Here is a 144,179-nt window from a genome sequence, read left to right as displayed (position 1 = left end):
CAGAGAAAAATTATTTGATAAATTAGATTTCCTCTTCATCTTCACCATAAGACCAACATTTCTGACTTGTTCCTCGTTGTATTTCTAGCATTTAGCAGAGGATATGAAATGCAATAGTAGACTCAACAGATAAGAAATGGATGAATGAATGTATGCATAAATGAATATGTGATTAGAGTTATCTATCATTGTACCAATATGCAGTATCATGGGAATCACTATCATCTTGTTAAATCACATTTTCTCACACATATTTTGGTTGTAAACACTTATTTTTAAATTTTCAGTTTTGAGATTGGCTTGTTCCCAAGTTCCATAATAAAATTGATACTAAATTTGTTTGACCTGTGGATGCTTTCCAAATCATTTCCATTGTCCAATTGAAGCAAACAGAAATTTTTTTTCTGATTAATACTAGAAATGTCATTGTTGAGATTTTTAAAATATTTATTCCATGTGTTTAAAAGACTATGGAGAGTTTTGAAAAAGATAATGGGGTCATGACCACTTTTATATCCAACCTCTTTTTTTCAAAACTGCATAACCTAATCCATATGAAGTAGACTCCATGTACCAGGTTTGGACCTCTGAATTTAGAACGAATTAGGATTCGTAAAATTTACTGAGAGATTCCTAAGCCCTGAGGGCAATTTGATGTCCAATAAATTGGAAAGAAGAGAAAGTTAGTTTTTGTACTGATAATAAAGAATGAGAAAGATTGAGAGAATGCCACAGTGAGAAGAGATGATGATGGGATCCTCTTCTGGTGGTTCCAGTCTTTTCATGACTCTGAGCAAGATTTTTGCTCTTGCATTCTATTAGATTACTTTGTACTTCTATAATATGCACACCTTTCCCCAACTTTTTACTTTAGTTAACTCTAAAGTGTTTCTTTTGCTAGCTCTTCCCTTGACTCCTGAAAACACACACACACATACACACACACACACACACAAACACACACACACACACATACACACACACACACACTCCTCGTAATGCACTGCAGATTAATCCCCAAGAATGTCTAAGTATTTCTTAGCATGATCCTCTCAGAAACATGTAGAATTGATCTTATTTTAGTTTCATAGTAATAAATTTATAAATGCACTTCTCTGAAGCTGTTATTGCATGATGGAATTGAGAGTGATGAATGAGAAGCTTGTTCCAGCCTCAGTAGTCTGTATGAGACATTGGTGTTTAGTCTACACGGTATTACCTTAAGCTTGACTAGTTGCATAAGGCCCTGAAATGGTGGTCTCTGGTGTGTTTCCAGATCAGGCTGCCTCTTGGGCCACTCCAATTATACATGTAAGGATGGGCTTGCTGAAAATTAGTTCAGAGACTGGTTGGTCCTCACCCATGTATTATCATCCATAAACTACTCTAGACATGGATCTACAAGCATATTCCTTCACTATTTCCCACTTTTTTTGGATCGTCATTGCAAATTGTTTCTGTATTGTTGAGATGAAAAAATCTTGCTTAACTCTTTCATCTCCGAGGTTTTTCCTGGCAACCTGGGCCCAATTTTCACATTTGTCACTACACTAAACGCACTTACACATAAAAAGAACTTTGCTCTTCCCAACTCTCAAGGTAGGCAATTCATGAGGCACCTGCTGAACTTCACCGTGAATTCATTATATGTTTGGTATCTGGATTTAACAAGTTAAGTTTCACCAATGACTTCTCTGATTCCCAAGGGCAGAATTAAACACTTAATTCTTCCCTTTTCTATACCATCCTATATGTGCTTCTCTTTTGTAATTATGTGTTGATTTACCTGTTTTTTCCTCTCATATGTGAGATCCTCAGGAGTAAGTGATCTGATCGCATTAATATTTTTATCTCTGTGCCCTATCCTAGTCCCAGGGATGTACATTGTATTCAACAAATGTTTGTTTTGTGAATAATTAAATGAATAGATGGATGGATGAATGAATGCTTGACTCTCCATACAAGTTCAAAGGCTAAAATCATGACACATCTAATTTCTGTAGGAAGAGTCTCTAAATACTGTTTTATTACTAACATCAAATCATTTACAGGTCTAATTTCTGTAACAAGAGCCTCTAAATACTGTTTTATTACTAACATCAAATCATTGTCATAGGCAAGGACCAAACAATACTGCTTTTAACAAAGAGATAAACAATGTAAACCTTCCTCTAGTGTGAGGTTGTGAGAAACCATTTAGTGAATTATGAATATATAAATATATATGTGCATATTTGCTGTGGAAGGGATACTGAAATTCTCATTGTGGAATTACTGACAAAGACAGGAATTTTTCCTCTGACACTGAGGTAAGCTGTGTATGTTAGAGAGGAATGAGTGAAAGAGGATAGAAAGGGAGGGAAGGAAAGAGCGAGATGGAGAGAAAGAGACAGTATGCATATGTATATTTTCCCTGTGCATGCAATCCTGATAAATCAATAGTTACTAAAATCAGAGTTTGTGGTTAAAACCTAAGCAAAAAGCCACCATTTTGTCCATCTGCTGAAAACCAATAGCAAAAAACAATCTGCAATTTATTATTCTAAGAGGCAAAAGTTGTCTTCAAAACATCTCTCTTATTAAACATTACAGGTAATAAATTTTCATAATGATACTTCATTATTTGTATTGTTCTGGCTAAAGATGAATCATAAAATAAATACAATTGACAATGTAGGACAATAGGGTTGGCTGTTCAGTTTAAAAAGCTCGAAGTTAATGAAACCAAGGGCATGGATGTCGCCACCCTGCAAGCCTAGTAGCATTGTTTTTTTCTATGACTGAAACTGCTCTTCCCTGTGCTGTAGTCAGACCGTAACTGCGTATTCTGAAGTCATTTATTTCCTTTTAGCACCAATCTCTTATGCCCCTCTTGTCTCCTTTCTTCCCTTGTTTTTTCTGTCTCTCCATTTTCTCTCACCTATATCTATCATAAACTAGGTACATTTTTAGGCTCAAGGCCTATAACAAGAAATAAGACAGTGGTGTTTCTTTTTCAGTATCCTGAGTCTAGCTAAAGGAGAAATGCAATAAACACTTGTTAACAATGTAATTTGATAAATGCTTTTATAGTAGTAGGTACAAAGGAGGAAATGCCAAATTGAATACTAAGACAGACCAAGAAGGCATCACAAAGAGAATTCCCCTTGAAATTTGCCTTAATAAGAGGAACTTGAAGGAGTAAACACTCCTCTAAATATTTTATAACTATATTCTTAATATATGTTATAGGAACTCTAATATATATATATATGAAATGATTAAATGAATTTTCTGCTTAGATAATATAATAAAATGTATTCCAAGGGGATGGAACAACATATCCAAAGGCAAAGTAGCAAAAGAGAATTTGGCAAGTGCATAATGGGCCAAAATGACAAGGAAAAAAATGAAAATATTTGATGCTTCATTGTAGGATTATAAAAGGAATTTAGAAAAGGATTATAAATAATTTTCGATGGTATTTTTAAAAAGTGAAAGCTATGATTTATACTATTTGTATGATCAAAATACTTCACTCTATGTTTTATCTTAGCTGTATGTCAATATTGTATTCTACTTTCTTACTTTAGTTTTATAGCAAAAATATTTTCTAGAATGCTGTTAGGTCTGCATATGATTACTTTTCATATGGATGCCTAATATTACTTTGAGTTTACTAATCACTTAACCATTGTTTTGTTTTTTTCGATATTATAATTTAATCCCTTAACAAAGTCTAAATCAGTATATTTCAATTTCTGGGTCAGGCAAGAAGCAGCAGCATGATATATATAATTCACTGTGGGCTGCGTTTATACAGAGCCAAGGAAACCAGGTCTGGTTTGCACTTTCCCATTTCCCTGAGGGCCACTTCATGCTATGAGAAGTTCTACAAAAGATTTAAGCACCTTCAATCATCTCCCCAACCCAAATCACATTTGGGTCAAGATTTCTCCAACTGGGGGCAATACTGTCTACCATAGTAAGCATTAAAGTTAGTGACCTAAATAATTGAGTGGCCCACTCCAAGGGAGAGCTAGTGGACATGTTCCCTCCCTCAGTGCTTAAGAAAGATGCTGAAGAGAAGGGCTCTGAGAGATGCACTGAAGAGCCCTGCCCAGGGCAGCCCTACACTGTGTACTTTCCTCAGCTTGGCCTTCTGAAGAGTTTCATAAGAACAGCTGGGTGGTCAGCAATCCCATTACTGGATATATACCCAAAGGATTATAAATAATTCCACTATAAGGACACATGCACACGAATGTTCATTGCAGCACTGTTTACAATAGCAAAGACCTGGAACCAACCCAAATGCCCATCGATGATAGACTGGACAGGGAAAATGTGGTACATATACACCATGGAATATTATGCAGCCATCAAAAATGATGAGTTCGTGTCCTTTGTAGGGACATGGATGAACCTGGAAACCATAATTTTCAGCAAACTGACACAAGAGCAGAAAATCAAACACCACATGTTCTCACTCATAGGTGGGTGTTGAACAATGAGAACACATGGACACAGGGAGGGGAGCACTACACACTGGGGTCTGTTGGGGGAAAATGGGGGAGGGACGGGGGTGGGGAAGTGGGGAGAGATAGCATGGAGAGAAATGCCAGATATAGGTGAAGGGGAGGAAGGCAGCAAATCACACTGCGATGTGTGTACCTATGCAACAATCTTGCATGTTCTTCACATGTACCCCAAAACCTAAAATGCAAAAAAAAAAAAAAAAAGAACAGCTGGGGTGGCAAGTGCGATGGGAAGTCCCAGAGAGACTTAGAGTTGTAGAGAGAATATGGCAGTCTTGCAGCAAGAACAGGGCAATGGTGAACAAAACTCTGGTGAGCACATGAGAGGTTCTAGAAAATTCCTGTTCAATTAAGAAGTTGTGGAAGCCAATCAGCAGAGATTCAGCCAAATCAAATGCAGAGCAAAAGCCAAGAGAACAGAGGAAACCCAGAGCACTGACAGGATAGGAGCACAGGGCAGTGTTTGGCAGGAAGAAGGGAGAGGGTTAACACGAAGGCTTAGTGGAATTATAAGGGTTCTAGCACAGATTGGTTTCTCCAGTCACTAAAGGTTTCAAAAAAGGTTTATTTTTTTCTTTTAGTGATGTAAAGTAAAAAGAATAAAAAATTGATTACAAATAAAGTCTGATACAATCAGAGTCTCAGAACATCTGTGTTGGGATTCACCTCTAATAACGTTTTGATCGTTGACCAAAGTTTGAGTTCAGCAAAGAAGGCTGTAGGTAGGTGAGAGAATTAGATGCCATTCTCCATTTGGAAAATGACCCTAGTGCTTCCCTATAATTTACCTGGGCATTTCTTTGCCATCCCTTTTTGTTTGTTTTGGAGATGGAGTTTGCTTCCTCCAGAAATCTTTCCTCTGATATACACCCACAGGCATTTCTATCTTACTTTCCCATCATACCCTATATGTATGATAGCACTTATCATACTGTATGAGATTTACCTGTTTGTCTTGTACAATCCTTTTGGGGTTATATTAATTTCCTAGAGCTGTCATAACAAAGTATCACTAACTGGCTGGCTTAAAACAATAGAAATGTATTCCTTCAATGCTGAGGACTAGAAGTCTGAAATGATGTCAGGAAGGCTACACCCCACTCTACAAACTACAGGGAGAAGCTTTCCTTCCCTCTCCAATTATCGCTCCTAATGTTAGTTTCCAGATGCATCACCTCAGTCTCAGCCTCTGTCATCATCTGACTATCTTCTGCCTGTGTATCTTTCTCTTATGAAGACGCCAATCATACTGCATTAAGGGCCCACCCTACTCCAGTATAAGCTTATCTTAAATAACTTCATATTTACAATGATTGTATTTCTAAATAAGTTCACGTTCTAAGATACCACGGGTTAGGACTTTAATAACTTTGCAGAGGAGAGGTCCACAATTTAATCCATAATAACCAGCAAGGATTGTGTCTATTCCAAAACTGTTACTTTTTGTATCTTTAGCAATTACCTCATTGCTGAGCACATAAAACATGTTCAATAAAAATTTGAGAAATAAGTGAATGTCTGAATACAGAAATGAGGTTGTACTAAGAAATCCCTACTCTATTCTAGTATAAAAGAAATTTCCATAGGAAGGTATGGGGTTAAGCTGCAGGAACTTCAAGGCCCTTCCAACTTCACAGTTCTACCATTCCTTTGTCTCAACACTGATTTGATTCCAACTATTTAGAAAATACCTGTGAATAGCAACTGATTACTGATCACATCTCTTTAAACCCCAAATAGACAAGACGAAGTGTCACAAAGAATACTTAAGTGCATAGAATTGTATGCTTATTGTTTGGAATTTTGGAAGGTTTCAAAAGGTCTTCACCCTTATATCTTAATTTTAGGTTGTTTTTGGGTTACTTGGGAGAGAAGCAAAGATTCGGTTTGAGTTATATGACTGACATCTTCTGGCTACTTTGGATATTTACAGAAAGACTGAAACTCCAGAAAGGGTAATAAATGGAATCACTCTGCTTTTAACATTGAAAAGGAAAAGAAAGATAACCTTATATGTGGAACTAACAGAAAGCTATTCACAGACAGACCAATTCATTTTTTTTTAGAGAGAATGAGTATATAGCCTAAGAAATATTTGGAGTTCACCAGAATTGATTTTTGCCTTGAATAAGAAAGTGAAGGAGATGAAAACATAGATGCAGAGAGCATTCAGGAACAGAGCATGAAGAAACAGATTAATCGTAAATGTTGTTGATGAGAGGCTAGTGCTTTGGCTTTCTTATAAAGAATGTAGGTATGTGGGGAAACTATGAAAGACATTCTTGAATACCTTGGCAACTTGACTGTTGTTTTGCTGTGACCCAGACAGAGGTCTTGGTAGGAGTTTCCATCTGTACTTGTGCCATTTATGATTGGCTCTCCTTGCTCAGTTATAGGGACACTGTGGGCGTAATTATTCATTCCTTCATGAAAAACGTGCTGTGCATGTTTTTTTCTAAAGTCCAAACATGTTCCCTAGTGTATTGTTCTCCATCTCTCCAACCTGTTTCATTTTTCTTTTCTTGATGATGTAGCGCCCCTGCTACTTCCCTGCTGACTTTGTCGTTCCTGGCTACTCTCAGTCCTGAAAAAAGGGCATGTGACCATGTTAAAGAATTTGGTTATTATCCTAACAGTAATTGGGTACTATTGAAAGATATCAAACAGTGACGTAACAAGATCAACTTTTGCTTTTTACAAAGCTCAATCTGGCTGCGGTGTGGACAGAGACCGGGATTGCTCCCCTATGCAATTGACAGGAGGGAGCTACCTTCACTAAATTACCTCCATGTTTGCTGTGCTTGGTAGAAACAGAATTGCTATTTAACAGTTAACACTATACTATACCCTAGAAGAATGAAGCAATCTGTTTTCACATATTCCTGACAGGTGAGCCTCACCTTTAGGTTTTCACTAACAGGCTGAGTGAGGTTTCTCAGAGGTCCTATGCCTGGGAGGACACCCGATAGAACCTTGCATTAGCTCTTAATTGTTGGCTTTCATTGTTATTGTGATAAGCCCTGCTGAAGAGGGATGTTCAGTGCCGAAGGGAAGCTTACCTGCAATCACTCATTGCCTGCCTGCACACCTACATGCAACCTCAGAAACCCAGGGGGACTTATGCATTCGAGGATTAAAGGCAGGACCCAGGAGGCGGAGTGACCAGGAGTACAGGGAGTTCCAGCCCACCTACAAGAGAGGCAGCATCTCTGTGCAAGCTTCCCTTTAGAAGCCTAAGTCATAATAGGCAGTAGCTGCTCCTTACCCAGTCCTCTATATTAGAGTCTTTTTATGTCAAAATTTCTGGTTTGCATGTCTTAAAGCTTCAGGTTTCCGTGTTCTATTTTCTACTGCAAGTTGTGTAAGAATGTTGTCTTCTTTAATACAACCCTTCTTGTATTCATATTTTACATTTCTTGAGGACATTGCTATATAATTTTTCTAAAGTATGGTCTGATCTTGTTATGCAGTCCTCAGAAATATTTGAATATTTTATAACAAATGAAACTAGGGACCTTTTAATTTGGGATTCAAGGTGCTGTATAATATTATTCCTTTATCTATGTTTTTAGTAGTTTCTTCTCTGTAACCTGTGTTTCAGGAAAAGTGAAAAAATCCTGAACATTTCTTGTAATTTTTCCTTCTTTATTATTTCTCCTGTTCAATTCTCCACCTCAGCAGCAAAGGTACTTTTGCATTAACCACCCCTACACTCTTTCTCTATTCCCCAAGAAAAAAACTGAATGTGCTTTCTTCCTCCTTTGAATATATGATTAACTTTATTTTAACTCTCTTATAGTACTGGCTGACTTTTGCCTTGTAGTATTATGTTTATTGTAAATTTTTAAATTCCCATCCCTAGTTTGTAAGTTTCCTTGAGAGTTATTTTATACATGAGAAGCCATGGAGATAAAGTCACTATTTTGTGGATTTGGGAGGGCAAAATGATCCAAGTTAGCACCTTGAGTTACAATATTTGATAATTTTGTGAGGAGTAGGAGTCCAGGATTATTAGGCATCAAATAAATGTCTTCTTCCTGCTGCTTCTCCAGCTCTAAGGAAACTTGGAATTCTCTTAGCATACCCATTAGTTTTCTTAAATCAATCTTTCAGTTTTTGTCTAACTATTTCTTGCTAGGAAGAGAATTTCTAATGTAGCCTTAACTTGCCGAGGCAGATACAAACCACTAGCCAAAATATTTTATTACTTTTATCATTTCTGTTCATTTTTTCCCGTTTTTCAATGAAATATGTTGCAGGATGAAAGGACATTAGTTACATTTTTAAGTGGCTTGTCTCAATAACATGACATAGAGGCATTTTTTCTCTACATGCTTATGTATTTTCAGCTTTTTTATTTACCTTTACCATAAGCCTTTATATATGTCAAACCCATAAATATGAAGTTAAAAATAAATATCCTGAGACATTTTTGCTGAGCTGCCTTTTATTTTTCTTTCTACAGCTTTGCTTGCATGCCAAGTGCATACCTCTTAAGATCAAAGTAACAAATAAAAAGTAAAAGTGGACTTCAGCCAAAGCACTTAGCAGGCTGTCAGAAAGCACTATAGGTAGTTGCTTCTGATTAAAATCAAACCAAACTTCCTTGAAAACTGAGGTTTCCAAAGTCACTCAAAAGTTATAGCAGAACAATTCATATTAACAGCAGTTGCTAGGGACTTGGAGAAATCTACTCATACAGTAAAGATAACTGGAAGTTTTGGGAGTGAGTTTGAAAATTCTGGGTTTCTGTTGGGATGTCAGATGGGTAGGGAGGTTCATAAAGAAGCTCTAGATTTCTACTCACAACTCCTAGTAGGAACAAGAAAAAACTAGGTTTAATAACAACAAAGGATGCCACTTCCCTAATAAGCCACTGGAGACCAAACTTGTGTAGTAATATTTTTGTCCTAGTTATACAACAAAATTTTCAGACTCCAAAATCAATAGTTGAGATTGTGTCACATGTATAATGAATTACTGTTGAACTTTCCTCACCTTATGCAAAGTGCATGAAGAACACTTTGAAAGTAAAATGTGTAAAACTCATTCTGGAGGAAGGAGCATAAAGTACGGGGAGAAGATATGTACCTAAGATTTGGTCATGGAAGAAGTTATTGCTCCATTCTACGTCTGGTGGAAGCAAGACTTTCAATAACCCCCACGGCCTGTGGATAAAGTGGGGGTGTGTTAGGGCACAGATCCAGTGACATGTCATACAAGCAGATATAACGGTGCTGTCAGGGCTCACTGGGACAGGTCAGATGGTCAGGACAATCAGCAGTCAGAAGAAAGACTGTAGGCTTGGGGCAGAAACTTGAGTTAGGAATGCAGCTCTTCTGCTTACTAGCTGTGTGCCCTTGGGGGAATTGTTGAACTTCCATGAAATAGTTTTCTTATCTCTGAAATGGAGAAAATAGTATCTTTGTTTTTGTGAGAAGTAAATGGGACAGGGCATATATATAACAGGACAGATGAAGACACATAATTAATTTGAGTGGAGCCAGATGAAGCTCATCTAAGTTTGTTCATCTTTGCTTTCCAGTACCTGGCAGGGGGAATCCCTGAGTCTTCATGGAGTAAGAGCAACGCTTTCTTAAGGGGAACAGAGGTGATGTGACTTGAAGACAGTATTATCAGAATAAATAAGGAAATAACAATATTATTAATGTTATCAAGGAATATTATTAAGGGAGTAACAATATTATTATGATAAATAAGGAAATGAGGGAACAAGGGAAATGTGGAAGATCAATGGAGATGAAAAAGGTCAGAAAGGGGAAGAACGGCACACTCAATTTTTCTAAGTTTGGAAAGGAAATGGTTGAAGTGCTGAATGTATGTGTGTGCGCACAATGCATCTTGACTAACAAAATGTACACAAGAGAAATGTCAGCATATCATTACCTATTGAAATGTACTCTTCCTTCCATTTTACATCTATTCCCAAAGTTTGCATTATTAGAGGAGAGTGCATTTAATAAGTTGGGATTATCTCCTAGAGTTGCGAGCAAGACGAACCAAGTAGAGTGGATTTCTGGAATCCTCTTTGCAAAGAAGATAGATGTTTGTGTGATTTTTAAACTCTTTGTATTAACTATTCTTTTGTATTATGATGTTTTAAAATCAATTTTTGGAAGGTTTTTTTCTTGCTGTATGAAGTATGTTATTAAACTGATATAAAGAGTTGTCCTATACGCTTAGAAAGATTTCTGGTTGTAAAAGGGTGGTATTTTAGTAGGAGCAGACATTGAAACTGCTAATCAATTACAATCGAATAATAAATGAAGAATTCAGTTCATTTTGGAAACAAAAAGCAGATGAAACACTTTTGGAAATTGATTTGTGTTGACTAAATGCTCCCCTTAACAAATAAAATTCTGGAATGATGATATTTGCTCTGTGCACAACGTGTGTGATCTTTTTAACATAAGAGATTATCTTTGTGAAATTTAGTTTGTAAGGCTTCTTAGAAGGAAAAATATTTTAAGTAAAAAAGAAGTATTTTTAAACTACTATGCTTAGTGTATAATTTAACTTAAATGGAAAATGCATAAATGCATTTAATGATATCTTTTAACAATTGTGCAATTGCAATAGAATTATCCTTCCTATTTGCAAAGATTACATAAATGCATTTCAACATTAAATAACTCAAGAAATATGATTATAGTGATAGGTCATTATGTTAAATTTAAGCAAACCATGAAATTCTGTACATCAACCAAGTACAGAATTCAATTACATATATATCTCTATGTATAGTTAATGGAAATTTATTTTTAGCTTGAGAAATGAAATAGGCATAGTACAGTCCTTGAATTCCTATTTTGCTTGAATAAATCCTCAGCTGAAAAATATTATCCAAGTTGAAGAGAAATGTCAAAAACAAAAAGAAACCAAAAAATAGGCAAATCCTAAGAACTTCAATCAATAGGAATGAGTTCTTAGGAAAAAAAAAAAATTACCTGACATTCATTGAATACCAGACCTGCGCTAACACTGTGCTGAGTGTTTTGTATATGTTGTGACATTTAATTATCACAATACACTGATGTAAGTATTGTCATATTCATGCACAGACCAGGTCACACAGCTGGCATACAATGCTGCTGGGATTCAAACTTGGAAATGTCCTACTCTGAAGCTCATACTAGACCTAACAGATGAAGGAATGCATGAGGTGACTAAAATTATGTAATGGATATTTTTAGGAGGTCAAAATTTTTTCAAGTCACTAGAGTAAAACATGTTTTTAAAATAGCACAAGATGTAATAGGTACTGGGTGGTTTAATTAGATGTTACAGAAGGACTTTTTTCTAAAATATTACCTTACCTTAACTTTTAATAAAAAGAGCTAGCCAGGCTAAAAGTATCCTATGAGAGAGAACAGGTAGTATAAAGAATATAAATTAATAACAACAGCAGCAGCAGTAACAACAAATACATCAGTATTTCTAGAAAATAGAGGTAAAGGCAATGATGATATTAGGTAGGAACGGAAGTGTAGCTAGTGACTACAAATAATTCAATACTTTTGCTATAAAAGGAGTAGAGAAAAAAGTTGATTGTTGGAGGAGCATTGGGGTGGGGTAGGTAAGAGGTGATGGTGTCTTGGGAGCAATGAGGGTGGTAAGAATGGTTGGTTTCTGGAGATATTTTGAAGTACTATCATACAGAATGTCCTAACAGTTTATATGAAATATTGGCATTAACTATAAAGCATAAAAGTACAGTCTTTACGTTTCATTCTCCATAGAAATAGTACTTAATTGGCCATCTCTTTGATTGTGATCATTGTTTCTGTCATATAAAGCTATAGGCAGAATAGCTTTATATTCATTTAAGCTATAAAGCTTAAATTTAATTTTAAAGAGTTCTACTGAAATCAGTGTCCTTATTTTGAAATTGGCTATAAAATATTTGCTCATTTTAAAAACCTATGCTAAAGAATCTAAATGTTCTTAGCTCACAGCGAGGAAATATCAGGCAGCCCTTTGCCAAGGAATCTGTCTAAACCACTGGTGTTTTCTACACGTCTTGGATATGAATCTGCACAATAATGAGTATTTTACCTTTTATGTGCTTTATCCTCCAAATATATCTCCAGAGACATTTTCTACTGTTATCCCCATAGATTCTACTGTAGATCTAATTTGGCATAAAAAGTTTGAGTCTGATAACCTCCAGGTTATAAATTATTAGGAGAGCTGTGTAGTTTTGACTGTATTTTAGAGAAAAATAGTAACCTTAGTGTTTATTTTCCTGAATTGTACAGAGCATAAAATCATACACAGATCCTACCTGTATCTACAGACAGACAGATTCTATTATTCTATCAAGGCCCAAAGTAGACAACAGATCACTTACTAAATAGTAAGACATCCTTTCTTATCCCAGTTTGACTCACCTATTCCTTATTAAATTCTTCACTACCCCACTGAATGTGAGAAATCAAGAGGTAGGATAAATTTTTATTCTTCTAAATGTGCAACTTAATATCAGATCCTCATCTGTACTTTCAAGCAAGCAACATATGGGGAGTTAACTAACTAAAAAAATATAACAGAAGGAAAGGAATATGTGGTTTTCTTGCTCACATATTTCCAGGTAATTTAAGAGGATGAAACAATTGTAATTGTATCTTCAACAGCTTTCATTTCCTTTTATGCAATATCCTTCACCAAAACAATCAAACTAAGTTCTAAGAAATAATTTTATGTCATTACATTTAAATTTTGCTATTTTCACAGGTTTAATACAGTTTAATTTCAGGGACTGAATTGCCATAGCTAAATTAACAAAATATTTTCTCAAATAATACATTTTATTATATAACTTTGGAATTCTACTGAGATCTATGAAATAATTTGTTAATTATATTCAATGAATGCTGTGATTCCAAATTAAATGCACATGTTCTTTATCAAATGTCTGTATGAGAGCCATCAGTTCATAGCTCACGAGTAGGCATTTAATAAATATTTTTTTTTTTTTTGAGACGGAGTTTCGCTCTTGTTACCCAGGCTGGAGTGCAATGGCATGATCTCGGCTCATCGCAACCTCCGCCTCCTGGGTTCAGGCAATTCTCCTGCCTCAGCCTCCTGAGTAGCTGGGATTACAGACACGTGCCACCATGCCCAGCTAATTTTTTGTATTTTTTTTTAGTAGAGACGGGGTTTCACCATGTTGACCAGGATGGTCTCGATCTCTTGACCTCGTGATCCACCCGCCTCGGCCTCCCAAAGTGCTGGGATTACAGGCTTGAGCCACCGCGCCCGGCCTATAAATATTTTTAATGGTGATACATGTCTTGAGGAAACTTTAGATTACCTCAGTAACACTTATTCTCTTTTGTCTTCTAGAATTACCATGACTTGAGAAAAGTTTTACAAGCGTATCTCATTTCAAAGCCTAGTTTCTTTTCTTATTAATGACATACCAGTCAGTATGTGATGTGGTTTCTATTTTGGGGCCTGATATAATAATAGAATCTATGTGTCTGTGAATGTAAGGAGAATTTACGTATACTGTTCCCTATGCAATGCAGGAAGTCAGTCACATTACCAATAAATAATGTCTTAGATAGAATCTAGATCTACACCGTTCCCCCAATAGTTTATAAATTTGGTATTATCAGGCTCCTTTCACCCTAACTATACTTCCTTATTTATCTAGCTTATGCCTCCAAGAGTACTAGAGTTTGTTTGTTTTTTTAATGAGTCCTTAAATAAAATTTTTTTATTGCATTTAGGTTTGGGAGTACATGTGAAGAACATGTAAGGTTGTTGCATAGGTACACACATGGCAGTGTGGTTTGCTGCCTTCCTCCACATCACCTATATCTGGCATTTCTCCCAATGTTACCCTCCCCCAACTCCCCACTCCCCACTGTCCCTCCCCTGTTTCCCCCCCACAGACCCCAGTGTGTGATGCTCCCCTCCCTGTGTCCATGTGTTCTCATTGTTCAACACCTGCCTATGAGTGAGAACATGCAGTGTTTGATTTTCTGTTCTTGTGTCAGTTTGCTGATAATGATGGTTTCCAGGTTCATCCATGTCCCCACAAAGGACACGAACTCATCACTTTTTATGGCTGCATAGTATTCCATGGTGTATATGTGCCACATTTTCCCTGTCCAGTTGATCATCAATGGGCATTTGGGTTGGTTCCAAGGCTTTGCTATTGTAAACAGTGCTGCAGTGAACAGTTGTGTGCATGTGTACTTATAACAGAACAATTTATAATCCTTTGGATATATACCCAGCAATGGGATTGCTGGGTCAAATGCAATTTCTATTTCTAGGTCCTTGAGGGATCGCCACACTGTCTTCCACAATGGTTGCACTAATTTACACTCCCACCAACAGTGTAAAAGTGTTCCTATTTTTCCACATCCTCTCCAGCATCTGTTGTCTCTGTTTCTCTCCCTTACTTCTGTGATTCTTGGCTTAATAAGTTGTCTTGAGCAATAAATTCATCTTAGCTGATGTTTTACCAATGAAAGGTAGAAATATGTCACAAAATTTTATCTTTGAACAGTGTAGCATAGTGAAGAGGTGGCTGAGATTATTATATAAGTCAGACTAGAATAAATGCTACATTTGAAATACAAAGTGCTTGTGAGCTTCCCAAGATGAGAACAACTAATTTTGATAAAGGGGATTAGAAAGATTGTGGAGAAAACATTTCAGTTTCACAAAGAAATACAAGATTTCAACATGTAGAAAGGCAAAGGAGGACATTGTAGGAAAAAAACAAACATGAGGAACAAGAAAATCTGAACAAGTCATTTTCTAGGTGACCAGGGAAAAAAGCAGTAGTTGAAACTAAAAGGGGGTTGGGTCCAGGATGTAAAAGGCCTTGAATGACAGACTAAGGAATCTGGATTGTATTCCATTGGGGGAAACCAGATAATTTTTTATTTTTACTTTTTTTAATTGCATTTTAGGTTTTGGGGTACATGTGAAGAACATGATTTTTAGAGTAACAAAATGATATTTACATTTCAATTACTCTGGAAATGTGAAAGATGAATTGCAGCAAGATTCAGAAAACAGGCATGAAAGAGAAACTATTGCTTGCCAAATATCCAGACAATTCTCCACATTTTCCTTTGGAGTATGTGACTAAATTCTTACCAACAGGATTTGCATAATGATGTACACCTGTCCTGTCAGATTTTGCATTATATATCTTAAAGTTATATTATTGGCTCAGTGACATTTTCTGTATGAAGCTGATACCTTTCTCTTTATGAAAGTTTCATCTTTAACTGTAACATGCTTTTTTTCTTAAAGCCCATTAGTGTGCTGTTTTTATGCTATTGGTATGCTTTAGAAGAGCTATCTGCCTTTCTTACTTTCTTTTTTTGAGACAGAGTCTCGCTCTGTTGCCCAGGTTGGCATGCAGCATTGTGATCTTGGCTCACTACAACCTTGGCCTCTTGGGTTCAAGTGATTCTCCTGTCTCAGCCTCCAGAGTAGCTGAGATTACTGGTGTGTGCCACCACACCTGGCTAATTTTTGTATTTTTAGTACAGACAGGATTTCACTATGTTGGCCAGGCTGATCTCAAACTCCTGACCTCAGGTGATGTGTGTGCCTTGGACTCCCAAAGTGCTGGGATTACAGGCATGAGCCACTGCGCCCGGCCTCCACCCTTCTTTTGGTTAATGTTGCAGAGAAACTTTTTTAAAAAATGATTCTGGATAGTTAAGATTTTCCAAGCAAATCTTACTCAAACTTGGGACCTGAGGTGGAAGCAAGTTTGGAAGGTTATATGATTGGCTAGATAGTAAAAGAACTCTAGAGATCTCTGTTTTAGAAACTTTGTATGTGCATGCAGGACAATATTAATAAATACAAATTAAAAATTTTAAACGTGGTATATAAATTTTCTTCTTTTCTAATTCTGGCATATCTATTTTTAAGATTTTTAACCCAATCAACTAATCTTTGTCTTTTAATTGAAAAATTCAGCCTGTTTAAACTAAGATATACTTGCTTTTAAATCTTAGTTATCTATATTAGTTATCTAGCTCATCTATTTTACCATGCCTTTGCTCTTCCTGCCATTTTATGATTAAATATTTATATTATTATATTTCCTATTTATTTGCTTGTTAGTTATGATTTTCTGATTAGTATTCTTATTAAGTTTTTCTTATCTATTAGTTTGTTAGGCCATGTAATATTTTACTATACTTTTGATGGCTACCATGGAGACTGCAATATGCATCCTTGAATTTTTCAACCCCTATATATATGAGTAGTTTTAACACTTCACTTACCATCTTCACATCATTTTAGAATTGTTTTCATATATTTAAAAAACACGTATTTTTCAAATGCATAAGATATTATTACAATTGTTTCTGTAGTCAATATTCATTTAAATTCACTCCCGTACTCATTCTTTCCATTATTTTTCATTTCCTCCTACATGTCTGTGCTTCCATGTGGAATTATATTCCTCTCATGTGAATAATTCATTTTAATAATTCTTTTAGTGTGGTCTTCTGGGGTAAATGCTGTTATTTTTTGTTTCTTTCAAAAGGTTTGTATTTTGCCTTTATTCGTGAAGGGTATTCTACTTGGTATAGAATTTCTGAGTTGGTAGTAATTTTGTTTCAAGACTTTAAAGATCTTCAACGTCTTCTGGATTTCATTCTTATAAAATGTCAATATTAGTATTACTCCTTTTAAGTTTATATGCTTTTTCCCTGTAGATGCTTTCAACTTTTTTCGTGTGGGTTGAGTTTCCTGAGTAACATGAAGTGTGCTTTCTTTTGTATTTTTCCTTATTGGAGTTTTTTTGCTTCCTGAATCTATGAGTTTTCAAAAATTCTTGTAATTATTTCTAAATACTGTTTTTTTTTTCCTCCATTCTCTTTCTCCTCTCTTTCTGGGATTTAAATTACACGTGTGATACTTTTCACCTAATCTCAAATCTCTAATGCTCTTTGGTTTTAATTTTTTTTAAATCTCCACTCTAGTCATAATTACTTCCTTCCCCTACTAGATTTAAACTTAGTTTGCCTTTTATTTTCTAGCTCTCTAAAGTGGAAAATTAGGTTTTGATTTGAGATCTTTATTTTTTTATTATTATTTTTTTATTTTTTGAGACAGCTTGGCTCTTGTTGCCCAGGCTGGAGTGCAATAGCACGATCTCGGCTCACCGCAATCTCTGCCTCCTGGGTTCAGGCAATTCTGCTTCAGCCTCCCGAGTAGCTGGGACTACAGGCATGTGCCACCATGCCCAGCTAATCTTTTTTGTATTTTTAGTAGAGACAGGGTTTCACCATGTCGACCAGGATGGTCTCGATCTCTTGACCGCATGCTCCACCTGCCTCGGCCTCCCAAAGTGCTGGGATTATAAGCGTGAGCCACCGTGCCCAGCCGATATCTTTATTTTTTAATGCATATGTTTATAAATTTTCTCCTGAGCATGACTTTTGCTGCATCCCATAAATTTTGGATTGTTTTGTTTTAGTTTTCATTAATCTCTAAATGTCTTCTAATTTCGCTCGTTATTTCTTCTTTTACTCATTGGTTGCCAAAAGTGTTATTTCCACATATTTGTGAATTTTCTAGTATTCCTTCTGTTACTGATTTCTCATTTCATTCTGTCTTATTCTGAGAAGATACTCTGAATAATTTCAATATTTTAAAATTTGTTGAGACTTGTTTTGTGGGCTAACATATGGTATGTCCTGGAGAATCTTCCCTGTATACTTGATGAGAATGATTATTCTGCTGTTACTGAGTGAATTATTCTATATATGTCTCTTTGATCTGCTTGGTTTATTATGTTGCTCAAGTCCTCTCTTTTATTATTTATCTTCTATCTAGTTGTTTTCTCCATTATTGAAAGTGTAGTGTTGGAGTATCAACTCTTATTGTTGAATTGTTGATTTTTTCCTTCATTCTGTCAAATTTTTCTTTATATATTTTGAGGCTTCAAAGGACAGGCTCATTTTCTTCCTGGGAGCTAGCACAGCTGGTGACTTTAAATGGAAGCCAATGCTCATCTGCCATTCCAAAAATCCCAGGGTCCTGCCTATGCTCTATACATAGAACAACAAAGCCTAGATGTCCTTCAAAGATCTGAAGCTAGGTGTTGACTTCTTCTATCTAGCTATGAAAGTCCTAGATGATATCTTCTTTCAACAGAAGGCTACTTTGTCCACATTCAAAAATCTACTGTTTAGTTTAGCCACCACCATTACTTATGTTTGCTAGATTTTCTGAATAACTTGATGCAGCTTCTACATCAGCACTTGCTGCTTCCCTTTGCATTTTTAAGAGGAATGGCATTTTTAAGAGGGATTTTTATGGGGATGGCTTCTTTCCTTAAACCTTATAAACCAATCTCTTCTGGTTTCAAACTATGCTTCTGCACCTTTCTTATCTCTCTCAGGCTTCATAGAACTGAAGAGAGGTAAGGTCTTCTGAATTAGCCTTTGGCTTAAGGTAATGTTATGGTTGGTTTTATTTTCTGTTGAGAACACCAAAACTTTCTCCATATCAACAACAAGGTTGTTTTGCTTTCTTATCATCCATGTGTTCACTGGAATAACACTTTTAATTTCCTTCAAGAATTTTTCTTTTGTATTTATAACCTGGCTGTTTGGTGCAATAGAACAGGTCTAGCTTTCAACCTGTCTCAGCTTGTGACATTACTCATTGCTTGCTTTTGACTTAAAGTGAAAGACATGCAATTCTCCCTTTCATTTCAACACTTAGAGGCCATTTTGGGGTTATTAATTGGCCTAAATTTCAATATCGTTTTATCTCAGGGAATAGTGATGCCTCAGGAGAGAAAAAGAAATGGAAGAATGGCCAGTAAAGCAATTAGAATGTACACAATGTTTATCAATTAAGTTTGCCATCTTATATGCACATGGTTCTTGTCACTGCAAAACAATTGCAATAATAACATCAAAGATACATATTATGGATCACAATAACAAATATCATAATAATGAAAAAGTTTGAATTATTGTGAGACAGAGACACAAAGTGAGCACATGCTGTTGGAAAAATGGCGTCACTAAGACTTAACTTGGGAAAAGGTTGCCACAAACTTTCAAATTGTAAGAAATGCAGTATCTCAAAGTGCAATAAAGCAAAGCACAATAAAACAAGGTATACTTGTTTTGTTTTTTTTTTTTGTCATTAAGTTATAGGCGTTTCTGATATATTTTGGGATATTAACTCCTTATCAGATATATGGTTTGCAAATATTTTCTCCCATTCCATAGGTTGCCTTCTCACTCTTCACTGTTTCCATTGCTGTGTAGAACCTAGTCTCACTTTTTAGTCTGATGCTACCCACTTGCCTATTTTTGCTTTCCTTGTCTGTGCTTTTGGTGTTCATATCCATTAAATCATTGCCTAGACCAATGTCATAGAGTTTTTTCCCTGTGTTTCCCCTAGTAATTTTACAGTTTCTGGTCTTATATTTAAGTCTTACAGTTTCTGGTCTTATATTTAAGTCTGTATTTTGAGCTGATTTTGTATATGGCATAAGACAGTGGTCCAGTTTTATTCTTCTGCATATACATATTCATTTTCCCAAAACCGTTTGTTGAAGACACTATCTTTTCTCCATTGTATTCTTGATGGCTATGTCAGATCAGTTGACTATATAGACATGGGTTTTATTTCTAGGCTCTCTATTTTGTTCCATTGGTCTTTATGCCAGCACCATACTGTTTTAGTTGCTATAACTTTGTTTGTTATACATAATTTATATATAATATATAAATATAATATAACTATATATTACATAATTTAGATTATATACATTACATATAACAAAGCTATAGTAACTGAAACATTATAGTATATGTAATAGCTTTGTTATATATAATTCATATATCTGTATATATATATATATATATAAATTTGTTATATATATAAATTGAGACAGGTTCTTACTCTGTTACCTAGGCTGAAGTGCAGTGGTGCAATCATATCTCTCAAACTCCTGGGCTCAAGCAATCCTCCCACCTAAGCCTCCTAAGTAGCTAGAACTACAAGCACATGCCACCATGTGAGGTTAATGCTTTGTAATATATTTTGACTCTAGGAAGTGTGATGCCTCCAACTTCATTTTATTTTATCAAAATTGCTTTGGCTATTGTGAGTCTTTTGTTTTTCCGTGCGAATTTTAGAATTTTTTTTGATGGCTGTAAAAAAAAAGCCATTGGGATATTTATGAAAATTGCATTGAATATATAGATCACTTTAGGTAGTACCAACATTCGAACAATATTAGTCTTTTAATCTATGAGCACAGGATATCTTTGCATTTGCATTTATATGTGTCTTTTAAAAAATTTTTATCAACATATAGTAGTTTTCAGTATACGAGTGTTTCACCTCCTTGGCTAAGTTTATTCCTAAGTACTTTATTCTTTTTGGTGCTTTCATAAATAGAATTGTTTTATTAATTTTTTTTTCAGATAGTTTGTTGTTAGTATATAGAAGTAAAAGCCTTTACAATTTGTTGTAGGGCAGTTCTACTAGGAATGAAATCTCTCAGCTTTTCTTCACCTGGAAATGTCTTTATTTCTCCTTCAATTTTGAAGGATGGTTTTTCTGGATATAAATTTCTTCATTGGCAGTTCTATTTTTCTTTTGACACTTTAAATATGTCCTCTTATCATCTTTTGATCTCTATGGTTTCTGAAGAGAAATTAGCTATTTATCTTATTGAGGATGCCTTGTTCATGAAAAGTCATTCTTCCCTGCTGCTTTCAAGATTTTATCTGCTTTTGGCTTTGGACAGTTTAATCACAATGTATCTTGGTGTGTACTATGGTCTAGTTGTGTGCTCCCAAATTCATGTGTTAAAACCTTATCCCCAGGATGATGGTATTAAATGATGGGACTTTGGGAAGCTGACTAGAACATGAAAGTGGAGCCCTCATGAATGGGGTTAGTGCACTTATAAAATAGAACCAAGGGACTTCATTTGTCCTTTTTTACCTTGTGAGGATGCAACAAGAAGGTGCCATCTATGAACCAGAGAGCAAGCCCTCATCAGACACCAAATCTGATGGCATCTTGATTGAACTCCCCCATCTCTAGAACTGTAAATAAGTTTCTGTTATGTATAAGTCATCCAGTTTGTGGTAATTTGTGTTAGCAGCCTAAATGGACTAAATTTGGTTATTTCTGAGTCTATCCTATGTGGAATTTGTTGAGCTTCTTGAACATGTAGATTTATGTCTTTCACTGAATGTTGGTATTTTTAGCCATTGTTTCTTGAAATATATTTTTTGTCCCATCTTAGTCCATTTGCTATAAAAGAATAGCCAAGGTAGGGTAATATATAAAGAAAAGATGTTTATTTGGCTCACAATTCTGCAGACTGTGCAAGAAGCATGTTACCAGCATGTGCTTCTGGTGAAGGCCTCAGACTGCTTCCACTCACAGTGGAAGGTGGAGAGGAGATGGTGTGTGCAGAGACAACATGGTGAGAAAGTGTATTAGATCATTCCTACATCACTATAAAGAAATGCCTGAGACTGGATCATCTACAAAAGAAAGAGATTTAATTGGCTCACAGTTCTGCAGGCTTTAAAGGAAGCATAATATTGGCATCTGCTCAGCTTCTCGGGAGGCCCCAGGAAGCTTACAATCATGGTAGAATGTGAGGGGGAGCAGGTATTGTACATGTTGAGAATGGGAGCAAGAGAGAGAGTGAGAGAGAGTGCTATACACTTTTAAACAACCATTTCTTGCAATAATTCACTCACTATCATAAGGATAGCACCAAGGGAATGGTGATAAACCATTTGAATTAGTCTGTTCTCACACTGCTATGAAGAACTACCCAAGACTGTGTAATTTATGAATAAAAGAGGTTTAATTGACTCACAGCCACACAGGCTATACAGGAGGCATACTGGAGAGGACTCAGAAAACAGAATAATGGCAGAAAGTGAAGGGGAAGCAAGCACCATCCTTACTTGGCAGAGCAGGAGAGAGACGGAGTGAAGGAGGAGGTGCTACACATCTTCAAACAATCAGATCTCATGATAACTCTATCATGAGACAGTACTCAGGGATGATGCTAAACCATTAGAATCCACTCTCATGACTAATCACCTCCCACAAGGGCCCACATCCAATATTGTGGATTACATTTCAGTATGCGAATTGGGTGGGGACAAGTACCCAAACTATATCAGAAAAGAAGCAAGAGAGAGATGGAGGAGGCACCAGCCTCTTTTAAACAATCAGCTGTCACAAGAACTGATAGAATAAAAACTTACTAATTACCATGAAGACTGTACTAAGTCATTAATGAAGAAACTGCCCCCATCACCCAAATACCTCCAATTTAGCCTCACCTTCAAAATTGGGTACCAAATTTTAACTTCGGACTTGGGAGGACAAATATCCAAATTATAACATGCCTCTTTCTCCCTCTTTGCCTCTGTGATGTTCACTATGTATGTGTTGACTTTCACTATGCATATGTTGTTATGTTTAATGTTGTTCACCTATCTCTTAGGCTCTGTTCATTTTTCTTCATTCCTTTTTTATGTTCCTCAAACTGCATAATTTCAACTGGCCTATATTTATGTTTTTTTATTCTTTCTTCTGCCTGCTGAAATTTGCTATAGAACCCCTCCAGTGACTTTTTGATTTTCAGTTATTGTATGTTAGCTCATGCATCATTCTTTTGATGTGTCTTCTTTGTTCATCATATCCTTTAGCTCTTTGCGCACAGTTAAGACATTTGATGTAACTATTTGTCTAGTAATTCCAATGTCTGGGATTCCCGTCAATTAATTTCTTTCCCTTTGAGTTTGCCATGCTACCATTTCTTCTTGCATGCCTTATAATTCTTTGTTAAAAACTGGCATTCTGATTATTATATGTAGCATTTCTGAAATATTATTTCCCTTCCCCAGAGCTTGCTGTTGGTTCTTGCTGTGGGTTGTAGTTATCTTTTTAGTGGCTTTAAAAACTAATTTTATAATCTGTAGTCACTCAAGTCTGTCCCATTAGTTTGGTGGTCAGAATATTTATAAAGACCAATTTGTTAAAGTACTGGTATTAGATTTATGTGGTTTCCAATAGAAACTCAAACAAATAAAACTGTAAAACTTTATATAAAAAAATAAGAATTCAGGAAATTACAACAATTTAAGGTTTTCTCTAATTTAGTTACAATGTAAATTTTTTGAGTTAAAATTTTCCATTTTCCTAATTTTGGTTTTTGTGGAAATTTCAGTTTTAACATGAAGATGTTAATTACTTTGAAAGATTCAGTGTTTACCAAAAAATTATATAAAAGGCAATTTTAATTTTTCTAATTAACTGCTAGTCACCTCATGACATTTTTCCAAACTTCTGTCTTCCTAATAGAATCCCTTTTTATTTAAGACTGCAACATGAGTGTTAGTTACACTGTTAATATTTCAGCTTCCTTCTAACTGCAGGCAACTATGTGATAGTATACCGACCAAAGAGATATAGGTAGAGTTGCTGTGGAAGACTCTCATTTCTTGTTCACAAGAACAAAGCCCACTTAGACTTTCATCCCTTTGTCTTTCTTTCTTCTTTTTTCCTGGATTATGCACATGTGACCTGGAGGTGCAGCCTCCATCTTGTCTACATATTGCAGATTGCAGATCAAAAATGTGAAAATATCCTGGCTGCCTGATGTCACTACAGGTTAATAAAGAATACCTCAGAGATTCAAATCTAAACAAAATGCTAAGTCACATTCCTACACATTCACAATTAAAGCAATCGAGTAATTTGGGTACAGATGATGAGGGAGAGGACAGAACTCACAAAATATGGTTTTCGTGTTTGGGTGGGCTGCTTGTTATGGCGTTAAGGCACAGGAACCAGATTTTATTGTGTTTGATTATTTACTTATAACCTTCTATCCCATCAGATAGTAAGGGTTTGGGGGCAAGGGCCTTTTTCTGTGTTATTCACCATTGTTTCCCTTATATCTATAGTACTATGAGGTTTAGCACAAAAAAAGGTACTCAATAAATATTTGTTAAATGTAAAAAATTAAAAAAAAATAAGTATACAGTAGTTTAGGACACAGTTTATCATGTCTGTGACAATGGGAAGTGTAAAGCTAACACTAATGTAATCACCCATCAGGTTCTTCCTACCGGCCCCACAGACAAAATCATTTTACTCAGACTACAGCTTTGCAGTAAAGAAAGAGTTTAACTGATGCAAGACTGGCCATGCCATACAGAAGATGGAGTTATTAAAATCAGTTGTCCTGAAGGCTTGGAGGTTAGCGGTTTTCAAGGACGGTTTGGTGGGCAGGGGACTAGGAAATGGGTGCTGCTGATTGGTTGGGGAAGCCATCACAGGGGAGTGGAAGATGGTCCTTGTGTGCTGAGTGCACCTTTGGGTCGGGGGGGGGGGGCGCGGTAGGGATCACAGGACTGGTTGATTCATGAGTCAGGATTCCAGCTAGAATCAGCTGTGGTCAGAAATGCAAAAGTTTGAAAAGAAATCTCAAAGGGCTAATCTTAGGTTCTACAATAGTGATGTTATCTACAGGAGTAATTGAGGAAGTTCCAAATCTTGTGACCTCCAGAACAAGGGCTAGAAATTGTTTAACTATACTTACATCTTAGCAGAAACCAGGCCCCTCTCATAATTCTAGCCTTATGGACTTTCATAAATTTTATAAACGTTGTTTAATTTTGGGAAGGGCTATTATCATTCTTGCTTTCAGGCTAGACTACAAACTATATTTCTCCCAAAGTTAGTCTGGCTTATAGTGGAAATGACCAAGGAAAACTTGGAGGTTAAAAGCAAGGATGGAGCCAACTTTGTCTAATTTCTATTATTATCATAATTTTACAAAGGTTGTTTCACTAGTAGTTAACACTATCTAAGTATTTGCTGTGTGCCAAAAATTGTACTAAGAGCTTTACACACATTAATTCATTTAACTTCAAAAACAAAAGATTAATAGGTAGACATCAGCATTACATTCATTAAAATAAGGAGATTGAGGTGAGAAGTGCATTAATTTGTCTGAGATTACACAGCTTACGTAGAAGAGCTTGGATTCTAATTCGGTTGGTCTGGATTCAAAGCTTATGCACTTAACAATTACCCTCTACTACCTGTACTTCCTCCCCCAGCTAAGGCAGGACACAGGCTATATATGTATAACTCCTGTGTCCAGCCTTAGTTGGGGGAGGAAATAGATAGATAGATAGATAGTTAGATAGATAGATAGATAGATAGATAGATAGATAGATAACTGTGTTAATGGGAAGTATGGAGCTAACACTGACATCATCACTCGTCAGATTCTTCCTACCTGCTGCACAGACCAAATCATTTTACTGAGACCACCGCACTGCAGTAAAGAAAGAGTTTAATTGAAGCAAGACTGGCCATGCCACACAGAAGAAGCGTTATATATAACACATATCTACATATGAGTTAAAAGTCATTTTCCAAACAGAATTGGAAGAAGGAAAGTTATGCACTTGAATTTCAATGTCTCTGGCAGAGCTGTACCAGTTGTTAGGAAGCCTCACAAGATGGCTCTGTTTACCACAATCAAGCATCTAGCTGTCAGATATGCCTGTCAAAAATTCAGATCTGCTCACGCTGCTTTTGTTAATTTAGTATAAGAAACTTGACTCACACTAATTTATAAATGACTAAACTACTAAAATCAGAATGCTTACTGACTCATTCAAAAAGAGAAAGTTAATTGATGGAGCAAACATCTGTGCAAGGAAAGTAGGGTTCAAAAGAGGTTCTTAGAATAAAATAAGAACTGGGAAAATTTGTAAAAATATTGTAATGCTTAAAGACTCTAGTATTTCATACATTGTACTTCACCAGTGATATTTCTGCCAGGTAGACATGACCGAGCACCCTCTCCCTTGGCCTATGAATGTGCATGGTCTGTTTTTGTATCTCTCACCCTCTCGAGTCCTTCTGGTTGACCTACCCTGTCTTTAGATTTCAGTCAAGATTTCCTAACATGACTACCTCTTCCTGAGAAGATGTCTTCATTTACAGTTAAGTCTGAAAAGGGCAACCTGATTTGTTTCTCCAAGTTACTTGTCTCTTCCTACCTCCCTTTCACCTGTATTATTTGCTGACTTTCATCTGCTTCTTTTTAGTCATAATACAAGAAACGTGGAACCTCTATCTTGAGACTAAAACCTCCCCACGCTGTGCTTTTGTCTCCCACTCCTTTTACTTTTAATACTGTGACCGCTATTGGTGGACTGTCCTTTCTTCTGCACTTTCAACTTCAACTTAACCAACTCATAAGATTGATCAAATGTCTACCATTAAAGAAAAAACTGCCATAATTCCATGTTCCCTTTAAAAAAGAACAGGAAGCTCTCTTTCATTCCTATGCCTCTTTTAAGTATTGCCATGCCTCCTCCAACCCACAGCCAACCTCCTTGACAGATTGACTTCCATTCACTATTCCACTTCTTTACTTTTGTGACGTGCCAATTCACCACAATCTGGCCCTGGCTCACACTGCTTCAATAAATATACTTTGGCACACATCCTCAATGGCATCCCATTTGTCAGATTCAGTGACCTTTTTTATGTTACATCTTTTAACCTCATCAGCATTTGGCACTATTGAGCACCTGGGTAAAGCTCTCATCTCTTTCCCTTATGACACTATGTCTCTTAGTTTTCTGTCTATGCTTTCTTCCTCATCTACTTTGTATGCTCTTTTTCCTTTATCTCCCTCTTAAATGTATGTGTTCTCTAGGGCTTTGTCGTTGGCCCTTTGCTATTTATTGTGTATACATTCTACCTCCGTGATTATTCCCATTTCTACAGCTTCTACTGCGAATCATATCACCAATGCAGATTCTGACTGGGGCTCCAGATGCACATATTCATCAAAGGACATCTCAACATTGACATTTTAAAACTGGAATTCAATATTTTCTTCAAAAGCAGCTCCTTTCTCTTCTCGTTCTTGGCATTATTTGTCCAGCCAAATAAGAAACGTGAGAATCATTCCAAGCTTTTCTTCTATCTCCCGACACCTCACTAAATTAGTGGCAACAGCCAATCCTATTAATTCTATTGCTATACTTCTTTGGTAGTTTTAACATTCTCATTGTTGATCATATGCCAAGAGAGAAGTTCTCTAGATTTTTCATTTCTGTCTTATGACATTTTCCCTCAAAATTGTGAAACCTCATAAAAGAAGCTTTTAATATTTCATATTTGATGCCCAAATACTTTATCTATTGGCAGAAAAATCTCCTGTAACTTCTTTTGATGTGCATGAATATACCCCTTCCTAGGCGCTAGAGGAGCTTTGAGGAAGAGCCAGCTATACACCACTATAGTTATTTCTTACTAACAAGCAAACACAGTTAATGTAATGTTTAAGTATGGTTGCCAGGTGCAATACATCTCATTAAATTTGAATTTCAGATAAAGAGCAAATAAATTTTTTAGTATAAGTATGTCCCATTCAATAATTGTGGCATACTTATGTTAACAAAAACTCATAATTTATCCAAAATTTAAATTGAACTGGGCAAATTCTCCTAGTCATAAATCAAAGGGCAAGCTTGGTTCAACCCATCACTAAGGAGCTGTTACATGAATCACTAAATAAATTATAATCACTTCAAATCCCCCTATACCCATATTCTAGGACAATAGAAATTTTTGAAAATGAGAAGACAGAAACTCGAGTTACATTATCTAAGATCACAGATGTAGAAAATAGCTGGTCTATTATGGCGGGGTGCTTAACTCCAAACTAGTTCTCTCTCTACTATACCCTGCTCCTTATAGGTTAGCCTTGTAATAGTGGAGAGGAGAAAACACACTTAGGTATCTCTAGAGTAGTTACTTAGTATACCTAGACTCCAAGAAAACATCAATACAACTTTTAAACAGAAATGTATTGTAATCTTAAAGTTAATAAAATCAGAAAAGCTTTAATTACAAAAATCTTGAGCCAAGTTGTTGGAAATTGTATTAAAATGTTGATTAATTGAAGCATTAAAATTGGAGAAAATAGTAAGGCAAATCATTTTCAAAATATTCTTTGTGTTTCTTACCCAGATTGAGAAGCTGATTCCTTAGTAGGAACAGTGTGTTGCTCCTGACACCATGTGGCCACTTTATGTACTGCCTTTAACATTTTTGAAGACTAATGGTCTAGCCACGGGGAAAAAGCATACTGTGAGATGCAAGAAGATATCATTTATTACCATTTGTCTATTTAAAAGTTGAAGATTATTATAAAAGTTACCATTAGGTGATTATCAAGTTTTTCATGTCTATACTTTAAGCCTTTATTCCCAATTTTGTTACTGATGTCAGCCAGTATTTTTAGAAAGATGTAATCAATTTTAAATTTCTTGACAGTAAGCCAAGTGTTTTGTAGTGTCCCTTTTGAGCAAACTAACAATTGTTATAGTACGGCAATTAAGAAAAAGTAGTTTTTAGCATCAGATGAACTTGGTTCCCTCCACCTCCTTCAACTCTTATGTACTGCTGAGGCCTCTTCTAGCCACAGACTGTCCTGCACTTATCCCAAAGCAGCATATATAGGACATCACTGCTAAAATCTTGGCCACTAGCTGATTTTCCCAAAGCTGGGCATTATCAATGTTTCCGCAACCACAGCTAATGCCTTAAAACCTTCTTTGTGCCAGTGGACACACTGTTCTTGGACTACGTATCTGATGAAAGCTGTGCTTTGTTACTCACAAAATCTGGAACGATGTGCTTGTTCTTTTTTTATGCAACACTGTCTCATGTACATTAAAGTACTGTCATACTCCCCAGTGTCTAACAGAACTTTAAATGAAATTGATTCCTGGAAGTCCATCATCAGACATGTTTAAAGTACAGTAGTAAATACAACTTAGTCTTAAGCTGGCATATCTTCCTCACTTTTCACATGTACTCTTAGTTTCAAAATTTAATCTGTTGTTGCAACAATTATACAAATATTCTACAGATACAAGAAGACATGGCTGTATATTTCCTGAGGACTTTATCAAAATGTTAAGTCAGTGACAAGTCTAATATTATGAGGATAAATTTAATGTTCCAGTTATTTGACCTTGTTTCTATCAGGTGTGAGCCATGTCTGCAAATATTTTATTCAGCTTTACAGGCTCAGAAAGTGCAAAATATGGCTCTCAGCTGAACATGGTTGACAAACCTTGAGCTAGACAACCATTAGGGAGAGGGGGTGGATATAAATTTAGTTTTAAACAATATGTCGCAGATAATGTTTTATCGTATATGCATGTGTTCACTGACAAGAGGAACTTTTTGGGATTATAAATAATTTTAAGTGAAATTATGCTTTTACATTAATATTTCCCTCTGAATTAAATCAGAATTTATCATCTATACCTCTATCTAGCAAAAAGATATATATCTTTTTGTTAGATCTTTAAAAAAACTTTACGCAAACATATTACATATGCTTTTCCGTATATAAAGTAGGCTATTCTGAATGCCTTCTGGATTGATTAATGTCAAAAAGACTATTCATATAAGGAGCTTTTGTAAGTTCTGGGAAGTCTAGTCCATCAATGACAAGAGTAGCTCAAATACATTATAACCTTGAGTGGGGATATTGATGTAAATGCTGTACATGAAACAGTCAGCACCAGGTCGAGTTATATTTTTATATTTGAAAAATGCTAGCTACAAAAATTACTTTGAATTATGTTAGAGTCCAGAAAGAAATTCAAATAAGTTTGTTTTTCCTTTTTTTTTTTTTTTTCTGGAAGACGGTGCTGTGTGTTAGAGAATTACGAAAGAGAAAAACAAGTAAATAAAAGCTTGTAAGAAAACTTGAATCTTTTAAGCATGAAACTACATTCCTAATAAAGTAAGGGAAGCGAAAACTATTAATAATAAATTTCCAGTGGAGAAAGCTGGCAAATATCACCTTCACCAGGTGATATTACATAAGTGAGATCATATGATATCATGTATCTCCTGTTAGTATGTCATGAGAAAAGAACTTCACTTCTGTGACATTCTTTGCAAAAATCAAAAGCCCCAGTATAATCATGAGAAAAAACCAGATACAGTATACAAGTGCCTGACTAGTATTTTTCAAGCTACCAAGGTCATTAAGGGTAAGAAAAGGCTGAGAAACTGTCACAGAACAGAAGACATGACATGACATGACAAGTAAATGCCATGTGGTACCTGGATTGGCTCCTGGAACAGAAAAAGGTCATTAAGGGGAAAGCTGGTGAAATTCATATACATCTGGATTTAATTGTTAAAATTGTTAATTGTTAAAAAAATGCATTTCTGAGCTCATAAAAGTGGACAACATGCTTGAGATTGATTTTCCAAGTGGTGATAATTGTACTTAATTATTTACTCTCTTTAGCAACCTATCAAAACCCTGCAGAGAACTGTGAGAATGCTACCCCAATCGAAAGACTTTTTCTAAAGTTAGATATTTAGGTCTTCTCTACTGTATGCACTTTCACTCTTCCACAATTGTCTATTTACATGAGTGCTAGAATACAGACATTGTTACATATTCAAGAATTTCTGGAAATCAATAAGAGATTTCAGATTAGTATAACTGTCTGAATAGTATAACACTAATCTAAGACATGAAGAGGGGTGCGCAGGGTTTGGTAAGAAAAATAATGGATTTGTCCTTATAGTAGAACGATTTATAATCCTTTGGATATATACCCAGTAATGGGATTGCTGGGTCAAATGGAATTTCTATTTCTAGGTCCTTAAGGAGTAGCCACACTGTCTTCCACAATGGTTGCACTAATTTACACTCCCACCAACAGTGTAAAAGTGTTCCTATTTCTCCACATCCTCTCCAGCATCTGTTGTCTTCAGATTTTTTAATGATCGCCATTCTAAGTGGCATGAGATGGTATCTCAATGTGGTTTTGATTTGCATTTCTCTAATGACAAGTGATGATGAGCATTTTGTCATATGTTTGTTGGCCTCATGAATGTAGACTGGACAGGGAAAATGTGGTACATATACACCATGGAATATTATGCAGCCATAAAAAATGATGAGATCGTATCCTTTGTAGGGACATGGATGAACCTGGAAACCATCATTCTCAGCAAACTGACACAAGACAGAAAATCAAACACTGCATGTTCTCACTCATAGGTGGGTGTTGAACAATGAGAACACATGGACACAGGGAGGGGAGCACTACACACTGGGGTCTGTTGGGGGGAAATGGGGGAGGGACAGGCGGTGGGGAGGTGGGGAGAGATAGCATGGGGAGAAATGCCAGATATAGGTGAAGGGGAGGAAGGCAGCAAATCACACTGCCATGTGTGTACCTATGCAACAATCTTGCATGTTCTTTACATGTACCCCAAAACCTAAAATGCAATAAAAAAAAAAGAAAAATAATGGCTTTAAGCTCTGAATGTGTTAAGTTTAAGGGACCTCTGGTGGCAGCTACAGGTGTGGCCTGGAGCTCAAGAGAGAGAGCTGTCAGTGACGCAGATGACATAGATTTGAGAATCATTAGCCAATAGTAAGGCTCCCTCGGGGTAGGGAAGGCAGAGAGAAGACAAACCTATTCTTTTCAGTCTACCTGTTTTTTCTCACCAGTGTCATGAGCACACAATCAAGAAACTCAGCTAAATGGAAGTTGGTTTACATCACTTTTCCAGCCCATGTGTCTAAAAAATTTCAACTTTAAAGCAGCTCTCTGCATAATGATATGAAATGTTGACGGAAAATGCAAGCAATCATACAGACTATCAATATTTTCAGCAAGCTGAAGATTCTAATCTAAATTTTATCTCACTCTTTGACTGCAGTGTTTCATTTGACATCTGATGTTGTGGGAGGAGTTAAAAGGTGAAAAACCAACCACAGATTCATGCAGGCATTGAAATCAACATGAGACGGTCAAAATGAGAGAATGTTCCTGGCATCTATATCTGGAAGAAATCCTGCTTGTTTTACCATTTATTAATTACCAAATAATGAATTGTTACAATTCTACATGAAATAGACTCTTATGCTTGCATCTATCCTAAAGAAGAAAGAAGAGCCTTACAGGTTTTTGTCCACTAAATCACTTCAGATTCAGATTTTTATGTGGATCTGGAGGCTTTGCACAATTGATAGTACATGTTTTTAAAGTGCAGATATGGGTTTTGGTGTTTGTATTCCACTCATTTCAATGGTCTCATTTTGTTTATATCCACCAGGGGTTCCTATAAGAACTCTTTGAGGTGGCTCTGCACTGTCCAGCTTAGAGGTCAGAGCGATCAATCAATTGCTAGAATATTGGACTCTTGCCATAAGTGTTAGGTCGGGAACTGCTGTAATTTCTCACCAGGTGGAATTTCCCGAAGGTGAACTTGATAACAGAAAATGCAAGAAATACTGAAATGTGAAGAAAAGGCAGCATCCCTCAGAAAGATTTATCCTGGTGACAGGACAGAACTAAAAGGAAATTTTGTTGCAGATTAGCACTTCTTAACTCCTTTGGCTTGTGCTCTCAAATTCAGGCATTTCTGAAATATTGAAAAGAGCATCTAGCCTGTAATCTCAGAACTTTGGGGGGCCAAGGCAAGAGGGTCACTTGAACCCAGAAGTTCAAGACCAGCCTGGGCAACATAGTGAGATCCTGTCTCTATGAAAGATTCTTTTAAAATAGACTGGCATGGTGGTAGGCACTTGTAGTTCCAGCTTCTCAGGATGCTAAGTGGGAAAATTGCTTGAGCCTAGGAGTTTGAGGCTGCAGTGAGCTATGACTGTGTCATTGCTTTCCAGCCTGGGTGATTAAGACCCTGTCTCTAAAAGCTAGAAAAAAAAAAGGAAAAGGAAACACAGAAAAAGAAAAGAGCATGCATCTACAAAAATTGTTGCCTTGGACATTTGAGAAAGAGCGGGCTAGGAAAAGGTAAATGAAATATTTTAGGAGAGGTTTAGTATGGAGAAACAAACTCACATGGAAAACTATTCAGGCAGCAATGTTAAACCAAGAGGAAAGAAAGAATGGCCTTAGACAGCAAAACTGGTCTCAAGAAGCTTACTGCTATTCCTCCCTGAAGTCAATCGCCATTCTGCAACTCCTGCCTGTGGCCCCAGAGTCCACCACTCTCTAGATCGCACTTTCTCTCAGTCCCCATAGTCATGCTTCTATTATTATTCTTTTTGCATATAAAATGACAAATATCTATTTGTATGATTGGTTCTTACATTAAACTATGAATTCCTTTTATCCTGGCAACAACATTCCTGGTGATTTGCAACTCCTCACTGTTACCATAGGAGGTGACTAGAACTATTTTTTTCATGTATTTGTTTACATATTTTCTCCCCCTTACCTCACTAAACTGTAGGCAACACAGTCCCAGGATCACATCTATTTGGTTCGCTGCTGTATCCCCAGGGACTAAAATAGTGTCTGGCAGGGAGTAAGTAAACATCACTTAAATGGTCAGGAGAATCAACACAATTTCTTGCAAGATCATATGGCACATATGCGGCAAAGAAAAATTTGAACCCAGTTTTGTCTGACGCCAAAGATCAGCTGTGCTCAACCTCTGTATCAATTAATGACTAAAACCATCTCAAAATCCCCAAGCCATTAACTGATCAATCCAACAATCCATATTCATCAAGCTTACTTGATACACAGAGAGAGAAAAGGCTGTAACTGTCACAGCACACATTGCTGTGATTACCATATCTTCACATGGTATTCAGATCTCAAAACCTGAAATGCCCAGAATAGTTACGTACTTTGAATAGTCAATATTTATTGAATGCTTAATAAACCAGAATTATTTAAGGAGTTTGAGATATTTTCTGATGCAATGCTTACACTATACTTTTTGAGTGCAATAAATACTATTATTAATTATTATACATGATGTAACTAAACACAGAGAGTTTGAGTAATTGCGCTACTTCCAATGCTGAGAGGGGTACAGCTAAGATCTAAACCCAGACAATCTGTCTTCCAATTATGCTCTTAACTATGATATACTGCCTTTCTAAGAATTTGAAGTATTGAGGGGGTGTGGGAGAGTAGTTAGCTTCATCTTTGCAAAGGCTACTTTCTATTTTCAGTGCCTAAAATTAATCCTGATAATAGTAGGTGCTCGTTAAATATTTATAGAATGAATCTGACTATTGTCTCATATGAAGATTGTAGACTAAAGAAGATGGAACTCAGTGGAAAAGTGGGAAGTCCTATGCTTTAAACCATACCCCAGGATAGTGAGAACTTAAGGAGAGCACGTAAAAAGAAGGAAGACTCTGCAGACGTGGAAAGGGTGAGGGAAGCTCCTAAAAAGGCAAAACAAATAAATGAGGTCAAAAGGACTACCACAATATCCAGATTTGCTAATAATGGCCCTTTCAATGAACTTATATGATTTCCTCTAAGACCAACTTGGTGGCAAAAACATTGCCAGGGAATCTACCTTGCTCTGATTCTTCAGCTCTGGACACATGCCACAGCTGACACATGAGGACTATGGATCTCTTCATGTACACCTTTGTGGCAACTTCCCATTCTTTCCAAAGGTATGGGGGCCACACAATTTATTGTGGACATCTAGTCACCCCACTAATAATCATCTTTTGAGTGTCTCTAAGTCACCATGTTAGGCAACTATAGCAATAGGCCAGGCTGGAGAGCATGCATGACTACAATTTGGCTGTTCATTTCAGAGAAAAAAGAAAGGGATGGTTGTAGAAAATATGAGGATAAAAAATTATCAACAGATCTTGATAACTGACAGGATATAAAATAAGAGAAAACAGAGTCAATGAGTTGGTCTAACTCAAAACAATGATGGTTAAATATTATAAGAATTCAATAAAGGGATTTGTCAGGGGAGAAGAATAATGGTGAGGAAAGATGATGCATTCAGTTTTCAAGATATTGGATTTTTGGAGGTAAAAATGATATTTAGATAGAAATACCTAAATATGACTTTTATATTGTAGATATGGTTTTTAAGTCCTCTTGTTGGAGGTGATTTGTGAAAACTTGAGAGAATATATATAACCTTTATTTGTGGATTCTGATGTTCTTTGCACTAGATGAGAAATTGAGAGTAGAAAGAATAATGACAAGGTTTACACTCTCCTGAGGAAGGACCCTCAAGAGAGAACCCTTTAAACACAATTAGCTATAGAAAGAGACTTGGAAAAAAATTATGGTACAATGAAGAAATTAATGTTCAAGGCTCAGTGGAAGAAAAAGAAAAGAGGAGGTCTCAGAGAGTTAATTCATGAAGTAAGCATCAAAGTATGGCAATAACTAATTATGTTAAGACAAATGTACCCAAATGAAGCTAAATTTGGAGAAAAAAAGTGACGTCAAAAAGAATATGGCAGCCAGGCATGGTGGCTCACACCTGTAATCCCAGCACTTTGGGAGGCTGAGGCGGGCAGATTGCCTGATGTCAGGAGTTTGAGACCAACCTGTTAACATAGTGAAACCCTGTCTCTACTAAAAATACAACAATTAGCTGGGCATGGTGCCTGTAGTCCCAGCTACTCGGGAGGCTGAGGCAGGAGAATCGCTTCAACCTGGCAGGTGGAGGTTGCAGTGAGCCAAGATCAGGTAACTGCATTCCAGCCGCGCACAGGCAAGACTCTGTCTCAATAAAAAAAAAAAAAAAAGCCGGTTCCTCCCTCCTTTGGAGCCTCTCCCCTGGCCACCGCGCAGGAGAGAGGCCAAGATGGCAGACAAGATCGCCAAGGCCTAGGTCGTTGGGCCTGGTGGTGACATTATCTTCAGGGAGATCATCCGCAAGGAAATCCCAGCCAAAATCATTTTTGAGGATGACCGGTGCCTTGCGTTCCACGACATTTCCCCTCAAGTGCCAACACGTTTTCTGGTGATACAAAAGAAACATATATTCCAGATTTCTGTGGCAGAAGACGATGATGAAGTCTTCTTGGACACTTAATAATTGTTAACAAGAAATTATTTGGGCTGATCTGAGCCTGAATAACGGTTATCGAACGGTGATGAATAAAGGTTCAGATGGTGGACAATCTGTCTTTCACGTTCATCTCCATATTCTTGGTGGTCAGCAGATGCATTGGCTTCCTGGTTAAGCACGTTTGGGGGATTATTTTCCCTTCTCTAGGCAATAATTAAGTTAGTCAAGTTCCAGTATGTTAAGTAGCACACTTATTTTTGCCTGTGTATGCAGAGATTCAAAAAATAATTTTAAAACTGGGTACATAATAAAAAACATTGTTGCATGGAAAAAAAAAAAAGAATATAGCAATCAATTTTACCTGGGAGGAGTAGGGGAGACTCTGGTAATGCATCTCACAGAAGAGGGTAATTAAAATTGTCTTCAGAGGACTCTTCTATTTTGTTCATTGCTATATCCCTAGTCGTGAATGTCACATAATTATATTAACTGAATCTTTTTTTATGTGTTGACCTGAAAATATGACCATGATTTTAAATGAATAAGCAACAGAGTACACCAGGAGCTATTGGCAGATCTTTTAAAAATAAATTAGGGGCTTTGGTGGCCATTTGCTATGTTACAATTTTTTTGTTCATTTGTGAAGATATGAGCTTGCTAGACTGTCATTGAAAATATATGATATAGCAAGACATGGGACAGTCTATTTCCACATGGTAATTCATATGTAATGTAACAAGGGTAATAAAACCAAACGTGGGACCATCTCTGGCCTTTACTTCTATTGTGAATGAAGTCATGAGTCATTCTTATATGCAATGCTGCTCTGTACTAATCTCTACCAGAGACTGGAGGGAAATCGCCCATGAGAAAGTTTGTGATTGGCTAACATCACCATCAATTATCTGGGGGAAAAGGGGGATATAGCCATATAAAGAGAGAGAAACAAGTTAGACCCTATGTTTTATTACCAAAAACCTTTTTCTTCTTTATCTCCTGGAGTTGAGGGCTGAGGACAAGGGATGGTCTTCAAATCACTGATTGTTATTATGTGGTGTTGATGTAAAAACATTTAGGAAGGACAAAAGTCCAAGAAAAGTCAAAGACTTCTTGCAGAAAAGGGCTATAGTGGAGGGATTTTCTCTATTAGACATCACGTTTATGTAAAGCAATAACAACTGGGAGAGTGCAACATTGGCACAGAAACAAGAAAATTGACAAAAAATAGAATAGAGTTTAGAAACGGACCAACATCTATGGAATTTTGATGTATGCAGAAGTACATTGCAAACTCTGAGAAAATGAAGCCCTACTTAATAAATAAGACTGGAAAAACTTATCCATGTAGAAAAAGATTACTTTTAAGAAACATTTTCTCATTTTAAACATAATATATGAATTAATTTTTCTATAAAAAAGATGTGACATATAAAACTAAAATTTTATTTGGCTACTACCCTCAGTGCTAACACTGATGCCCTTTTTACCTGAACAATATAACAACTAATACTTATTTAGTTTGAAATAATAATGTTGCTGAGATACCATGAGACTAAAGGTATGACATTTCAGAGGAGGTGCTGGACCCTATGCAAAGTGTATAAATAAGACATTGAAAAACCTAATGCCAAGTTAAGTGATTCTTATCCCTTCACTCACATCAATGGTATAAAAATATTAAGAGTTAGAAATTAGAATGAGAAGGCTTCTTTAGAGAAATCTACATATTGAGTCTGAAGAAAGAGTGCTGAAGGATCTTGTTCTCAGAAATGGAAAAAAGGGGGTTTTGTGAAGCTCAGCATGTGTTTCATGTAATGCAGAGATCACAGTGGACAGGTTCTGAGTCACACTAGGAAAATCTAATGGACAGGGCTGCCTGGCTGCTTTGTCAATGTGTAAGAGAGGTGATGGCTTCCAGATACATCCATGTCCCTGCAAAGGACATGAACTCATGCTTTTTATGGCTGCATAGTATTCCATGGTGTATATGGGCCACATTTTCTTCATCCAGTCTATCTTTGATGGGCATTTGGGTTGGTTCCAAGTCTTTGCTATTGTAAACAGTGCCGCAATGAACATACGTGTGCATGTGTCTTTATAATAGATCAATTTATGATCCTGTGGGTATATATCCAGTAATGGGATTGCTGGGTCAAATGATATTTCTATTTCTAGATTCTTAAGGAATTGCCATGCTGTCTTCCACAATGGTTGAACTAATTTGCACTCCCACCAACAATGTAAGTGTTCCTACTTCGCCACATCCTCTCCAGCATCTGTTGCCTCCAGATATTTTAATGATCACAATTATAACTGGTGTGAGATGGTATCTCAATGTGGTTTTGATTTGCATTTCTCTAATGACTAGTGATGATGAGCATTTTTTCATATGTTTGTTGGCCTCAGAAATGTCTTCTTTTGAAAGTGTCTGTTGATATCTTTTGCCCACTTTTTGATGGGGTTGTTTTTTTCTTCTATATTTGTTTAAGTTTTTCATTCTCAGCAAACTGACACAAGAACAGTAAGCCAAACACGGAATATTCTCACTCATAAGTGGGTGTTGAACAATGAGAACACATGGACACAGGGAAGGGGCCATTACACACTGGGGTCTGTTGGATAATGGGGGGCTAGGGGAGGGATAGCAGGGGGTGGGGAGATTGAGAAGGGATAACATTAGGAGAAATAATGTAGGTGATGAGGGGATGGAGGCAGTAAACCACCATGGCATATGTATACCTATGTAACAATCCTGCAAGATCTGCACATGTGCCCCAGAAGTTAAAGTAAAATAAAAATAAAAAAGAGAGGTGATGGCTTTGAGGCCACACAGTACTTACAGACTTTTCTGGGACAAGAAATGGGCATTTCTCAAAGAACAAATATGGCACACATGTAAGACAGAGCTGACCAGAACAATTATCTTACTTTCTATCAGGAGAAACAGACTTCAACATTTTATTTTTATCTCAAATTCTATATTTTATGTAGTATTTTATATCTCATTGAGTTATCTAAATGAATTATTAGTGCTAATAGTCTGTTATCTATAGATATAGTTATCTACAGATATAGTCTATCTACAGATGTAGATATCTCCAGATACAGTCATCTATCAATATAGTCATTGGTTATCCACAGATACAGTCATTGGTGAAAAGAAAGAGAGAAATGTGAACATGTTTTTATTACGACAAAAATGTAGAAAGTTCCCTTTTTTCAGATTGGCAAATTCTAAATATCAAATCTGTATTTTAATATTACATTAATATTTTCCTATTTTACTTTGTATTATTTGTATTATTTACTGGGCTATGGGGAGATAGGAAATAAATATTTATGAAGTTTCTGGCATTAGCCACTTACTGGGCTGAACATGTATACATGTGTTCAAAATCCTGATTTTTACTCCATAGATTATCATTAACAATTTAGTTGAACCTCTTGATTTGTTGTATCTGAACTGATATTTTTACTTTTACTAAAATGAAGAAAACTGTGAAAATATATGAAAAAAAATTAGTATATAAATTGTATTTTTCATAAGATTCTCTCATGAGATTTATCTAATTTTTGAGTTTTCCTAGTACATTTTAAATATTATTTAATTAACCAAAAAGAATGTATTTAGACACAGAAACCACATTTAATGAGTAAAATAGATGTTACTATAGTTCAGAAAAACAAATTAATTGTCCTGGACCAAAATATCCTAGAAATTTGTCTTCTAGAGTTCAAGATTAGAATCAAATTTGTTCGAAGGACTAATTCAGCTGGCATGTAAACACATGCCCTCACTGATTCTAGAGAAGAGACAGATCCACATTGTTACAGATACTTCCAGGTGCCTGCCTATTGGCAATTATTTCTTCCTTATATAATCCTAGGGAGAATGCCCTGCTGATAAACTAAATTTCCCATCCTTCTTGCATGTCTGAAATTTAAATAAATTCAAACCTCAGTGAGTGGGGCTTCCAGGAAGGTCTTATTTTCTTCTTTCATCACTCTGCTTCTAATCTGGAGCTCAAACAGAAATCTAGGTCAATGAGGGAAGTTGACAGTGGAAACACATACCACATGGATTAGTCAGCTCGGGCTGCTATAACAAAACACTAAAGACTGAGTGGCATAAACAACAGGAATTTATTTCTCACAGTTCTGGAGACCAGGAAGTTCAAGATCAAGGTATCAGCCAATTCGGTTTCCTGGGCTTCCTAGCTTGTGGATGATTGCCCTCTCTTTATGTCCTCCCTACAGCCTTTGCTGGGTTCCTGCATGTGGAGAAAGAATACAAGCTCTCTATTGCCTTTTCTTCTGGGGCACTAAGCCCATCATGAGGGCCTTACCTCTAACCTCATCTAACCCTAATTATCTCCCAAAGGTGCCACCTCCAAACACTGTCACATTGGGGGTTAGGGGTTCAACCTACAAGTTTGTGAACACAAACTTGTATGTGTTCACAACACAAACATTTAGTCCATAACACTAAGACTGCCAGAACAGAAAGACAGAAGAAATATGTGGTCCTGGTGAGTTTGGAGCTGCCATGTCAGCCTCAGACCACCTGCTTCTTGATTTCTACCACTAGAGAGAAAAATAAATTTTTGTCGTGTATATGCCACTGTTATTTCCAGTCACTGACACAGCAGCTGAATGCAAATCCTAACTGACATAGACAAACATGCTATGTAATAAAGCAAAAGATACTTTGAGACAAATGTCACAAATTATATATAAACATACACATTACATTATATATATATATATATATATATACGCATACACACACATATAGATAGATAGATAGATAGAGCTAGATAGATACATACATACATACACATGCCATAGAATATATATGGTATATCTCACATATATAGACACATATATATTTACATATATATATGCAAATTACTGCATAAGTCCCCTGAGATTATTAGGATGGACAAATTTGACCTAATTACCCAATTTTAATTGCTGTGGAATATTTGCTATGCTGAAGTCACAAGTCCTATTCCAATTTGTTGGACATGCCACTAATAATGCTCATTTTAAAAATGTGTAAATAAAATCATTTTATTTTTCATGTGTTCAGTCTTAGTAAGGAAATCATTTAAATGTGTTCAGTGAAAAACTGCAGATTGCCACTTATTATTTATTTTTTAAATAAGTGAATTAGGAATTTCAAATTATAATTTCGATAGGAGTAGAAACCAAGGGAAAAATCAGCATTTACAACAAGGGCTAATAATTAGCCACATCTTTGGATGGTCACAATTTATTTTGAAAGGGTCATATTAGAATTACTTTCCATTCTTTCTCCATCTGTCAGGCTATATTTTACTTGGATTATATTAGTAGAATTATATTTTTAGTTAAAAACTCTTTCAAAGCAAATTGCATTTAATTAGAAAAGAAATGAAGGAGGTATGTCACACTTAGTGATTTGAGGCCACTTCAGTTATCAGAGTGTGAAAATCCTTTCTCCAGATGGCAGCTTCCTGCTTAGCTGAGACCATGATAACCACAGTAGATTTTTGAAAAACCATATTTACTTATATGTGTGTGTAATTAATTTTTAATTGCACGAATTCTTGACAAAAATAAAATCAAACACCAAGGAATCATATTTATAAAGAAAAAGGCATCAGTGATCTCCTTTGGGAAGCATTTTTCAAGGCAAAATATCATGGTGTTGACCTTCACCATGTTTAGGTTGACAAGTGATGATTAACTACATAAAAGCATAGTTCCATGTAATGCAATTTGAAAATGTAGCTGGGCTTAAAGGCCAGTGGATATAATATATCAAGACTTCTAAGTTTTAGCAAACAATATTCTTATGTTAATAAGCAACATTTTCCATGCATGTAAGGAAATAAAGGAGAAAGAACTGACAGTTTTTAAAAGTATTGCTTTATATTTAACCTTATAAAATAACTGCTAACTGCCAAGAATTATGCTGGGTGCTCAGGTTACAAGGTTGGATGAGATAGGAAGTAGTTTCTGCCCTCAAAGAAACAAGACAGACAATCACATAGTCATATATTTATCTAGTTCTATCACTTTTTGAAATAAAATGCAGGCAGTTGTGAGAACATAGAGAGATCCAATGTATTCTAAGGGATCAGAGAAGACTTCATTTTAGGTGTAACATTGAAATAAAATCTCAAGTGTGACTAGGGATTAACTGGGCAAAAGTGGGAAAGAACTAAGAGGAGGTCTATGTGGCTGTATGTCAAAAAGCAAAGGGGTAAAAAGGCCCAAGATGATTTCTGAGAGATCATATAGGACATTTAGCTCATGTTTGTGGTTTTTATTTTTATTGTAGGAATACAAGAAAATCTCTGGCATTTTAAGCAGAAATGTGAAATAATCAGATTTACATTTTAAATGATTACCCTAGCTGTGGTATAGACCCTACCCACTACAAAGCATTGAATGGAAGAGGCCAAATGCAGGCCTAGTGAAATTATTGAAATAAAAAGGATGAATTTCTTTGTGCATAAAATAAAATTAATCCCAAACATTATATTTTATTCAGACACTCCTCCTATCTCCCTAGGTATAAAAACAAAGCTGCATATAGTGTACACAAAAACAATATAATCTAAGGAACTAGAGGAAAATAATATTTAAAGAATGATAATAAGACCTCACAACAGACTTCTTGTCAGCAATGTAGATGCGTGAAGAAAATAGAACCTTCTTAAACCACTGAATCAAAATACTGATCAATGTTGAATTCTATGGCAAGTATGATTCAAAAGTAAATGTAAACTAAAGACGGTTTCTAACATACTGTGAGAGCTTTACTACTTGCATACACTTACTGAAAGAACTAAAGAATATGTATTTCGGCAAGAATGAATTAAGCTAGAAGTAAGGGGCTGACTGTAAGAAGCAATGATAAGTAAAGAAACTGAGAAAGGTATTAACAGATCTGAAAATCATAAAAATAGTATTATAGATGATAAAAACTTCAGCCTAATTAAATTGTAAGAAGTTTACTTGAGCAATGAACAGACAGCTCCCAGAATCACAGCAGATTCACAGAGACCCCAGGTGTGCCTCGTGGTCAGAACAAATTTATAGACAAAAAAGGTAAAGTGATGTAGAGGAATCAGAAATGAGGTAGGGAAATAGTGAGATTGGTTACTGCTCAGTGTTTGCCTTATTTCAACACAGTTTGAACACTCAGCAGTCTATAGTGGTTGAAATATAGCTGCTAAGATTGACCAACACTCAGCTATTGTTACAGGTGCATACTACTAAGTTAGGTTTTCAATTTTGCTTGACTATTAAGCTAGGTTACAGTTCATCCACAAGGACTCAAATATAGAAGTACAGAACCCAAACTAAAGTACAACTAAAGAAAATAGTAATATTTTTAAGACAGAGAGGGATGGTCATATTTGTAGAATTTAAGATCCTTTTTATAAAGGAGGAAAGCAGAACTATAGACAAAACTAAGATATGTTAATAATTGTCATGATTTGAATCACTCCCCTCCAAAATTCAGGTGTTGTCAATGTGACAGTATTAAGAGGTGAGGCCTTCAAGAGATGATTAGGCCAGGATAATTCCTCCTCCATTAATGGGTTAAGGCCCTTTTAAAAGAGGCTTCAGGCAGCAGCCTTTGGCTTGCTTGCCCTTCTTTCTTCTGCCATCTGAGAAAACTGCAGCAAAAGACCTTCACCAGACAGAACCTGCTGGCACCTTAATCTTGGACTTCCCAGCCTCCAGAACTGTAAGAAATAAATTTCTGTTCTTTATAAATTACACATTTTCAGAAATTCTATTATAGCAACATGAAATGGACTAAGACAATGGTTAGGTGAAGTCTGTGTGTTATAAATGTAAAGATTATCACTAAAATAATAGAAATAACATGGATAATATCCCAAATGAATTTAAGGCAAAGAGAAGAAAAAAACAAAATTTGGCAAATCCAATTAGAAAGTAGAAAAAAAGCCAAAAAAAAGAAGTGAAAAAGTGTAAGTAGAGAACATAATACAAGACAAAAAAGTAATCGGGAATCACAATGAATATAAATAGAAGATTATATGCAGATTATTTAAAAAGCTCTCACAATTTCTCCAACACTTCACCCTCAACCCACATGATGGCTTTATCGTTGGAATGGCTGGTTTGAGCAGAAGGCCAGGCTCAACTTTGTGGAGCTGGCATTTCATTTTTCACAGAGTGAATTTAGAAAGCCTTGGATATGCTTCTGGTTAAAAGGCTTCCATATTTCAGTGGCAAAAAGTGAAATATGTATGTTTTTTGCTTATAGTTCAGATTTAATGGGAGTATGTCATTTTTAAATAATTTTCTGTAAACTAAATCACACCCTAAAATATATGGGCATAATTTCACAATTTCTTCTCAGTGAAATCTCTTTGCAGAACAGATATAATTGACCTAATGTTTCAGAAAGTCTCTAAATATATCAGCATGAGTCAGCATGGAAGATTTTCAAATCCCCTGAGGAGGAGAGAAGTGGCTCTTATATCAGATGGATAAACATGGAGAGAGATCATTAGTGGTTTCATGGTACCTTTGTTTGTTCACTTGACTTCCTGTTTATCTGCAATCTAATCACTCAGAAAGTTCATAAAGCTTCAAAGTACTTGCTCATTTATGTTGCCCTATTCTCTATAAGAGGTCCTGAATTATGTTCTCATTCACATGATATGGCAGTGTCTTCTGGGTCAAATAAAATCAATCTTGTTACTCAGCCCTAGATATTTTCACCAGATTTTGGTACATGATCTGAAAGTATCTTTATAATGTCTGAAGGTAGTATAGGTCAGGTATCTCTTATACTCCAGTTAGAAAGTAGGATAGGTCAGGTGTCTCTTATACTTCATAGATGGTAACCACCTGGCCAATCACATTATTTCTTCTCATTAGGGTAAAGATTTCTTCTCACCTTGAATTGTAATAATCTCCACCTGTCAAGGGCAGAACCAGGTGGAGACAATTGAATCATAGGGCAGGTTTCCCTCATGCCGTTTTCATGATAGTGAGTTCTCATGAGATCTAATGGTTTTATAAGGGGCTTTCCCCTTCAATCGGCTCTCATTCTCTCTTTGGCTGCCCTGTGAACAGTTGCCTTCTGCCATGATTTTGTTTCCTGAGTCCTCCCAAGCCAAGCAAAACCGAATTAACTAAACTCCTTTTCTTTATAAATTGCCCAGTCTTGGGCAGTTCTTTATAGAAACATGAGAACAGACTACTACACAGGTGTTGGAGTGGGCATCTCTAGGTCACTAACATCAGAACAAGGCTTGCAGCAAGATGGTCTTAACTTGGAACAAAAAACCTCATCTCTTTCCTCTGCCTCCAGCCAGAGGGAGACACCTCATAATGGGATTGTTTCAGGGATAAGGAGCCTTTGAAAGTAAAAAGCCAGTGCAGAATATTCTTTCAGATGTAGCTTTCTCTAAGTTTTAGAGAAGATTTCAATATTTTCTACATTATTTTGCCTCCTTTCATAGCACTGACGCAGTTACTAAATGTATTTTTTTCCCAAGTTGTTAGAAATGAGTCATAAATGACTTGTGTTTGACTTTCAAGTATTTCTAGCACCAAGCATTAGCAGTCAATTAAATCCTTCTAATATTTTTCTATGGGTGGAAATGTGTCAGATTCTTATGGCTTTTAACTAGAGTCAATTTAAATTTAGTATGTTTCATCACATATAAAGCAAGTTTACCCAGAAACTATCAAGCATGTGTCAAGGTGTTATCTGAAAGTCAGAAAATTCACTTTGTGCTTCACAAATAAGTACAGGTGATTCATTTCCCTCCTATATCTCTTTAAAACAAATGCATTTTGTTGACACCTTGGACATTCAGCCCAGAATTGAGAGAACACAGAATGTTTTAATTGAAAAAAACAAACAAACAAAAAAACAACACCTAAGAAATCAGCTAGTGTAATCCATTAGTTTTACAAAGGAGGAAAGCAAAGCACAGAGGTAGGTTTCTCTCTTGGAGTCACACAAAAAGCTGGTAGCCTAAATAGTGGTCTCATGACACCCATTCTCATGGTCTTTGAACCATAAAATTATTCTGCTGTCAGTATCATTAAATGTTTCCTCTCTACCCATGCTGAGGATGTATATTCCCCATAATAGAGGGAATTGATGTGATCTTTTTCCTGCTTCAGAAACATTTTCCAGGTTTGTTCACCTACTTACGTCTTCATGTCAAATTACTTTCTATGGATTTCTGGGAATTTATCCAGTTGTCTGACCAAGGGGTACAGTCTATTTCCCAATCCCTGTGGAAGGAGGCTTACTGGATGGGCTGCCCTGGCTTTGCATTAGGTCTCTCCCTACAGGCTTCCTCTCCCTTGGGCTCTCCCATTCTAGCCTTACTTATTTCAGCTCTGAAACAGGTGATGCTGCAGCCCTGTGCCAGATACTGCTCACTCTCAGGACCTTGAATTTTGAGCCAGTTCCTAGATTCAGTTCAGCCTAATATCCTGGGATAGCCAAGGAAGTCTTAACTATGTCCATATCAGTACTTGATAAGCCATCTGAAGCATGTGTTCTTTCCTCAGTAGAACTGTACTACTTAAATTATCTGTAAAATATTTAGAATATGAAGAATTTCAAAAAGAAACAAAGCCATCCATACTTTTCTGTTTTGAGGCAGGGTCTTGTTTGACACCCAGGCTGTAGTGCAGTGGCATAATCACAGCTCACTGCAGCCTCAACTTCCCAGGCTCAAGTGATTCTCCCATCGCAGCCTCCAGAGTAGTTAGAACTATAGGTGCATGCCACCACACACAAATGACTTTTTTTTTTCTTGTATTTTTTTAGAGATGGGATCTTGCCATTTTGCACAGACTGGTCTTGAAATTCTGGACCTAAACGATTGGCCCACCTTTGCCTCCCAAAGTGCAGGGATTATAGGTGTGAGCCACGATGCCCAGTCCATCCACTAATTGCATCACCTAATAATAAACATTTTTGGTTTATTCATTTAGTTTTTTATTTTTCATTTATTCATTGAGTCAATGTGTGCTTTACTGAGCACTTACTGTATATCAAGACCTAGGCTAAGTTTTCAAGATAAGGCAGGAAAAAGTAAAGAAAAGGCTCTAAATTGTGAATTTTACAGTCTAAAGACCTAGACTGTAAATGGGAGATTATAATACAGGGTACTGGAAGAGAAGAGAAGAGAGTATGTGGCAAGACCAGGGCATCAAACTTGGGTAATCAAGGAAGGCTACCCCAATGAAATAATATCTTAGCTGAGGCCCAAAGGATGAAAAAGATTTAATCAGATAAGAGTGAACTAGGTAAGTGTTTCAGGTAGATGGTACAGCTTTGGCAAGGCTCTAAGGTGTAAGAGCATAGTCTGTGTGAAGAAAGAAAAGAAGTTCAGTATGTCTGAAGTATAGAATGGAGGGCGGTTAGTGAAAAAGGTTGAGTGAGTATTACGGAGTGAGATCTTGCAGAGCCTTATAAACCACAGAGGAGAGTTGAGGCTTAGTTCCCAGAGTGATGGTGTGCTCTTAAAAGGTGTTAAGCACTGGTGTGACATGATCCAATTTGCTTCAGTAGAATCAGTTTGGCTACAATGTGATGGATGGATGGGATGGAGACAAATCCAGAAGCAGAAATGCCACTTTACAGACGTTTGAATAATTCAGGCAAGAGATAACTTTGGTCTAGAAAAGAGTCAAGGCTGCAAAGATGGAGAGAAAAAAGACTTATTCAAGAAATTTTTAGAAGGTAAAATAAATTTAATTCTGCATTTCTTTCTGGAGGCTTCTTGTTTCTCTTTATTTTATCAATAATTCTCTCCACCATGCCACACTGCCTTTCATGTGGCTGAAAACAACTCTCAGCTTAATGTCATCTTCTCAGAGAGGACTTTCCTGACCAACCTATTTAAAATGGCTCCTATCCTGACTCTCTGAGTACCTATTTTATTCCTTCATAGAAGAATCAAAACATGTAACAATTTTATTTGCAATAATATAATTAGTGTCTGCTTTCCCCACTAGACAATAAGCTTCCTGAATTCAGGTACCATGTTTATTTTTTTTTTCCACATGGAATGGGAAAGGGTCTGTCTAGTTTCTGGCATATAGCAGGTGCTGAATAAATTTGCTGAACATGAATGTGGGAGGCAGATTGAAGATTCAAGGACACCCAGATGTCTGGCTTGAATACCATTACCTGAGATAGAGAACTCTACCGAAGGAACAGGTTTGAAGAGTTATGAGATATGCTCAGTTTTAGACATGTGGATTTTGAGGTACTGTGAGATTTCATAGCATAAATGTCTACCAGGAAACGGAAAACACAGATCTGGGGTTTAGGAAAGAGATCTAACCTGGAGATATAGATCTCCAGAAATAGATACATTTCAGAGCTTTTCTCAATATTGATATGTTGTTTTTTCTAGTAGAGAATCATATGTAACTTGATTTTTCCAACTTAAATGTATATCTTGAGGCTTCCCATGTTTTAAAATATTATTTTACATTATTTTCATGATTGAAAAATGTTCCACTGGGCAACTGTCTCATAGTTATTTAATTGTCTTTCATTGAATATTTAGATCGCTAACAGTTTTTTGTCATTGAGGGTAATCTGTATGGACAATCTTCAGCTAAGACATGGTTCTCATTCCTGAGTAATTCTTTATTTTTTTTTTTGGTATGCGTTAATTTTTTTTTTTTTTTAATTGTACTTTAGGTTCTGGAGTACATGTACAGATCACGCAGGGTTGTTGCATAGGTATTTACATGGTAAGGTGGCTACTGCCTCCATCCCCCCATCACCTATATCTGGCATTTCTCCCCATGTTATCCTTCCCCAACCTCCCCACTCCCCACTGTCCCTCCCCTATCCCCCACAACAGACCCCAGCGTGTGATGCTCCCCTCCCTTTGTCCATGTGTTCTCATTGTTGAACACCCACCTAAGAGTGAGGACATGCAGTATTTGATTTTCTGTTCTTGTGTCAGTTTGCTGAGAATGATGGTTTCCAGATTCATCCATGTCCCTACAAAGGACACGAACTCATCCTTTTTTGTGGCTGCATAGTAGTATTCCATGGTGTATATGTGCCACATTTTCTTTGTCTAGTCTATCACTGATGGGCATATAGGTTGGTTCCAGGTATTTGCTATTGTAAACAGTGCCACAATGAACATACATGTGCATGTGTCTTTATAATAGAACAATTTATAATCCTTTGGATATATACCCAGTAATGGGATTGCTGGGTCAAATGGAATGTCTATTTCTAGGTCCTTGAGGAATCACCACACTGTCTTCCACAATGGTTGAACTAATATACACTCCCACTAACTGCAAAAGTGTTCCTATTTCTCCACATCCTCTCCAGAATCTGTTGTCTCCAGATTTTTTGATGATCGCTATTCTAACTGGTATGAGATGGTATCTCAATGTGGTTTTGATTTGCATTTCTCTAATAACAAGTGATGATGAGCATTTTTCATTTTTGTTGGCCTCAAGTATGTCTTCTTTTGAAAAACATCTGTTCATATCCTTTGCCCACTTTTGAATGGGGTTCTTTGTTTCTTGTAAATCTGTTTTAGTTCTTGTAGAATCTGGATATTAGCCCTTTGTCAGATGGGTAGATTGCAAAAATTTTTTCCCATTCTGTTGGTTGCTGGTTCACTCTAATGATTGTTTCTTTTGCTGTATAGAGAATTTCTAGAATTGGGATGGCTGAATAAATGAACATACAAAATTTTATGGCTTTGGTACTGTAGCAGGATAATAGTTTTGAAGTATAGATTAATCCTTTTACTTAGAATCCACTTATTTGCCCTCCATCCATGCTTGCATTACACTTCATTCAAGCAACTTGGCTATGGCACCCAAAGAAATAATGTGTTTTCGTCTGAAAGCAAAGAAAAAAATGGAATGTTAGCTTTTTTCTTAAAAGCCTGAAATCTTAGGGAGACAAATAATTCTTGGGAAAGGGGAAGGAGAAGAGATGGAAGGGAATTTCACCACTTCATTAAAATTACAAGTTGGTATAGGAATAAGTTAAATAAAAAATATATATCTTGAACCCTACTCTTGTGGACTGATAATGATACTCTCATTACTGCCTATTGCCAAATTATGAGAATATTTTTAGTCAATAAATTTAGAAGACTTTGAACCCAAAGACCTAGTTTATATTTTTAAATTAGTATGTATTTTTAATAATTAAAATCAAAATTTAGAAATCTAGTAATATTACCTCTTTTCATTCATTTTAAAATAAAATCACAAGTCTAATAACAATCAGATTCTCTTCAATATTTCACAGATTCTCTAATGTGATATATTCTTAGACATTTCAAACACCTTAATAACAAAAAATCAGAATAATTATTTCCGTTTTTCTCAGAAACTGAAAAATATGAATAACATGGATTTGGTATGCTTTTTCTTTATCTCTTTGCTTATTTTCACACCTCCTCAGGATTATATGAATACTTATCACCCATATGTTGTCCACCAATAGTTCCATGCAGTTTGGAACAAACTGAATTGAGATGTAGAATTCGAGGAAATCCTTTCTCACCACATAAGATGAAGTCTTAGAGACTTACAATAATCAAACCTTTGAAACCCATGTCTTTTCTTACAAATAACTACTTCACATTTTTAAAAATCAGCTCTTGATTGAGGTATAATCTACAAAAAAATTACCCATTTCAAGTGTCAAATTTAAGTTTTCACAAATATATACAGCATATATAAATATATGGTACATTATATATACATATTATATATGCATATATAGTAAATATATACAGTACATTTCACAAATGTGTGTGTGTGTATATATATATACACACACACCACTTACAATCATGACTGTAGAACATTTTCATCAACTGTAACAGTTTTCTTGTGCCTCTTTAAAGTCAGTCTCTTTTCCTTGTCCTGCCTGCTAGAAGCCAATGATCTGTTTTTGTCACTATAAACTTATGCCTTTTCTAGAATTTCATATAAATGAAATAATATAGAATATAGTCATCTGTGTTTAGCCTTATTCCCTTGTTCAATGCTCTTGAGATTTATCTAACTTGCACGTATCAGCAGTTTGTCTTCGTATTGATGGGTAGTATTTCATTGCATGGAAATACCACAATTTTTAAATTGATCCATCAGTAAATGGGCATTTGAGTTGCTTCCAGTTTTCTTTTTTACTGTTATGAAAAATATCATTATCTTCACTGGATTGCAAGCCTTTGTATCAACATACAGTATGTTTTTATTTACCCTGGGTAAATACATAGGATTATGGTTTCTTGTTATATGGTAAGTGTGCATTTCACTGTAAAAAAAAAAAAAATACCAAACTATTTCCAAAGTGGCTGTGCCATTTTGTATTCCTACTGTCAATGTTGGAGAGTTCCAATTGTGTCCTTACCAACAGTTGGTCTTTGTCCGGAATTTGTACTGATTGCACAATGCTGCATCTGGTATATTCACTTTTGGAAACTAAATATCGATATTTCAGACAGACTGGCAGTAACAATACTGCTCTGGAAATACAAGTACCAGGGTGTGAGACCGAAGTCCCTTACTCCCTTACATTCAATAAGAACATTCCTCAAAACACACCAGTTCAGTATCAGTACAGCATAGCGTTATATGAAGCAATTTGCAGGAGTTCTGACGTAGCTGCAGAAGTAATTGTCACTGAATAAATTGATCCAATTAGAATTAGGGAGCTCTGTTTGTCCCTTCACTTTGATTTGAGGTATCTGAGTTCAAATATATGTCGGTGAATTTTTCTCCATTGTACTCCATTCTGTAATTTGTTAACTAATAAGACCAGCGAGTGATAATCTACACATTCTCCCGTCCTAAAACATAACATTTTTGTTCTCCCTTTATCAGGTTAATGTGTAGATTTGTGTAATCTGTATATTCGTCTGATCTACTTCTGCTAGAAATAAAAGAAGATGGAAGCTCAGATGTAGAGTGCCATCTGTCTGAAAATGTTCATGTTTATAGACAGATGCTATACACCATAAGACATCCAGACCTCTCCAAAAGCTAAAGTAAGACCTACAAAGTCAAATTCTGGATGGAGGTTGCATTTTTAGGCCCTTTAAGCTCATCTTGTTGGGCCATGGTCTGCCGTGGTTATGAAAAGGGATACTTATGTGCAAGAATAGTATGCAATATTTCAGAGAGGAAAGTGTTTCATGTATGTGTGTGCATGTGCAGTTGCAAATGCTTAAATAGCCATTGGTTAAAAGAAAAAAATATTCTTTTATTTGAATTGAGAAATACAAGGCTTCATTCTCATTATCAGGGCAGGCATGAGTTCAATAACATTTTTTCAAAGTTCATTCCTAGGACTCTCAGAACTCCCGCAGGCTATAGCTATAAAACAAAGGAGAGTCCTGGTACCAGTAACAATTTCCTTCCAAACTGGTGTGCTCCTGCCAAGTTTGAAGCCCAGGGAGTTTAAAAATCATTTAGAATTTGTCATTAACTTTGACTTAAAAAAACCACTAGAGATGTAGTTTTACAAATTTTGTACCTATTTAGGTGAACGTAAGTGCAAATGAATCATTGAGATCACTGGCACCTGGAATCGGGGTGGGAGTGAGATGGGGCTCAGGAACATCCGGCCTTGTGCCCCAGAATGTCACTGCCACCACACAAACAGTTGGAATGAAGCTGTGACACCAGCTGCCTAGCTTTGAAAGCGATAAAGAAGGATTTTTGAATTCACTGTGGTAAAACTTAGGCTTTCGTGCTAAATCCTCCTCTCCTCCTGCTTGTTTCCCTTTTTAGGAAGCTTGTAGCTGACCACCTGGTGTCCTGAATCATTAATTCATGGGAGACATTCTGTCAGGAATAACGTGTAACAGGCAGCCTGGCAACTGCCATCCAAACTCTTCCAGCTCTCCATTCACTTTAATTCATTTCAGTAATTATTTATTGTACACATACTATCATGCCCAGCCTGGTGCTAGGCAATGGGGCTTTCAAATGAACTAGAGCATATAATTCTTACCCTGGAGATTTAAAAAATTTATTGGATGCTGCATTTGTTTAGAAACAGTAGATGAACTACTGCATGAAACAGAAACATTACAAAATTTTTATATGTGTCAAAGCATTATGAGAGTAACAAAATAGGGAAGAATTAGCTTCAGTTCTTGAGGACCTGCCAAGCAACAGGTGCTGTATGTATATAGACACTGGGTACCTTTCACGTGTCATTTCATTTAATTCTCATAGCTACGTTAAGAGAAGGTATGAAAACTCCTACAATGAATGTGAGAAAAAATGAGATCTGGGGAAAGACTGGTTTCCTAATCTTTTTCACTGAAATGAAAGGTGATTTTGAGTGGGTTAGAGAAACCACCAGGACCTCCAGGGAAGAAAAAGTATCAGGTGTCTGGGGCATGTATAGGAGCATCAAGAAAAATAAAAATATATTAAGAGGCAGGTGAGATGAGTCCCAGAAAACCAGAAGGTAAAAAGGTCCCCGATCCACAATCTGAAATCCAGATTAAGTAATCAAAAAAACATATCCTATAGGAATTGAGGGAACGTGGTGTCAATGAGCATATGGAAAGTCACCAAAAAGAAGACTTTACCAGGAAGGCAGTTCTGGAACAAAATTCTGGTTGTTCATGGTTTCCAGGTGGTAGAACCCATCCTGTAGTCAGGAATCAAGCAACTGAGAGTGGAGGAGTCAGGGGTGAAATTTCTGGGAAGAAAGTTAACAGTGTCTGATGGACCACATTTTTCCAATTTGACATGTTTATAATAACTTCTTTTAATTTATATTTTTTCAAGAAGCCTTAAAAACTCATGTCCATTATGTTTCTCAATTATAATACTTAATTATCTTAAATTAACTTACATATTTTTTAGGTTATCAAATCTAAATATTTTGTGCTTTCAGTTTGTGATGGCATTCTGGGCATAAGAACTGTTTTTTGGATTTTGTTTTTAATGTATTGGTTACCGGAGAAGAAAATTAAAAGCACAAACATTTAGCTCTACAGAGAACAGAATAATAAGAAATTTGTTACTTGCTTAAATCCTCAAGGTGACACACTTGAAATTTTATGGTTATTCTCTTAAATATAATTTTCCTTCTGCTGCTGAATTCATTTCAAGCACAAGCTTCAATCTAGCGCAGATCTCTCAGTCAAAAAGAGATGTCTCTACAATTAAGATTATTATATTCTACTTGGAAACTAGGACCAGTCATTACACAGTTTCTGCGTAATGACTGTTAAGTACTTCAAAGTACTGTTCTGTCTGCCAGGGTCACTGGAGTGCTGAGTGTACTAGGTCATTGTGTAGGAAACCAAAATGGATTCAAGTGCATCCTTAATTGACTTTAACAATGCAGCTGCTTTCAAAAGGGGTAACAATTAGCTGGGGACAAAAGGAATCATAGACAACATTATTATACATTTGAAAATATAATAGCCTTTTATGACTATTGCTTTTTCCTAGAAAAAAGTAAACATTTATACTTTTTAAATTTGAGATTCCTGTTTATTTGGAAATAATCACAACATGTTATTTAATTCCAGAAGGCAATCATGTAAAGCAATGATATTTACAAAGAAGGAAAAAATTTGAATTACCTCCAATTCTGTATTTTGCAGAACCTTTATATAATTCTGTATTTTAGCATATCCTAACGTATTAGTTGCAGAAAAATTGTCTCCTGCCCCTAGCCAAATTCTGTGTTCATCCTGATGATTGAGAAAATGTCTAAATCAGCAGTTCTCAAACTAAAAGATAAACATTAATCACCCAGAGAGCTAGTTTAAAATGCTGATTCTTGGTTGGGCATGATGGCTCACACCTGTAATCTCAGCACTTTGGGAGGCTGAGGTGGGCAGATCACCAGGTCAGGAGATCAAGACCATCTTGGCCAACATGGTGAAACCTCGTCTCTACCAGAAACACAAAAATTAGCTGGGCATGGTGGCACACGCCTGTAGTCCCAGCTACTCCAGAGGTTGAGGCAGGAGAATTGCTTGAACCCAGGAGATGGAGATTGCAGTGAGCTGAGATCGCACGGCTGCACTCCAGCCTGGTGACAGAGCAAGACTCCAAAAAAAAAAAAAAAAAAAAAAGCTGATTGTCCCAATCATTCTGATGCAGGTAGGATATGCCACAAAATACACATTAAAAGTTAAATAAATGCCGATGTAGACTTGAGTTAATAATGAAAATACTTGTATCTTACTAAAAGCAATGTCAATCTTTCTAACCCCTTGATGGGATGTGATATGGTGTGGTAGCAGTGGCTCTGTGTTTAGATCCAAACTTAGTTTACACTGACTTTATCATCTACTGATTTAATGATTCAGAGATCTTTATTTCACCTTTACAACAAAGTTCCATTGTCTGTAAAATGAAAGAAAAAGAATCTATGTTGTGAAAGTAAATGAACTAATGTCCGTAAATCACTTAACACCTGCCACATAAATATTACTCCACACATTTCACCTGCCACATAAATATTACTCCACACATTCTTGATTTGTCTTTTGTCTTCATTTTGTTATTTGACCGAGTCATTTTGTTTCTACTTGTATCCATTGAGTTCTCACAGAAAGAATATAAAAGAAATACTATGGGACATCCATCTTTCCAAACATTCTGTGACACTCTCACTGCTCTCCAGAAAGGGTCAGGACATCTGGGCATACACTATAACCAGGTGAGCTGGGTTGTCTCTTACCAACTCAGCACCTATGCCCTTCCAAGGCTGAAAACTACATTTCCAAAAATCCCTTTCCCCTTATAGTTCTGGCTTAGAGGCTGCTAATGAGAGGAACTAAGACTCCAGGGCCAAAGTGAAGAGGCAACCCTATTCCCAGAAGATGTAGTGGAGACGCTTGTGGCTTTCCATGGACATCTCTGTGGGTTCCATTGACACTTACGGTGATTCTGGTTTTCCAATCAAACACTGACTGATGCACCAGAGCAGTGGTCCCCAATCTTTTTGGCCCCAGGAACCAGTTTTGTGGAAGACAGTTTTTCCATGGAGTTGGGATGGGGGGATGGTTTTGGGATGAAACTGTTCCAACTGCAGATCATCAGGCATTAGTTAGAGTCTCATAAGGAGCACGCCACCTAGATCCCTCACATGCACAGTTTACAACAGGGTTTGTGCTCCTATGATAATCTAGTGCTGGTGTTCATCTGACAGGAGGTGGAGCTCAGGCAGTAATGCTTGCTGCCTACTGCTGACCTCCTCCTGTGTGGCCTGATTCCTAACAGGCATAGACTGGTACCAGCCTGGCCTCGAGAGTTGGGGACCCTGCACTGGAGTACCCTGGCACTGATTCTTGTATTATCTCTCCTGGCTAATGTGCTTTCTATCAAATACTTTTTTGATATAGGGGACCCCAACCCACATTCCAATTCTCTTGAGCTATCCTCGGGAGAATACATCCGCTTTCAAGCAGTCTGGTTTTATTTCACCTTTAACAGGTTGGTATTCATTATTATGCTTCAGCAAAATTGAGCATCGAGTGTGTCAGGACAATAACCTCAGGGCCACGCTAAAAGTGCAGTCTAGGTCAAAACAAGCTCTAAGGCCTCTTTAATCCTAAAGTTGTAAGTGGAAGTGTTTAAAGAACAACTGGCATTGACATTTGAACTAGCTACTGCATTTGATTCTAATATTCAATCATTATTTGCAATTTTATATCATCAGTTTCTTATGTTTGGAAAATAGTATAGAATTTTTTTTTCAGATACTGGCTCTAAAGTAAAACCCCAAATAAACCAAACTTTGCTTGGTTGACAATCTGTTGTCTTCCAAAAACTTCCTAAAGTTAGGTGAGCTAAGGCTTCTTCCTATCCACCAACAGCATGATTAGTTTTATCCCTTACCAATGCTAGATCTGACTGTCAGGTTTATAGCTCATTTCACACCACAAAATGCTGTATTTTGTCAAAGATGAGTTATGATAGGACCTATGATCAAATTAGGTAAAATGATTTTTCTGTGAAGTAACGAGTGTAGACACAAGACATTCTTCTTCGTGCTATTCTGCCTTTAGTATTTTCTTATTTGCTTTGCTCTCATTTTAGCCTAGTAGAGACCTAATGTATAGAATGCCTATTAGGAGCCAGAAACATTTCAAGGTGATAGTCACATGTTAATTATTCACGTTAGGTATTATTATCTTCATGTGTGGGGTGGGCTAACTGAGGCTTAGAAAAGTTAATGAATTTGTTTAAGGTGCGTAGCTAGAAGGTAGAGGAGGTGATTATTCAATTCTTGGTTTGTTTGATTCTGAAATGAGTGCAATCCCTACTCTTCCGGCCTGCTTCACATTATCTTATTATTTTATAAGAAAAAACACTTCAGAAAGAAGCATTTCTTGTGACCCAGCAAGCTGAACAAAGAATAAAATTGAGTGTTCAGTTGTTGCTCTCTTTTCTCTTTAGGAGACTTTATTGAAAATGAAGTTCTGTGTACCAGGACCCTTTCTTTCCCATTCATCTTGCACAGTGGAGTCACAATAATTATTTTTTCTGCCAATCTATAGGAAGTTTGAGCATTGCCTGCCAGCAGGCACTCTTTGAAAGTAAAGCATTAGATGATTCCTGATGCCTTATGGGATATTCTTCTGTATTTAAGCTAGAACATGTTCATTTCAGAGTTCCTCTCCATGCGTTAGTTTTTGGTCCTTTTCTAAAAAAAAAAAATTAATTAAATAAAATATTATTAAAAGCCCTCTGTAAATTGCAAAGTTTATCTTTTGCTGTGGTCAGAATAATACTATACAGACAATTACAATTCAGTATCCATGAATAAGTACATTTGTTGTGACAATCTTATGACCAACAGGGAATGCTAAACATTCCCTATGTCACCAGACCTTCCTCTAGGTAAAAGTGCCTGAAGAGGAGGGCTGGTATAGGGTAAGCCAAATACCACAGTGCTTCTGGGTAGAGATTCAGTATGAGAAGCAATACTCAAAAATCCTTGTCATTGTTGGAACGCCCTTTTATGTCTGGATTTCCTCATTTGGGGATTATGATCTCAGCTCCATTTATGGAGGGTTTCCCATCATGCATCACTCAATAAAATAGGTTTGGGACTACCTCATGCTGGGAGACATGGAAAACCTCAGGGTGGGTAACTTCATTTGGTTATGCATGCTTCTTTCCTCCTGACTGGCACAACTTCAAATGCCAAGACAGTGGATGAGACTTGGGTAAAGGGCCCTAAGAGCCCAGAGTTTACTCTAGGTCAAAACATTCCACTGGATATTTGACTTGGATATTAATGGGAATTACAGAGCTAAAAGAAAGAAAGAATTTAGATGAAAAGAGAGTATAGTATATCTCAATTGTGACCATTCACAACATACAATAGCAAATTAATGCATGTGAAAAGTTTTAAGGAGGCCCTTAACTTGGTTTAATACTATTTTTCAAATTTGAGCACTGAATATTATGAATTATACTTTCTTGGATAAATTGTACTGCTTGGGACATCACATTTGAAAAATCTGATCTGTGTATTAGAGTAGAGGGGCAATAGGAGATCCCAAGACCTAGGCCAGGACCAGGAGTGCCACATAGGAATCTGGGTCCAAAGTCCTACACAGATACACACACACACACACACACACACACACACACACACACACACTCACACCACAGTTTGTACTATGCCTTTTTCCCAGGAATCTAAGGTACAGGCTGCCTAGATGCCAGAAGGTGGTAGCACACAGCACATAGTATATAGCACATCTACATAGAAGGAATATATCTATATTTTAGCCTCTGGTTCTGTTTTGAGGATAAATCAGTTCTAACTTAATTCCATGTATTTTATGTGTTCAATCCTGTTCGTTTGCTGTCTTTTGTTACATTCAGTAACATCTTGACAAAACATTGATTTGTTTAGCTTTCTTGTCTCCTGCAATATTAATCTGGAAAAATATTTGAGGGGGCAGGGGCTAGGGTAATTTCTCCTGGAATAGTCACCCATCTCAGGCATGCAGCAGTTGGCCAATTGCTCTTCATTGTGTGAATTGTTCATCCTGACTATACCTGATTGATCCTTTCTGACACTTGGTGAGATAGCTTCCTTAGACTGAGAATGCTCTATTATGGTTAAGGACAAACAAATGATTTAAAAATCATACACAGATATTAGATGCTGAGTTAGGCCTTTAACAAAGTGTTTTTTATTTTTTTGAGGTGGTTATTAATTAAGCACTATGTATTTAACTTTAGGTCTTATTTGTAAACTGTAACTATAGTTATTTAAATGTGCAAATTAGTTTTATTTGTTTCATGGAAAGTAAGTAATGTGTCAACATTTTCATGTGAGTGCAGGCCAATTTATATTCTTTATATATTGGAATATATAGTGAAGTTTATTTTCTTGTATAAAGAAAGAAAAATGGTAAAGGAATATTGATAACCCTGAGGTGAAATACCTTCAAAACAGAGAAAAATGTGTTCTCTGAAAGTTTAGCTAATAAAACACACATATGAAAATCTGATATGTTAATGGCTGAGGAAATAGACAGTACTCATGTCTCAGTTCTGGACACATGTCGGACATCATCACCAAAGCAAACTGCAGTCTAATCAGACACAGGGAACAGTTGATGCTAAATTAATCACAATCAGTTTTTATTTCCAGACTGAAGCAACATCAGTTTGGCTGTGTGCTGTTTTATATACGGATATACACTATATATTGCCATGCAGGGAAGATGAAGTCTTGAAGAGAAGATGTAAAAGACATTCTTTCTGCAGGGAGAGTCTTGGTTGATGAAGCCATGCACTGTGCTCCCTGACAGGTCGTCCCTAGATGGGGTCCTAAAGGGAGTACTTTGCCTCAGCCCTGACATACTTAAGATGACCTAATTTCTGTGTTCTGTTTCTGTACTGACCGGGCAAAACTTTGATTTCACACTTGCTGCCCATACAGTTTAATTATTGTTAGAGTGCACACGTCTAGGTAGGAACATTCCTGTCAGCTTACAATGAGCTGTTTTTCTAGTGTCAAATCATCTTTGGATGTATATTTTTTTAAAAGTCCAGTCTCTATATTTGCCAAGTTGAGAATCCTTGTTTTTCAGATGTAGGGAATCCAATCTAGGTACTCTCCTTAAAACCACCTAAACAAATAGAAGTTCAACTTTCCAGAGCTGCCATCTGTTTGGCCAAATAATCTTTTCCAACCTACTAAACGTTGTACATTTCATCTTCCAGAAAAGTCAATCACAATAATGCTCGTTGTGAAATAATTTTCTTTTAACGATTAATGTATTAATCATTATCACTATTTCTGACCATCTCCTTTTTCACAGATAACATTACCCTATATTAGCAAAATTCTTTACCTTTAAAATCTTCCCCTTTATAGAAAATTAATTACAAGTCAACCAAGATTCCTATACTAGCAAAGCTAGCAATCAAAAATAAAATCAAAATAAAAAATTTCCCAGATAAATAAAAACAGAAATTTTGTTGCTACCAGAGCCATCTTACAAGAAATATTACAGGAAATTCTTTAGGCTGAAAGTAAATGACCCCCAAATTACTTTATTTATTTTTATTTTTTATTGCTTTGTAATTTCTTCAAATAATTATCATATATTGTCATAGCAAATAATTATATATATATATGTATATAGAAACATAGATATTTTGCTAATTTTTGCACTGTGAAAGTAAAATAGAAATTTTTGGTTGCTTGGAAGTGAATAATGAGAAGAAAGAAATACAATGACCCAAGTACAGGATCAAAACTATAAAGTTGGGCTAGATGATGTCTATAGCTTCCCCATTCAGCTTAAAATGCATCAATCGTACAAAGAAAAACACAAATGTAGAAAAACAGTGAGCAATATTAAGAAAGGGTGTAGAGATGGGAGTAGACCCCTGCCAGTATCGTTGTCATTGCCTAAAACTCTTCAAGTAAAACAACAAAAATAAATAAATAAATAACTGTACTGAATTACAAATAAATATATCCCTCAATTAATCCCCCTTCCACATACACCATCAATTTCAATACCATTCCCTTCATACTCAACTTGTAGCACAGGAAGGCATATCAAGAGAAATATTATTTTTAAAAAGACCATAAATTAAGGGAATGCTAGAGGGATGGAGAGGATGGAGTAGGTCAGGGAGATTTTTAGGAAGCAGATGGGATGGAGAATTGGACGCTGGGGAAAAGGTAAAGAGGGCGGTCTAGAATAACTTCCAAGGTACTTCGTGCCTTGCTTGGTTAACAGAATGTCATGAGGAAGACAGGACAATATGCAGATCTGAGGAAAATGATTGGTTAATTCTTAAATAACTTTATTGAGATATAATTCACATATTGTGCCATTTATCCACTAAAGGTTTAAAAATCAATGATTTTTAGTGCATTCAAACAGATGTGCAACTATTACCACAGTCAATTTTAGAATATTTTTGTCAAAAAGAGAAAAGTAACCCCATATCCTTTAGTTCACACCCCTCCTCCCATGCCACATCCCTTCTTTCTCTACCAGCCACAAACACCCAAGCAACCACAAATATACTCTGTCTCTATAGATTCTGGGCTTTTATATGAATGGAATTATGTGGTATATGGCCTTTTGTAAGGGGCTTCTTTCATTTAGCTGACATTTTCAAGGTTCACTCAGGTTTTATCATGTATCAGTACTCCATTCCTTTTTATGACCAACTGGTATCCTATTATATGAATATACTGCATTTATCTATTCATCCATTCATTAATGGATGGATAGACATTGGGCTCTTTCTACCTTTTAGCTATTATAAATAATATGAATTGCTATAAGCATTCATGTAAAAATTTCTGTGTGGATACATGCTTTCATTTATCCTATCTGTCTATCATCATCTATCAACTATCTATATCTAGGAGTGGAAATGCTGGATCCTATGGTAACTCCATGTTCAATCATCTGAAGAGATTCCTCTCTGGTTTTCAAAGAGGCTGAATCATTTTACATTCTCACCCAGCAGTGTGTAAGAGTTTCCATTTTTCCTTATCCTCATCAATACTTGCTATCTGACTTTTTTATTCTAGCCAGCTAGTGGGTATGAAATGGTATATTGATCTTGTATCCTGCAACCTTGATAATCTTGCTTATCAGTTCTAATAATTTTTAGTGGGTTCATTATTTTCTATGTACAAGATTATGTCACCTGCCAATACAGATATTTTTTTCTTGTCTTCTTTTTCTGGTGAGAATCTCCAGTACAACATTGACTAGAGGTGGTAAGAGTGGACATTCTTCCTTTGACCTTAGGAGGAAACTATACAGTCTTTCACCATTAAGTATGATGTTAGCTATAAGATTCTTGTAGATCCCTTTATTAGAATAAGGAAGTTTTCTTCTATTCTTATGTTTTATGACGATTTTATCATAATGGGTATTGGATTTATCAAATGCTTTCTCTGCTTCTATTGAGATGACTATGTAATTTTTGTTTTTTTGTTTTATTTATATATATAAATTTTTCTTTTTTGTTATATATATATATATTTATATAATATATATCACATATATAAAATAACTGATATGGTTTGGCTGTGTCCCCACCCAAATCTCATCTTGAATTCCCACTTATTGTAGGAGGGACCCAGTGGAAGGTTATTGAATCTTCAGGGCAAGTCTTTCCCATGCTGTTCTCATGATAGTGAATAAGTCTTATTAGATCAAATGATTTTATAAAGAGGAGTTTCCCTACACAAGCTCTCCCTTTTTGCCTTCTGCCATCCACGTAAGACGAGTCTTGCACCTCCTTGCCTTCCACCATGATTTTGAGGCCTCCCTAGCCATGTAGAACTGTAAGTCCATTAAACCTCTTTCTTTTGTAAATTGCCCAGTCCCGGGTATGTCTTTACTGGCAATGTGAAAACAGACTAACACAATAATGTAATATAATATTTAAACATAATAATTAATTTAGTTAATAGTAATTAAATAACAATATAATAAATTTTCTTTTATTGTCCTATTTTCTTAATCTGAACTCAATTTTATTAATTGAAACTCTAATCTTTATTCGTTCCTTACTTTTGCTTTACTTTGCTTTTTTTTCTAGTGCCTTAAGATGGAAGTTAGGCTATTGATTTGAGATCTTTATGTTTAATGGTGGTTGCAGCTATAACTTTCCTTCCAAACACTGCTTTATCTGCTTCCTTATATATGTGTGTGTGTATATATATATATGTTAATATATATTGTTATATATATTTATTGTTTTATATATTTATATGTAGTTATCCATGTTTTATATATATTGTTATATAAATAAATATTATAAATATATTATTACTATAACATAATATATTGTTATAACAATATAGTATATATAACAATATGTAGTAACCTATATTGTATATAACATATATATAGTATATTGTTATATATAACAAGACTTATTGTATATAACAATAAATATATATATAACAATAAACATACACATATCACATACATATAGTTATAACGCATATATAGTTATAGTTATATATGTGTTATATCTATATTGTTTTATATATATTTGTTATATATACACATATATATGCATATATGTACCTACATATATATATATGTGCGTATATATATACACATTTCATTGAGTTTCAGATGTTTAACTTTGTATCTACAAGGTAAACCCCACTTGGTTATGATGTATAATTAGTTTTATATGTTGCTAGATTTTATTTATTAGTATTCTGTTGCAAATTTTGTGTCCAGATTAATGAGATATATTGGTCTGTAGTTTCTTTTTTTCTCTAATGATATCTTTGTACGGTTTTGGTACCAGAATATTATTGAAACAAAATCAGTATTATACTCAATATACCAGGCCTTATAAAATGAGTTGGGAAGTGCTCTTCTTTGAATTTATGGTAAAATTAAATTATGAAAATATAGTCTGGGATTTTCTTTGCGGGTTGTTGGTTTGGCTTGTTTTGCTTTGTTTTGCTAATTCAACTTTTTCACTTGTTATGGGCTATTCAGATTGTCAATTTCTACTTGAATCAATTTTGGTAGTTTGTATCTTTCTAGGAATTTGACCATTTCATCTAAGTTATGTAACTTCTTGGAATACAAATCCTTTATAATCCTTTTTACTTTTGTGAAGTTAGTAATAATGTCCCCTCTTTCCTTTCTGATTCTAGTAATTTGAGTCTTCTCTATTTTTTTTCAATCAAATTGGCTAAAAGTTTCTCTGTTTTGTTGCTCTTTTCAAAAACCAAGTTTTGGCATAATTTTCTCCTATTATCCTATTTTCTTAAGTTGAACTTAATTTTATTAATTAGGACTCTAATCTTTATTTGTTTCTTACTTTTGATAGTTTTAGCTTTACTTTGCTCTTTTCCCAATGTCTTACGGTGGAATTTAGGTGACTGATTTGAGATCTTTATTTTTAATATAGGTATTTACAGTTATAACTTTTCTTCTAAACACAGCTTTATCTGCATCCCTTAAGTTTTGATGTGTTGTGTCTTTATTTTCATTCATTTCAACAAATTTTCTGATTTCTGTCTGAATTTCTTCTTGATTTGTTGATGATTTAGGAGTATCTTGTTTAATTTTTACATATTTGTGTCCTTCCCATATTTTCCCCTATAATTGATCTGATTTCATTCCATTATAGCTAAAGGAGATATTTTGTATTTTTTATTGTTTAAAAAATTTACTGAGGTTTGTTTTATGGTCTCGCATATGCTATTCTGGAGAATGATCCATGTGTACTTGAGAATAATAATAAATTCTATTTTTGTTGGGTAGAGCGTTCTAAAGGTGTCTGTTAGGTCTAGTTGAACTACAGTGTTGCACAAGTCTTCTGTTTCCTTGTTGCTCTTTTGTCTGGTTCTTCTATTTATTATTGAAAATAGGATATTGACATTTCCATCTTCCATTATTAAATTGTGTCTTCACTTAAGTCAATGTCTGTTTTGTGTATTTTAGTGCTCCTTTATTAGGCACATATATGTCACACTAATTAATATATATATATATATCTCACCACAACCTCCACCTCCTGGTTCAAGCGATTCTCCTGCCTCAGCCTCCCGAGTAGCTGGGATTACAGATGCCCACCACTACACCTAGCTAATTTTGTACTTTTTATTAGAGACAAGAGTTTCTCTCTGTGTTGGTCAAGCTTGCCTCAAACTCCCGACCTCAGGCGATCCTCCCTCCTCAGCCTCCCAAAGTGCTGGGATTATAGGCGTGAACCACCGGGCTTGGCCAGGTGCATATATTTTTATAATTGTTATCTCTTCCTGATGAATTAACCCTTTTATTCTCTTTATCTCAAGTGACTTGTTTGTTAAAAAGTCTATTATATCTGCGATTAGTATAGCTGCTTCAGGCTTCCTGTGGTTGCTTTTTACAGGATATATCTTTTTCTTTAATTTACTTTACTTTTAATCATTTTACTTTTACTTTAATCAATTTGTATCTTTGAATATTGTTTCTCTTATTGATAATATATAGTCAGATCATGCTTTTTTAACTCATCTGATAACCTTTGGTTTTTATTGGGATTGTTTAGCTCTTCATGTACTGTTATTATTGATATAATTGGTTTTATATCTGCTATTTATTTCTTGCTTTGTCACGTCTTTTTTGCTCCTCTAGTCCTCCTTTACTGCTTTCCTTTGCAATGAGTGAATATTTTCTAATGTAGCATTATCATTTCATCAACAATTTTTCACCATTTTGAGTTTGTTTTTCCCAGTGGTATCTCTAGGGTTTACCATATACAGCTACAGATTTATATATGCTTAGTTTCAATAAACATAAAGTGCTGCTTCTATACAGCTCTACTCCATTTTACCCCTTTTTATTATACTATTGTTACACATACTACATCTACTAATGTTACAAATAAACAATACATTGATATATTTACTGCTTTACCATCTGTCATTGTTTCTTTAATCCATTACAGCTTTGCTTCTGCCCACTTCCTTTATGCTGTTAATGGAAAATATGTTACATATTTATTATTTTTCTATATATTACAGTTCTAACAATATATTTTGTACATATCATTTTATAAAATTGCTTTTTAAAATCTTCTTTAAGAGAAGAAAGGGAAAAATGAATTTACAGTGACTGTTATAATTGTATAATTACCTTTATTGTGCTCATGTTTGCTCCTATGAATGCTATTTACTATTTGGGGTCATTAACTTTCAGCCTAAAGGATTTCCTATAGTATTTATTGTAAGATGGCTCTGGTAGCAACAAAATTTCTGTTTTTATTTATCAGGGAAATTTTTTATTTTGATTTTATTTTTGATTGCTAGCTTTGCTAGTATAGGAATCTTGGTTGACTATTTTTTGTTCTTTAGCAATTTGTATATATCACCCCACTACTTTCTGGCCTCCATTGTTTTTGCTAAAAGGCCAGCTATTAATCTTACTAGGTTTCCCTTGTAAGTGATGCGTTTTTCTCTTGCTGCATTCAAGATATCCTCGTCTTTGATTTTCAGTATTTTTACTATGATTTGTGTCTGTTTGCTGGTTTCTTTGTATTTATTCTACTTAGAGTTTGTTGCGTTTCTTCTACGTATAGGTAATTGTTTTTCAAAAAATTTTGGGGTTTTTCAGCAATTGTTTCTTTGATTTTTTTTTTCTTTTTGTTTTTCTCTTTTTTTGGAACTCCCATTACATATATATGGTGTGCTTAATTGTGTCCCATCTTTCTCTGAAGCTGTTTTTCTTTCCCCTCTCTGTTCTTTGGCTTGTATAATCTCTATCAATTTACCTTCAAGTTCTTTCTTCTGACAGCTCAAATCTACTATTGGGTCTTCATTTTTTTTTTCTGCTATTGCATTTTTCAATTCCAGAGTTTTCATTTGGCTCATGTGTATGTATGTGTTTGTACACAGACACAACTATTAATATTAGTATATAGATAGATATGATTTCTTTTTATTGGTATTATTTATTTGATGCAACATTGTTATTGTATATTCATTTACTTCTTCAATCATGCTTTCTATTAGGTCTATGAATATATTTATAATGTCTACTTTGAAATCTTTCTGATTCATCTGACATCTCACTCTCATAAGCAGTTTCTGTTGCCTGATTCTTTTTGAGGCAGAGTATAGATCATATTTTCAAAATTCTTCATAGCTTCATATTTTTTGCTAGATATTGGACATTCTGGATAATATATTGTAGGAGTTCTAGCTACTGATTCTTCTCTTCCATAGTTTGTCATTGTTCATTGTTCAGTTATTTATTTAGTGACTGGTTGGATTATTTTAATAAAGTACACTCACACCCCTCAACACACAGTGTTAAGCCTCTCATGTTGCTCCTCAACTAGACACAGCTTTGAGACAACCTGGGCTAACAGTGGTATTTTGTGGGCCTCTCTTCTAATTCTTTCCCTTGCTCCACTGCTGGCAATTGCTTTATTGTTTACAATACCCTGGGCATACATTTCTTTACAAACCAACCTAATTAAATGTAATTCCTTTGAAGGAATGGCTTCTAATGTCAGTGTTTGATGTTTATTCTGACCCCAGGAGAGCTCCTCTCAGCTGTCCTATTCCCTTATTTCCTGCAAACTAGCTGGCCTGCAGTCTAGGCTCTATCTTCATTAGATTCACAGATCTCATTCTAATTGCCTTTCAGCACAATCTACATTAATCTTGAGAGTTTCCTTAGGTTTAAATTTCTCTACTGCTCTGTTGCAGATGAAGTCACTATTCTACTGCCTGCTTCTCCTCCCAGAAAAATATTTCTTAACAATAGCTCTGAAGCTGTGAGTAGGGACAATAGCAATTTTCTCTCTGAGTAAAACCCCATTTTAGGAGAGCACTCAATAGGCTAATGTTTTCTTGGATTGCCCCTCTGGCACAAAGGTACCACAACACAAGTCAGGGGAAACGGCACTAATGCCCCAGGATTCTCAGCATGCCACACCTGAGGTAGACCCTCCAATCTTGAGTAGGCATTGAGCAGAAGAAGAAAGCCTCACTTTTCAACCACATTCACCAGGACTAGACTCAGCATCAGGCAGCCAGACACAGGACAAGCTATGCCAAAGCCTTATTCTTCTCAGGAGGAAAAAAAAACAAAAACAAAAAAAAAAAAAAACAGGCAAAACAAAACAAAAAACCAGGGAGATGGGGAAGAACAGAGCCGTTTTGGTGCAAATATCACAGACTAACTTTTCTTGCTGAAATTTCATAGATTTTATTGAATATTTGTTTTCATTTGCTGTTTTGCTCTTATGATTATTTCTAGAGGCTTTTGGTGTTTTCTTTTTTAAAATGTTTTTCACCAGTTTTCATCAGGTTGTGGGTCAGCATGTTACTCATGCTGTCATGTGATAAGTGATTTAATTTTGAATATGCAAGTTGGGATTTATTTATCTGGGTGAAGAGTTCTCATAGGCAGAAAGACACACAGAACTGAGAGCCAAGGAACAGACCTAAGCTGGTTATGTAGATTTGGAAGTCAACCTAGGGACAGAAATAATGAGAGATAAGTAACAGAAATAGAAGAGGGTCAAGATCAGAACTCAAAAGAATATTAACATTTAAGCAAAGGAAACTGGGAAGAACTGGTTAGAGAAGGAAGCTATAGTACACTCTAGAAAGAGTGTTATATATGGAAGAAAACAGTGTAAAATTTCAAAGAGAAAATGATTGGAGTATCAGAACCATGAAGAATAAAATAAGAGCTAAAGAATCTTTAAAGATGAATAAAAGTTACATTTTACTTTTCAAAAATTAAAGGTTTTGAAGTTGTAAAAATATTACAGTATTACACATGTTATTGGATTTGACAATTAGGAAGACACTGATGAGGCCAGGCGCGGTGGCTCACGCCTATAATCCCAGCACTTTGGGACGCCGAGGTGGATCACGAGGTCAAGAGATCGAGACCATCCTGGTCAACATGGTGAAACCCCGTCTCTACTAAAAATACAAAAATTAGCTGGGCATGGTGGCGCATGCCTGTAGTCCCAGCGACTCAGGAGGCTAAGGCAGGAGAATTGCTTGAACCCAGGAGGTGGAGGTTGCGGTGAACCGAGATCGCGCCATTGCACTCCAGCCTGGGTAACAAGAGCAATACTCAGTCTCAAAAAAAGAAAAAAAAAAGAAGACACTGATGAATTTTGCCAGAGTGGTTGGGGTATCCTGTAGGTGGTAAAGACAGATTGCAGTGGGTAGATACGTAAAGTAATAGAGTTGGGGAATGGAAATTGTTAGGGTTGGGAATGGGGTTTATATCCTTATCCTGACACTTAACTCTGACTCCCCAAGATTCTGGGCAGTGCTGTATATACACAAAGAACAGGCAGCCTGGTGGAGATCACGGCTTATGCTTCATTCAAGCCTCCCTGGAAATGGCTAGATTGGAAAACACAGCACATCTCTGACCCCTCCCACATAAAATCCAGGTCCACAAGAACTTGTCTAACCCAATTTATCCCATCGCTGGTAAGCTGAGAAGCTGGAACAGAGAGGGCACACAATTGGGTGAATTTTCCACAGGGAGACCCTGCCTGAGAACCACAGTGAGAAATGTGATGGAGTTAACATCTTCTTTCAGGGTCATAGTAATTACATGAACAGCTAATATGGACCAAAACAAACCAAATTTAGTAATTTACTGTGGAGCAAAGTGAAGGCTAAAACACAGGTATCAGCCAAAAGTCAGAAAATTCAAACAAGTGGATACAATAGAAGGTCCAAGCTTGGAGGGAATAAGTAGAGATTTAGATAACGGGTACATATGGAATCACGAGATGTGTGGCCTCAGTTTTCTCAAGAGAGAAGTGAGGCTGTATACTCCTTACTCCTTGTATATTCCTTGTATATTATTCTTGTCAGGAATAAGCAAGAGAGAGAGTTTAGAGGTAGGCTGACTGCTGGAGGACAGTGGAGAAAGTTAATGCCTGAGCTTGAACACATGCACTCTGGGGATTGACATAGTGAGCTGAGCCTTGTTCTGTGTTCCCTGTTGCCACAAACAGGACAGAATTCTAGGATGTACAGAACATTGGCTTCATCCAGAATAATGCTTCTTACATTTCATAGTCACCTTTATTCTCCTACTATCCTTGTTAAAAGAGGTTTTCACGTTGGCGTTTGCAGAATAAGTTCTGTCCAGGGGAAAATTTTCAACAGTCTAATAAATTGAATAAAGACAATGTGATTGATATTTTATAGGGCTCTTCAAATTCAAGGCTGCCCTTATTTATTGCTGCTTCTTATTTTGGGGGAAACAAAATGCCTACTCTTTAATAAAACTAGGATACTGGGTAACTATTTTTATTTTTTGCCTTTACTCAGCAATAATAAAAGTGGACAAGCATAGACCTGTTCCTCTGTTTAATAAGCTCTTCCGGTCTGTAAAATCTCAAAGCTAGATCATCAGCACTTGAGTATATTTTCATAAACAGTATGCTATCCACTATAAGCATAACTGAAGCAAATGAAGGAGAATAAAATAATTATTTAGCAACTGGAATACTAGGCCCAAATAATAAAGAAAATTAACATAAGGTGAGCTTCCTTCTCACAGGCACACACACATCAATGTTCAGACCAGGGGTGGTTAGAGATCCATAATAACAATATCTCATTGTGGAACTCTGCAAGGTAACTCTCAAATAGCTGCATGGCAGAGACCATAGCTTATAATGTCATAGCCTGTGTTGCCAAGGCAACAACACAGCCAGCAACAGAGGCTGACATTTTGAAATGTGCATGTGATTTTATTATTTACAAGTTGTAGAGAAGAGAGCAGTGCCAATGTGGTGGCTTAGAAACATCTGTTCTAATACTGCCCACTTGCTTTTGAAAAGAGTGCAATATCTTAAGTAACCATATTCATCAAGAGCCATGTGCAGACTCAGCCATTCTTTCATCTATTTATTCATTCATTTATCCAACAAGCATTTACCTACTAAGCACCTAGCACGTGCCTTGTTCTGGGAATCCAAGAGTGAACAATACAGACATAGACTTTGCTATTTTTACTATATATCTATTACGATATAAAGAAAACTTGATGGAAATTAATATACTGGGTCTTAATCTGAGGAGAAAAGGTAATACTCAAATACGGAACAGGTTGTGCTGCTCCTATCCCTATGCCCCGTCATGAATATTTGGATAGTAACAATTATGCTGCACTTTGTTTTCACATTCTTTCCTCAGATGGCGATTCTAATGGGTTTTTATCCCTCAAGATATTTTGAGAAAAGTGAGTTTCTAATTAAATAATTTTGAAAAATGCAAAAGATAGAGCTTATCTTACTCCTACCAATTCACAGGAACATTTCTTGATCTGATGTTTCCATCGAACCCTATTATGCAGTATTAGTGTTCCAAGGAATGTATTTTGGGGAAAGTTATCTTAGTATCCTTTATAAATTGAAATAGTGGTGATGACACTGGTAATGCATACATTAGCTATGGCATTTGAAAGGCTATAAGCAACGTACATACCAGGGCATCCATGGCAGGCAGAAGACTGCATTCATAATTTATGAATTCCAAAGATATTATTCAACCTTTTATAACATCTTCTTGTCAGGAATAAGCAGCAGGATTCCTACAATTAGAAAACATTTCTCACAATATGCCTCATGGATATATCACTATGTACCTTCCTGATGAGCTTGAATTTAGTAATCTAAAAGCCATGCCTACTGGCTATGCTTAGGAATATTTAAATAAGTGAAGGCAACACCCTGTTTTAAGGCAGCTATTTATTGAAGCATAAGTTCAATCCAAAAAACAGGAGGACAGCAACTGTACAGGTTTGCAAAAGGACAAGGGTGATGAGGCTTGATTGCTGATAGAGCCACCTCAGTTAAGTTGGCTGATAGCAGGTGATGTCTGTTCCACACCATCCCTAGCTGTAGATTTAGTGAGCAAGACCAGACTGCTTGCACAGCACTGGGGATCATGACTCATTGACTTATTGCTTTTGAAATAAAATCTCTCTCCCTTGAAGTCAGCTGAGGACATTGAAATTCTTCTGTCTGCATTTGCTATCAATTTCATTCAGCTGGCACTGCCCCATTGCTACCTGGTAATACAATTTAATTTGTGAGGGGAAGAGAAATCATAGTTCTTACTTCCTGCAGAGCGTGAGAAGATTAAAAGATCTGTGCAGAGCCCCTGCTGTAGAGAGACTGCAAAGGTGTTATTAGATGGAGACAGTGCATAATTCTCATGCTCCTTGCAGCATCAGTGAGCAAATTGTATTTGCAGGCAGGTGCTTCTGAGTAGCAAAATTGCCATGACTGTGTGGAGGACAAAGTCTGCATGATGGTTTGGCTGGAAGCCTGTCTCTGAGACAGCTTGGTGCAGGCACAGATGTCCCAAGTAGTAATGCAGCAGAGCAGCCCTCATGCTGAGAAACACTGTATTGTCTGCCTCTTCTCAGCACCCTCTGCATATGTTCTTGTATTTTTATATCCATTTCACTCTCACACTTCACTGATCTTTTAAATTTGTAAATTAACAAAAGAGATGACTCTGTTTCAAATGAAACTAAACTGAGCTATCTACCAAAAAAAAAAAAAAAAAAAAAAAAAACCCAGAGGGCTGCTATCTAAAGCGTGCATGTGTGGGAAGAGGACCACCAGTTTATCCTGGCTTTGGTTGAAATGCCAACTGGAGATTTTTTAAATGCACATGAATATTTTTTTTTCTCTGATGTTAGAAAATCACTGAAGTCAAACAGGAGAAAGCAAAAAATTGTTGGATTTGTAAATCTGTTTTGAAGTGAGGCATTTCCAAACACCTTCAGACATTTTAAGACCTTCCTTCTTTGCTGCTCTGGACCAGACTCTGATATATGCTTAGGTGATGTGCGAAACTGTGCAAGATTAGATACACCTGGGTTTGAAAGCGAGCCTTTCAATGTAAAAGCAATATATGACTACTTAACCTCTCTAAACTTTGATTTCCTCAACTATAAGTGGGAATAATAGTGGATCCTATTTCATAAAAATGTTGTAAAGATCAAGTAATATATGTCAATGCTTACATAGAATGTGGCATATAGTATATGCTCATTAAATAATATCTATTATTTGTACAAGTAAATAATCTGTTGTGAACTTAAAAAGAGGAAGTACCAGACTTATTCTCATATATGTGTCTATGTACCTGTGTGCTTATATCTATGTATTTTGTTTTATAATTGAAAGTAAAACTGCTTAAGCATGTTACCCATCTATACTTGTTTGGACTAGAATTCTATACCTCTGTGCTATTATAAATGATTTAGAAAAGTGTGAATTTCATTTCCACTAGTGTCTTTAAGTCACTAAAGTAGTGTAGAGAATAGGGAAGAAATCTGCACATATAATTCTATTTTGGTTACCAAGTTACTTTGAAGTGAGAAAAGTCTAAACAACACAGACTTTTAAAGAGATACCATAAAGTACAAGTAAACCAGAATCTCATTGTGCAGAGTCACTCGTTTATTCATTCATGCATTCATTCACCAAATAAATATTAATAACACATACACAACATGAGTATGATAGTTATGAGGTATAGAAAACAAATGACTAAGGAGTAAGATACACTTACCTTAAGGAACTTACAGTCGTGGTGGAGAGACAAGTAAAGAAACTCTATAATATCAATGCAATATAAAAGGAATTATAATATGAACACATTAGGCTATTTGATTTGTAGAGCAGTTTTTAGCATCTCTCACCTTTTCATAAAGACTGGAAATCTTAATGCATAAATATCTTGAAATTCTTAATTTTAAGTTACGTTTTTACTTTTGCTTGAGATATATTCTCTCTGTTGAGACTGTCCAATGTGGAACATTTTAAAAATTATATTGGTTATATTAACTTTGCATACTTTTTCTTTTAGAACAGTTTGTCATTTAGTTTATAAAATATCATCACACACATAGAACAGGATACATAAAATTTAAAAGTAGAAGAATCACAACCCATTTAAAAGTAGTTATCAAATGTTCATTTTCTGCATGGTATTAGGTAAAAGGAAACTTAATATTTTAATTACCTAAGATAAAAATAGATTTGGAGCTATCAGCCTCAAATGTAGCTATATTGCAAAAAAAAAAAAAAAGTTCTTTTTAAAATCTTTTCCTTCTTAATTTCTCTCTCTCTTGATTGCTTCCTTCCTTTATTTTTTCTTCCTTCCTCTCTCCCTGTTCCTTTTTTCCTTTTATTCCTCATTCATTTTTTTTTCTCAAACTTGCTGGTCTAATCAGATTGATCAAAATAGCCCAGTATTGGAAGACGGCGGCAAATCACACTGCCATGGGTGTACCTATGCAACAATCTTGCATGTTCTTCACATGTACCCCAAAACCTAAAATGCACTAAAAAAAAAATAGCCCAGTATTTCTGACTTCTGAAACAACTAATATTCATACATAAAAACTTGACATAAACTTTGAATTTTCACCCATTTCTTTTGCTTTAATGGAGCTTTAAAACTTAAAAACCTATAAACACACTTGAACAGAAGCTGTTTTCTTAAATCATGTGCAGATAAAAACGTCACACTTCATTAGCACCTGACTCTACTACCAAAACAGCATCTTCATGGTGAAATCTTTTTATTTCTTAGGAATCCTATAATTATTATAGGTAAAATGAGGGGGATAAAGGGACTATTTGCCTATTTTTTAGTAGCAGAATTGTTTTTTCTTTCAAATTACCTTATAAGTCATACCATTACATAAAGCAGTTAAAAATATAACTGGTTTAGCATGTTCTCACTCATAAGTGGGAGTTGAACGATGAGAACACATGGACACAGGTAGGGGCACAACACACACTAGGGCCTGTCGGGGTGGGAGGCAAGGGGAGGAAGAGCATTAGGACAAATACCTAACGCATGTATGGCTTCAAACCCAGATGATGGGTTGATAGGTGCAGCAAATCACCATGGCACATGGATAACTATGTAAGAAACCTGTACATTCTGCACATATATCCCAGAATTTATATAAATATATATTATATATAATATATATATTTTATATATAATATATATATTATATATAATATATATATTATATATATTATATATATATTAGCTATATATATATATTTTAAATTTTATGTATCCTGTTCTGTGTGACGATATTTTATAAACTAAATGACAAACTGTTCTAAAAGAAAAAATATGCAAAGTTAATATAACCAATATTATATATATTATATATATATATATTATATAGCTATATATATGTATATATAGCTGGTCTAACCAAGTAAGGAGGTGAGTGGGCAAGACCCTGGCCCAACTGAGGAGCTCCAGGAATCCAAAGATTGTCCTTTGAAAACCTTTGAACTAGGAAATCCCTGAGGTTCCTTCTACTGCTAACCGCTTATGACTATAAGTGCTAAATAATTCACACTGAATTACACTTCTCTAAATAAATGAATGTCTTTCATTGTCACGCATGAAGTAACTGAGATTCTCTTTATGCTTGTGACATTTACTTCCTTTTTTAAAGAAATCAACACAACAGTAACCTGGAATTAATCTCCCTGAAAATTATCCATGACCAGAAAGAAATTTAGGCATTAAATATACTATTACTAGACTAACAGATGTGGGCTATTGAAACAATAATACTTTCATATACTATTTATGACAAAAGACCTCTGTATATAGTGATCTAAGTTAGTAATTCTTTAACTACACGATTATGTTATTAGGTTGGTGCAAAAGCAACTGAGGTTTTTGCCACTGAAAGTAATGGCAAAAACTGCAATTACTTTTACACCAACCTAATATTTCTCTTTATTTCACCTCTATTGACCTAAAACGCAGTTGAGTTTACTTTTGTTATATTTTTCTAGCTATGTATGATTATGTAATATCTATAAAACATAAAGGATAGGTAGCACTAGACATTTAATAAATCAATATTTGGTTTTAGCATTACTTATTCCAAAGAAGTTTCATACATTTATTTTAAACTAATGTTCTCTGCTATTACTATTAGTCACTTTCTAAACATTTTCTTAATCTACTCATAATAAAGATGGAGAGGATTCCATTTAAAATCTATAGTAGAATATATATTTTCCTTTGTACATCTCACCCATGACAACAATCAGAGCTGCTTCTTCAAGCAGTAGCAGCTCATGACCTTTCAGGAATTAAGATGGGAAATGAATAACATATGAGATTTGTGTTTCATGGAGAAGGTCCTGGCCAATATTATCGGATGAAAAATGTGAGATGATCTAGGAAGAGTTTCATCTTCTGGTTATTTTTGTTACAATTGAAGATGTGGTTTTCCCTTTGCCAATCATATTCGCAGTAATTCTAAGTACCTGTTCCACACTGACCTGTAGCTGAGATGGTGGAGAGAGTTGTGAGCCAGTGGGGTGGGGGATCTTTGGAAATGTTCTTCCAAGTGGAAGGTATGTTTTATCATGCTGCTGCCTTCTATTTATTAAAGAAATAATAGCTATTATAATACCTAATGGACATTTATATCTATTGCAGGCCTTATCTTTCCTGCAAAGTTATTCATTTAGGTAAAGAAATTTATCCACCTCAGATTTGTCTCATATTCCCATATATCAGCACTTTTTTAAGTCAGATGAAAAAACTTACCGCATTGTGATTGTTAGATAGGTTGTAAATCTCATTCCATTTTCACACTTATTTGTTCTCTGTATTGAAGACAGTGAACAAATTTTATCCTGTATCCCAGGAGCACCCTGAAGACACTGTGAGATCTGTGGTCTGTTTCATATGAATGAGAAGAAATTATTTTTTGCCTGTCACATTTTCTCATCTAGAGGGTTAAAACATACAAATAATAACCAATAATATTCAACTCACCTGCAGTATCTTATTCTTTTCAATATCTGGAGTACTATGTTTAGAAGTTCAGAGGCTGCTTTCAAGATCAACAGGGAAAAATGCCAATAGGTACATCTGTCATAAGTACAGAAGGGAGTGGGGACATTTGCAATAAAGTTGTCATAGTTGCATAATTAAGAAATGTTGTTTAACATGTTAATTTATTTTATTATCTGGGATTGCAATATGGAACTATCTTATTTTACTCAATGTTCATCAGGATTGCAGTTTTGCTCAAAATTTACCATTATTAGGATTACATTCTAATTCTACTATAGTTTGGTTAAGTGTTGATCTCTGACTTGTTTTTCAAATAATGAATTTTGGTGGTTCAATCATTTGGCATTTGAGCACATTTTTATATATTTTAAGCAGCCCAGAGCCATCTTTTTTACAAAAGTTCTAGCATTTTAGATGTTATACCTCTGGCACTGATGAAGAGCTAACAGATGACGCAGCCCCCAGAGAATGCCCCTGTAATGTCTATAGCTCTGCTATTAAATATGTTGTTCATTACATTATCCAATGTGCCAACTATAAAAAAAACCATGGTGATACAATTTCCAATTTTTGATACAAAACTCCATCTACAATTATAACAAAAATAACCAGAAGACGAAACTTCTTACCATTTTTCGTCTGGTAATATTGGCGCAGGACCTCCTTCATGAAATGGAAATCTCCCATTATTTATTCCATCCTTAATAACCTGAAATGTAATAAACTCCCACTGCTTAAAAATCCAGAAAGTGTTTACTTCTGATTAGTCGGTTTGCTCTTAACAACTGAATACTGAGATGTGTGTGTTTTCACTGTTGCTCCAACTACTAAGGAACTCAGATGTAAAGGTTTCATTCAGTTGCTGTACTAAGGCAGCAGGACATGGAGATTTGATGTAAATGTCTTTTCATTTACAAAGCAGTTTTGCCTTTTTTATTGTGTTTAATGCTTTGTGGTTTACTACATCAATTCCATTATCATTAACTGTCTGCAATCCTTTTTTGAATGTATTTTAAGATAAGATAAATATATATATATGTATACACAAACAAAATTTGTGGAAAGGCATTATTTTAGACCAGTCTCTTGTCCTAGGCCCTGGCAGACCAGACCAAACCAAAATGGAGCCCCTCATGATAAATGTCACATAATCGAACTGAAACTTTAAGGAGGCAGGGAAATCCCCAAACTAACCAGTTTTTCCTTAAAACGGATTTCACCAATCAGTAAGAACCCAGTCTACCTAAGATAATGAGGAAGTCCCTTCTGCTCCAACCTTTACAACAAAAGAGCCGTGTAGTAACCTGATGTCGACCAATCCATTCTTTTCACTGTTCTTTCTTCTTGTTTCTACCTTACCAAAACCAGTTGTTTTGTCATACCTAGTGGAACACTCATTCCATCTTACAGAATGAGATACTGCATAATTCTAGAATCTCACACAAAAGGCAATTAGATGTTTAAACTAAAGTTATTGTAATCTGGCCTGTTGACAACCTTTTTTGTCTTATTCACACTTCCTTCTTTCCAATTTTCCATTCTACTTATGTTCTGTGTTTGCCTGAAACTCACTACAACCTCCCTACCTTCGTCATCCACCCCCTCCCAGAAAGCAGAATCTGAGACAAGTGCTTTTGTGCAGATAGTCTCTAGAGCAAGCAAGACAAGAGAACAGGATGGAAGGACTAGCGAGAGTGAAACAGAGAAGGAAAGCCAATTCACTGTTAATATGCTATGCTGATCTCTGTAGTGGACAACTGGAACTTAATATAGCCAAGGCCTTCTGAGGAGTCTTAGAGAATGTGCCTCAAAACCTCTACTTCAGGGAGAGAAGGGACCAGATTTTTTCCACCATTAGTCAAAATGGGCCACATGCAGTGTTAATAAGTACTCAAATCCACCCCACACTACTGCATCCAAGAATCCCCAGGCCAAAAATGAGAGATATATAGTGCTATCAGGTTACATCTGTGAGAATTCATTGCTGCAGCAATGCCCAGAAATAAAGATTGAGCCAAGAGGATTAGAGTCAAGGCACAAGAGATATCCTACACAAGTTTGAACGCCATAGGAAACCCCAGCAGCACTGCCTGGTTTTTCCTTTTCACCAAGATCTGACCCCACTATATGTTACAGATTTGCCATATCCCTCCCTCAGTGGAAAGAGACCAGTGCCAAACTCTTTTATTTACTCAGCAGGTCTCCCTTTCTTGGAGGAATTTATTTAATGGAAGGTAGTAGCAATATAATCAAGGAGTCCAGAAGGATGTCTCAGAGGCAGAGATTTAGAATTGTCCCAGTGGTTTTACTGAGACTTCCTGAGTAGTGAAATGAGCCTTTTCTGACCTCACATCTGTCAGACACACATTGTATCTGTGTGATGGAAATTACAGCTTATAATAGACCTTGAAATCATAGGAGCTACCAATGAAGTAGGAAGGAGAATACAAAATCCAGGTTTCTTCTGCTTGTCCTCAACTCCTTCCTAACTCAATTTCCAATAACTGCTTCCTTCCTCCGTCCAGTCTAGAATGTTCCTACCAGATATTAGGAAACAACAGGAAGGCATCCTTTACTCTCTTTCTCACAGTTCCCAAAGAAGGACCTGAAATCCCCATCAGTAAATAGATTTTAGATCTATTGCCACTCATGGGATTATTTTACTGTCTCCTTCATAGAATATGGAATCATATATAACAGCTGTTTCTTTTCCTGGTGAGGCAAACTGACAGGTGCTACAAGATGGAAGGGTGAAGGTCATGCCCTAGACAGTAGAGTTCAGTGTCAGAGGCAGAGTCCCCATGTTGCTGATCTGGCAACAACAGACTGGCTGACTTCTAGAAAATTTACTTAACCTCTCTAGGCCTCAGTTCCCCTGATCAGTGAAATGTAGACAGTGATGTAAGTCATACAGGGATGTTGTGAGTATTAAATGAGGTAGTGCATAAAAATTGCTTAATACAGTCCCTGGCATAGAGAAAGTGAATAGTAGTGCTGGCCAGCAGTATACTACTATAATGGGAGAATGAAGAAGATGGAGCCAGGATCAGGGAATGGTAGGAATTAAAATGTAAGAAATGCTGTGACTGAGAGGCAAATAAAGAACTAAGGGAAATCACAGAATCTTATACAACTAACTTTTATCCACAGTCGTGCCCATTCACAAGCCCTACTTCTCCCTTGTAATAGTAACACCAACTCTCTAACTTGGTGCCAGTAACTAAAGCATCTCCACAAGTTTAGAAGAATCTTTCTCATGAATTTGGTCCTTTTTCTGACCTGCTTTAGTTCTTCCACCTGCCGTTTTAACACAGATGAACCAACTGGTGGTGTTCTAGCAAGGGCAGTGCCAAACAGGTATTGCCATACACACTTGTCAAAGCAAATCAAAGTTCTGATCTCTCCAAGAGCACAGGAGAAATGGCTTACCAAACAGGATTGAGAAATCAATCTTTGTTCTTGAGCGTTTGAATTCAGATCTAGACTTACACCATTGGACCTAGTTCTCAGGCCTTCAAACTCAGACTGGGACCTACACCATCAGTTCCCCTGGATCAGGCCTTTGGATTTGAACTGGAACAATCCAATTGGCTTTCCTGGGCCTTCAGCTTGCAGATGGCAGACTGTGAGACTTCTCAGCCTCCATAATCACATGAGCCAATCCTGCAAAATAAATATATTTCAATATATCCATCAATATCTATACCTACACTTATCCACTGGATCTGTTTCTCTGGAGAACCTTGACTAATATATTGGGTCATAGGTATATATATGATCAACTTTAGGAGAAGAGTTTTCTAAAGTGGTTACACCAATTTACATTTCTGCTTATAGTTTATGAGCATTCCCATTGCTCCATATCCTCCTTATACTTGGTATTTTCCAGGTTTTTTTCATTTAGTAATTCCTGAAGAGCTGAAGAAACATGCAACATACTCTAGGCTGAGATTCCAAGAATGACTTCTGTAGCCACACTGGAAAACTAGATTGCCTAGGGAACCATGTCTTCCTTGTGATACATGTCAGCAAAATGAATTCTCTTTTCCTATTTCTTTTTTCAGCTTTTAAAAAATTGTAAACAATAACATAGCATCATTTTAGTTCTATTAAGCTATATACCATATAACTGGTCCATAAACTGGATTGCCTAGGGAACTGTGTCTTTCTTGTGATCCATGTCAGCAAAATGGATTCCCTTTTCCTATTTCTTTTTTCAGTCTTCCAAAAATTGTGAACTATAACATAGTATAGTTTTAGTTCTATTAAACTATATACCATATAACTATATACCACACACATGTGGTATATTAATTCTTTGTAATGCATTCCTATTACAAACACATCATCTTCCATGATATGTGTTTTAATTTTCTTTTCCCTGATGACTCATGAAGTTAAACACCTCTTCATAAGTTTACTGGCCTTTTGAACATTCTCTTTTGAGAAGGGCTCAAGTCTTTTTGGCCAGTTTTCCATTAGGTTGTCAAACTTGCAAGTGATTATTTGTTTGAGAGAGTTTTAAAAAATGTCAAAGACCTAGAAATAGAAATTCCATTTGACCCAGCAATCCTATTACTGGGTACATACCCAAAGGATTATAAATTGTTCTATTATAAAGACACATGCACATGTATGTTCATTGTGGCAATGTTTACAATAGCAAAGGCCTGGAACCAACCCAAATGCCCATCAATGATAGACTGGTCAAAGAAAACATGGCACAATACACCATGGAATAGTATACAGCCATAAAAAAGGATGAGTTTGTGTCCTTTGTAGGGACATGGATGAATCTGGAAACCATCATTCTCAGCAAACTGACACAAGAACAGAAAATCAAACACCACATGTTCTCATTCATAGGTGGGTGTTGAACAATGAGAACACATGGACACAGGGAAACAAGCATCACACACTGGGGTCTTTTGTGAGGGGCAGGGTAGTCACAGCGGGGGGATGGGGAAGTTGGGGAGGGATAACATGGGGAGAAATGCCAGATATAGGTGACGGGAGGATGGAGGCAACAAACCATATTGCCATGTACATACCTATGCAACAATCCTGCATGATCTGCACATGTACCCCAGAACCTAAAGTACAATTTAAAAAAAAAGTCATGAATACTATTCCTTTGTCAGATAAATATATCATGAATATTTTTCTCTGTGTGTGGCCTTTAGACTTTATGAGTAGTGTCTTTTAGTAACCAGAAATTCTTAATTTCAATATAATTACATTTAAATATTTAAAAATATCTAGTTAATACTTTTTGTTTTCTGACTAAGAAACCTTTTCCTTTGACAAGGTCATGAAGATAGATGGTCTTCTGTAAGCTTTGTTTCCCTTTCACATTTATATCATTAATTCACCTGGAATTGAATTTTTATGTAAAATGTACAGTAGGGGTCAAGATACATGTTATTTTCCAAATAGATATTCAGTTTAGGAAGTACTACTGAATGAGATCATTTCTTTATCACTACACTGTACTGCCATTTTCATTATATTTCAGGTAACTGAATATATGTGAGTTTGTTTCTGGAACAGCATTTTGTTGCATTGATCAGTTTGTCTACTATTGCTCCAATATACCAATGTCTTATGGATATATAACTTTATATTATTCAGTGAAAAGCTCCCAAATCTGTTCAGCTTCTTCAAAACTGCCTTGCATTCTCATATAAACTTTAAAATTCGATTGTCAGCTTTATCAAAAGAAAAAACCTGTGGGGATTTTGGCTAAAAAAAAAAAAAAAAATAGAATCTGTAGATCAATTTGAGAAAAATTGACATCTTGAGCTCATTTAATTTTTACTAAAATTATCTGAATTATAAATTTGTTTTCTACAGTTTATTGCTGAGATAACTGAAGAAAAGAACAGTAAAGGAACATATCTTATATCATCTCAATAATTAGTACTCACTTCTGGATCCTTATCCAGAATATACAGGGCAGAATGTAGCTAAAGTACAACTGACAGTGTTTTGCTTTCATATTTAATATTATGATTATTTCTATTTATAGCCTATTTGTTCCAAATATATAGTTATGGTAACTTTATATTTGAAATTTAAAATGAGACTATCTAATGAACGTTGTAACAAATATTTTAGATGCTAGGCAGATTGTAGAAATAGTGTGTATGAAGGGTTGACCGTGTTTGAGGAAACACTAACCAATTAAAAGCACATGCTTGGTAATCACTAAATTAATATTAATATTGTTTGGAACAATAACTAGTTAAAAGTGTCTAGTTCGTGTTATTGACATTCATATGGCAATTTCCTGGATTTTACACCTCCTAACTGGATGACATGTAACTTTAAAACCTATATTCCAAAATATGTAGGAAATAAAAAGTGAAACTAGGACACAGCTCCTTTCCAAACTGTTTAGAATTGATATGACATCAATCAAAAACTTATTTTCAATTACTCTCACTCTGGTAATAATACAAACTTTTGAAAAGTAAGAATAACCTGGGATCCACAATAAAATTATTTTGCCTGGGAACGAGACATTTAGTTACACGGGAACTGAGCATATAATCCTAAAGTTTTCTCCAAGTCATAAAATTCTATTATTCTGTGAAATCAAAGAGCTATAAAAGGTTATTGAACACTGCAGGAAAAAAAAAAAAAAACCAGTTATCCTATACTGGTTAATTGGCAAGAATGAAACAGAGGTCATTCCATGGTAGCTGTGAGTTTCACATGAATAGTCTACAAATAGCTACTGAGCTGCTTCGTATTGTATATATACCATTGAGCCAAACACACACAGCTTCTGTCTATACAAGCTTCCAGTCTAAGGAACTAATCTCCATGGAATATTACAATGAGAAGCAAGTCCTAAAATAAGTTAAAACTCTTAGAAATTGATTTAACCCTCTCATGCCTGTTGTTCTAGTTTTTAAAAATGGGCAACATATGAAACTATTTTTTCCCTAGAATCAAACATAGCTTGAATTGAAACTTGGTATAAAATTTTACAGATTATTAGGTTTATAATTAGATTATATAAAAAAGTTTCTTTTTCTTTTTTTTTTTTTTTTAAGGAGAGTTCAGACCTGTATGGATAGAACTATGCTCAATGTATTAAGACATATAGTAAGAATTTGAGCGTACCGTTATTGATAAATTTCAAAGTACTCCTAATGCAGTAACTGTACTTGTGGATCTCTTTTAAAAAAATAATTCTTCTGATACAAAATAAAACAAAGATATAACCATTAAAAAAAAACTTGTATGTTACTGGTATTATCTTGGAAATAAATATAGTTACTTGATGCCTATTATATGCAATGTTATCGTTTATAAAATGAAGAAATTGTGGTATATGTCCTGTGTGGTCATCAAAAGAGATTTGTGCTTTTACAATTTTTTTTCACAGAAGTCATACATAAGCAACAATTTTATTTTGTCTAATCTTCATTTTATATTGATCTTTATATCAGAGTGAAAGTTTCCTTTGGTTTCTAATAAAGTCATTTATTAAATAATAATATATTGATTCTAATTTTATCTGAAATTGTTTCTTATGTCTAGTTTCAAAATTTTACTTCTGTTTTATTTTCTTTCTGGTATTTATTTGAGCCTTTTGTTGTCTACCTATTGTGCTATCCTGTTGTTGTATATATCAATGCGTATTTAAAGAGGAAAAAGCTCTCTTTAAAGAGTTCCCAGCAGAATGTTAGGCATGTGTTTTAACTTCCTGAGGGAACTCATACAATTGTAAAGAGCCTCATTTTACTTTCACTGTCCCAGTTATGTGTATTATCAGATCAGGGAAAATATTGAAGTCAGAGTAAATTTAAGGTAGAAATGATGACTCTTACCTGAATCCAAAATACCTTCTTTAAGAAAGGAAAAAAGAAGCGTTGACAATTAAATAATCACGTGTACTTTTCCCTTGATGCGAAATGTAAGTAAAACATCCCCCTGGGCTTTACCAGAAGCCTAGTTAGCACTTGAAGATTATAATTATACATAAGTGGAACCAAGAAGTTTCAAGAATTTATTAATGTATTTATAGTACTCCTATTACTGTAACCAGTAGGAGGCAATTTTTCCAAATGAGATTTTCAATGTAAAAATCCTTTTCAGAATCACCGCCAGTTCTATCATATTGATCTCCTAATACCATGATGTCAACTAAGACTATGTTTGGTTCAGAAAATCTGTGCACATATTAGCATCAGGGCTTCTATGTATTAAAATATCCCAGGCCAGCCTTGTCAGAAAGCTTTCTATCAAGGTAGAACACATTTTTGTTATAAGAATTAACTGCCTCAAAAGGTGATACTTAGAAGCTTTCAATACAAATGCCCCAAAATGATACAGACAATCTTGTCTCTATCCAAATTACTTTGTAGGAAGGCAGATTAAGAAAAGAAGCTAAAATCTTATTTCTAAAAGTTAGGTCTTTTGTATTCATAAGAGGTAATTGAACACCAAGGAACTAGTCATAAAGAAAAAAAAAATCAACAGGAAAAAAGGAACGTTCAACTAATCACCTTTTTTTTTTTTGTCTTGTTTATGCTTCAATGCCCAGAAGAAAGGGGCTCAGATCACAAAAAGCTGGATGCCATGCTGGTGGAAAGAGAACTGAATCTCAAGATAAGTGAGTTGCTTAGAATAGCATATAATGTTGAAATGTTTGTCTCCTGGCATAGTCAAATTATAACCCAGGTTACCAAGAAACACTATATCATTTATACTCTGTTAGTTTTTTAATGACACCAAGTAATGAATGTGAAATCAGAAGACTGGAGGTAAAGTTAATATTCCTGATTTCCTTTTAAGAAAAAATGTATGGGAACCAAGTGTAGGTTTTATATGTCAGATTCCAGAAAAGAAATGGACTACATATTATTAGATTAGCAAATCATGATTGTCTTCTTTATTTAGACTGCCATAATGAAAATACCGTAGATTAGGTAGCTTATAAGCAACCACAATTTATTTCTCAGTTCTGGAGGCTGAGAAGTCCAAGAGGAAGGCACCAACAGATTCCTTGGCTGGTAAGGGTCACTTCTTGGTTCACAGAAGGCAACATCAAGGGAGCCCTCTGAGAGTCTCTTTTACAAATGCAGAGCCCTCTTTTACAAAGGCAGAGCCCTCATGACTAATCAACTCCTAAAGGCTCCACTTCCAAATGCCCTAACATTAGGGATTAGGTTTCAACATATGAATTTTGGGAAGACACAAACATTCAGTCTTTAGCCACAATCCTAAAAGCAAACATAGTCATTTTTCTTTTATATGTGTTTACTAATCTAGCAGAATAGGAAAATACTGTGATACTCTTCATCTTACTTTCAATATAGCCATTTATTTCTTATCCAGGCAGAAATAAATTATTCCACTCTTCAACCCATAGCAATATAGATGTATAGTAGATTCTATAGAGGTTATGTGTTATTTAACAAATCTAAATCTAACATATACTTCTATAACTTGCTCTTAATATAATCAAAGAATATTTCAGAACAATATTTTTACTTTGGTTTTCAGAGCAAGATATGTATGAAACAATCAAATTACTTAATTCTCAGTTCGTATTTTTCTTAGCGTTTCCTCTAAATAATTTCGTTGATGTTCCCTCTGGGACATATAAGGGTTTTATTGGTCAGATTTCGCAGGTAAGGCATTCTGAGTATCTCTCTGTTTCTACCTCTATAGGATTGGGAAAGCATCTCAGTTTGCCCTAAAATTAAACTCCTCAACAATCACAGCTTGAGCTTCTCATTTAGCTAATTAGTACTTATTCTTCAATTGTATTGTCACCCATATGGGAAAAGGACAGCAGATTGCCTGTCTCGTGTCTCTTCCTTTTGATTTTCCCATTAAACTACTGATAAAAGAAAAAACTTTAACTGTATTAAATTTAAAGGAATTTCACTGAGCAATGAACAGTTCACAAATTGGGCGGCCCCCAGAATCACAGCAGATTCATAGCGACTCCAGGGATTCTTCATGGGTCAGAAGAAATTTATAGACAGAAAAAGGTAAAGTGACATAGGAATCGGAAGTGAAATACAGAAACAATAAGATTGGTTACAACTTGGCATTTGCCTTATTTGAAGGCAGTTTGAACATTCAGCAGTCTATGAGTGGCTGAAGAATGGCAGCTGGGATTGGCCAACACTCAGCTATTGTTACAGCTGCATACCACTAGGTTAGGTTTTCAGTTTTGCCATTAAGCTAGGTTACAGTTCATCCACAAAGACTCAACTATAGAAGTAGGCAGTCCTTCACAGACCATATTTAGTTTTCTTTAACACTGTAAAACATAATGGTTTTTTTTTTTTTTTTTTTTCTGGTTTCTTGTCACTATTCTGTATAATCAAGAGAAATCATGAGGCAAGGGGTAGGAGGAGTAAAGCAATCTCTTATGGAAAAAGCCTCACTGTTCCTTCCCAGATATGTCTGGGCATGTGGGGCTCACATACACAAAACAACATGCAAGCTTAAAAAATCTCAAGGCAATAAAAGCTAGCAAGCAAATTCACTGCCTAAGTCACTGATGATCAATGCCTTATCTATACATCCCTAGAAATGTGTATATTAATATGAATTAGAACAATAGTTAAGTAGTTTCACCTCAAGATTCTCAGTAGTAAAAGTATCTCTTTTGAAATATTAAAACTGTTTTAGGTAGTTTTTAATCGTCATTTTTGTTACATTGTTAACAAATTCTTAACTCTACAGGTGGGGTTATTTGACTACATAGCTACATGTATCTATCAGTTGATGTCCTGACAGGAGAAAGAAGGCTCAAAACCATAGGATTTTGAAGAGAATGTAATAAAGAACTCTCTACAAAGGAGTGGGGAGAAGTAAGGAAACCAGCGAAGGCTGTAGAGAGGCACTCATGGACTACCAACAGGGGAAAGGGATGACCACCTCTAAGCCTAAAGCAGGAAGGAAAGAAAGTGCACCTGAGCTAGGTGAGTGTAAGAAGGGGCATGAACGTCTTTCATATAGGATGGGAACAGAAATACCCTGGCTTCTATTCCTGCCCTACAATTTCCTACCATCACCTGGGACAGAGAAAAGCAAAGGTTGAATGGGGCTGGAAGGTGGGATTGGAACACAAAACAAGAAGAAATGAACTTGCTAAATTACAAAAAAAATCATAAATGGAGTATTATTCCACACTATAAAATTCCATCTTATTTCATTAGCGTTTTTTTTTTTTTCAGTCCAATTCTAAGACCCAATGTTGGAGATTAAAATGATGTAAATTTTAAGCACTTAGAAGAAAGCACTAAATAAATGTCTGTTGAATGAATATATAAACTAGTGAATGAGAAATTTGGTTGAATTATCTCTATGGAATATCTTAAGCTCAGATTAATAAATCTCTTAGTTTTATTTTTATGATGTAATAATTTTTATATTTCCAAAGGTATTCTTCATTTGCATTTTATTCCACTGACCCATTCTAATCCTAAAGCTAATCAATCTATTTTTCTAAATTTACTGAGATACATGAGCTTCATATTTTCTGCTCTCAAACCACTCTAAAATTTACATCAGCCAGGTGTGCCTTAGGAGAGGCTAAAGGAATCCAGTCCCCAGTCCTTGAACCCCAAAATAGGAGGATAAAATGGTATTAATGGTTCTGACTGATTCCTAAATCAATCACAATACATTATGTCTTCTCTCTCTTTACTCCAACAAGGGGCCAAATACTTTAAGTTAGAAAACAACCTAATGTCAAGGTGAAGACAGTATTTTCTTTGCTTGAAATATAGTTAAACATAAGGGTGAGAGATAATTTTAATGCCTTGAGGATGAAAGTGGCCTTATTGAATAGATTCTAAGCTTCTTCTTAGGCTGTTCTGCAAAGAGAACATGATCATGCTAATAGTAATGCTCATTTAGTGAGTGGTCACTATGTCCCAGGGGACCTGAAGTGCTTTAAGTAAGTTCTTTCTGCCCTACTGTTTGAACCTTGCAGTTATTGACCATTTTAATGATAACAATATCAATAAAAATAATAGCCACCATTTATTAAGTGCCTATTATATACAATCCTCATTTGTATTCTCCAATTCAATTCTGCAACCAATTTTACAAAGTTGAAATGAGCGGATCAGATAACCTTGCTCAAAGCCTCACAGAGAGGGCAGTAGACACATCATGAGTAAGTGGCAGAGGTAGCTGGAGCCCAGTTTTTCTGAGCAAAACCTTTGCTTTTAACTAATACAGAGGACAACCCTCTTTTGAATCCCATTTGAATTAATATATTTTTGGCTGACATTGGAAAAGCCCGTGTCTCCTGCTTGGATCTGCAGGGTGCTATTAAACTGCCTCTGAGAAAAAGCCAGAAATTTTATTTCTACCATGTGAGGTATAGGGAAGGAAAGTTTAGTTGACTTTAATGAGAGTGACTATGATGAGAGAAGAAAGATCAAAGTGAAAAGAGTGAGTTTTTGAAGGAAAAATGGCGACAGCTGACTAAAGGAGAGGGCATTGCCATTCTACTCCATGTTCTCTTTCCACTCATGTATTTTCCAAATGGAGCCAGAGACATTCAACGTGACCTATGGCTGCCCTTTAAATAGGCAGCTCTCCAAAACGACTCTCAGTGGCAGCCTTCACCAGAAAGCAGAGGCAGCAGCACTGACCGGTCCCGCTAATTCCTCCTAACCTTGGCTGCCACTTCCTGGTAACCACCATGACACTGGACCCTCACTTTCCATATTAGTTTCTGATGTCCAGTCTGGTGGTCTACTAGGCTTTCCTCCTCTGCCTTAGTAGAGTGAGCCTCTCTCTTAATCTTTGGCTCCTGACTCATCTTCAAATGCCATCATTGGCCACACCTTTGAGGGCAGAGACTCTCTTGATCAAGTCTTGATCCATTTCCAACCCACCCCCCAGTATACCTCTAAGAGAAGAAGAGCTAAACCTAAATTTTTTAAAAGGAAAAAATAATCTTTATAGAATTAGACAATTAAGTATGGTAATTTCCACCCACTCTTATCAAGTAGTTTAGTATTTATTTTGTGCATTTAGTACTATAATAAGTACTTCATTCCCTAAGTTTCTACCTAGGGTTCCATCTTACATATATAAGATAGAAAGACATTTATAGAGGGCTCTGTGCTAAAAAAAGCTTTTTTGAAATCAATTTTCAATGCTGCATAATAATTGTTTTTTAATGTTTTTAATATAAGCAAAGTGAAGCAGGTCTTGAAAGAAAATCTAATCTGTATACTCATTATTCAGAAAATAAAAAAACAGATGTAGGACTTGCAATAGAGGTGGGATAGTACAATGGTTAAAACGTACAGGCTCTACAGTCAAATCTCTTATGCTCAAATCTCAATTAATACCTATTAGCAGTACAAACATAGACAAATTTCTTAACCTTCCTCTGCCTCGGTTTTCTTATCTGTAAAATTGGAATTATTATGATAGCAACTGATACTTAGGGTGTTATGAGAAGTGAACGATAAGGTAGTAAGGCATGAGAAGTACTTAGAATAGGGCCTGGCATAGAAAGTGCTCGGTGACAATTACTATAGATGGCAACAGCTCCATGATCAATTTTATCAGCAACTCACCATCTTCCTCCCTAAACAGCCTTAGGCTGGGATGTAGAAGTTCCTTCTGTCTCTGACAATATATTCTCTCCCTAGAAATAAACTTCCTTGACCAAATAGCAATCAGTCAAATTCTGACTGTTGGCATCTCACACATATTAATATTTCTAAGCTCTAGTATAAATCCCCTCCCACACAACTCCCCCACCTCCTGCACAATATGTCACACAAAAGAAGGGGACAGTAAGAACAGAAATCTCATAACTGTTATTATTCCCCGTGCGTGATTTAAAATATACTACCGTTTGGTATCTGCAATAATTCCCAAGAAACCTCATTCTGTCACCAGAGTTACAGCCTTTGAGGATTCGCCTGTGCCATTTGTCAAGCTTAGCAACCTTCACTTTATTCTTTTAGTGTTCTAAAGAAAGGTCATCCCAAAGACTATACCGGTAACTTCTTTTCCTCTCTTATGCACTCTTCATTATGGTTCTCTTTCTGTTTAGGATAAGTGGCAAGAATCAGAGACAGGATTCATTCAAAACTCATTTCATGCCCCTCTCCGCCACTCAGTATCAGAAGAATTTAGTATTTGAGTTTACCTTTGGGGACAGACTCAATATCCTGACTCCATCACTCATTAGTTGGGTGATACAAGGCAAATCCTTGGTATTTCTGATATCATGTAAATAAGTATTATTGCGAGATTAGATTAAATGAGATGATGCATTTAATTGCATATAGTAACCTTTCAATAGTGTTATCGATTATTACTGTATTTCCCCAACTCTAATATCTGATATATTTTTCCATGTTTCCTCTCTGAAACTACGTCAAGATCTTGATGCTTTATAATCAGTCTATCCTCTTTTCCCTCCCCTCCAAAAAAATCATATTATTTTAATTATCTCCTCTGAATCTTTATTTGTCACCTGATCAAAACACTTCTGGTTCAGTGATCTTCCATTTTCATTTCAAAACATTTACTTTCATTCCTCTGTTTAATTATCTGCAGCATCCCACAATACAAGCAATTACTATTCCACTTTTTCTAATGTATGAGGGTAAAGCTTAGATAATTCCTCTCACTTTCTATAAAGGCCATTTTTCTGAAACCCTAGAGCACTCTGGAGGGGAGTGCCTAGGGCCACTAGTGATACTGATACTGGGACCTATTGGAAACTGGCTGTGGTTACCTCAATGATGCACCTAGCACAGCTGCTGTCTCCTCAGTCACTGCAAGCCTGAGGGTTCAGAAGCTGAAAGGAATTACTGGTACCAGTGCAGAGGGGTAGAATCTAGACTCATCCTCTGGATTAGATAGCAAACACAGAATAGAATAATGCTCAAAGGTAAGGACTTTAGACTTAAGCCAAATATAAGGTCAGGTTCCAGTAACACTACTTTCTACCTATGTGACCATGAGCAAGTTATTTTAGCTTTTCTGACTTTTGTTTTACAGATTTAAAAACATAAGAGTAAATAAAGTTGTATCTGCCATATATATGTGTGTATGCATATAAAATATTCATTCATCTCCTTCTTTACTGCCATGAGGCTTCCTTAAGCTGCTGTTATATCCTCCCTGGAATAATAAAATGCTTTTAACTGGTCATCCTATTCTGCTTTGCATCTTCCCTACTCCATCATCCACAAAGCTGTCAAAGTGTTCTTTAAATCATATAGATTCAATTCTGTGACTCCTGTATTCAGAATAACTTTTCATCGCCTTTAGAAAAAGAACTCCAACTTTTAACGAGTAGTTGGATCAGGCCCCTGTGTACTTCTCTCTCTTCATATCACATCACTCTTCCCCATTATGCATTTCAGCCACACTAGTCTTTTGGCAGTGCCTCACATGCACATGCGTCTTCCCTACTCAAGGGCTTTTGCACATGCAAAGCCTGGAGGGTTTCTCATCTGTTTATTTGCCTATTATCTCATTCTATTTCTTCAGGTCTCAGCAGTAGATCCTCAGAGAGACCATTCTGCACATTTCAGCTAAATTTCATTTCCTTTTTATATTCTCCCATAGCACTGTGAATTTTCCATTAGAGAGCTTATCCCTATTTGCATTTCTATATTTATATTTATGATCTCAATGCAATATTCACCTTATAACTACTCCTTAAGCACAATGAACACAAGGAAGCAGTCCTGTTTTGTTTATTCCTTTACCCCAGATGCCTAACTCTGTTGGACACATGGTAGACACTTCATGAATATTGGTGGAATCATTGTTGAGAGGATATGACAAATATAGGTAGGAGGCTCTTTCTACTCTTGCCTTAGCATACTTTGCACTGTCAGCAGCATCAGCAAGAATCTTCACAACAGCAGTAGTTATGGTTTATCAAATGGGCTGCTGTGTGCTGGGTCCTGGGCTAAACTTTTTCTCTTCTCTTCTCATTTAATTCTGTCATGCTAACATACTTAGCAGATAAGGGAAAAAGAAGCATACCCAAGGTCATGCAGCTGTGGTTGAGCTCAAAATTTAATCCAGATCTATCTGATTTAAAAATCTATGACCATGACTTGGAACAGTGGCTCATGCCTAAGATCCCAGCACTTTGGGAAAGCAAGGCGGGGGGGATTGCCTGAGCCCAGGAGTTCCAGACCAGCTGAGGCAACATGGCGAAACCCCATTTCTACAAAAGTACAAAATTAGCCAGGTGTGGTGGTGCATGCCTGAAGTCCTAGTTACTCAGGAGGCTGAGCTGGGAGGATCATTTGAGCCCAGTAGACCAAGGCTGCAGTGAGCTGTGATTGTGCCACTCCACTTCATCCAGCCTGTACAACAGAACAAGACCCTGTCAAAGAAAAAACCCTATGACTTTGCCTTATGAAGAGAGAATTGAGATTACAATTTATCAAGAGGAATGGATTGGTGCTTTTCTCAAAAAGAAAAAAAAAAACCCTAAAAATTAATTTTCAAAATCTCCTTCAAAAGGTACATTCCAGTGCTTAAACTTTTCAAGTGACCAGGAAATCAGGCTTGAATGTAAACTGCCTTCTCCCAGTGTTAACTGGAAATGAGTAATACATTGTCTGTGTCATAATAGAAGCATGTCTCTATTCTTAAGTCTGTTTCAAAGATAAGAGGTAGAGAACTAGAAAGTAACATTCCTTAGACATCCGCGAACTTCTACAATGATTCTGGAAAGGTCATTTTCCCTGTCACTCCAAGTGGCTACCTCATCATCAAGTACCCTTTAAAACTAGTAAATAAAGACAATGAGTCTATATTAATTTATATATAAAAAAGAAACATTGAAATATAATAGGATTTTGTGTATGACTTCCCACAGTAGAAGTATTATATCACCTTAAATGATCATAGGTAATATTTAACCTTCCTAGAATTGAATTAGAGACCACCAATTTCAATAGACTTGATTAAAACAACTACAGCAACAAAAAAAGATGTTGACAAAGCTTGTCATACATGAATGTCATCACAGGGAGATATGGATTCTTAAAAGTAATTCCAGGAGTTTGTATGGGTAATATATCTAGATCACATAAAGGAAAATCTACCTTTTTCTGGCCTTTTATATGTCATCTTAGTTACCCCAGGGTAATAGCCAACTGTATCAGTATTACACTGACTTTGAATAACAAGGTCCTTGGTATCTAGAAATTTTCTTTACAACTCTTATTTGGCTTCCATGTGATTGTCTGCAAACACTATGAATAAATTCTACTTTTATGCTTATGATATTGTATACCTCTGCTTCTATTCAATCTTCTACCTATACGTCTAACAAGAAAGAATTCATTATTCTGAAGTGACTATTATGACCTATTTCCCTAGCTTGGAGTACAGATATGATCATTACATTAGACTGCTTAGGCTGCCATAACAAAATATCATAGATTGGATGGCTTAAATAACATAAATGTATTTGTTCACAATTCTCCAGGCTAGAAGTCCAACATCAAGGTTCCGGCCAATTCAGTTTCTGGTAAGGGACCTTTTTCTGGCTTGCAGATGGCCGCTTTTTTGTTGTATCCTCACTTGGTAGAGGAAGGGAGAGAGATATTAAGAAAAAGAGAGAGAGAAAAAAAGAGAAGACTCTGGTGTCTAGTCTCTTCTTTCAAGGACACTAATCCTATCAGATCAGGGTCCCACCCTTATGATCTCATTTAACCTTAATTACTTCCTTAGAGTGCCCATCTTTAAATACAGTGACACAGGAGGTTAAGGTTTCAACCCATGAAGTTGGGGGAGATACAAACTTTCATTCCATAACAGTCACATGTATTTTATTTTTAAATTAATTAATCCAGTATTCCTATAATCAAATAGGGCTTGTTGCAAAAAGGTCAGTTTTGCTTTATAACACTAGCATAGAAAAATAAAAAATCAGATGGTTTGTTAGTAGAGCCTGGCTTTCTGCCTACCTTGCTTCCATCTCTACCACAATGATGGAGTTGAAAACTGATTCTGCAGAGTCCTGTGCTTTAGTGACTATCTAATTGGTCTCAGTTCTGCATAGCTAGCGGTGACCTCCATGTTCTGGATCACAAGATGACAGTTCAACCAGTGGAACATTGAACTGAAAGCAGCTTTTGCCATCAACACTTGAGTCCAGGCATTAAGCCTAGGTTACTAGCTTAAATTTTCCACTCTTGAGTGTTGACTTTCCTTTCAGGATCTTGATTTCCTTTCCTACTATTAAGGTAAGTGAGATTATCTCCATTTATCAGAGCTGTGCTTAAACTTTGAAGGAAAAGAGTCCTTGGCCCTTATGCACATTTGTTTATTTCTGTCCTAGCAATCAGAGCCACATCTCCAGAGCTATTATTCTCAAGCACATACTTTCCCAAGCCCATAATGTCCTGTAACACCATTTCCATGGGACAATGGGTGCCTAGTAACTTTACACTTGCAAAACTGGAAAGGGTCATTAGAATAATTCTTCTGAGGAAGGAATTAGACAGACAAAGAAATAACCAGAAAATGCACCTTCATTCTTTACTCACCATCTTTATTTATATTTTCATTTGTCAATCCTCAGAACAACCAAAAGAAGCTTACTTAGAACCCAAAAAACTGAGAAAGTTAGGGATTTAGGAATTATAAATATTCATAATTTATTTTCTTCAGCCAATTAATGTTTCCTCTAATTTGTAAATAAATGGAAATCATAGCAGAATGTAGGCAATGATACATTAAGAAGTGTGGCAAATAGAAGCAATAGACAGATTTAGTATAACCGAGTTGGACAAGAGGATGAGGACATCAGGATAATTCCCCCTAGAAATGTCCTCAGATGACTGTGACACAGAAGGATTTGTGTGCATAGTCAGACTCCCTAGGAGCACAGGCAAATATGCTACACATAAACTATTATGCATGGCTGTGTATATTCAGGAATATGGATGAGTTGAAGGCACTCTGAATAGCCAGCATATCAAGAAGAAATTTGCCAAGGGTAGGAACATGGGCCTTTTATTTTGAATACACTAAAATTAGAATTACACTTATCTCCTGGTTCCCAAAGAGGATGCTCTGGTTTTCAGAGCAGGAAGTAAAGTAGTAGTATTGTAAGTATACTTACAAAATGGAGATTAAGATCCTGTCTTATATTTTCTACAATCAACAAAGACCTTAGAGATACTCTGTGATGGGCCTCAGTAGTATTACTTTGTATTAACACAATGGCCTTGTTTTAAATTTGCACCCAAGCACTCTTGTCCATGTTTCTTTAGCTAAGGAGACTGGTTAGATAAAATATTATGAAGAAACTAGCCTCATGTGGTTAATAATAAGAATGCAGTTAAGCCCTCCAGATTCCCCCATTGTATTAGTCCATTCTTGTACAACTATTAAAAAAAAAAAAAAAAAAAAAAAAAACCAACAACCTGAGACTAGGTAATTTATAAAGAAAAGAGGTCCAATTGGCTCACAGTGCCACAGACTGTACAGAAAGAATGGGAGCATTTCCTTGGTTTCTAAGGAAACCTCAGGAAACTTACAATTATGGTGAAAGGCAAAAGGAGATCTGACACCTCACATGGCCAAAAGCAGGAAGAAAAGGGAGAGAGGAGAGGTGCTACACACCTGAAAAAAACAAACAAACAAACCAAAAAAATGATCTCATGAGAACTCACTGTTACCATAACAGCACCAAAGAGGATGGTGTTAAACCATGAGAAACCACCCCATTATCCAATCACCTTCTACCAGGTTCCACCTACAGCATTGCGGATTACATTTCAACATGAGATTTGGGTCAAGACACAGATCCAAACCATATCATTCTGCACCTAGCCCCTCCCAAATCTCATGCCCTTATTACATTTGAAAATGCAATCATGCCTTTCCAAAAATCTCCCAAATACTTAACTCATTCCAGCATTAAAAGTCCACAGTCCAAATTCTCATCTGAGACAAAGCAAGTCTGTTCCACCTATGAACCTATAAAATCAAAAACAGATAATCCCAAAAGGCAATGGGAGTACAGGCATTGGGTAAATACTCTTATTCCAAAGGGGAGAAATCAGCCAAACTAAAGGGGCTATAGGCACCATACAAGTCTGAAACCCAGTAAGGAAGTTATTAAACCTTAAAGCTCCAAATTAATCTCTGTTGACACTATGTCCCACATCTATGGCATGCTGGTACAAGGGGTGGGTTCTCAAAGCTTGGGCAGCTCTGCCCCTGTGACTTTGCAGGGTTCAGCCTCCACAACTGCTCTCATGGGCTGGTGTTGAGGGCCTAAAGCTCTTCTGGGTTCAGGGTGCAAGCTGCCAGTGGATCTACTATTCTGGGGTCTGGAGGATGGTGACCCACTTCTCTCAGCTCCACTAGGCAATGCTCCAGTGGGGACTTCATACAGTGGCTTCAACCCTACATTTTCCCTCTGCACTGCCCTAGTAGAGGTCTTCAACCCTGCAGCAGACTTCTGCCTGGACATCCAGGCATTTCCATACATCCTCAGAAATCTAGGCAGAGGCTTCCAAGCCTCAGCTCTTGCCCTCTGTACACCCACAGTCTTAACACTTTGTGGAAGCCACCATGGTTTATGGCTTGCACCCTCTGAAGAAGTGTCCTGAGCTGTACATGGGTCTGTTTGAGCTATAGCTGGAGCTGGAGCAGTTGGGATGCAGGAAGCATCCCAAAACTGTGCAGGGCAGTAGGGCCCTGGGCCTGGCCCACAAAACTATTCCTCCTTCCAAGGCCTCTGGGCCTGTGATGGGAGGGGCTGCCACAAAGATCTCTGAAATACTTTGGAGGCCTTTTCCCTGTTGTCTTGGCTATCAGCATTTGCCCTACTTTTAGTTGTATGGATTTTTGCAGCTGGCTAGAAGTGCTCCCCTGAAAATGGGGCTTTCATTTCTACCATGTGGCCAGGCTGCAAATCTTCCAAACTTTTACACTCTACTTTCCTTTTAAATATAAGTTCCAGGTTTAGGTCATTTATTTGCTCATGCATATGAGTATAGGTTGTTAGAAGCAGGCAGCCTGCATCTTGGACACTTTGCCACTTAGAAATGTCTTCTGCCAGATACCCTAAATCACCACCTTCAAGTTCAGAGATCCATAGATCCCTAGAACAGGGCACAATACAGCCATTCTCTTTGCTTTTGCATAACAAAAGTAACCTTTGCTCCAGTTCCCAATAAGTTCCTCATCTCTATCTGAGACCTCCTCATCCTGGACTTCATTGACCTTATCACTATCAACATTTTTGTCACAACAATTTAACAAGTCTCTAGGAAGTTTCAAACTTATCCTCATTTTCCTGTCTTCCTCTGAGCCCTCCATACTCTTCTAACCTCTGCCCATTGCCGAGTTTCAAAGTTGCTTCCATGTTTTCAGGTATCTTTATAGCAATGCCCCACTCCTCAGTACCAATTTTCTAAATTAATTCATTCTCGCAGTATTATAAAGAAATACCTGAGCTGGGTAATTTATTTAGAAAAGAAGTTTAACTTGCTCACAGTTCTGCAGGCTGTTCAGAGCATGGCTTCAAGGGAAGCCTTGAGAAACTTAAAATCATGGCAGAAGTGCAAAAGGGTTGCTGGAACTTCACATGGCCAAGAGCAGGAGGAAGAGAGAGAGGAGGAGATGCTACACACTTTTAAAAAAACCAGATCTTGTGAGAACTCACTGTTGCCATGACAGCACCAAAGAGGATGGTGTTAAGCCATGAGAAACTGCTCCCATGATCCAGTCAGTTCCCACCAATCCTCACTAGCATTGAGGATGACATTTCAGCATGAGATCTGGGTGGGATTTGGACACAGATCCAAAATATATTTGGACACAGGTCCCTTCATTTTGGCTGCCCTTTATAAAGGGCTGTCAAAGACTACTGTCAGCCTTTTCCAAGATTGCCTTAGCTGAAAAGAATTGCTTCACCCAAGATGATGCGTTTCCTAAAAGGATCCACACTTAATGATTGATAGACACAGGGATATAAAGGCCCATCTACTTAGGCCCCAAATGGAACGTCCCTGATGAGCTATTTTAGCTCCAATCTTCCCATGGAACTGGTTTAGGCTGTCATCCAGCCTATATCACAGTGTGACCTCTCCCTTTGCCCATTCTTGATACCTCCCTATGTCTCCCAATGAAGCTGATTATGGCAGATGTGGTAGCTGACTCTCAATATCCATTATAGGCATTGTACTTAGCAATATAATTTCTAATTTATTTGGGAATATTTCAGTTCAGCTAAAATAACTTAATCAAACTTCCTCACAAGTTGATACAGCCAAAGAAATATTTTGGTTAAAGAAATGTAAGAAAAGTGTTTTTAAAAGATGAGATTTACCTTTTTTCACCATTTCCTCTCAATATTGTTAGGAATGAAGACATGATGGATGGAGACTAAGCAACTCTCTTGGTCCATGAAGCAACATGATAGGTATGACAGAGAAGGAAAATAAGAGCCTAGGGGCCTGATACTTGTGAAACCACAGTACTAGCCCAACCTATCTATGTTTTATATGATTATTTTTATATAAAAAGAAGTAAGTGTTCATTATATAGTATTTTGGGGGGAGTTTTGTTTTTATTTATAGTTAAATTGTAATTAAAATAATATGCAAGAGATTCAGAGAAAAATAATCAACAGAGGATATAAGTAAAGATAATTCTCAAAATAAAACTAAACAACAATTCCCAGAATAAACAAAATCTGTTTATCTAACATAGAGAGCAACCTGTTCAGATCAGAGTATGAAAGCTGTTTCCAGGAAAAACACTTAGAATTAATAACTCATCTGTTATGTTTGACTGTCAAGAAAATTATACTGAGAGGCATTTAAAGAACGATTAGAAAACATTAAAAATAGTTAGATTTTCAAAGAAAACTAAATGAATAGCAAACAAACAATGTGAGGGCTTCTGTAAGTACAGAGGAAATAAACAACAATTTTTTAAATCATAGTGGTTTTCCTGGTTCAGTATGAATAATATTTATGTAGCCAAAACAGTAAAAATACTGAGTAATCTTTTAACTAAAATTGATATATACTGAGAGGATGTGAGGGATCAGAAAGGAGAAGAGAAATTGTGAGTTAAATCCTTACATGCCATGTGAAAAGAAAGAATAGTTGACAAATTAAATTTGGCTGACTTTATTTGAGTCAAGAACAATTCATAGATTCATCAGCACTCAAGGACTGAAGAGGTTCAGAGAGCACTACTTAGCAGCCTGAGCAGGAAAACATGAAACAAAGTAGAGGAATCACTTGATTGGCTACAGCTAGGTGTCTGCATGTATTTGGGCATGCTGTGGTGAGGCATTTGTCTTACATAGTATGGTCTGCTGGGAGATTCCTAGTTGTACAACCAGTTGACCTATTGTATGTGATTTGCTGAATCTCATTTTTTTTTTTTTTTTGAAAGAGAGTTTTGCTCTTATTGCCCAGGTTGGAGTGCAATGGTGTGATCTCAGCTCACTGCAACCTCCACCTCCCAGGTTCAAGTGATTCTCCTGCCTCAGCCCCCCAAGTAGCTGAGATTACAGGCATGCACCACCACTCCTGACTAATTTTGTATTTTTAGTAGAGATGAGATTTCTCCATGTTGATCAGGCTGGTCTCAAACTCCCAACCTCAGGTGATCCACCCACACTGGCCTCCCAAAGTTCTGGGATTAGAGGTGTGGGCCACTGTGCAAGGCCATTCTTTTATTTTTTAAGTCAGTTACAAGAAAGATTTCCAAGTTAATTTCTGGTGTGCTTACAAACAAATTCTGGGTACAGAAACTCCAGGTTAATGGCCACCACCACCTGCTTATTTTGCCTTGACAACCATAATAGAAAATATTTATTAATGAGGAAAGAAAATACAATATATGCATACTGTTTAAAATCATGGAGAAAAATACCTAGAAAACAAGCTGAATGGGTTAAAAACACTTGTCTCTAAGGATCAGGACAAAAGGATCAAGTAAATATAATTTTTATGTGATTTTAATACTATTTACATTTAATTTCTTTCAAGTTTTTTTTGTTTGCAATGCTTTTGAATAAAACAATATTTTATTAAAAAATCAGGGAACAAAATTCAAAAGCCTTCATAGAGAAGGCCCAAAGAGAAATGTAAAAAATGGATAGCAAAAAAAAAAAAAAAAACTGAAGCAAAAGCCTGAACAACTAAGAGTGCTTTAAATATTTTTGCAGTGTCATTGCTTATAACACAATATGTATAAAACCTTAGCTATGACAATTACAATTATTGCCCATATTCTAAAATTTCCCCAGAGAACATTAGTTTTCTGCCAATTCACATAAGCTGAATATCCTAAACTTTCATTTTCAGAATTAATGTTCTTCCCAGAAGGAAAGATCTGTGCAACATTCATCCCTAGACTTTGCCATATTGTGAGCTGCTTGAAACTTTGAAAGACATTTAAAATCCAGATTGTCAAGGAAAGGATTTTTCAATGTCTGTTGATTACCACAAACTTCATATTAAACAGCTATACCAAAAAAAAAAAAAAGCTTCAGCCATTTTTAAGACAACTTAAAAGACTTTGTAGGGCTTAAAAATATTCCATTAGAATACTTTTTATAATTTTTTCTCTTTCTTTCTGACCATATGTGACCTATGTTAAAATATCTATTTCCAAATTATACCTTAATAATTATCTTGAGGAGTCCCTGTATGATGCTTATGTAATCACTGCTTGACAGATAAGCTAACGTTTTTACTAAGTTTTGTCTAACATGTTACCTGCTTTATTATGTAAGTTTTTTCTATTTTTTCCCTTGTTTATCCATCACACATAGCTCAACCACAACTGATATTACCAGCCATGCAAAGGTTTAAAGGTAAGATGTGGACACTAGTTGATTATTCAGTAGCCAAACATTATTCAAATTTGTTTTCTAAATCAAGAAATTCTGTGCCAAAAACTATTTTAAATATTTTAAATAATGTAGTTATGACCAGTATTCTTTTTGTGACCACTATTCTCTTTTATATAGCTATTCTTTCTCACTAGTTTAAAAAAAAATGGATTCATTGTTTAAAAAAAGGATGGAGAGAGCTGATGTGCAGCTTCCACTTGGACAGACATAACAATATGTAGAGATACACACTATAAACTTTTGCTCCAGGAACCACTGCGGGAACATACGAGGAAAACGGAAAGAAATCACAGATCCTTTGAAAGAAGTGGCAGGCCACTGCAAATTCCACAAGACTGGTGAAAAACTCTGACGCACTTTCAAAAGTGCCACCTCTTGGCTGTAGGCCTATCAACAAGGAAACTACTGCAACTCATGACAGAACAACAAGGCTCTAAGGAAGGAGAAAACAAGTTAATTCCATTGCCTGCAACATCCTGACTAACCAGTGGTCCTGACTCTGTCCATGTGACAGCTTTACTGCTACCATAACCATCATTCAAGAAAGCCAGCATCCTAAACATATCTAAAACGAATGATTCTTGCTGAGTCTACTTCACTCTCCTGAAATCTCCCCCAGAGCAGATGCTGGTATGCATGGCAGGGAGAGCTGAAGAAGGATCACATCCAGGACTATTTGTAGATATTCCCCAGCACCATCCTAGAGCCTGGGAACCCCTGTGGGTGGCAAGACCCAGAACAATAACAAATACTGCAGTCTGGCTTTCAGGAAGCCTCGTTCCTAGGGAAAAAGGGAGTGCATCATATCAAGGGATCACCCCATAGGACAAAAGAATAAACAGCAGCCCTTGAGATTCAGATTTTTTTTCACTGAAATACCCTATCAAAATGAGAATGAATCAGAAAATTAATTCTGGTAATATGAAAAAAACAAGGTTCTATAACACCTCCAAAGGACCACACTAGCTCCACAGCAATTGATCTAAATTAAAAGAAATTTCTGAATTGCCAGATAAAGAATTTAGAAGGTTGATTATTAAGTTACTCAAGGAGATACCAGAGAAAAGTGAGAACCAATTTAAAGAAATAAAAAACAAAACAATACAGGTTATAGATAAAAATGCTACAGAGAAAGAGAGATCATAAAGAAAAATCAATCACAAATTCTGGAAATGAAAGACAATCTTAGAGAAATACAAAATGTGTTGGAATGTTTCAAGAATGGACTTGAATAAATAGAAGAAAGAACTTCAGAGCTTGAAAATAAGGCTTTTGAATTAACTCAAAGACAAAGAAAAAAGTATCAGAAAAAAATGAACAAAGCCTCCAAGAAATCTGGGATTATGTTAAATAGACAAACCTAAGAATAGCTAGTGTTCCTGAGGAAGAAGAGAAACCTAAAGTTAGGAAAACATATTTGAGGGAACAATCAAGGAAAACTTCCCTGGCCTCACTAGAGATCTAGATATCCAAATACAAGAAGCTCAAAGAACACCTAGGAAATTCATCACAAAAAGATCATTACCCAGGAACATAGTCATCAGGTTATCTAAAGTCAAGACAAAGGAAAGAATCTTAACAGCTGTGGGGCAAAAGCATCAGTTAACCTGTAAAGGAAAATCTATCAGATTAACAGCAGATTTCTCAGCAGAAATCCTACAAGCCAGAACGGACTGGTGTCCGGTCTTTAGCCTCCTAAAAATAATTGCCAGTCAAGAATTTTGTATACAGAAAAACTAAGCTTCATATATGAAGGCGTGATAAAGTTTTGTTCAGATAAATACTGAGAGAATTCACCACTACCAATCCAGCACTGCAAGAAATGCTAAAAAGAGTTCTAAATCTTGAGAAAAAAACAAAAATCTTGAAATATATAAAAATAGAACCTCCTTAAAGTATACATCTCATAGAGACTATAAAATGATAACACAATGAATAAAACCAACGTATTTAGGCAATGACTAGCATGATGAATAAAACAGTACCTTACATGTCAATACTAATACTGAATGTAAATGGCCTAAATCCTGCACTTAAATAGAATGGTAGAATGGATAAAAATCCACCAACCAAGTATCTGCTGTCTTCAAGAAGACACCTAATGCACAATGACTCACATAAACTTATGGTGAAGGGGTGGAAAAAGATACTCCATGCAAATAGAAACCAAAAGAAAGCAGGGATAGTTATTCTTATATCAGACAAAACAGATTTTAAAGCAATAACAGTTTAAAAAAGACAAAGAGGGACATTGTATATGCATTGTACATGGGAGCTTCAAATTTTATAAAACAGTTATTACCAAACCTATGAAATGAGATAGACGGCAATACAGTAATAGTGGGAGACTTCAATACTACACTGACAGCACTAGAAAGGTCATCAAGACAGAAACTCAACAAAGAAAAAACAAACAACTATACTCTAGAATAAACTGACTTAAAAGATGTTTACAGAATATTCTACCCAAAAACTGCAGAATATACATTCTTTTCATTAGCACATGGAACATTCTCCAAGACAGACCATTTGATAGGCCTCCAAGACAGACCATTTGATATTGAGACAAATCAAGTCTCAATAAATTTAAGAAAATCAAAATTTTATCAAGTACCCTTTCAGACCATAGTGGAATAAAATTGGAAATCAATTGCAAAAGGAACCCTGAAAACTATGGTAATTAAATAATTGGCTCCTGAATGATCACTGGGTTGACAATGAAATCAAGATAGAAATTTAAAAATGTTTTGAACCGAATGATAATAGTGACACAGTTTATCAAAACCTCTGGGATACAGCAGAAGCAGTGTTAAGAGGAAGGTTGATACCATTAAATGCCTATATCCAAAAGTCAGAAAGGGCACAAATAGACAATATAAGGAACCAGAAACAAGAACAAACCAAACCCAAACCAAGCAAAAGAAATGAAATAAAAATGACTGAAGCAGAACAGAATGAAATTAAAACAAAAAAAAAAACGCAAATGATAAATGAAATAAAAAGCTGGTTCTTTGAAAAGAAAAACAAAATTGTTAGACCATTAGTGAAATTAACCAAGAAAAGAAGACAGAAGATCCAAATAAGCTCAGTTAGAAATAAAATGGGAGATATTATAACTGATACACCAAAATACAAAAGATCATTCATGGCTATTATGAATACCTTTATTCACACAAGCCGAAAAACCTAGAGGATTTGGATAAATGCCTGGAAATAGCAACCCTCCTAGATTAAATCAGGAAGAAGTTGAAACTCTGCACAGATTAATCAAAAGTAGTAAGGTTGAAACAGTAACTAAAAAAAAAAGTCAACAACAAAAAAGTCCGGGACCAGATAGATTCACAACTGAAAGCTCTGAGGCATCCAAAGAAGAAATGGTACCAATAGTATCTATTCCAAAAGATAGAGAGAGGGAATCCTCCTTAAATCATTCTGTGAAGTCAGTATCATCCTAATCTTTTTTAAAATTTCAACTTCTTTGAGAAGATTTTTGAAATTTAAAAAGTTCACTTATAAATATTCCATTTACATCCACCAAATTTTCTCATTCTTAACAAGTATGCTTGAATTCCTCATTAAACAAAGCCAGCCATTGAAGGAGTTCAGGAAATGACACCCCAAATATGTCACTTTGGTATATTGATTACTTTGAGCTGAAGGTACTCTAAAAACAGCAAAATGAAACAGGAAGCTTTCCGTGAATCCCCTTCATCTGCCTGAAGACAGATCCTCCAATAGGAACTTGATTGTCATCAATCCTCTCCCTGGGGAGTTTCATCAGCCAGGGAAGATGAACGCTTATCTCAGGAGAGGTCAAACACCACACCCAGACAGACTATCAAAAACCATCACCTATTCTTCTAAAGACTCATACATCTTTCTCTAGAATCATTAACAATAAGGATCTCTCCTTTTATCCCCTGATCATTTACCCATTTCAGCAGAGGGGCTGAATCATGGAACACTTGCTCTTTTCTTGATTGACCTGCCTGATTATTGCCTTAAGTGATTGTTAGCTGGGCTGCTTATTGTAATCTGCCTTCCTTTTTAGATGTTTAGATTTCTCTGAGCTGGGATAAATAGAGTGGACTGGTTTGGGCCCCTGTAATGTTGAAGGACCAGTGAGTGTTCTTCTGGCCAATTAACCTTTGATGAATTAAACTTTTGTGTCAACCTCATCACTGTCAATTTTATTATCCCATTTTTAATGACCATCCAAAAATTTTGGGCCCTAAATTTGCATTTCCAAAAAGATGGCTCTTAGGCGAAACAAGATAGAAAATTGACATCTCAAAGTTGCAGAACTTAGATTTGAGACCTAAATGCCAAAACCAAGAAGGGTATAAGTAGAAAGTCCAGTGAAGACAAAGATGATAAAAGGTAAAGTTTGTTTAGACCAATGCTTTCTCCCATTATGAGTATTTCTTTAAAAATTTTGTATATGTACACTTGTTACAAGAGTTTCAAAATAACCAGCTAAATTCCAGAAAGGTGGCTTTTCAACTTAGTTTATGTTTCTTAACTAGATTATTAAGTACAGGGCAGGGCCCATTAGTGAATAGAGCAAACCAAGCATTTCCTATGCGTGGACTCAGAATGGATAGCTCTGAAAAAGAAGCAAACTGCTTAAACTGAAGTCCTTTATTAACACTTTTTTTTGCCTTCAAGGTGAGATAGTTAATAAGTAAAAAGGTTGGCAGATTTAATGTTCATTAGCCATTAGTTGCTTAAGCTTTTTATTTGCTTTCCATAAGGAGTTTTTTAAAGAAAAAAAAATTTTTTTGACATACTTTTAGAAACTTCTGCACATCAATCAGCACCCATGGCTGGATCTAATTTGGGAGCCCTCTTTTTTGTTTGTTTGTTTGTTTGAGATGGAGTCTTGCTCTGTTGCCCAGGCTGCAGTACAGTGGCACGATCTCAACTCATGGCAACCTCTGCCTCCTGGGTTCAAGTGATTCTTCTGCCTTAGCCTCCTGAGTAGCTGAGATTACAGTCACCTGCCACTACATCAGGCTAATTTTTGTATTTTTAGTAGAGACAGGGTTTCACTATGTTGGCCAGGCTGGTCAAAAACTACTGATCTCAAGTGATCCTCCCACCTTGGCCTCCCAAAGTGCTGGGATTATAGGCATGAGCCACTGCGCCCAGCCAGGAGCACTCATTTTAAAGCATGCTTCTCAAGTACACTTGAGAAGATGGTACAAGACTGTTCATCTGGAACATTCCAAAAAAGACCATCATAATTTTAAATTATCTTTAGTATGTCATTGTTTTAAGTATTTGTACCTTCCAGGGCCTAATATACATGTAAAGGCAGGTACAGACACAAGTTGGAGTACTTGGTGTTTTAGAAATTAAGACTCCCTATATGATGGAATACTATACAGCCATGAAAAGGAATGAATTAACAGCATTTGCAGTGACCTGGATGAGACTGAAGACTATTATTCTAAATGAAGTAACTCAGGAATGGAAAACCAAGTATTGTATGTTCTCACTGATACATGGGATCTAAGCTATGAGGATGCAAAGGCTTAAGAATGATACAGTGGAATTTGAGGACTTGGAAGGAAGAGTGTGGGGAGGGACAAGGGATAAAAGACTACAAATATGGTGCGGTGTATACTGCTTGGGTGATGGGTGCACCAAAATTTCACAAATCACCACTAAAGAACTTACTCAGGTAACCAAATACCACCTGTACCCCAATAACTTACGAAAAAAATGTTTTAGACTAGAAAATAAATTTATAATTTAAGAAGGAAAAAAAATCCCATTTTTACATTGATTTTGAGTCTCTCAGAGTCAAGATAAAAGCTTAAGGAAGAAAACATCATTTGTGGACATCCCAGATGATCTCCCAGCAAACACCCTTGATTGAGACTCTGTCTCAAAAAAAAAAAAAAAAAAAAAAAAAGAATCTCTCATAAAGTTTATCCTGGCTGATATGGTTTGGCTGTGTCTCCACCCAAATCTCACCTTGAATTATAATAATCCCCACATATCAAGGGCAGAGCCAGGTGGAGATAATTGAATCATGGGGGTGATATCCCCCATACTGTTCTCATGGTTGTGAACAAGTCTCATGAGAACAAGCTCTCCCCTGCACAAGCTCTCTTGTCTACCACCGTGTAAGACACCCCTTTGCTTCTCCTTTGCCCTTCACCATGAGCGTGAGGCCTCCTCCGACATGTAGAACCTCTTTCCTTTTTAAATTACTCAGTCTCGGGTATGTCTTTATTAGCAGTGTGAGAACAAACTAATATACTGGTCAACTGCATAACTGGAGCTAACCTTATATAAAGGATCCATGGAATGAAAGTCCCAGATGGGTCACTCCCACAGAAAGCAGTTGATGAAGGGTGTTTGCTGGGAGATCATCTGGGATTTCCAGTGGGCATCTTCACATACCCATTCCAGTATATTGCTTTCAGAGTAGTCAGACTTACATGTAGGCTCAGGGCCCAAGATATTCCAGGAACAAGATGGCAGCTGCATTGCCATTTTGACCTAGCCTTGGAAGTCACTGAGTCTCACTTCTGCTGCATTCTCTTGGTTATTAATGAGAAACAGCCACACTATAATTCAAGGAAAATAGGACACAGATTTAACCTGTTGGTTAAGTCAAAAAAAACATAACTATTTAAAAAATTATTTATCAAACAGGTATTTATTTTTCACTGCCATGTGCCAGGCACTGCACTAGGGACTGAGCATTAATGAGTGGACAAAATATTCAAACAAAACAGAAGAATGTAGAGCAAAAATGAAAATTCTCTTTGAACTAATCTCTCTCTCAAGTCTCCCCCAAAGGAAACTCCTTTTTCTTACTTTTTAAAAAATTTGTTTTGTTTTGATAAGAACACCTAATATGAGATTTACCTTCTTAACACGTTCTTAAATATACAATACAGTATTGTTAACTATAGAGACACTGTTGTGCAGCCAATCTCTTGAACTTATTTATTTTACATAAGTGAGATTATGCCCCTTGAGTAGCAGTTCTCCCATTTTCTCCTCCCTCCAGGCCCTGTCAACCACCATTCTGCTCCCTGCTTCTGTGAGTCTGACTATTTTAGATACCTCTTATTAATGAAATAATGAATTATCTGTCCTTCTGTGACTGGCTTATTTCACCCAGCAGAATGCCCAGATTCTTTCATGATGCCTCATATTACAGTATTTCTTCTTTTGTTAAGGCTGATTAATAGTCCATTGTAGGGTGTGGTGGCACACGCTTACAGTCTCAGCTACTCAGGAGGCTTAAGTGGGAGGGATTGCTTGAGCCGAGGAGTTCGAGGCTGCCAAGAGCCATGATCATGCCACTGCACTCCAACCTGGGCAACTGTATTAGTCCATTTTTACACTGCTATAAACAACAATCTGAGACTGCATCATTTATAAAAAAGAGATTTAATTGACTCACAGTTCTGCATGGCTAGAAAGGCCTCAGGAAACTTACAATCATGGTGGAAAGCAAAGGGGAAGCAAGGCATGTTTTAACATGGTGGCAGAAGAGAGCACGAAGAGGGAAGTACCAAACTTTAAAACCATCAGATCTCATGAGAACTAACTCACTGTCATGAAAACATGAGGAACCACCCCTGTGATCCAATTATCTCCCACCAAATCCCTTCCTCATTGTGTGGGAATTACAATTGAGATGGGATTCAGGTAGGGACACAGAGCCGAACCATATCAGTGACAGAGCAAGACCCTGTCTCAAAAAAGACAAAAATAGTCCATTTTATGTATAGACCAAATTTTCATCATCCATTCATCCATTAATGAACATTTAGGATGTTTCCAAATTTTGGCTATTGTGAATAGTGCTACAATGAACATTGGTAATAATATTGCTAATATCTCTTTGAGATCTTGATTCCAATTTTTTAGATAATTACCCAGAAGTAGAATTGCTGGATCATATGTATGATTATTAGTTTTTGACAGCCATAGAAAGTATAAATTGTGACATCGTTGTTATAACCTAAGAACATTGTTATTTGTGCAGTATTTTTGAGGCTCAAATTAGCATTTTTGAGCTCCTGTGCTTTTTAAACATTTACTAAAGTTAGTCCCACTCAAAGTTTTATGTTTGAAGTTATCTTCTATTCCTGAATGTTTTCTCCTATTTGACAAATATACTAATCTTTTAACAATCATATGGATTTTGCCAAGTAGATTTCACAATAGAGAGCTTCTAATCATCTCCTGCCACATTTATTAAAATAGTATTTCACATGTAGTTGTTATATTCCTTCATCTTTCCTTCCTTCCTTCCATTTCCACCACCACTCCTTCTTCCTTTCTTATCCAATACGCTTTGGCTTTTTGGTTCCACACTCTGCTAGGCACTGACAGCACTGAGATGAATAAACCTTATTCCTTGCTCTACAGTAGCTCACATTTTGATGAGGGAGATGAAAACTAAAAATGACAAATAGTGTGGTAAATGTTATTGCACAGATATGTGCAGAGGATATGGGAATGCTGAAGCAAGACTAAAGCTCCGCAACATCTAGTTATTCAAGAGAGAGCAGTAAAATTTCACATTCAATTTATTTTTAAGAGTGGTAGAGAAGAAATTCAAGATTTGAGATACATAACTATAATACTCAAACATATCTGGATCATATATTTCCAAATAAAAATGATTTTATAAATGACATGTCTTGAAAATAGGATTCTTTTAAAAATAATATCACCCACCACATTGATACAAACATCTGAAAATAGGCATGTATTTGAAATCAACATATATGTCATATCATCAAGCCACTAGAAGTCAGCTTCTTTGGGGGTAGCTAATAGCAGAAAAACCCCTTGAGATAATCAGAAGTGCTAACCTACTCCAGTAATTGGATTCTCACAGCTCAATTAAAAGAGAATAGCAAGTATATCTGGTCATGATATTTAAAATATTTATGAGGATAAAAGGCCTATATAGTGTCTTTCACTATTAATTTATAGCTAGATGGAAGAATTACTTTGGACTCTTTTACTTTCATTATAATTTCTATGATCAAATGTGCCAACTGTTTCCCCTTTAGTTTAACTTGAGAATCAAACCAATGCTTGCATCTCTGATTATTCTAAGGTAGTTTCTTCTAATCTTGCCCTACGAGAACTTGGCTGCTCACTGCCATTGAGAGAAGACAGAGGAAATAGAACTGTTCAGTTTATTGAAGACATCAGCACATTCTACTCAGGAGAATGCCAAGTATTTAAACTGGTTCAGGCAAACCACTGGGCTAAGTTTGGGAGATATTTAAGGTAACGTTTAGGTGGGTAAATGGGCTGGAAGACATTTAATACATGTAACAACTGCTTGTAGAAAAAAACACTGGGAATTCTGTGGTACTTTTTGGAAAACAGAAAAGGTAAGGGAAACGTTCCTTCTGAAAGCTAGCCTATATCACATTGGGAAAAAAACTTGAAAGTGGATACGTTAGTCATATATTCCTCTGTCTTTGAATTCCCAGCATCTAGCATAGTGCCTAACCAGAATGTGTACCAAATAAAATTTACTAAATGTGTGGGGCAATAAATGTGCAGACTACAACATCATAAAAAAAATCCTCAACTATAACTAGGCAAAGGGTGGACAAATCAAGTTGCCTTGCACTTGAACTTTGTAATTTCAGTTTTCTTGGTATTGCTCAGTTTCTGAAGATGATTATCATCCTCATTATAAATCTTGAAGAAATGCAAACAATGTTCTCATGTGTTATGACTATGAGGAATAGGTAAGATTTTAATAGATGCATAAAAATAGAAGTGAGGACTATGTTGGGTTAAGAAAACTTGGTAATGAGATACACAGTCTGCCCCTCAGTGAAGGACAGATAGAACAATACTTTATTGATCCACTTAATTATTTCTAAATTACTTTTGATAGGTGGATATCACAGTTTGGCATATATGACATTGACATTGTGCACAGTGATAGATTCTTCTATTACATATTTTATAGTTCGTTATACTGCTTTTTCTTAATATTTAGCCTTCATTTCTATTGCTGCTTAAAGTTACTTTGTCTTGATTTTTTAAAGGAAGGGCTTTTTTTTTTCTTGCGGTTTAAGACATACATTATTACATTCAACTTCTCAGAAGACCAAAGAAAGAAAGAATTCATACCATATAAAAGAGCTCTGGCCCTGGCTCTCAGAACTAAACACTTCACATTGCTATTTGATTCTCCTTTTAGCAAAGCATCCATTCTAGTTAATTTTTGCAACAGCCATTGCCAGATAACCAAATTCCCTTTTCCTAGGAACACTGAAATCAAAACATTAATAAGGACTTATGAGAATTAGCCTTAGCTTGCTTGTACATTTTATAAAATGAGAATGCTGTTTGTGGAACTGCCATATTCATGATATTTGCCATGAACTTGTTCTTCCATTTTCCTGCAACGTGTTTTCCTTTTCTCATTCTCTTATTCTAAAACTCACTATCCATTAAAAAATGATTGGATTGTCATTTCTAGAACAATTTCTTCCTTTTGGTTAGAGGCTGTTCTTGGTGTTTGGTGTGTTTTTTTCTTTTTGTTTTCGTTCTAAACCAAAGGCATTTATTTGTAGCTTTTGTTTTAGCTATGATGATAGCAAAACGGGAGAACTACATGGATTGAACAACTTCAGGTTTCAGTTCTTCATTTATCAATTGATTTATGTATACCTTCATTCTATGAATATCACCTGAGTCCTGTGAACTGGGATCTGCTTACTGCCTTTTGTTTTTTAATTTATGAATATTGCTTCTGCTTTATTTATACAGGAGAGCTATGTTACAGTACATTTCAGATTATATAGAGAGTCCTTAAACACTTATAATGAGAAAAGCACTATACTGAAACTGGTAAGTAATATAAATTAAATCTAGTACTACCTCAAAGAGTTAGTGAGAAAAAATGAAAGTACATCACACTTGGATGGTTGCATAGTTAGCAGAAAACCCAACTCAAGCTGATGATTTGTAGACTCAAGTCGCCAAGAAGCTCAAAGTTTAGAAGAACTTCTTCACAGCTTAACTTTGACTATCACTGTTTCTTTGTGATGCTTTAGACTCTTCTGTGTGTCAACTTTGTTCTTAAGCTAATTTACTTTGTGGTTTCAAGCAGAAGCAGGGACTATGTACTTCCTTCACCCTCAACCAGTAGTCAACATTTTGAACTTTATTTTGATTGGACTATTTCTGAGCCAACTGTGGCTAAGGAAGTCCCACATTTGATTTGGTTTAGGACTTCTTCCTTCCTTTGTGGCATGGGGAAAATGATTAGACTTATTGATTTGTGCCTTTGAGCAGAGGATAGAGTCAATCTCCTCCAAACCGCAAAGTTGCTAAATAAAAGAGGAAGACAGTTACCTCAAGGGAAATCCATGTGCTGCTAAAAAAGAGAATGAAGGGAAATTGATTCTGGTAAAGCAACCAATGACTATGTGACTGAGTCTTTGTAGATAGTGTTGGTTCTCCACTCGTTCCCACTTAATGTTCAAACTCAGCACTTTAATAGTACAATAGACCAATTGAAATAAAAGTCCTAATTGTTTCACATTCCTGGCAGTATGATTCTGTAGGTCATTCCATCAAAAAGTAGAGGTTATTCCCCATCCTTTGAATCTGAGCTAGGATAGCGATTTGATTTAACATAATAAAAATGTGTTGAAAATAACTGTGTGCCAGTTTTAAGCCTATCCCCCGATAAGCTTTGTGTCCCCCACTCACTCTCTTGGACTCCTGCTGCATCCTAGCCTGATAGTTAGCTGGAGGATAGGAGGCCACAGAAAAGAAAATAGAAGTTTTCTCAACTCAGATCATTCTAGACCACTCAATGACCCAGCATTTGACCACAGACAAACAGATGAACCCAGTCAAGACCAGGAGTATCTGGCAGGAAGATGAAAGGAAGGGTTATGCATAACCCTGTAGGGCCACTGCTTAGTCATCATTCTGACATCAAACAAACTCTTAAAAGCAAAAGGATTTCTATTAATTTATAGGAAACTCATTTGAGAGCAAAACCAAATCTGAACTTACATGAGGACATAAGGCTATTTGCACTCTTCATTTATCCTAACTTTTGTGTGAATACACCTACACCAAATCTGAACTTACACAAGGACATAAGGCTATTTGCACTCTTCATTTATCCTAACTTTTGTGTGAATACACATATGTGTTGCTGAAAAAGATATTAATGTGTTTGACCATAGGGTTCTGCCCCAGATTCCACTGAAGATTTTACAAAATTCACTGTATATGCAAAGTGTTAGCTTTCTAAATTACACACACACACACACACACACACACACACACACACACACACAAAACTAAGCCAAAGCAAAAACAATAACAACAACAAAAAAAAAACAAAAGCAACCTACCTAAATCTTTAAATATTATCTGACTCAAAAATTTGGAAACCTAAAAGTCCATTTTGTATGTAAAAATTTTTAGCCATTTTTTTTCTTTTTTCCTTTGTCCATCCTACTCACAAAACAGCTTCCCTAATCTCCTTTCACAATGTTTTTTTTTTTCTCCCTCCTCCTCCAAAGTCCCTCTCTTCTAGCCTGTCAGTGTCTAGTTTCAGCCTCCTTCCCACTCTGGGATTTGCCTTCCCCCACCTCTTTCCTTGTATAGTACTACTTAAACCTTTTTCAGATCCATAATTTGCACATTTAAATATCACCAGGCTCAGTAAATTGAAAGACATTCCTCTACATTTGCCTCTTTAGAAGGGAAGTGAAGGTTAGAAATCAAGGATTAAATTATGACTAAAGTTCTACATTTTTACATAGACAAATAAAGATAATATATTGCTGGTTCTTTGATAAGAGTGTAATAATTAGATGAGGCCAAGATACAAAGAAAATAGTGGGAAAGGGTGGGGAGGGACCATCAAGAAAGAGGCTTATAGAGAAAACCATAGCCTAGCAGAGTAGACTCCTATGTAGGTGCTACCTGGACTTAGAAGTAACTGGGGGTGTAAAATTCAGAACTAGCTAAGTAGAGGAGGAAACTTGAGAAAAGGGATATTTGGACACAGCTGGAAAAATTGTTTCAATTTCCTGTAGTTTATGAGAATGGAGCCTATGTTAGGAGATAAGGAAGAACTAGGCATAGGCCAGTCATAAACTTTCTCTGAAAGAACAAGCTACTCTCAAAGTTGTAGAAGACAGCTAATGGAGAAGAAATCAGGAGGAATTCTAAAACATGAAAGGCAGATGAGATGTGACTGAAGAAATACGAAGTCACTATAAGGAAGCTACCAACACAGGCAGAGAGGAGAGGCAAATCGAACAGAAAACCTTTGCTGTGAAAATGAGCATGATTTGGCAAAAGCCAACTAACTGTGAAAAAACATCTCATGAAAGACAGACTAAATGGAGATCTTATGCCCAATAAATAGTTAACAGAGTAATCAAAATGGATCCTGGTTTTACACTTGAAGATACATAAAATTAATTTCCATGGAGAGTTAAGAGAGGACATCACATTTATAAAATAAGAAATAGCACAGATGGTATTGAAAATGAAAAAAATTAGTGAGGAAGTTAAAAACAACATAATGGAAACAGCTGAAAAGCAAAAACTAAAAAATAATAATAAAACACAGATCATTTATTATATGTCAGATACTGTTCAAAGTGCTTTGCATATTTTATTTAATTCTTTTTCATATTAGTCAAATAAACAGTAATATTGTCACCTTATTTTACAGATGAGGAAATTGAACTACAGCTCCTTTATAAAAATTACTCAGAGCCACCTGGCTAGTAAGTGGCAGACACTGGACTTGGCCCAAGATGATGGATTCCAAGAACACTTAACTAAACCACTATTCTACAAACAGAAGATTGAACCTAGAAATCTCTTTTAAATGCAATGCAAGTAGGTTAAAAAAAAGTATGGAAGGAGGGATCCAAGACGACCGATTAGGAGCAGCTCAGGATTGCAGCTCCCAGCGAAAGTACAGAGGGTGAGTAGACACTGCATTTCCAGACGGATTTTTATTGCCCACAGACCAGGAGATTCCCAGGCAGAGGAGCCCCACGGGTCACCAGCATGGCTGTTTTGGCCGGCACGGCTGTTTTGCCAGCGCCCCAGCGCAGCGGTTCTCCACACAAAATATACGGGTCAGGGCACCATTTTAGCTAGCGATTGGAGCTCCAGAAAGGCAGATTCACCCATTCATCTGATTAAAAAGGGGACTGAAACAGGCAGCCAGGCCAGGAGATTCCCAGGCAAAAAAGTGCCATGAATCTCAGCGTGGCTGTTTCAGCTGGCACAATGGGTCGCCACGTGGGAAATCACACAGATCCCAGTGCCTTTTCAACAGGTGACTGGAACACCTGGGAGACAGTTGACTGTCCAACTAAAAAAAAAAAAGGCTCTGAGGCAGGGAGCCAGGTGATCAGGCTCAACTGGTACCACCCCCCAAAAAAAACAGCAATTGGAAACACTCTGGATTGAGAGTTTCACAGCAATCACAGCCAAACCAGGGACGGTCCAACTCTGTGGGGGAGGGGCGTCTGCCATTACCAAGGCAGTCCACCACTACGGAGGTAGTTTGCCGCTGCTGAGGCAGCCCGCCATTGCCGAGACAGCCCGCCATTACAGAGAGAGTCCACCATTACAGAGGTGGGCCACCATTGCCGAGGCAGTTCTAACTACACCCGTATAAACAGGACTGCAGGGAAGTTCACAGGGCAGCTGGGCAGAGCCCACAGCAGCTCAGCAAAGCCTCTGCAGGCAGACAGTGACTAGGCTGCCTCCTTGCTGGGCAGGGCAGCCCTGAAAAAAGGCAGCAGCACAGCAGAAACTCATAATTAAAGCCCTAAGTCCCCAGGACAGAGCACCTGGGGAAAAAAATGGGGGGGCGGGTTATAAGTTCCACTGCAGCAGACTTAAACGTACCTGCCCAGCAGCTCTGAATGAACAACAGGGCTCACAGCTCAGCACTTGAGCTCCTATAAAGGACAGACTATCTCCTCAAGCACCTCCCTGACCCCCATATATCAAAAGAGTCACCTCATAAAGGAGAGCTCAGACTGACATCTGATGGGTAATCTTCTGGGACAAAGATAGCAGAAGAAGAAACTGGCAGCAACCCTTACTGTTCTGCAGCCACTGCAGGTTATCCTGAGGCAAGCAGGTCGCAGAGTGGACCTCAGCAGTCCTACAGCAGAGGGGCCAAACTTTTAGAAAGAAAACTAAGAAACAGAAAGAAATAACTTCATCATCAACAAACTGGACATCCACTCAGAGACCCAATCTGAAAGTCAACAACTTCAAAGATGACAGGTGGATAAATCCACAAAGATGGGAAGAAACCAGAGCAAAAAGGATGAAAACACCCAAAACCAGAAAGCCTCTCCTCTACAACAGATCACAACTCCTTGCAAGTAAGGGAACAAGGCTGGATGGAGAATGAGTGTGACGAATTGACAGAATCAGGCTTCAGAAGGCGGGTAATAAGAAACTTCTGTGAGCCAAAAGAACATGTTCTAACCCAATGCAAAGAAACTAAGAACCTTGAAAAAAGATTTGACAAAATGCTAATAAGAATAAACAACTTAGGAATATAAGTGAATTGATGGAGCTGAAAAACACAACACAAGAACTTTGCGAAGCATACACAAGTTTCAACAGTCAAATTGACCAAGCAGAAGAAAGGATATCACAGGTCGAAGATCAACTCAATGAAATAAAACAAGAAGGCAAGATTAGAAAAAAAAGGGCAAAAAGGGATGAACAAAGTCTCCAAGAAAAATGGGACTATGTGAAAAGACCTAATCTATGTTTGATAGGTGTAACTGAATGTGACGGAGAGAATGAATCCAAGCTGGAAAATAATCTTCAGGATATTATCCAGGAAAACTTCCCCAACTTAGCAAGGCAGGCCAATATTCAAGTCCAGGAAATACAGAGAACACCACAAAGATATTCCTCAAGAATAGCAACCCCCAAGGACATAATCGTCAGATTCACCAGGGTTGAAATGAAGGAGAAAATGCTTAGGGTAGCCAGAGAGAAAGGTCGGGTTACCCACAAAAGGAAGCTCATCAGACTCACAGAAGATCTCTCAGCAGAAACCCTACAAGCCAGAAGAGAGTGGGGGCCAATATTCAACATCCTTAAAGAAAAGAACTTTCAACCCAGAATTTCACATCCAGCCAAACTAAGCTTCATAAATGAAGGAAAAATAAAATCCTTTGCAAACAAGCAAGTACTCAGAGATTTCATCACCACTAGGCCTGCTTTACAAGAGCTCCTGAAAGAGGCACTAAACATAGAAAGGAACAACCAGGACCAGCCACTCCAGAAACATACCAAATTGTAAAGAGCATCAACACAATGAAGAAACTGCATCAACTAACAGGCAAAACAGCCAGATAGCATCAAAATGGCAGGGTTAAATTCACACATAACAATATTAACCCTAAATGTAAATGGGTTTAATGCCCCAATCAAAAGACACAGACTGGCAAACTGGATAAAAAGCCAAAACCCATTAGTGTGCTATATCCAGGAAACCCATCTCACAAGCAAGGATACACAAAGGCTCAAAATAAAGGGATGGAGGAAGATTTACCAAGCAAATGGAGAGCAAAAAAAAGCAGGAGTTGCAATTCTCGTCTCTGATAAAATAGACTTTAAACCAACAAAGATCAAAAGAAACAAAGAAGGACATTACGTAATGGTGAAAGGATCAATGCAACAAGAAGAGCTAATGATCCTAAATATATATGCCCCCAATACAGGAGCACCCAGATACATAAGGCAAGTCCTTAATGACTTACAAAGAGACTTAGACTCCCACACAATAATAGTGGGAGACTTTAACACCCCATTGTCAATTTTAGATCAATGAGACAGAAAATTAACGAGGATATCCAGGACTTGAACTCAGACCTGGAACAAGCAAACCTAATAGACATTTACAGAACTCTCCACCCCAAATCCACAGAATATACATTCTTCTCAGCACAACATCGCACCTACTCTAAAATTGACCACATAATTGGAAGTAAATCACTTCTCAGCAAATGCAAAAGAATGGAAATCATAACAAACAGTCTCTCAGACCACAGTGCAATCAAGTTAGAACTCAGAATTCAGAAACTAACTCAGAACTGCACAGCTTCATGGAAACTGAACAACTGGCTCTTGAATATTGACTGGATAAACAATGAAATGAAGGCAGAAATAAAGATGTTCTTCGAAACCAACGAGAACAAAGACACAACATACCAGAATCTCTGGGACACGTTTAAAGCAGTCTCTAGAGGAAAATATATAGCAATAAATGCCCACATGAGACGCAAGGAGAGATCTATAATTGACACCCTATCGTCAAAATTGAAAGAGCTAGAGGAGCAAGATCAAAAAACCTCAAAACCTAGCAGAAGACAAGACATAACTAAGATCAGAGCAGAACTGAAGGAGATAGAGACACAAAAAACCCTTCAAAAAATCAATAAATCCAAGAGCTGGTTTTTCGAAAAGATCAACAAAATAGACAGACCACTAGCCAGATTAATAAAAAAGAAAAGAGAGAATAACCAAATAGATGCAATAAAAAACAATAAAGGGGATATCACCACAGATTCCACAGAAATTCAAACCATCAACAGAGATTATTACAAACAACTCTATGCACATAAACTAGTAAACCTGGAAGAAATGGATAAATTCCTGGACACTTGCCTCCTCCCAGGCCTAAACCAGGAAGAAGTCAAAACCCTGAATAACAATAACAAGGTCTGAAGTTGAGGCAGCAATTAAGAGCCTACCACCCAAAAAAAGCCCAGGTCCAGATGGGTTTACAGCCAAATTCTACCAGACATACAAAAAGGAGCTGGTACCATTCCTTCTGAAACTATTCCAAACAATCCAAAAAGAGGGAATCCTTCCCAAATCATTTTATGAGACAAACTCATCCTGATACCAAAACCTGGCAAAGACTCAGCAAGAAAAGAAAACTTCAGGCCAATATCCAAAACCTAAAATGCAACAAAAAATAAAAATAAAAGGAATATGAAGAAACAAAGAGGAATAGACATAGAAGTTCTAGCATCTAAGAAAAATTCTATCTGAAAAGTTTAACAATAACAAAAGGAGACAATATTTAAATGCATAATTGAGCCAGGCATAGTGGTTCACACCTGTAATCCCAGCACTTTGGGAGGCTGAGATGGGAGGGTTGCTTGAGATCTAGATTAGAGACCAGTCTGGAACATAGTGAGACCCTGTCTTTGCGAAAATAAATAAATAAATGATAATTGAGAGTTTCTTAGAATGGAAGAAAGATATGTCTTCTTTAAAAGGGCTGCTAAGTGCTAAACAAGACAAATTTAAGCAATGGAAATTAGCTATAGGATTTTAAAGGGGATTGCCATGATCATGTACTTTATTAAGATCAATTTATTGGTAATGTTATGTGTGAATTAGCAGTTTAAGATTTCAGGCAAGGCACTAACTAGCAATAAATGCAACAGTCCAGACAAGAGATGATGAGAACCTATACTAAGGAAGCAGAAAGAAGGAAGAAGTAGCAAGCAGAGTCAGAAAACTGACACTGAAACTAATAAAAATTGTGAAATACTAAAGTCAAATCACACCATAAAATCTAACAATTCACTTTTGAATGATCACTCACTGTTCACCTTCATCTTGCCTTATTCTTCTAATGGCCAGTTTCTTTCTATGTTTGTATCACTTGGATATTACATCATGTAGGAGTCTACTTTGACCCTTCCAATTCTGATTTCAGTTCTCTTTCTGTAGGTTCACATTGTATTATCTATTTCCCTTGTCACACTTATGAAATGGTGTTACAATACCTGTTAAATTGACATGTCCCTCGCCAGACTGTAAGCTCCCTGAAAGTTAGGATATGTCCATTCAGTTCACTGTTGGACTTCCAGCACCCAGCATAGAACTTGTTGACAATTAATGGCTATTGAGTGAATGGCTGAATTAAAGTCATTAATGACCTTAACACAGCATTCAGTGCAGTGATGATCACATAAACTGGGTTGTGTCTCTAGAAATGGATGTAATAAAAAGACAGGGAAAGAGTTTAAGACATTGAAATATTTCTTGAAATCATGGTAGAATGGTACCAGGAATGGTTCTGTTCCCCAAAAGGCCATGTCAAGAGGTGAGCAGCAAGCAGTCATTTAAATGAGAAAATGGAAGGGTACCCAGGAAATGCAGAGCAGATATCAAAAATCCCAAGCCAAAAAGGGCTGAACTTAATAAAAACACATCAGTCAAGAGTGAAGGTGAAAGAAAAGCATTGGTCAAGAGATGGGAAATGAGATAGCAGGAGAGTGCACAGAAGGCTGCCTATTACTGATTTTGCCTCACGTGAGATACCTCTTTCTGGAGATTTACTGTTAAGGTACTGGTAGCAAACCCACATATCTACAAAAGTTAAGTAGTAGAAGAACTAATTAAGCAGCAAGTAGTTGAGGATGAGAACGAAAATCTAGATAGTGTATGTCCCATCTGCAGAGTGCAAACCCTACTAAGCTCTAGTTAATTGTTAACATACAAAAGTGAGCTCCACTGTTTCACAATGTTTCATATAATTCAGGAGAAACCAGAAATCCAAATAGCTTTCTCAAATCTTCCAAATTTCCAAATTTGAAAAATACCTAAGTATATTTTAACACCTCAGTGCACCAATAAAACCATGTATTTAGATCAGATTCAATCCACAAGCCAATTTGTGTTTTCTACTTAATGAAATTAACATGGACTCTAACAGCTATAGTGGATTAAAAAGAAAAAGAAGGTACCAGATTAGGGCCAGTGAATGCAGCCTTGTTTGTAGTAAGTTTAATTACAAAGAAAATCTGTGGCCTGAAGACAACAGGGACATTATGCAACCAACAGACCCAAATCCTTCCACCAATATCCAATATTCTCCCCATATTGTTCTTTCTAAAGGTGTCATAAAGTTTATATGCAAAATATTAGACATGAAATATTTCCATATTTTTATTTTGAGATCACAGTGCTCAGATTATTTTAAAGCCTACTGTTGTAAGGATTTTGGGAGAATCTGAATAGCATATCTTTGTACACTCCCCACCCCGCCATGCATAGCAAGATGCCAGGTGAAGATAAGACAGAGAAAACTATCTTCAGGTTCTTCTTAAGGTAAAACAGAACCCTTTGATTTTGATATAAACCCTTAAGGCAGAGATTGCAAATCAGGCACTTGCAACCCGAATCCACTCCAAAAGCTGAATCCACTCCAACAGCTGAATCCACTCTAACAGCTTTTAATCATGAACAACTACAGATAGAAAAGTACGTGAAATAAAGAGGGTCACCTCTGGTAATTTAGCTCAGAGAACATCCTTGTAAACACATCCAGGTCAAGAAACAGAACAGTGCCAGAGTCTCAGGAGCTTCCGCTTTAGTCTTCTCAGAATCACAATGCTTTGTTTTCCCTTACAAAGGCAACCTACCTCTCGACATTTATGGTAACTGCATTCTTGCTTTTCTTTACTGTTTCACTAACATTCCCAAATATTTTGGTACAGTTTGCCTCTTAACTAACTAAATATCAATGAAATTATGCAATAGAATTGCACATTGTGTACTTTTTAGTAGCTAGCTTCTTTTCTTCAGCTTTACTGTATATTTTTAATATTCATATTAATTTTATCATGAATGTACACATGGTGTTGAATCAGAAACACATTACTTACTTAAAAGCAAATAATGACCATGCAGTCCTCTGGATCCCAATTCTTACCCTTGGCACAACACAATAAAAGTCAGGTCAGCTGTCCTAGGAATACAAACTTTGAAGTTTGCATCACAGATGAGAAACAAGTGAAAAATTAATTTAGTCTGTTTACATACAGAAGCAAGAGAAAACTATCTTTTCCACCTCTCCCCAAAGATAGAAAAAAAAATCTTTGCTCCTTGGATGCAATAATTTTGGGTTCTCTAAATGTTTCAAATATAAATACATCTCTTCAAAGCCAAATGCACCCAAGTATCTCCAGTGGTTTTGACCTAGAAATGTCTCTAAGATCCTGGGCCTCATTCCCCCTTTAATACCTACCTCTACAGTGAGATAAATCCCTTTCCAGTTCCCTCATTAATTTTGTGGATGTTAACTCACTTTCTATGCTTGCTCTTAGCCCAGGTTTCAAGATCCCAAGTTTCAGCCAAATTTGCTGAGAAAGCCCCATAAACACAAAAATATTTTGTCTATATCTTACATTTGTGAGACCCACCCATTTTGTTGCATGCAACTGTAGTTCCTTCATTATATAGTATGCCAATGTATAAGTATTCTACAATTTAATTCTCTATGTTGTTGGTGGACATTTTCTTACACATGTCTTGGTACCCATGGGTGCACTTTTGTCAAGTGTACATCTAGGAGTGGAATTACTGCATGATAGTTAACTTTCGTGGTTAATGCAAAAAAAGTTCCAAAGTGATTATACCAATTTACATTCCCACCACCAGTATGTAAAATTCTAGTAACTCTACGCCTTCCCAAAACTTGACATTGCCAATTATTTTGCCACTTCATCCATTCTAGTGCATGTGATGTGCTATTTTACTGTGGTTTTAAATTACATTTCTCCTACAACTGATTATTCTGTGTCTCTTTCTATATACATATTGGCCTTCTAGATACTCCTTGTGCATTTTCCATTCAAGATACAGAACTTTTCCATGACTACAAAAATCTCCCTCATGGTATCCCTTTACAGCCATACCCACCCTCTTACCTCCTACCATCTCTAACCCCTGGCAACCACTAATCTGTTCTCCATATCTATAATTTTGTCATTTTGAAAATGTTATATTTACAGGGAATCAAAATACAATATGTGACATTTATAAATTGGCTTTTTCATGGTTTTATTTTTATTGTATCAGTGTATTTGCAAAATTATTGGTAAAATTGGTTTGAGATGATGCTGTATGTTTTCAGAGACTGAGTCTACTTCATCCAGGTATCTGGTATCTCAGCATCTGAAGTCACACTGGCTAAATATTAGAAATTGTGATCTTCATAAACTGAGATGCATGCCCTGTGAGGGCCTGCTTCACACTGCTGAGATGCAACCTTTCAAGATTCCAACCCAAAGTTTGGGGAGTGGAGCAGATTCACTATGGCTACTTTCCTTGGTGGGTTCAGGACCCTAATGCCCGCTCTTCTTAGCCTCTTTGCCTCTAAACTGCCCTCTCTGGATCATGTAACATCCCCAACTAAAAAGAAATTCCAAGCTCCTGACTTGCCTTTCTGAGATTCTCTCCTTCTCTGTATCCTAATCCAATAATTTTTTTCTGTCTTGTTAACTTTTTATGTCTTCAATCAGGTGACCTTTGTATATTTTGTCAAGATTTTCTACTTATCCTCAGCAGCAGATAGGTCTAAATTACCTAGCCTCTTACTACTGGAGACAAATCTTTCCAATAAATTTGTTTTCTCTGACCCATTAAGGGTTTAAAATATATTGAATTTTGAATAAAAATTCTGATATCTGACTTCCATTAATGTCTAAATTCATTTAAGACAAAACTCAGGTAGAACAATAAAGGGATACTGCCCTTTTCGGAAAAGAACTTGCTCTTAACTTGGGTGATCTTCCCCCATCCCTATGGTCTATATTCAGTCACTTTATTTAAGTAACATGCCTGCTTGGCCACTGTAAGCATTCTTATTAAATGGAAACCTTTCAAATTTAATATGTTACTTTTTTGTTCCTAGAATCTTGTTCATTAACAAGATCTTCATTCTCTGAATTACGGTCACATTCATTCTTTTCTTAGCACTAGCATGGGGCACAGGGCCATATTCCTTATGCTATTCCTATTCAGTGACTGATCTTCCCTCCAGCCTATTCCAAAAATGTTTTTCTTACCTCTCTAGGACACAGCCTCTCCTGATAATAACTCTAAGTCCACTAATTAGCCCTTATTATTATTGAATAAAAAGAAACTGGAAAACATCCTCAGTAATTATTATAAGAGGCTGGTTGTTAAAATCCTCAGCACTACCCTTGATTTACATGGTAAATTTACTTCCCAGAATTTTTCTTATTTTTCTACTGGTTAACAGCATAATAATGATAGCTCCTCCCACATGAAACAGAGTATAAGTAAACAGGAAAATGTGAGACATTAAAATTAGCCTAAGACCAAAATCATTATGTAGATTTCTAAGAAGTGTTTTGTCAGCATATATTAAGGAACTACTGTCGCCTATGTGTTGCACTACAGTATTTCATACCCACATATAGATTTAAAGTGATAGAATATCTTGGTTCTCAAGGAGCTTAAATTTTATCTGGAAAGAGAGATCACATTGAAAACAGTATAAAATATACATGAAATACTTTTCTATATCTAAAATGACAGCATAAAAGAAAGTGTATTATGCTACTAGAAAGCCAATTAGAGAGGTAACAATAAGTTGAGGATGTTGAACAAGAAAGGCTTTTGAAAAACATTCTTGGGTCAATTTTCAGGAGAGTTTTAGACACAAATTTACAAGAGAGAGGGGGAAAGTATTCCAGCAAGTGGCAATTCTTGCAGAGCTTGTCTTTCCAAGCACTCAATTGATTCAGCTCTGTTTTTTTGTCAGCAGACCTTTAAAGGTGATTTTGTAGTGTTGACATGGAATTGAGATATTGTTAATCTTCAAGAACATGTAGACAACCAAGTATTATTATATTTAGAAATAGGAAATGAGAGAGAATAACAGATAGGTAATCAGCTCGAGTCTCAGTTCAGTCTTGTCATCTTCCCTCTCGGCAGAAATACTGCAGGAGGTAAGGTGTTAAGTATGTAGATGCTGACCTTAAGGAGTTTACAACTAATTACCATTAAGATTTAGGCACCTAAGCCAGAAATTAAACTGCATGCAGTGGATACCTAGCCACTCAAGAAATGTTGCAAAACAGTGGATGATAAATATCAAAAACATCAGTGCTGACAAGTCCCAGCAAATTTCATAGGAGGTGGAATCCTTGGAAGAAAAAGGCTTCATGAAAGAGATATAGCTTAGAATCACTTCAGCATGGGAACCACAGAGGTCCTCTAATCCAACTAGATGAATCCTTTCTATGACATCACTAATAAATGGCTCTTTGTCTCTTTTTTTAATCCTGATCAGTAACAGAGAATTTGCTTTCATGAGACATCAATTTTAGAAGTTTTAGAAATAATGTTCTTCCTTATACTAAGCTTCAAATCAGCCTCCTTCTTAAATTTAATAGTGCTATCCAGAGCTTCTCAGATGGGTGCCCTGGCACCAGGTGTGTTGACTTACTTATTTCCCTGGCCCTCCAAGATGTCCTGCAGAGACTGAAGTACCCACAGCCCCAGAACCATGACCAGCAGAAACCTCTTGTGTTTATCACAGGTCCATAAATAGTATCACCTGTTATGTATACTCCACTTTAAAGAAGATTGTGAAGCATTGCTCAGTATAGTGCGTTGGTGAAGAGATCAAGTCTCTGGAAGTCTCTTGGATCTAACAGATCCAAGTTAGAACCTTGGCTCTGCCAGATATTGGTTTTCAGACCTTGGGAAAGAAACTGCGTCTTTTCAAACCTCAATTTCTACACTGCAAAGTGGGTGCAATATTACTGCCTCCCTTGTGAAGTTGGTGTAAAAATTAAAGATAACATAATAGCACTAAAAATAGTAATATTGTCATTAGTTTTGCTTTTACCCTCTTAAAAATGCTATAGAATCCCTCTTCTACTTTTATAAACTTTAGAATGTTTAGTTTAACTATTATTGCTTCCTCTAAGTACTCTCCTACAGCTAAATAGCCTAAGTACCTTCAGCATCTCCTCATCAACATAAATTCAAGTTCCTTCATCATCTTAGTTGCTCTATTTCTTTCTTTTTGAATATGCAGTACTAAGAACTGGATGCATCCCTGTAGATTTGGCTTGATAAACTAATCCTCAAAGAGTGGATGGAATAGGGCAATGGAAGAAAGATATTCATGCTGGAGAACTGTGTAGTAAGCAAAGAGAAAGAAGTGATAATACATCTATCATGTTTATCAACAAATGGGCCTCACTGGCTAAAACATAATCATATGGGGGGAAAAGGATTTTAAAGCGGCAGGATTGTGAACTGCTGTATTCATGAGACTATAGATTCTATCCAATGTAAAGAAATACCACCATAATTGTCACTACAGGAGATCGATCTATCTTTTGAAAGCAAGCAACCACAGTATTTATGTGAGCTACAAGCAAAATGTCATACATAATATAATCCGGTTTTGCTCCCCTAGGGTTGTCCCAACGGGATGCTGGAAAGCTGGAGATTATCTACAAGCTATGCATACCCTGGGCTTTCAGTGGCTGTTGGCTGTTGCATTCCACTCTGGTTGAAAGAGGTTGGTAACAAGATTACCTTGTTCTATCCTGAGAGTCACAACTCAGGAGTTTCAACCTTCAGATTTCCTTTATTCCTGACCCTTTTTATTCTAGTCTTCTGGTGTTTCTTCCATTCATTCCACATAATATAATGCTTAGAATCTGTTGGTGTTCATGCCCCCACCTCTGCCAAGTATTAGTTGTGTGACATTGGGCAAATTATTCTACTTCTTTGTAACTCAGTTTCCTCTTCTGTTAAAATGAGGATTTTTTTTTTGTTTTTACAGCACTTTAGCAATAAATTGTGAACATTAAATGAGATAATGTATTTACAGTACTTACAAGAGAGCCTGGCAATAATAAGCGTTATTTATGTTAACTGTTACTTTGAGTCATTATTATTCATGCATTCAACGAAAACCACTGTGCTAAGTTCAAGGGATATGGTGGCACACAGGACAATCTCTTACGCTCAATGATCACATTTCTCTTACCCTCAATGCTCACATTTCTAATTTTGTGAGAAATGCATTGACTTTAGAATCTGACTCCTGGATACAATTTCAGAAGCTGCTGTTTATCTTGGTAACTGTGGATAAGGCACTTTGGTAACTGCGGATAAGGCACTTAACCTCTCTGAGCCTGTTTCCACATCCGTAAAATGATGATTAATAAATTCTACTTGGAAGATTTGTTTTCACTATTAAATAAGACAAAATATGCAAATTACCTGGCACATTTGGAGCCAAATATACTTTCCTTTTCACAGTCTTGTGGACACACCTGAGGCTAGGGAACTCCATTCTGAGCTTAGAAACCAGTGCAGTCTTCTCAAGCGCCAAGGAGGAGTAAGGGCGGGAACTCATCTGCAGGAAGGGTAAAACCCAGAAGGCGTGGCAGGAGACAGAGACAGGAGGGCTACAGGGACCGCCCCTGGCCTACAACTCCCGGGATGCTCCGGGAGCGCCCCGCCCCGCCCCACCCCGCCCGCCAAGGCGGGCGCTGCCCACCCCTCGGAGCCCAGCGGCGTGCCGAGGCTACAAGTGCGGCGGCTGGTGATTGGGGGACTTTCTCCGGGAGCCTTGCGGGGACAACGCGCGGTGCTCCAGCCGCACCGGGTCGCCGAAGTAGAAGGTGAGCGGCGGAGAATGGGATGGGGTGGAGGCTTTTGGGTGCGAGAGTGAGAGCCCTGTAGCCTAGCGGAGCTGGAGCGCACTTCCCCGCTCCCTGCCCGAGGTGTCCTGCTTCGCGGACACATCCCTATCTCGAGTGCCTCGGTGGGCGCACAGTTCACCAAGAAAGATCTCCCCGCTCCCTCGGCCCCGGGCCGGGGGTGGGGTCACCGCGCGGGGGGGGTCACCGCTGCCCGGGGCTTGCCGCTCGCTGTCCTGGCTCAGCGCGCGCGGGGCGCATCCAGAGGTTGCCCCCCCGAGACCAGCCTTTTCTGTGTCAGTTTAAAGCAAATATTAATGCTGTTAATTTATGACAGACGGGCGAGGGAAAGTGCTTGTCCCCTCGCTTTAAGGTGCGATGTCCTTAACTGGGCTTTTAAGCAGATCAGAGGAAAAAGAGGGAGAGGACGGAAGAAAAGAGCCTTTAGCTGGTCCCCTGGGATTATCCATTCTCCACTGAGAATGGAAGCCCCGGATTAGGGAGCTGCAAAGGACTGTGCTGCTAGCGTACCTCCGATACAACAAGCGAACGAGCGAGAGTAGCTTTTCTTTAAAGAGAGGTAGAGGTGGCTGTAGGGAAGTAAGTGGGGATTGCTGTCCTGTTTTGTTATAAATTGAAAGTCTCAAAGAACCCTGCTGATTTTATCCAAAGTAGGCTAGTGTGATGAGTTTAATTGTGGCAAAGGTTAATCAGAGCCCCTAATGCCTGAGAAAACTGGGAGAAGAGTTCTCGGTAATTGATGAAGCCTGTTACCATCATTTCATTCATTGAGGGATCCTTCAGTGGGGGTTTTGTTCTAGTTTACTAGTGATTCTTTTGCCCTTGGTGTTTTTTGCTGTCTTCACTGTAGAGAAACTCCGATAATAGAAGAAAAGCGGGTTTTGTTTGGTTTTTTTGTTTGTTTGTTTTAAATAAACTCTCATGTAGAGCAGAAAACATGTCGATTCCCTCTCCCATATTTTGAGTTGCCAGGTTGACCTTAGGTGACCCTTGCCTGTGCTTCTGTTACCAGCTTTGGAGCTGTGGATTTTGAATCATAAGAAGCCTCAAGCCGTTGGGTTAAATCAATTATCACCCTGGATTTGGAAGTAAAATAAAAGCCTTTGGTTAAAATCTCTATATTTAGTGATAGTGGAAAGTGAATTTTTATTCTTTGGAAGTATGGCAGAGGCAGAGAAAGATAGGCAGATGGTTTTCTGCTCAAAGCAAAGTTCTCTTCCAGGAATGCCCCTTGCTGCAATGAGGGATGAAGAGTGACATGTTTATAAAATTCCATAGGTAACCTTGGAAATAGCGTCTCACCTATTTGCCTCCACGGAACTCTTACTCTGTGGGTTTATAGCTTGTCTTTTATTTTCAATTTACTTCTAGATTGGGTTTGTAAAACTATTCGGATGATCAATTTCTTGTGCATGTGTGTTAGCAAAGCATGCAGAGAGGGAGGAACACAGACCCACACAGACCCATGGAATGGGAGAAACAGATCCTGCAGCTGCAACAGGCAGGTGTGTGTGTGGAACAGTGAGTTGGCCCATTGTATTTTGCAGGGATTGCAGTAAGGTCTGTTGCCTATATGCTTTGGGGTTCCGAACATGCTCCCCCATGGAGCAGTGTTCCATGGGGGAAGGAGGGAATAGGGCTGAGTAGAAGCACAGAGAATAAGCAGCATGTGGACTTGTAAGTAAAGGGCTGTGTGACTAGGGTCATTGAATGTACGACATGTAAGGTTAGCAGAGGTGGCTGATTAAGCTGGCCTTTTTTATCTACTTCAGATCCACAGAATCAAAATGCTGAGTTCCTGCCCAGCTGATAGGGGTGTATAGTCATTCACTCGTGGTGATGCTCTAAAGCTAATCTGTATTAGAATCTGTTCTGAACTAGGGAGAGTGTAAACACGTACAGTCTAATTGAATTAAGAAGTCTGTGCTTCCCCAAGTCCTCCAGAAAATTGGCAGCTCTACTAAAAAGGGCTCTTGCCTTTCTCATTTGTCTTTTTACAGGAAGCCTGCCTTGTCGTTTGAGGGATCCTCTTGCAGGAATGTGTGAGTCCTTGGATAAATTTGGCTTGGTGATGGCAGTATCCTTTCTCAGTAGACACCGCCATTTCCTCCATGCGCCTTTTCTACACTGACCTAAGTTTTTCAGTGTTAATCACTATGATAAGTGAGAGCATTTGCCCTTTTCACACTTTCCTGCCACTAGGTATCCCCTCCCTTCTTTTTCCTGTTTGAGGTGGAAAAGGGGCTGAACAGGTGCAGCTGTGAAGAAAATGGTGCTCTCAGGAGGAACACTCCTGGAAATACAGCCTTAGCTTCTGTTAGGTTCTTATCTAACTCTGTTGTTATTGGCAGACTTTCCGGAAGCTGCTGGGGGATGTCTGACTAGCGTTCATGGAGCTCTACTCCCTTGCTAAGAAGAGCAACCAGGCAGACCTCTGTGATGCCAGGGACTGGAGTTCAAGAGGGCTTCCTGGTGGCCAGGCAGATACAGCAGCCACAAGAGCTGCTCTCTGCTGTCAGAGACAGTGTGAGTCCACCCCAAGAGCAACTGAAATGGAAGGGTCTAAACTTAGTCCTTCTCCAGCATCCCCTTCCTCCTCTCTGCAAAACAGTACCCTTCTTCCAGACGCCTTTCCACCAGGACCTCTCCACTCAGGGAACAACCAAATAACAGCAGAACAGAAAGTCTGTAACTGCTGCAGCCAGGAATTAGAAACTTCTTTTACCTATGTGGACAAAAACATCAACTTGGAGCTGCGGAACCAGAGCTCACCATCAGTAAAAGGGCATGATCACCCTGGGGAGCTTGGCTGGGAAAATCCAAACGAGTGGTCCCAAGAGGCTGCCATATCTTTGATATCTGAAGAGGAGGACGATACAAGTTCCGAAGCCACATCTTCAGGAAAGTCAATAGACTATGGTTTCATCAGCGCCATCTTGTTCTTGGTCACTGGCATCCTGCTGGTGATCATCTCTTACATCGTCCCCCGGGAAGTGACAGTGGACCCCAATACTGTGGCAGCCCGGGAGATGGAGCGCTTGGAGAAGGAGAGTGCAAGGCTGGGGGCTCACCTGGACCGCTGTGTGATTGCAGGGCTCTGCCTCCTCACGCTGGGGGGCGTCGTACTGTCCTGCTTGCTAATGATGTCCATGTGGAAGGGGGAGCTCTATCGTCGAAACAGATTTGCCTCTTCCAAAGAGTCTGCAAAACTCTATGGTTCTTTCAACTTCAGGATGAAGACCAGCACGAATGAAAACACTCTGGAACTGTCCTTGGTAGAGGAAGATGCGCTTGCCGTACAGAGTTAATTCTGGTTGTGAACATCTTGAGAGTCTGCCTTGGCATTTTATAGTATGAAAAAAGAAGTTAATTTGTAAAAAAAAAAAAAAAAAAAAAAAAAAAATTCACAGTGCAATTTATTTGCCTGGCAAGAAAAGTTTAATTCACAAACCAACAGCCAATGAGTGATTTTGTTCTCCATGTGTCTTCTATTTAGAAGAAAAGTCATGTAAGATGTATAAGAAACCACAACCAGCCACACCTATCCTTCTGAAGAGCTGAAGGCTAATTGATCTGTAATGGCCAAGAACTTCTACTTCAATAGAAAAATATTTCTAATGATTCAGTACACAAATATATGATATTACTCTTTGGACACTAGGTGGTCCTACGCATAGTCAGATCAATTGCTATTTTGTGAAAAAGAACTAAGCACTAATCAATAATAAGGCTTACATTTAATTCTCAACGGTGCTTATCCATTTTCTTGCTAAATTATCCTCCTTGTTATTTGGCTAAACACTAAAATATGGAGTTTTGAGTTTGAATATTTTGAAGTTTGAGGATGTTGGGCTTTTTTTTATTGTAAAAAACACTATGTTTGAAATTATTCCTGTATTCAAAAATGGCAATTAAGTCATTAGGATAAACTTTCTAATAAAAGAAAATGACGTAAATCATTGTAAGACCAATGTGAATTTAAACCACAGTGTTAGTGCCAGATATCAGCCAGCATCACTGCTCTTTTTTAAAATGAAGTCAAATTAGTTACTGATATAAATTTTATCTTTTGTGATTTTGCCATCATACCAGTTATTTGTGCTCTTGAAGTCCACTATTTCTCACACCAAAGAGGCAAGCCATGAGACATTTTAAATATATTTCCAGACATCTAAACATCTGGGCAGATCATGATTGGCCAGATCTGAGAGCAATCATGATTGGCTCTGGTGTGCTCCCAGGTGACATCTTGTTATTGCTGTTTGGGAAAAACCACCAGTAATATTGCAGCTAGACTTTTGGGGACTGTGCCTAGCAGGCTGTATCACTTGTTCTAGGCCAAGCAACAACTGCTTCTCTCATGACAGCAGCAGTCCTTAAGCCCAAAGCCAAAAAAATTAAAACAGAGAGAGAGAGAGAGAGATTAAAAATGCCGATTCAATGGGCGCTGTAGTTATCGTCAGAACTCACCTCCCACTCAGAGTGGTCTAGGTGTCATTCAGTAACTGTGAGCTCTTGTCTCATAAAGCGCAAACTCTTGCTCTAAGAGCAGCATGATGAGCAAGGTACTCACTTTGCAAGACACACACCGGGTGTCCACAGTGACACAGTGCCTCATTAAAGTGACAGTTCAGAAAGAGGATGAGAAATGCAGCCTGAGAAATACCTTACATTTTGCAACTCTACCTGGAGGTTTTTCCAACCTCTGCTTTAGGAGTTGTAACTCCCATGATTGTGTTACCAGGACGAGGGTGTCATTCTTAAAGAGGACAGGAGCTAGGAATTGGTATGAGATAGCAGGGATGAGGAAGTAAAAGTGATTTCATTGTAGATTTTTAAAGGCTATTTCAAATGTCTGAAATTTGTGTTGTTGTGGACAACTGTGGAATACATGGGTGACTTTGGCTAGCAAAATGTGTGAATCAAGATATTTATGTGGATGAGCTCTCATGGGTGCCAGAGATTGATTTGATGAGTGACGTATGCTGCATATAACTAAGAGTTGAGGTGAAATACAAAAAAGGGAGCCTCAGAAGACAATAAAAAAGAGAGGAGGGGCATATGAAAGAATTATTAGGTAAAAATAAGAAATTATATGGGCATCAGAGGAAGCTAGAGGTAGTTAATTGCCTTATGCTACAGAGCAGTACTGATGGCCAAAAAGAATTGAGATGACATAAATATGACTTTTCTTTTCCATTGCTGTTTCTTTGTGCTTTTTGAACAAACTTTGTTTTACTGTGACTCTCATTTCATTACTTTTGTTGAGGCTGCCTTACCAGTGGCATAAGTTTTATATTCTGAAGGTTTCTAAGTCCAGCTCCAGCCTGCTTAAGGATCTACTTTGGATGATGTGGAGACAAGAAGGAAACAACCTACTGCTGTGCTGAGTGAGTAGATCTAAGCTGTATGTTAAAAAAAGAAGACATTTAAAAAATTACATGTTTATTCATAGAAGCTAAGTGAGATCAACTGAGTTTTGTTTTTATTTATTGACAAAACAGGATTAATTAGCCAAATGGCAGACTAAATTGAATTAATGTGGAGCCGACTTTCAGTTTATGAAGGAAGAGGAGTTTGGGAATCAAGTGTTAGGAAGCGTTTTCAACTGATGATAAAGGTTTTCATGCAGAAGCATTTAATGAATCTTGCAGAGCTACCAAATAATGTAGAGGTGATCTAGAGGCAACATTTCGAAAAATACCATTTTGGGGAAAAAAAAAAATTCAAGGGGGAAGAAAAAGACCTAACAAGTCAAAATATATTTCCTTTTTTTCTAGAACTCTATAATTTTCTTTAAAATTTAAAATTGAAATGTAAGTGAATGCATATTTCAACATTATTTAAATCTGCTTATATAGAGAGCACATATCTTTTAAGATTCTACTTATCTGAGGGCAAACCACTACACATTATATGATTTAGAAAATCACCTGGATGACTCCTTTTGGGCTGTGGTGACACTATTCAGATGCTTGCCTTAATCGACTTTTCCCTGGGTATTTGGTTTATGTAGCCCTTATCCATCCTGGCAGTGCCTGAATTCAAGATGAAGATTACTTGAATTTAAAATGATGGTAACACAGGCAAAGAAAAGCCATGTGTTTTATTTACTGTTGTTTCCAATCTGATGAGGAGTGTTTTTGGCTCTAGAGGTACTTTGGCAAGACCAGGTGATACATTCTATAGGCATTGGCCATACAATAGCTATGGTATTGGTCTTGCATTCTTCATGGGGATTTATGACCTTACATTTGTCTCTTCAATGTGGTGCTGGTTGTTATCTATAAAAGTTTTTATTGCTAGACCTAGAGAAGAAAAACATTTTCAGTGGTTCTGGGTCTTTAGCTTATTTACATGGTTTTAGAAATCCAAACTCAGAGTCATCTTCCTAATCTCAATGAGAAGACAGCTCATCTTTCAGCAGTGTGGTCCAATGGGGTGAGTTACAGAAAGAAAGCTGCCTTTCTCCTTTATTACTTGGATCTACACACTGCTGATGGGTGATTTAAGGCTCCTAATATCTTTAATAAGACAATCCTTTAAAGGGCATCTTAAACTGTTACAGAGTTTGCAAAGAGTTTTCTTTGCAATGCTGTGTGTCTTTTCCACCCACTGGGAGCTATTAAAGTAGATCACGTAATATGATGTACTGGCCCCTCATATAAAGAACAGCTTTTCTTCATGCTCCCCACTGCGTAGCTGATTTATAGTTTAGAGGAAGACAAGACTGCTTGGAATCAAGCTCTTGGGGGCCATGGGTGCTTTTACCCACATGACTGCTATAACCCTTGATTCTGTACTATCAAGACACTTGTCTTGGTATCACATGCTTTGCTGTCTGCTTAAAATATGAGTCCATCTCCCTCATCTTTATTTGTTATAGAGACCCAATTGGACCAGTGCTGGCACATGTCCTTTAAGGTACAGCTTCTGAAAAGAGACTGCACTACCAAACTTATGTGTGCCTTTACCTCAGTCCCCCAGGATAAGGTTAAATAAGTGACTGAGCACGATGCTAGTTAAATATCAAGAATTAAAGGTCTGAACCCAAATGGCTCTACTTATTTTTGTTTTTTACATCTTTCCAACAAGCAAAACTTCTAGGCAGAAGCATGTGAACATTTTGGTCTTCATCTTTCTCATGTGCAATGGTAGGTGCATGTAAAACTTTACTTGGATTAATCGTCTAAATATTTTTTAAAAGTGCTCTATGTATACATCTCTTAAGAGAATGATTTTCAACCTGAAGATCACATTTCATTGCAGCAATTAATGTCACCACAAAAATGTGGTCTGACAAGAAAGATTCACAACCTTTACCAATAGTTCACCTATTATAGCAAGATGTAATACTACCAGTACTTACTGTTCTCTGTAATGGGTTTAACCTTTCCCAGAATTGGACATAAAGAATGACTATGATGAGAAGATTATAATGAAGTCTCACTGGCTTTTCTAGTGTAAAAAGAGTTCCCAGTAAAGAGAATTAACATATCTTTGTCTTTCGGCTGATTTTCAGCTATATCATTTTATGATTCATAATATTCTATATCTTCTTCCAACTTTTATAAGTCTTGGGAAATAATTTGCCTAGTGAATTGACACTGTAAAAAGCAAGATGTTATTTTAAACACATAAAGCTGATTTCAAAAATCTGTGGCTTACACTTAAGAGTGTATTTGTGGTTTATGTTTGTGTGAAGATTTATTGCACTCAAGTCTGTGCATTCGGACTATATTTTATAGATATACAGCTTTAACATCCAAAGCTATTGTTAGAACAGTTTTATTATAGGAATTTGGCATGCCTTACTGTTGACATTAAGAAAAGTCTTTCACAGGTCATGAATGAAGAATTTGGAATCAGCCTCAGAATGTGATGCCATAATTATTATAAACCTGTTTTGGTCGTTCAGCCTCCTACAAATGTTTGTTGGTTTATTTTTTAACTTCTCTTTCAGACTCATAAGAGTGTGACACATTTATAAATTATTTTACCATGATTTTCTATGTTATTTCAGGGAACTATAGGGAGCATATATCTTTGTTTCAAGTTTGGATAACTCTCCTGTGGTTCAGGAACAGCTCTGCCTATTTTTCCACTGCCATCTTCAGGCTTCCTAGCCAAGCTCTAAACAAATGTCATGTAAGAAAGATGAGTTATTTTATATTGTGTATTTAGAGTTTGTGCCCTGTGGTTCTCATTGTGCTTTTAATTTTATTTTTCTTGCCAAAAAAAAAATAATTTGACATTGATTATGTCCTTTTTGATATTTTCAAGGGCAATTATTAAGGTTATGAGTTCTTTCTTAGGGCATTTAATGCCTTATATGTTAATAGCAAGTGTGTCATACCATTTTAAAATAAAACTACTAAAATGCTTTATTGCATTTAACTTTTATTTAAATTGGAATCTGTAATGCTGATTTGGTCTTTTTAAATTATATTTGAAATTATTTGTCCAAAAAATTAAAATGAATATTTACCCCTAATTCAGGTTTGTCATTCTTCTTGCTACCATATCACTATATAATGTAGACTGTGCCTTATTTTTTGTTGTTTTATAGGAAGTAGTCCAAGTTATTTGGGTTTCTCTAAATCACTCAGCATTGAACTTAGAGTATATGTTTTATGATATGGAAAAAATACACGAATGGATATTTTTATAAAATACTTATCTGAGTGTCTAGAAAGCTTTTAGGTGAGAAAGAAATATCAAATTAACTTATACCCCTACTCTTAATCTTCTAGTAATCTAATTTTGATCTCCATTTTCATTCACAGAATGTATCACAATTTATATTATTAACTGGAATTTTATCCTTATATATAAGTGTCAAGGTCAAAAACTCTAAAGAGACAATTGGAAGTGAGGCTTATCTAATCCTTTATAGGAAGAAAGTCTACTTCTTTAGATATCTATTTTTTGCTAGAAGTTCTTTTGGGTTTTGTTAACCACCTCTGATCATTCAGAATGAGCTAAGTGATACTGTTATGACAATTCCACAGCCTCTCGCTCTATGACCCTTGCAGGTCAGCAAGCAAAGGACTCAGTCTGATGCAGCCACCTTTTTACATGTCCCTGATTGCCAAGCTAGAGGGGAAAAAAGTCTGAAAGGTCTCAGACTCTGCACCCGGTTAACACGAATTTAGTCAGGACTAGTCATATAATCCCACTCAGGCCAGGAAATGCAGTTCCATCATGAGCCCTGACATAAGGAGAATTGAGACTGCTTGGCAAATGACACTGACGACTACCATAATTTCTACGGTCTTTGTTTTGTTCAAACAGAGTATATATCAATGAACATAAATATCCTTTTCTTCTCTAATGATCACTTGACCAATTTAATATATTTATACTGGGGGGAAGAAAAAATGCTAATGATCTCCAGAGAGGGCACAATTTAGTACATCTTTATTTAAAATGCTTAATAAGAAATTACCACAGTTGTATCTTAATATTACCTATATGATTTTATTATTTAATCATAAAAAGGATATTAAGTCAACATTTGTGCTTTCAACCATGGGCAGGAGGAAGTGCTTACTTTCCTGGGTCCTTACTATGTATTATTTAATTCATACCTCACCTCATTTAATTCTCACAGCATCTCTGCAAGCAAATATTATCTGCATTTTACAAATGAAAAACTGAAGCTGGAGAATGTCAAATAACTGGCCAAAGTTATGTAATTAATGAGCAGTAGGGAAAGAATTAAAACCTGGGACTCCTTCACTAAAATTCCCTATTTACTTAAGTTTAGAAGGAATATGACCCTTCTTATTAAAAAATCAATTTATACTAGCTATTTTATTTTGTGTTTATCATTTTATAAACTAAAGAAAATAACAGACATATGATTGAGAAATAAGAAACCCTTCTTATAAAGAAATCATATCACTATTTTGCTTTTAGATAATATAGTGATTTATCAAAATATATGTCAAATTAAAACTATCAGAATTCACAGTCATCCTACTCCTTGCCCCCACTGAGGTTCAAATAAATTTATGCTGACACTTTTCCTTGGGATTGAAAAGAAAATGTACTTACTCTTTGTGCACAGCAGGGAATGTAGAGTTATATAGTCTCAGTAAGGGATCCAGGGATGGAGAGAAAGCCACATTTGAGTGCTTACTATGTGCCAGGCATTCTGCATTCTTGTGCAGTGTCTTGCCTAAGCTCCACAATACATCATATAATAAAGGCTTCAGAAACATGGAGACAGATGACCTAAAGTTTGAATGCCTACTCCTCTACTCTGGTAGAATCTGATGAAACCTAAATAATAAAAATTAGAGAAAAGTGAAAAAAAAAATCCTTTTCTGGTATCCCATCATAACAGCTACCATTATCTTAAGTGAGATTCTTTGTCACTGCAGAATCTGAAGTTTTGTAGGTACTTGGATTCCTATATGTTCATGTGGATTATTGGCTGATGAAAAACTAAATTGGGCCAATTGGCAAATGATTACTGATCATCATGATAAGACATAATCTTCTTTTCCTTATGTTCCTTTCTCCTCCTCAGCCTCCTTTTCATTCTTCTTTTCTTCCTTCTTTTTCCCACTCCCTCTTTCTTTCCTTCCTTCATCATCATCATCATGTGGAAGCTGCTCATTTGGATTTCTCCTCCATCCTGTTGGCTGGGCTGGAGTGCACTGGCATGATCTTGACTCACTGCAACTTCTGCCTCTTGGGTTCAAACAATTTTCCTGCCTTAGCCTTTCCAGTAGCTGGAATTACAAGCACCTGCCACAGCGCCTGGATAATTTTTTGTATTTTTAGTAGAGACGGGGTTTCACCAGCTTAGCAAGGCTGGTCTGGAACTCCTTCCAAGTAGCTGGGATTATAGGCACCCGCCACCATGCCTGGCTAATTTTTGTAATTTTAATAGAGATGGGGTTTCACCATGTTGGCCAGGCTGGTCTCATCCTTACATCAAGAGGCCCGCCCACCTTGGCCACCCAAAGTGCTGGGATTACAGAGGTAAACCACTGCACCCAGCCTAATTATCTTTTAATCAAAATAGCTTTTACCATAGCAAAATCCAACAAAATCCTGTCATTTGGTTGAGTTGTTTTTAACGTTCATAGTGTTAAACGATTTTATTCAATGAGCACTCTGGCAAAAAAAACTGTTCTTCATTGCTATTTATCCAGACCACAGAGTTCATGTGTTTATATTTATCTTTGGATTTTATTGAACCTTGTCCACATTCTGACAAATTAGCAAAACTAACTGTTCTGGAATACAAATGGCATTAAGAACAGTTGCTAAAAACGGAACTCATTTTCTCCTAATACTGAAATGGCATAATCAGTGATGCCCCCTGCTGCTGAGTAGATCCGTAGCAGGGAAACCAGGGTACCAGAGCAGGAAGAGGGTAGAACCCCCAGCCTTCAGTCATACGCTATACAAATGATGAGCTCAGGAAAGAATTTCCTGGTTGCAAACAGAATATAAGGGGCCTAGGAGAGACAGAGGCGAGACCCTAAACAGTAAAATATGAAGCTGAAAGAGACTTGGAGCAATAAAAGTTCAGTGATGATGCTGTCTTAGGTCAAAGAGCATATAAGGTCAAAGCTGCTTTTTATAGTCTCAAAAAAGCATCAGTTAAGCTGAAAAAGAGAAGCCATGGGCCAGGAAACTAAGAAACAACTCAGGCTGGAGGCAGGAAACTTTTAATATGGTTATTGGCACACAGAACTGATGGGAAGCAGGTAATGCAAAAGCCTAAGTTTCTAAGGGAATTACATTCCCAAAGAACCCATGAGCCTTAGACTGTTTGAGCCTTAATAAAAACGCTTGAGTCGCTAAACTTGTACCAGTTGGAAACTGGCTAGAAAATGTATACAGCCCCCAAAGCAGGCATGTTCCTAAATGTTTATTTTAGATGTGGCCACAGATAAAAGGAAGAAACTACTAGGGCCTTGAATGAGGGGCCTTGGAAACAGTGAACAAGTGATTCCTTCCAGAAAGAACAGGGAATACCCAAGGAATTGACCCACTGCCCACCATACGGCAGAAGAACAGCACAATGCCTGACTGACAGTTTCAGCATTCTTACAAACCAACTATTATGTCAGATTGTTTCTTATGGTTATCATATTCCTATTCCATTATTGTACGTTTTTTATGAGGTGTAACATATCTTCCATTTATAGTTTGCCATATCACAAGATCTGGCAACTTTATAAGAAGACTATATTTTGGAGGTCTTGGATTTGGAGCTGGAGATATAATCTGGATGGGTCTTTTAGTTTTCCTCCTTGGGAGTTGAGCCTTTCTGTGTAAGAAACAATAGATTAGCCAGGTGTAGTGGCTCACACCTGTAATCACAACACTTTGGGAGGCTGAGGCAGGAGGATTGCTTAAGGCCAGGAGTTTGAGACCTGCCTGGGCAATATAGTAAGACCCAGTCTCCAGAGAAAAAAAAATTAAAGGAAGGGTGAGATTATGGCAGATCTGCCAAAGATCCATGCCCATTTCCTTTGTGTAGAGTTTTTGCTAGAGAACAGCAGCCTAAACAAGCGTTACATTTCCCAGTTCTCATTCCACTTGGGTAGGTTCAAATGGCTAATTTGCACCAAAGGAATGTGAGCAAAGTGATGTGTGTCACTCTTACTCTAGAGGTTAAGAAACCAACATGCCTTTATGCACATCCCTTCTCAATCTGGTGGCTGGATGATGCTGCCTGAGAACTTACAGAAGCCACGTTGAAGAGATAAATCTTCTAGCAGCCTGGTTTGGGGGGCTGTCTGCTTCACTGTTATTGAGAACCTTAGGCTGATAGAGGCTCTGTCATTTTTCAGAATCACTCTGGTTGTTAATATCTAGCTGGTAGACAGAAAAAGAGATAGCACTGGAGATTTTATGGGAGGTTTTCAGTCCACTTGGTCAGCATTCAGTATTATTGCCACATCCAGCTGCAAGGGAGGCTGGGAAATGTAGTCCAGCAGTATATCCGGAAGAAAAAAGAAACGGGTTTGAACAGCTAGGCAGTCTGTTCAAGGTATGACCTGCTTATAGTTAATTTCCTATTTAATGTTTTCTTTTCTACTTACTCATTTCTACATATCAAAATCTCCCTCTAGTTCACTATTAGTTTTGGCTTCTTTTCTCCTGAAGTGAATTAGGTTAAGTATCTCATGGTAAAATCTCAATTTAGATCACATTTGGTGTATAAGTTATATATGGCTGCATAATACATTACCCTAAAACGTAGTGGCTTAAAAAATTAAACTTTTATTATCACACAGTTTTCTATTGGTCAGGAATTTGGAACCAGCTTAGTTGTGTGGTTTTGGCTCAGGGTTCTCTCATAAGGTTTCAGTCACACTGTTGGCTGGGGTTATGGGCATTTTAAGGCTTGCCTATGACTGAAGGATTCTATTCCAAAATGACATCACTAACATAGCTGACAAGTTTGTGCTGGCTGTTGGCAAGAGGTCTTGATTTGATTCCTTACTACTTGGACCTCTCCATAGGGCTTCTTGAGTTTCCTCCAAACAAGGCTGCTGGGTCCCTTAAGGAGAAGGACCCAAGACAAAAAGGAGGAAGCTGCAAAGGATTTTAAGGCCCAGTTTTGTAAGTCAAATGCTGTCACTTCCACCTCATCCTCTACGTTACAATAGTCACTAACTCCAGCCCCTGCAGTCCAGGATAGTGTAACTAGGCTCCACCTTTTGAGGGGAGGAGTGTCAAGAAGGAATGCATACACATTTTAAAACCTTCACTGTCAGTATTTTGATTTTTCTAAATCCTATTTTTTTTTAGTGTTGCTAATATAGTACCTCTTTACTTAATTAGTATTTTAATTATATGCCTATTTTAATTCCTATTTTAGAAATGTTAGCTGAATCTTTTTTTAGGATATATTAATGAGAGTGTTGAATTTGATCTTTAAAAAATCAGAGCTGACTTTGAGTCTTGCAGAGAAAAATCAGGCTCTCAAGCTAAATGGAAGGAAACAGGTCTGTGGGTGTGTGCTCCAATGAATAATTGACCTGAGTGCAGAGCTGAGCACTGCACTTCCAAATTTAATATGTGTATCATGATTTGGAGGAAAACTTCTAGTTCCAGTCTCTTCCTCATCTTGTCAGGACCAAATTTGCCTAATTATCAATCAAAATACCCATCTTTATCAATGTAATGGAGAATCATTACTATATCATATTAGTAAGTAACTTACTAAATTGATGCCTACATAGGTTAATAATAAAAGCTGACACTATTGAGTGCTTATAATGTGCCAGGCCCCAGTTCTCACATTTACTCACTGAATCCCCATGACGATCCTGTGAGGTAGGTCCTTTTATTATTCTTACATTATGCATGAGCAAAGTTAGACTTATCATAGAAATTATTAGCTTGCCCAAGTTCATGAGTGGCAGAATTGGGATTCAAACCCACTAATACACTTGGCTTGAGGTTGAAGTTACAAAGTGGTATAGCTGTGGCTTCCTCCCCAGATCTGACACAAAAATACATGCTCTTTTCATCTATAATAGGCTGCCATTTACTTCTGTAGTTCTTTTCACCCAAACAACTTGCCCTTCCAACTGCCAAGGCCAACCTCATGGGTAATTAGTCACATCATCATTGATCTCTCCCTTCTTTAAATGGGTGTAGCACTTTGTATGTATTCCACAATTCACTCGGTGCAGGCTGCCTTTATTGATCACTAATTGTTTCAAGCATTGGTCATTTCTTTCCAACTAGACTTTAAAACTCTTCGAGAGTAAGGACCCTCTCTTATCTTCACAGAACCCAGATCAATGCTAACTCATACTAGTGACCTGATGGTTGTTCCTGACTTGCATAGATAGGAAGATCTCATTATGCCAAATACAAGTCAGTTAGGCCCCAGTGCCAACACAGCCTCTTACCCTGGTTTCCAGTATAGGAAAATAACCCAAGGAAGAAAAAATTCTCTAAAGGAAAATTATAGGTCAATTAAAGTTAGAAAACATGACTCAAAGGAAAACATAAAAGAACAATGAATTCCACTTGGAGAGACAAATGCTAAGGCATGACTTAATAAAAATGTACTATAGTAGCTACTATACACTCAGTATATAATAGTTAATAGAAACATTCATTTTAACCATGAATCAAAAATTCAAATTAAAATATTAAACTATGAGCCAGGCGCGGTGGCTCACGTCTGTAATCCCAGCACTTTGGGAGGCTGAGGCAGGCAGATCATGAGGTCAGGAGTTCAAGACCAGACTGACCAACATGGTGAAACCTGGTCTCTACTTAAAAATATAAAAATTAGCCAGCCATGGTGGCACGCATCTGTAATCCCAGCTACTTGGGAGGCTGAGGCAGGAGAATTG

At 36.8% G+C, this 144,179-nt stretch overlaps 1 protein-coding gene, 2 long non-coding RNA genes and 1 pseudogene across 3 annotated transcripts; 2 read left to right on the top strand and 2 right to left on the bottom strand.

The window, feature by feature from the left end:
• The first annotated feature begins 36,251 nt into the window (after window positions 1-36,251).
• On the top strand, window positions 36,252-36,771 carry LOC116529504 (annotated as a pseudogene).
• Window positions 36,772-57,348: 20,577 nt separating this feature from the next.
• LOC116532627 lies at window positions 57,349-82,454 on the bottom strand. Its single transcript, XR_004260920.1, has 6 exons — window positions 82,416-82,454; window positions 77,994-78,073; window positions 77,344-77,439; window positions 77,113-77,244; window positions 71,974-72,079; window positions 57,349-58,164 (listed from the first exon to the last, which is right to left on the bottom strand). It is a non-coding gene; the product is annotated as an uncharacterized LOC116532627 (long non-coding RNA).
• Window positions 82,455-85,890: 3,436 nt separating this feature from the next.
• On the bottom strand, window positions 85,891-128,635 carry LOC116532623. The gene is made up of 2 exons (XR_004260919.1): window positions 128,387-128,635; window positions 85,891-85,959 (listed from the first exon to the last, which is right to left on the bottom strand). It is a non-coding gene; the product is annotated as an uncharacterized LOC116532623 (long non-coding RNA).
• A 6-nt stretch (window positions 128,636-128,641) lies between these two features.
• Window positions 128,642-135,923, top strand: TMEM74 (transmembrane protein 74). The gene is made up of 2 exons (XM_032251924.1): window positions 128,642-128,790; window positions 131,181-135,923. The coding sequence occupies exon 2, from the start codon at window positions 131,220-131,222 to the stop codon at window positions 132,135-132,137; it is 918 nt and encodes a 305-aa protein (XP_032107815.1). The 5' UTR covers window positions 128,642-128,790; window positions 131,181-131,219; the 3' UTR covers window positions 132,138-135,923.
• The last annotated feature ends 8,256 nt before the right edge of the window (window positions 135,924-144,179 follow it).

This window comes from Sapajus apella, unplaced genomic scaffold (genome assembly GCF_009761245.1).
Source record: "Sapajus apella isolate SASKATOON/1434 unplaced genomic scaffold, GSC_monkey_1.0 scaffold3, whole genome shotgun sequence".
Taxonomy (NCBI): Eukaryota; Metazoa; Chordata; class Mammalia; order Primates; family Cebidae; genus Sapajus; species Sapajus apella.
The sequence above is the reverse complement of the archived record's forward strand: the minus strand, read 5'-3'. Positions and strand labels throughout refer to the sequence as shown.

Bases quoted from the DNA above. Each gene is read 5' to 3' on its own strand.
- TMEM74 (XM_032251924.1), top strand. From the start codon at position 131,220: ATGGAGCTCTACTCCCTTGCTAAGAAGAGCAACCAGGCAGACCTCTGT.